Source organism: Gymnoscopelus microlampas (genome assembly GCF_963454915.1).
Source record: "Gymnoscopelus microlampas genome assembly, chromosome: 14".
NCBI lineage: Eukaryota > Metazoa > Chordata > Actinopteri > Myctophiformes > Myctophidae > Gymnoscopelus > Gymnoscopelus microlampas.
In genome coordinates this window covers 42922272-43046436 of record NC_139951.1, presented here as the reverse complement: position 1 = coordinate 43046436, position 124165 = coordinate 42922272, and the positions used below count along the sequence as shown (strand labels likewise).

The window sequence follows — 124165 nt, the reverse complement described above, 5'->3', positions numbered from 1 at the left end:
GGAAAAACGGCACACAACAAAAATCGATCAAAAGGTCAAGTTTGATTTGCACAGGGCCTTGATATTGGCTGACCTCTGACCTCAGTGCAGAAACAGGAACATTATTAATATATAAAGAGAAAAATCGAACATAAAAGTGGCAACGTTAATAAATATGTAATGACATCAATGAGTGGGCCTATTGATCTATTATAGGGACATTACAGTCATAATGCTACATTATTGTTAATGCACTAATGTGGGTCGTGAAAAAATGCATAGGCCTACGCATTAATAATATTAATAATAAAATAATAATACAATAATAATAATGGCAGCTATTATATCGTCTCTGTCGGGTGGAAACCTCATATGTCCCAAACTGTTACTTTTCAGGATTCTAATTCAAAACCATCAAAAGTAGCAGATCTACAAGCTCGAAATGTCACTTTGCATGATGTTTCGAGCTTGTAGATCTGCTACGTTTGATGTTTTTGTGTGACGCTGTAGTAGTATGATCAAATAGGGCCTTCATTTACGAAAAAAAAACGCGACAAGTTAAAATATGGAGATAAGAGGTTTATGCCCAACAGCAATGACATACATGACAAAAAACATCTATAAGTAGGACCATTATTATTATTTATATAAATTAGTATTGTATAAAATAAATACAATGTTTCAGTGTCCTATTAAAGACCTGATCATGTCTACTTTAATATGAAGAGTGCTTAAAAAACTGGAAAGCCAAATCAAGTGCTTTTTTTCACCAGCCCTTCACACACGTTTGGACCCAAAGTCAACATATATACGTCTGCTAACGAAAATGTGTAGCTTTCGTTAATGTAGAAAATGTCATGGCGACAAGAAGGCAGCTCTTCAGTCATTTAACAGGTCAAATCCATTTATCTGCCTCTTTTCAGCCTAATCTCATTACACACGCGCGCGCATATAATATATATATATATATATATATATATATATATATATATATATATATATATAGCCTATATGTGCTATTATAGGCTTATTCCTTACTAATAATATAAATTCCTAGGTACAAGCTAATTATGGTGGGGAAAAAAAACTTTTCCAATGGAAGAGAAAAGAAACAGACTTTTAGATATGTGAGATTTACTTTCACTAGTGTGACAAATTGTCTTAAAGTCTTAAATTCATGCAGCGATGTACAGATGATATATAGACTGGTGTAGCTAAATCTCTTTCTGGGAAGAAGAAACGAGATAACTCATAACAGAGCAGTAATTTAAAACTCTAATCTTGGACTTCATGGTCGGTAGACCTATTATTTATATATTTATTTTACAAACGAACACACGGTAGGTTAATATTAACAGAGCCCTGTGTGCTTTACACATGCACAGTTCTGGCTAAACTCTTCAAAAGTTTTTTAATGAAAAGTTGTATATTATTGTAGATTATAACGAAATGTCTGTAAAGATATATGGCCTGTGCGCCTAGAAAAATATAATTAAATAAATACATGAATAAATAAATAACGGCAAGTTATTTACTGACTAGGTGACCATCCATCACTCTATTTCCAAACTCTATTGTTTAAGACATTACACAAGACTCTAGTCTCATATCATGATTTAACTAAGACCTGGAACGCATCTGTGTCACTTAAGATTTCTTTGGCTATTCAAAAATAGCAGATATACAAGCTCATTGCGCGGCACCGAGTGCCGTGCTATGAGCTTGTAGATCTGCAATTTTTTGAAAAAAACTGTTAGGATTTAGAAAACACTTTTAAGAATGGCCTCAGGTCTTAATGGGTTAAAAGAAAAAATAAATAAATGCAATGTTTATGGAAGCTACACAGACTTGATCAGGTTATGTATCACAATAATAACATCAACGGATCGGAATTCAAAACGTTGCTGAAAGAAACCGGGTTTATTTTGCTTTGTTAGAAGTCGCTTGTTGAGCCAAAAGGTCAACAAACCATGTCTGTATTTCACGGCAGTGACACAGTATCCATTATCCTATTACACTGTGGGTGGAAGAACTTAAGAAGTAAGTAAAAACTTTAAGTAAAAGTATCAATACTACAATGTAGAAATGCTCTGTTACAAGTAAAAGTCCTGTATTCAACTCTGTCACTTCAGTAAAAGTACAAAAGTATTGGAATCAAAATACTTAAAGCACCAAAAGTATAAAAGTAGCCTACTCATTATGCAGAATGTCCCATTTCACAAGTGTTCAAATTCAAAACGTATTAAAAATATTTAAAAATAGCAGATCTACAAGCTCACAATGCCTTGCAAAGCCACACGTGAGCTTGTAGATTTTTTGTTATTGTTTGGCTATTTTCAAATAGCCAAACAATATATGGCTGAAGTGGTTAATGCATGTCTTGTAATAATATTCAACATCTACAAAGTAACTAGAAACTAGAGTTTTCAAATAATTGTAGTGGAGTAAAAAAGTTACAAAAAAATCTCTGAGATGTAGTGGAGTAGATGTAAAAGTATTAAAAATTGGAAATACTGTACTTCAGTAAAGTAGAAAAGAAAAAAACTCAAAATTGCACTTACTAAGTACAGTACTTGAGTACATGTACTAACTTAACATCCACCACTGCTTTTTGTTTTAACCATAACGTTTACTTTCCAAATGTCTGATATATGTGACACCACACCACAGATGTTGGGTCGGTCACAGTGGACATAAGAGCCAGCGTGTGTCCTGCATACGGATCGCTGCTTGGGGACTTTTCTCCTTTCCTGGTGTTTACAGATCTGCTATAGTTCACGTTTCACTTGTTGACTCTGGCAGGAAAACCCAATTCTCAGTGCAAATAAAAGCAGTGATTTAATAACTGATGTCACTGTGAGCAATGGAAAGAGAGAACAACCCATATTTCTTGCGAGGGGCTCAACAATTAATGGAATATTGTTCAGGCTAAAAAACCTGTGAGATATTGTTTGTTTGGTGAATAATGTGTGATATCCTGCTTTATAAATCATTTCCACTTCGTAAGCGTAAAAAGTAATTTGTTATTTGGCTTTACGATATAAAATATGCTGTTGTGATTAAACTCCCCCAACATTATACCACTTGGAAAAACTCAATAAATCACAATTATGTATTAGGTCTGAGTTTGAGAAAAAACAGCTCCCTAAAATACTATTTAAAAAAAGTTCAATCTAGATAAAAAATTATCCACTCAAACTCACCAAAAGTAAGACAAATGAGAGAAGAGAAAATAAGTTAAATATGATTTCCTTTAACACATTGGTTCTTAAAGTGGGGTCCGGGGACCCCCAGGGGTCCTTGGGGAGGTCCCCAGTAAAATTAGTTAAGAGAGCATCACAATCATTTTTACCAATTTAATCATATTTTATACTTAAGCTATTCAAAAATCCCTGGCACAAAATATTTTTGAGATGGGGGGGGGGTCCACAGCCAAATACATATCATTTTGGGGGTCCTTGACGTGAAAAAGTTTGAGAACCACTGCTTTAACATAGAGATGACATATGGTAAAGTGTAATTCAAGTGCAGACCAGAGAGCTTCCAAGCTTTAGGAAAAGTCATCCGACTGTGAAATCCTTCCTGCTCAGAACGAGAAACGATCATTTTCAAAGGCAGAAAGTAATTTACCTTTTTAGCCCGGGTGAGCAGGTGAGGACAGCAGACATCTTGGGACGATGTGGTGGGAGAAAGCCCATCAGTCATAGGCCAAGGAAGGGAATCACACAGAACCTCAAGATAGAAACCTACTGCCTCATTTAATAGCCTAACAACCCTTCGTACGGCCGGTGTCCATGCAGCGACGAAAATAAGACGATCTATAAGCTTACAGCGTTGAAAAAAATAATTAAACCTTGACCCCATCTTTTAAAACTGAGCCTATAGGCCCGGGCTGCTGGCGTAGCGGTCCAGGCACCTACTGTAGGCTGAGTGTAGCCTGACAGTGTGTCGCGGGTTCAAGTCCCCGATACCGACGGCCTTTGCTGCATGTCACTCCCCATCTCTCTCCCAATTTCCTGTCAGCCTATACTGTCCTATCAATAAAGGAATAAAAGCCACAACAAAAAATCTTTAAAAAAATAATTCCGAGCCTATACTCTATACAGTGCAATAGTGTCACTTGCCGCAAATAACTCGATCATCTTCTGTTCTGGTCGGCAAGCGAAAAATACATGCAACGGGGCAGCCTATTATTACTCAGCGAGAGATATTAGCCCTCCCTAGTCCCTATATGAATTTCAGGGAATGACAGCACCGCTGCTTATTGTGCCACTAAATACGAGCCGATTCTTCCAGGCCCCATCACCACCATCATTGCGAGACTGGCGTGGCACCCACTGACATTCAATCTCCGTGCAGGTTTCGCCGTCACCCTCGCCCCCCCCCCCCCCCCCACCCCCCCTCCCTGCCCGGCCACGCCACCTAACCCGGCTGTAACAGCTGGCCCGATCCCTCCCTCCTCCTCCTCCTCCCACCCTCTCTCCCCTTCGATATGAAATTCTGTATCCGGTCGGACACTTTACGAGGATATACTCATTTCAGCCCCCCCAACCTTCATGGCTAAATCCCCATCGTCCCTCTTTTATGGGAAGGAGGGCAGTTAAGATGTGTGTGGGGGTATTAAAAAAAAAAGGGGGCTCGTTCAGTGGGATCACTGGGATGTGGTGGTGATGGAGACGTAACCGAATACCAAAACTATGATGGGGTACGGGGCGGAAGTGGGGGGGGCCATGTGGCTGAGTGACAGGTGCAGAGGTGGTTTGGCTAAATAGAAACGTAGTGGATTAGATGGATGATGGTCATCCGCTCTTAATGCCATGCGTGTCCACTAAGGCTATAATTGCAACTTAAATCCATACACTAAGTCTTAGCGCTGAGTCAGCGGGGCGGCCTATCTAGTGCGGTGTGATGATAGTGTGGTGTTGTGTTGTGTTTTGTGTGGTGAGATTAGATACTGTATCAGGCCGGCTGTATCTGCCCTCCAGTATTTACACGATCAATACATAATCACTTCCTAAAGTGGGTTTCAATAGAGTGCTGTATGAAAAAAAACACAGAAAACAAAACACAGATGGTCTCGCACAGCCAGATGATGATCGGAGATCTCCACCTACGGATACAGTATGTCTGGAGAAAAAAACATTACATTTAAGAAGACATGAGGCCAATTTTACAAATGCCTTCTAAAATCAGAAATTCTCACAGTTTCAATATCTTTAACAAAATGTTCAAAAATACAGATGTACAAGCTCGCAGTGTGGCACAAAGTGACGCACTGTGAGCTTGTATATCTGATATTTTGGCATAGGCAACGCAAAAACTATAAAATGACACAGATGCTTTGCCCGGTTTTAATGGGATAAGGGACTTGAACGGTGGAGAAAAACATCCACTAACAAACCTATTCGCCTACCGCTTTGAAATCCAATCCCGGTAACGTCCCAACATGAAAAGAGGGACGCCCTGAAGTTTCTGCATCGCTTTCGCAACTCCAATATAGGGACTTTGCAATCAAGTAATATATTTTCTTAAATCCCTGAATTGTTTCCAACCAGTTTTAGCACCCATATAGGTAGGCGAACATTGCGATCATCTGTCTACATAAAACTAGGAAAAAACACCTACACAGGGCAGTCCGCGGGAAAGTAAATCACAAAAAAAAGAAAGAAAAGACATGGATGTATTGAAGACATTTATTGTCAGAGAACCATACATGTGTATGTGCCATACATACAGTAGCACACCTATTCCCTTGTGTTGGTACACAGGTGAACCGTATTGACTTATTAAGTATTATGAGGCAGACGGTATAGAAGTAGAACCATTGATGAGTATTGCTGTGTGCAGCAAAATGCCACGTAATAGTGGCCCATAAATCTAGAACTATCGTCAAGTAAAACGGATCGTGTTCGTCAAAGTCAAAGTGACATTAAAAGTGAAAATGTCCCAAAAAATGTCCAGAAAAAAATTCAGAACATTTTCGAACACTTTCGAAAATAGTGACTGTCTACAAGCTCACAACGCGTTTGAGAGCTTGTAGAAAATGTTTTTTTTAAAGTACAAAAAATAGGGTTTAAGTGGTTAAACGGTTCACATATCCATAATCTAATTTCAGTGTGATTATAGCGATCTTTCAAATCAGCATTATTGTTGTCTTTTAAACTCATTTTAAACTCTTTACAACATGTCTTCACGATAATAATCTGTTCTGGAGTTCCTCTCTTTTATATCCTGTTGCATTATTACAATGCATCTGGGGGGGGGTTTACTGTACTTGCTGATGGTGTCCCCTCTACAGATTAATATAGGATCAATTTACACTGTACAATGTTATTTAATAACATCAGTCATGTACAACATGGCCAAGGGGGAGAAAGAACGAGCGCTTTATATATAAATAAACATGAAATATACATACTACATACACGCACATTGAAATGATTACCACCTGATGCAACTCAGGGGGTTTAAGCAACTCCATGTGTTTGCTGTTGACTAAACCATTTGAAACATGCCATCCTGACCTCCCCGTTCCTGGCTCTGCTAGCGAGCAATGGGAAAAAAACACACTCGCACAGATAAAACAGTTGTAATTAATCAGCCCCTCATCGCCACGGCGCTGAGGGAGTGAGCTCAATCCAGAAAGGAGAAACAGGAAGGGCCAGGAGGACGGTCTCAGAGGCGTGTATGTATGCCTTTCGCACCAGCAAAATTTCGCAAGCTACGGCCACCATCGTTTTCAGTGGCTATTGCCAGTGGTTCTCAACCTTTTCAGGCCACCCAAAATTTATTTTCACTTTTTTTTTTCACTTTGCCTGTTTCTTATATTATTTGACAATTTGGGGGACAGGGTTTTCTCTGTTGCTGCCCCCCCCCCCTCTGGAATGCACTCCCCAACCACCTAAAAAATGACCCCTGCCTCCTCTCCTTCAAAACCCACCTCTTCAAGATAGCTTTTCCCAGCTGAGGTCTGGTTAAGATGCCTCCCCAACCCATGCTTAACCTTTTATCTTCTTAATGTAGCACTTTCTTTTATTTGTTTTTCTTAAAGTTGGTTCCTTCCTTTTCTTTATATAAAGCGACTTTGGGTACTTAGAAAAGAGCTATATAAATCTATCTATTTATATAAAGCTATTATTATTTGGCCAATGTTTGACCAGTTTTTCCATTTCTTTTTTTGTTTTGGTATTAGAAAGGTCTTAAAGTCCTTAAATTGTCACTTAACTGTCATCTGGGGACCCCCCCCTTCCAAAAAAAATAGGTTGAGAACCACTGAGCTATGCTCTCCTCCCGTTGGCTGGGTGAAAGCAGCATGCGCCCGTTATTCCGTTTACATTACGTAGCTAGTTTAACGTTAGCCAGCAAAACGGGCACGTCATTGTCCAGCACTACCGTTATGTGCAATTTGGAAAACAGGTGCAATAACGTAGTCCATCCACCGAAGCTTATCCACCATGCGTCGCCACCACGCTTGTCGACGCACAGGGCCATTGGCTTGCTCGGCGCGTACACTCGCGCCGAGCAAGCCCCCCAGAAGCGAGATGGAGCAGTGAAGCTCCCTCTCGCTTCTTGGACATGCTGGCCGTTCATAGGTACTGCAGCTTATTAACGGCTGGGGCCAGAGACATGAACAAGCTAAAACGGTTTCGACCAATGGGCTCGACTCACGAGCTTGTGCACGGGGCTGCACACGGAGGTGGCGCAAACCGCGTCACATAGGCCCCACCCATCACATTTCCCAACCCGGAAGAAAGGGTTAAAAGGGAGTATGGTGAACAACTCCAAACAAGTGGATGGGCGGAAATTTCCGGTGTCCTCTCTATTATTTTTTAACTCTATGGGGGACGCAACTTACAAGGCTCAAGGCCTCGCTGTTGGCGTACCTGCCGTGTTGTAAAGCACAGCGATAGGGGGGAGGGCGTGGTTTGCAAAATTAGCTGGTTGCAAACGGCACATATACACCCGTCTCTCGGAGACGTGTTTGTTGTTGAGCTGGTTAGCTTTGCACAGGGAGGAGGGGCGCTGGTGGCGGGCTCTCCGAGTCTTTGCGCGGCTTCTTGCACGTGAGCGCCAGCAGCAGCAGCAGAGGCAGGTGCCACAGGCTGCAAAAGAAGAGCTTGCGCGCCGTATTGCGGTCTCCTTTCCGGTAGAAGCGGAAGGCCAGGTAGCTGATGTAGGCGTTGATGGGCAGCGAGACCACGGGGAAGGTCCAGGTGGTCAGGCCCACCACGGGGCTCAGGGTGGCCAGGCCGATGAGGCCCAGGCTGTGGCGCAGGGCCACGCGCTGGCACATGGCGGGGTGCGTGACGGACATCATGCGGTAGCCGCCGCGCGAGTAGTCCTCACGCAGGTTCCAGCTCAGCGCGTTGAAGTGGGGGAACTGCCAGCAGTAGAGGATGCCCCCCAGTAACAGAGCACCTGGAGATGTGAAGGAAGAGAATGAAACGAGAGTTAATTATTTATTATGCACTATGCACAGTATGTATGTGTGGGTGTGTGTGTGTGAGCTGGGAGGGGAGGTGTTTCAATGCATAAAGTGAACACCACTTAAAGCTGCAATGCTGAACTTTCTTGTCCTACCCATGATTTCAAGTTGACCCGGGTCCCCCGTGCAATAGAGCTCTCAGATTCTGCCGGAAATGTATGCTAATTAGTTCCGTAAAAAAATAAAGAAAGAAATCGATTACCCCCAAAAATAAATCTCAACTGCCCCTAGCGGCCGAATAGTAAGGCAGCTCAAAGTGAACTTTACGCAGGATCTGGTTTGTTGCCGTTCGACCCGTGTTATAATAAAAAAAACTGACGAAAGTGGCCAAAACTCAAACATCGCCCGGGGCCATTTTCAAGATGTTTTGGCCATTATCTCTGGAACGGAAGGTTCAAACTGCTCAGTTCAAAGCTTGTTGGATGCGTGACTTTGAGGACATTAAGCACAAATTTTCCTTCATTTTCAGGCCCGTTGAGAACTCTACAGTGCAAGCGCCAACATTTCTACTGTTGAGCTATAAAACCGTTACCGTTACACTTCAGTAGGACGGTCTTCCCTGGCTATCAGAAGGAAGCAGCATATCCTCTTGTTCATTTACAAAGCGCTATTTTCAATGCTGTCCTAAAATGTTTATGTCCTCACAAGTATAGAAATACAATCCTGTGTGTGTCTGTGTGTGTGTGTGTGTGTGTGTGGAGTACCAAATTAGACCTGTGGGCTCTCCACTCCGACAGTGGTCATAACAGGAGAACCGCACAAAAGGCTGGTCACGTACAGCACTTCCCTTTGTCCCGCTCTGCGCTTGTCTTTGCGTTTAGTAAACGTGTGTGTTAAAAAAAGCCCATGGGAAAAACAACACAACAGTGCGGCCTGCGGCGGTAGTGGACAGGGGGGACGGGCCTTGGCATCGCGCCGCAAATGTTTGAACCCTCAGCGCCACGCTGATCCAACAAATCCCGGGTGAGGAAGAGAGAGGGAGGGTACACCCACAGTGTTGCCATGTCTGCTTATTATAAGCGACTTTGGGCTTCTTTTTTATGTAAAGTCTCTTGTAAATATTGGTAGTTGCAGGTTGCGTTTTTTTGGGGCTTGTTTCCTAAATGTTGTTTATAAACCAGTGGTTCTCAAGCATGTTCCATGTCAAGGACACCCAGATTGATATGCATTTGTCCACGGACCACCATTTAAAAAGGATTTTGTGACCTCTGTACCAGATTTGTGTTGTTAAATGTTTCAAAAAGATATTGAAAATGTTTCACTTTTTTCTGCCTTGAGACTATCTTGGGCTCAGACCTGCTCTTCACGCCATATCTGCCTCACTCAGACAACACCTCTCGCACAGTGCTTAATTAGTTATTTTCATTTTGAAGCTTTAAGTGTATTCTATTCTTTTTGTACGCAAAGACAAGCATTTTCTGTTGAAAATAGCAGATCTACAAGGTCACAACGCGTCGCGTTGTGAGCTTGTAGATCGGCTATTTTCAAATAGCCAATGTACATAGGTTTTAAGTGCTCATGTGGCCTATTATAGTGCTTATTTCTCTCGCAGAATCTGGCAACGGTGGACACCCTGAGAGGCAGTTGAGAGAGAGAAAAATGGGAGGAGGAGGGGGGTGGGGGGGGTCTGCAGAGGGTTGGGAGGGGGGCTAGACAGACTCTTGTACAGTCTTTTGATAACCCCAAGTTCACGCGGAGGGCATGTTATTAGGATGGGAGCTATATACACGGTATAAGGCCAGATTCTTTAGACGGGGGGCTATGAATAGCTGGAGTTGCTATGGACCCACAGCTAGCAGCCCCCTCTCTCTTGAAAAAATAAGTTCAATGGAGCTGCTCTCGTTCCGCACATGAAAAGGCCATAGATGAATTATTTAAAATGTTTTGTTGAGAGCCACCACCACCCCCCCCCCCCAAGAAAAAATATACTGGCATCATGCACACAAACTCTTTGTTTGAGTGTGACTGTGTGCGACAGTCTGAGACAAGTCTGAGGAAAAAGTACTATATTTTGTTGAGTAAAAGTACAAAAGTATTGGTATCAAATTGTACTTAAAAGTACCAAAAGTATAAGGTACTAATTATGCAGAATGTCCCATTTTCACAAGTTTTCAAATGTATAAAAATATTTTGAAAATAGCAGATCTTGCAAAGAAATGAGAGCTTGTAGATCGGCTATTTTCAAATGGCCAAAATGCATACAGGGCTGAAGTGGTTAATGTATGTTTTGTAATAATAATCAAAATCTATAAAGTTTTCAAATAATTGTAGTGGAGTAAAAAGTGCAATATTTGCCTCTGAGATGTAGTGGAGTAGAAGTAAAAGTACAGTAAATTGGAAATACTCCAGTAGAGTAAAAGTGCCTCAAAATTGTATTTAAGTACAGTACTTGAGTAAATGTACTTAGTTACTTTACACCACTGCACATTTCACAGTTTCCATAACAGAACACTTAGCATTTCTACCAAACAAGCAAGGACAGCCCCCCCCCCACCCCCACCCCCGTCATCTTGCTCCTTCACTTGTAATGATAATGATAGTGAAGTTATTTGTAGAACGGCTGTTCCAAACAAAGTTTACAAAAATGCTTTACAGAACAAAGACTTGTCTCTCTCTGTACTGACAACAACTGTGGAGACAGACACACACACACACACACACACACACACACACACACACACACACACAGACATATGTAAATAAAGCTCTACTATGGGGCTGGTGGGAGCTGAGCGGGTCAGGCACGGTCACAGAGGTCCTGGACTCGACTCGCGGGAGGACGTTGGCCCGGTCGCATCACAGTTTTACGAGGGAACCAAAAGAAAAATAAGACAAGTACGACGGTGTCCTGAGACTGTAACATCCTGGTGTGTGACGCATTGTTTACAGCAGGGGCCTTCAAAGTTTTCAGGCTAAGGACCCCCTAGCTGAGAGCGAGATGAAGCAGTTAAACTATATTGTATAAAATTGAATTTCAGATTATTATTTTTTTAACTTGGTCTGCTCTTTTTTCCCTCTACACCAAGCCACTTTGCCAAAAATAGCCGATCTACAAGCTCACAACGCCTCGCAGCGCGAGGCGTTGTGAGCTTGTAGATCTGCTATTTTTGGCTAAAGTTCTCCTCAGAATAAGGATGCTAGGGTTCAAGTGGTTAATGTAAAACATAAAAATCATATCACACAAATATTTGGTGGCCCCCCTGTAGAAACTCTAAGGACCCCCTAGGGGTCGCAGACCCCCTGTTGAAGACCCCTGGTTTAAAGCAAAACTAAAATCTGATGACTGCAAACTTTCGTTAGGCCAAGCCCCCAATCTGTGATCTGTGAAAAATTCGACTGAGAGGATTGGCAGTCGAATCAGTCTGATTCGACTGCCAATCTCTCAGCTGAACATTTTCTTCTTTTTTTTGTTGTTGCATTAATCCACTATTAGTTGAATAGGCAACATTTGGCCAATCAGAGTAGACTATAGAAATCCTTAGTCGGGGACAGGCCTAACCCAGATATCTCTGCATTATACATGGATCTTCCGAACCACACTTCTTAATCATCAGGGTTAACATCTCGGTTAAGTTCTTACCGGACACCACTGCGGTGGGTCCTAGACTCAGACAACCAGTCCCTTTGAGTAGTATTTTATATGGCCTACTATACCAGCCCTGACAACAAAACAAAGAATAGTTATTTTGTATTTTAAAACAAAATGTGGATGCCAGAGAGCTAATATTGCGCTACATCAGACATATTTGCATCATACATCATACAGAAAAGGGGAAGTAAATACTTCACTCAAATCTTCCATCTTCCCCATTTAACACCTGCTCTTCAAGAAGTCTGATTTCACACGCCAAGTAACATTGTTTTATTGCCCAATTAAGTTCACAGGAAATGTGTTCGATAGGCCAGAGAGACGGGACCGAAATATGGACATTTGGTCCCATAAACATTGTGATTCCACTTGTCACGGCCCTGATTCACTGCATCTCACGTTTCACTCCTTAACGTCCGCTCAAAGGTGCTAGTTTATGACAACATGTGGCGGGGGGACATTAACCCATTAAAACCGGGAAGGCATCAAGATCTGACATTTTTGAAAAAATGTATGCAAAACGCATCTGTATCATTTTAAGATTTCTTTGGCTATTCAAAAATAACAGATTTACAAGCTCATAGCGCGGCACCGAGTGCCGCACTATGAGCTTGTATATCTGCTATTTTTTGAAAATTCGTGAAAATGCGTGAAAATCTTTGAATATATATATTCTCTTAAAGTAACATTTTTTTTTATCTCAAATCTTTGCTTCTGGGGATTCTACAAATGTCTTCTAAATCCTAACAGCTTTTTGAAAAAACTTATGCTGCTATCAGTGGTTCTCAAACTTTTTTCATGTCAAGCACCACCGAAATTATATTATATACCAGCTTGTAGATCTGCTATTTTTGGAAAATCGTGAAAATGTGTGCAAATCTTTGAATATACATAATTATTTTATTTTATCTCAAATCTTTGCTTTTGGGGGGTCCTTGACATGAAAAAGTTTGAGCACCACTGATATAGCAAAATAAGTTATTCAGAAAACTGTTAAGGACATTTGTATAATGGGTCTCAGGTCTTATTGGGTTAAAACCGTGAACACTCATACGGTCCTGACTCCTGTGGCTTCCCCAGTCTGCACATCTAGGAAGGGTCTTTTTTTTTTTTGGCCAAAGTGCAGCTGTGATGTGTGAGAAAGTTCATATAATGTCCAAATTTGGCTCTGTGTTGGACTGAGTGACTCAGGATTACTCTGGAGTTTTATCGGGGAACTTCTTTGAGGTGAAGTCACTCTGATAAAGTCTCATTTTTTAACAGCAACTCACTGGGTGTGTGTAGAAACGGGCCTCGATCGAACTAGCGTCGACCACGAGCGGTTTGCCCAGGAACCCTTAATGGGAGATTACGTTTTTTTTTAAAAGCTTAACGTTATTATATATGTCAGTCATGTCCTTGTATATTTAGGTTATTTGTCATATCTGCACCTGTGCAACTTCAAAACCTAAATGCCAAACGGAAACCCTAACCTTAAGGCATACTGAGTATCCTTACTTCATTATCCCCACCAAAATCAGTTAAGAAGTTGGTCGACGTGCTTTTAAATATAAAGCCCCAGCCGGGGGAACTAATAGATCTAGTTCCCTTAGATCCATTAACTCCTTTAATATCTTTAAAGCATCTATCCTCACTCATCTTCAAATAACATGCTCCTGCTTCTAAATGCCTCTGATTGTTTTCTCTGTCTTCTATAATCCGCCCTGTGAATCATAGGGAATACGCTGCAATTTAATTGTGCATGTTTGTATTCTGTGTATTCGTATGGGCATTTCAATGCATGTTAACTTATGTGCATGTATATAACAGTCTGTCGTTTTTGCTTTTGTTTGTGTTCATTTCGCTTCACATGGGTACATTAATGCATGAAGTCTGTTACTTTGTGGGTGATCAGGTGGGGTGGGAGAGGCCAGTTTCAGCAGAGTTTTTGTTTTGTATGCACTATGCATGGATGTGTTTGTTGTATTGTTCTGTCTATTGTACTCTCTGTATGTTTGTGATAGGACCCTCTCGAAAACGAGATGATACATCTCAAGCGGTTATCCTTTCAATAAAAGGTACTATATAAATGTAACTCTTATTCACAAATTAATATTATGTTCCAGTGTTCAACGACAACCGTAATTATTTATTAAGTGACATAAATAGTGACACACACACACACACACACACACACACACACACACACACACACACACACACACACACACACACACACACACACACACACACACACACACACACACACACACACACACACACACACACACACACACACACACACACACACACACACACACAATCCGGGAATGCATCTGTGTCATTTTAGATTTGAGCAATAACCATTATTTTATACTTTGGCCATTAAAAAATAGCAGATCTACAAGCTCGTAGCGTGGCACCGAGTGCCACGCTACGAGCTTGTAGATCTGCTATTTTAGAAAAATCGTGAAAATGTGTGTAAATCTTGGAATATATATTTTTAAAAGCGAACACACACACACGCACACGCACACGCACACGCACACACACACACACACACACACACACACCTGGGTCCAGGCAGCCCGTGGCGGCCGTCCAGCCCATGACGGGGGGGATGGCGCCCACCAGCGCGCCCACCCAGGTGTTGGCGATGCTGACCCTCTTGAGGGGCGTGTAGCAGCAGGTGTACAGGAAGATGTTCAGGAAGCCCAGGAAGCCCGTCAGGGGGTTGACCGCCAGCGTCAGCATGGCCACGCCGGGCACGCCGCAGGCCAGGGCGAACGACACCGCGTGGAGGGGACTGACGGGGAGAGAGAGAGAGAGAGAGAGAGAGAGAGAGAGAGAGAGAGAGAGAGAGTGTGTTACGACCTAGGCTAGGGGGTCACTATGATGCAGCATAAAAGATGGGACACAGGTTTAAAATCCTAAGAGTCATGGATTTATTAACATTTTTAACTCAAATCTTTGCTTCATGGGGGTCCCTGGAACAAAATATTTTGAGATGGGGGTCCACGGCCAAATACATATAATTTTGGGGGTCCTTGACATGAAAAAGTTTGAGAACCACTGATATAGAAACATACGTTTTTCAGAAAACTGTTAGGATTTATTCAAAAATAGGAGGCTGGCTAAGAGGAAGACATCTGATGATGATGACGGTCCGCAGCTTTAAGAGAGAACCTCACACATAGACCTACTGTACATATGAACCAGTGATGCTACCTTCAACCCCCATCTGAAAATGTTTTGCGCCAGGGACCCCCAAAAGAGAAGATTTGTGTTAAACATTCTAAATTATTCGTCACTTTCAAGATTTTTCAAAACAATTCATAAATAGCAGCTATGTACTTTCCCAAGTTTGTTTCCTAAAATGTTTTATGTTAATTGCTTTGGCAATGTAAACTCATGCCAATAAATAAAGCCCCTTTGATTTGAGAGAGAGAGAGAGAGAGAGAGAGAGAGAGAGAGAGAGAGAGAGAGAGAGAGAGAGAGAGAGAGAGAGAGAGAGAGAGAGAGAGAGAGAGAGAGAGAGAGAGAGAGAGAGAGAGATTAAGACGTTATTAAGATTTACAACGCGGGAGAGATATCGCCACACACCCGGAGAAAGTCAGTCTGCCCTCCCCCTCCCTCCCTCCCCCCCCAAGGTCGTCAAGAGACTCAAAACGGGAGGAGGCGTGCAGGAAGCTCATCTGATAAGAGTTTGTCGGAGGGGGGCGGGGGGGATAAAAGCAGCAGCGCCCGCGAGACACGGAGCATGTGCACAACGCCCCCCAAGATCAAAACTAACCACAGCAGCTCAGGCTTCTAGCACCGGATGAAGACTTCCAACTCCTCCTCATTTGCTATTTTTTTCTTCTCTCCCTCTCTCTCTCCTTTTATTGAAAGCAGTGATCTCGAAGGTCTGGTTCAAATTCACCAGTAAAATGCTCCATAAATTAAAGAGAGGGAGAAGAAGAGATTAAAATCTTGACCAAACACAGGCCCCCGTTCTTCTTCTTCTGAAGAAGAAACGCAAACAGGGCTTTTATTTTGGAAGGGATCGGTGCATTAATGTGATTAGTGGTGTTATGTCTTGTTTTATGTGGGGTCGAGGTGGGGGGGCGAAGAGCAGGTTGGACATGAGCTGGCTGTGGCTGCGTCTCCGTTGAGGTGGGGGGGTGGGGGGGGTTTGAGGGAGTGCGTCACATGGCACGAGGTAGGATTATGGGTGATTTATACTTGCGTTAGCCGAACGTAGGCGATCTATACGCTCACAACTTGTGAGCTTAAAGATCGCCTATGTTCGGTGCGCGACACTGGCGGCAGAACTAAGTATAAATCAGGCTTTACTGTTCTTTCTGCTCAAAGCATCATGAGACCGCCACTGTTAAGATGGAGGTCAGGTGGGAAGCATCAACGCCAGGGCCTGGACCAGGAGGAGCGTCTTGCCCAGGAACCCTCAATGGGAGACGTCGATGTAAGGCTTCCATATATGGACACGAATATGATGTCAGTCGTCTCTATATTTGGGCAAAGTTTCAGCCCTAACCTAACCTCCACTGACTTCCAGTATGAAACTGAAAGTCAAGTACTTTAAGTATATAAAACACATGTTAAAAATATTCACTGATTTATTTCCTTTGCCAACTGGTATAAGCGTGCATTTTGGAGCAGACACGGCCCAGGCTGGCATAGCGGTCCGGGCACCTATAGGCTCAATGTAGCCTGACAGCGCGTCGCGGGTTCGGGTCCCGATCCCGGTGGCCTTTGCTGCGTGTCACTCCCCATCTCTCTCCCCATTTCCTGTCAAACTACTGTCCTATTAATAAAGGAAGGCATAAACCCCCCCCCCCCCCCAAAAAAAAAATCTTAAAAAATGAATATATCAATCAATCAGACACGACGCTACGAGGCGACAGGAAGCTGGAGGGGGGGCGGGAAACTCCCAACTATCCATAGCTTTCCGATTACGTGCGCCGACATTTGCTCATGCCGGCAGAACGGCAGGCGGAACGTCTCGACTGCACGGAAACGCGAGCAGCTCGGAGGGCACGACGCCAGGAAGAAAGAAAGAAAGAAATCAAACTGATCTACTGCCCTTGTGCTGTTTTCGCGAGACAACAACCATTCCAAGCCGCCACCGCACGACGCAGCGACCTCAAACTATGCTCGACATCCTCCCTCCCACAACAAACGATGAGCTCCACTCAGCCGGAATGGGGTGGAGACACTGGAGAGAGAGAGAGAGCTCCTCTCTGGCTGTGTGTCCGTATAGTACAGGAGGATGTACAGATGGAAGTCATGATATGCTGTGGGATAATCCCAGGCAGACAGACTGGCTTCACTGATAGAGTTGTTTTCCGATACCAATACCAGTATAGGAAGAGCTGCTGATACAGCCTAAAATGCTGGTATCGGTATGCCAGTCTGTGCCCCTCCGATAACACTCCAATAATACCACGTCATTTATTTATCATATAATATATATTATTATGTAATATATTGTACACCACTGTTTTATACTCTTACTGGTGCTATTTTGGGGGAACTCCATCAGTTTCATTTAATTTCCGCAGACCAGGGGTCTTCAACGTTTTCAGGCCAAGGACCCCCTAGCTGAGAGAGGGATGAAGCAGGGACCCCATCTATAATGTATAAAATTGTGTTTTAGATTAAACTTTTTTTTGTTTACTTGGTCTGCTCTTTTTTCCCTCTACACCTAAACCTCTTTGCCAAAAATAGCCGATCTACAAGCTCACAACGCCTCACGCTGCGAGGCGTTGTGAGCTTGTAGATCTGCTATTTTTGGCTAAAGTTCTCCTCAGAAAAAGGGATGCTAGGGTTCAAGTGGTTAAGGTAAAAAAACAAAACATATCACACAAAGATTTGGCGGACCCCCTGTAGTAACTCTGAGGACCCCCTAGGGGTCCCGGACCCCCTGTTGAAGACCCCTGCATTAGACAATCAAAGTTAGAGCATGTTGGCTTCAACTGACGCGCAACATTGGAGCGATATGTGAGCAGGCAAGCCATTAAACGATATAATTAACCGTATGAGAAGGACTATTCTGATTATATGTTCCGCTTCCACACTCTCCACTGTTATCTACTCACCTACAGTGTAGACAGTAGTGAATTATGGAATTCTGTACTAAATCATAACAACAACTATCATCTCAGACACGAGATGAGACTAAATCTAATCAAACGGGAGGTCTGTTAGCCTGCGATTCCATATCAATATGAGGCTCCTTGACATGAAGACGTTTTGAGAGGCACTGCGTGACGGAAACCTCGTCCTAAAGGGAAGATAGAGAGATGTGTAGAATGTGGGCTCCTGATGGCTTGTTTGACAAGGTAGTCCAGCCTCCCAGATGGTCTGTGTCCGGACACAGGTTTCTCTGCATGTGCGTTAAGTGCGTGCGTGCATGCGTGCGTGCGTGCGTGTGGGTCTACTGGAGGTCAGGCTTAGGGGTTGGGGTTGCCTCAGTGCCTCATATATACTACATTATGCACCGAAAATAGCCGAGCTTTTAGATTGGCTATTTTAGACTATAGGGTTACGGTTAAAAATGGCAAACAATTGTTAAAAATGGCATTCATAAAACTGCACTCCTAAAGCGTCGATGTCCTCAAAAGTATAGTAATACAAATGTGTGTGTGTGCGGGCGTGCTAATATGAGGCGAGCGTGCACACACACGGACATACAGACAGCTTGGCTGTCATGTCAAAAGGCAGCTCTCTCTCTCTCTCTCTCTGACAGGGCTGAGAGCCAGAGAGAAGAGGCTGTTGTTTAGAGAACCAGAAGAACATCCTCAATCACCAACTCAACAGGATGAGTGTCCCTTTTAAAACAGCACGTTCCCACACCGAGGATTCCTCAAAAGGAAGATGGCTGAGGGCCCAGTGTTCACTGCTGCTATGCTCTCTCTCTCTCTCTCTCTCTCTCTCTCTCTCTCTCTCTCTCTCCCTTTCTCTCTCTCAAAGCACCGTGGTGGCTGTCATCTGGTCATTGAGTCCTGTAGAGATGCCTTTCGTCGCTGCTGCATAACAAGAGTTTTTAGTGTGGTTTACCATTCGTGTACACATGCTGGCTACACAAAACCAGCTCAGTGGCCTTTGTGGTTGGGAGGTTGTGTGCGTGCGTGCGTGCATGCGTAAATATTTATTTATTTGTTGTTATTTTTTTATTATGATTTTTTTTTTTTTTTTTACTTTTCTTTATTCTGGATTCCATGACGCAACTCCCCATAACCCATTAAGACCTGGAACGCATCTATGTCACTTTAGATTTTTTGACTATTTTTAAAAATCTTGAAAAAAAAAAATTAAGATATTTTTTCCAAAAACTGTTTTTGGAAAAAAGATTTGATTGTTTTTAAAGAATCGCCTCAGGTCTTAATGGGATAAAGGATTTGTGCTAGACTAGATTAATTTTTTTCTTCATAACACACATTTTGCTAATACTCAACAAACAACTCGGTACACATTATTTTTTTATAATAATAATAATAATAATTTGGACACTTCGACACATTGCTCAGGCCGGAAAATCAAACCTGGGACCTGTGGCTTCCCAGGCTGGCTCTCTATAGTCTAACCACTCAGCTATGGCCGCCTCAAGTGGGGTCATGTGATCGAGACGTATAAGTCAGATTCTTCATAGTCCATTGCAATTGGCTAATGACTTGCGTTGCAAAGTTTATGGGCGCTGGGTAGGAAACCTGGCGTGATATTGTTCTACAGCTACATTCGTCCAAACCCCGCCCTGCGATTGGCTGAATGCAAAAACGAGAAAACGAGGACTCCGCCACCAGAGGGGACGGTGGGGGGGATTTTCATAGTCTAATACAGCCCAAAACCTGATATTCCAACCGGTCTGTTGGCGTGCCTTGCTAAGCGTTGGACTGCAGACACTGAGCTCCTGTGATCAAATCCCGCTTAAGGCACTGTTTTTCCGACAACCGCAGACATTTTTTTTTGCTAAGAAAGTATAGTTTTGAACAGCAGTCTCAAGCAAACTGGAGCCACGAGAGGCACCACCGAGCGAGCTAAAGCGACTTGCCGTGCTGAACGTTGCGAAGTTCGCTTGTGCCTCAGCGCTAGCCTGGCGTAGCCAGACTATATAACTGTGTGGATATGAGTCTGGTGCTTCCATGAGGACGTTTTTTTCCCCCAAGGGGGCGGGATCAAAACAATGGCCCTTGACGCAATTGGTTAGACCTACAAACAACTACCAATCACAGTCTCCCATATTTGAACCCTGGGCCCTGATTGGTCACCCACGTCTTCTGGAGCAGGAAATGGATTCTCTATGGAGCGGTGCCAGACCCAAATCGCAGAGTGACATTTTTTTTGTACTCGCAGATTCGTCTGGTCCCAGGCTATTTGTATGGTCCCAGGTCCCAGGCTACCTTTTGTTTTTGTTGGCTGTCATGGCCGCCAGTTCCCACCTGATGTTGTGTGGGAGTTCAGACTGTTCCAGTCCGTACTGAACAACCGCCAGCTTACATAACGCCTTCAAATTAAGGCTAAAGTCTAAGACGTACAGGTCATCAGTGGGTGTGTCGATTCCTTTGTATCCTCCAAAGAGGATGATACGATCTCCCATCATGCAACAGCACATGCCATGCATTGGACACGACGGGCCTTTCCCCTTGGGCTTAACTTTCTTCCAGGAGAAGGTCTCTGGACTGAATCTCCACAGATCACTGAAGGTCTGTTTATTGTGGTGGTCAACGCCACCAAGTATGTACAGCTCTCCATTGTAGGCAAAGGCTGAATGACCGCTGCGTCCTTTTGGACGAAGGTGGTTGGAAGGTATGTTCAGCCAGCAGTTGGTCTCCGTGTCACACACACTGATGATGTTGTCATCCCCCGGGTCCCCTTCATAGCCCCCAAATACAATCATCTTTGTCCCGATCGTGGTAGCAGAGTGACCATATGAACAAGGTGGTGGAGTTCCTCTGGTGTTAATTAAAGACCAGACCATTGTGCTGGTGTCCAACTTGTAGAGGTCATTCAGTGTAGACAGCTTCTTGTATCCTCCATAGATAAACATGACCTTCTCCAACACACAGGCTGAGTGGTGGTACCTCACCCCTGGAACAGTCCCGGAAACCCTGGGTTTGAACCATATGTGGGCGTCGACATCAAATGCATAAAGCAACTTGCAATTAGAAACACCCCCCCAGATGTAGACTGTATTTTCTATCAGCACAGCTGTGTGACCCTCACGCTTGGAGGGAACCCGAACGTGACCTTCTCCTCTTCCAGATTCCACTGGGGTCAACTTCCTCCAGTGTAAAGACACTGCGTTAAAGATGTGAACATCACTGTCTCCTCCAAAGCAGTATAGCTCGTGCTGTACCACCACGGCGGAGAGGAAGGATGACCGTGGTGCTTCTTTCAAACCTACGGTCCAGTGAATCATTTCACACAGCAGCTCCACCCTGAATAAGAGTTCAACAACTAATGTTCTGCTAAAGTTGATCCGTTGTTAAAAGCAGCGATGTGATGATGACATTGTGATGTCATCTGTGATGTCATTGCATGATTACATTACAGTCATTTAGCAGACGCTTTTATCCAAATAAACTTACAATAAGTGCATTCAACAAAGGTAGGCAAGGAAACAACTATCACTAGAGGTCTTAAGTGCATTCTCTTCTAAAACAAGCAACTAAGAGTATACCTAGCGGTAAGGTAAAAGTGCAATATATCAGCTACCTACGAGTATTGAATAAACAAGATCCAATAAGACAAGTAGGCAAGGCTTGATGGCCTGATGTTGTTTTGTAGAATAGCAAATAACATTTGCCATCGAGTTTGTGAAAAATATGTTCATTACAATGCATCGTCTCCAATCTGCACCCCTCCCACCCCCTCTTTATGATTTTAGTTAGTTAGTATATAGTCAGTTTTTGTTTCAGCTAATTTGCTTTTTTCTATATTTTTAAGCCTACTCAATCGCTTTCATTAATAATGGTAGACTGTAGCTTTGTAACTTCATGTCTACCGTTGGACCGATCAGCGTGAAACTGTGCAGGCTATGGAGGAACCCCCACAACCATTCTTCTTTTTATTTTATTTGTATTGGCCTCAAGGTGGTGTTATAACTGCCCACTTCAAGTGTTGGCCTTTATCTCTTGAACCGTATAGGCTTTGAAGAACCGTAGATTTGTATTTTATCAGTAAACTCAAATAATGAATTTGTCAGTAAACTCAAATAATTAGGTGGTGTTGGGAGGTTGGGGTTCGATTCCCCCCGGCCGGGTCATACCAAAGCTTGGACAAATGTCCAGGGGATGTACTAGTACATCATGGCTGTGGGATGTAATTGTACATCAAGATGTCTCAAGCTACAGAAACAGGAGATATAGGCTCCTGCCCAAATGCAAGGCTTACTTTACATGCGACACACACGTGCAGGTAAGAGTATTTACTGGTCCCTGTGGGGGGTAGGGAAATTACTCTTCTGCATTCACCCAACAGATGGCTGCTCAGATGAGCACAAAGGGGGGAAGGGAGCTGTCAGGGTGTGTGTGTCTTGCTCAGGGACACTTCCGACACAGACTGGCCGAGGGTCGAACCTGCGACCTTTCGATTCCCACACGGGCCTCTCTACTAGTGGCGTCAAAAAATAATCAATTCATAGATGTCAAAAATCTATTTTTTTATGTTTGAATTTTTTTTATCATATTGCTAATTGCAGAGAGCAGCAGCCAGATGTATGTGTTGTTCAGTATATCTGACTGCTTGTATTGACTAATGAAAAAGCTGGCATGTTGTGCAGAAACATAGAAAAGTGTGATGCATCCGGATGCATCGTCGAATCGAATTATTACAAGGTTAACACATTCGATGCCAGAATTTTATAATAACAGATTACGTTCGGTGCCAGAAATCTCACCGTTGAGCTGCGCGGCGCTGTTTAAGCTGTAGAGTCCATGACGAACAATCCATGTGAAACAAAGCATGCATGCATTTTGCACGATGGTCCTGGCTAACCCCTGGAACGATAACATCTTTCACACGGGTCACAATGGCGCAGCGATCGCGCATACAAAATGAGTCGTTTACCCCAACGTAAAAAGTTTCTGAGTTATAGGGGTTTTTGAGAAGTGGATGGGGAGCCATGTTTTTTGGCACGGTGATCTATAAGGCCCTTCCTTCTCAGAATCACCGTGGGTGATTCCAGAGCTGCTCCAGCCCCTCCCGTGTGGAAAAAAAACGAAAAAAACAAAAGAGACTGAAAACACGGTTCAGACCACGTTCGGCACCGAAGTGCTACTCTGTGAAACCACGGTTCAGACGGTGTTTGGCACACGATGTGTTAATTGTAATCGAATCGAAACCTGGTGAATTACAATCAAATTGAATCGTGAGGGCAGTGTCAATGCACACCTTCTACTCTCTAGCTACTCAGCAACGGCCGCCCCGAGATCATTTAAGGTTGTAAGCACTCTAAGGTGGCAGGCAGCCCAACGGCGGCGGCGCTGGAGAAGAGACACAGGCCTATCCGGTTACGGAGTCAGACTGCAGAGGAGCGTGGCCGATGCACACGGTTCACCGAGCGACCACAGAGAGGTTATCTACCATCTTAAACAGGGGAGTTAGCAGCAGAGTGGGTGTGGGGGGGGGGATTCAGGTACATAACAACACCCCTCCCATCCACACACACACACACACACACACACACGCACACACACACACACACAGGGCGACGAGCTCGTGTTACACCTGGCAGGTGTTCAGGCTGGCATGCCTTTGCACTCACTGTACACAATGGCTCTATTTGGTCGTACACTCTCTGAGTTAAAGATGGGTCAATTAAAAGGTGGTGTAAGTCATTGGTTCTCAAAGTGGGGTCCGGGGACCCCCAGGGGTACTTGAATGGGTTCCAGGGGGTCCCCAGCTAATTGATGGATAGGAACCAAATGGACCCTTATTGGTCTGTAACTCAGAGTGTACAAAAAAATGGAACCAAATGGAACCAAAAAATGTACACTCTCAGAGTTAAGATAACATTGATTTTACAACATGAATTGGGGTCCCAGAGATAGAAATGCCATTAAATGGGGGTCCGTAGCCCTAATGCATGTCACACTGTTTTTTTTTAAAATGTATCTTTTCAAATGGGGGTCCGCGGGCTAATAAGTTTGGGGGTCCTTGATATGAAAAAGTTTGAGAACCACTGGTGTAAGTGATGTCATTTTGTTAAAACGAAACATTTCTTTGTTAAAAAACACAGGGGTCTCCTTCTCTCTCTCCCCATTTTCAGGTCAGGATATTTAAAAAATCCAATCCAATTAGGAGAGAGAATGCCACAAAGCATCAGCTTAAATGTTATAGTGTTCTAGTTCCAATTTTGTCTGCTTACTTTTTTTGTTTAATCACTTCCAATTTAACTTGTTTATCCTGTATCCCTGTAAGAGTTATCTCGCCTGATTGGATAACATTGGCATCTTTCCCTGAAAATGAATGTTCTCTTTACTCAAAGAGCTGGAGAGACGGGGAGACCCATGTTACTGAACAAACACTCTGTAGCGATGATTACTGTTTTCAGCTCCAATTTGATAGTTTTGTAGTTCCAAATTTGTCTGATCATTTCTTTGTATCATCACTTCCAAATTCACTTGTTTATCCTGTATGAGTTCTCTCTCCTGATTGGATAGAATAAGTATCCTGATCTGAAAATGCGTTTTCTGTTTAACCCATTAAGACCGGGGACGCATCTGCGTCTCATTTTAAGATTTCTTTGGGCTATTCAAAAATACCGCGCTACGAGCTTGTAGATCTGCTATTTTTGAAAAATCTTTTTTTTTAATTTTCTTTTTCAAAAAACTGTTGAGATTTAGTTTTTTTTTAAGAATCGCCTCAGGTCTTAATGGGTTAATAAAGAGCTGGAGAGACAGACAAATACTCTATGGCACGAATCAGAATATAGAGATTTTTAATTCTTATTTTAACAAAGGAATATCACTTGGGCAGATGGCCGCCCATGCACCCTAGAGCCTGGGTCTGCCTCAACTTTTGCGTTGCCACTATCGTAAAAAAAATCTTGCTCAGGTTGGGACAATGTCGAGTCACTGCTTTACATGTAAAGGTAGCTCAGTCTCCACCGCACGTGTTGGAAAGTGTCTGTTGCCGAAAATCTGCTGTTAAATGGGCGGTGGGTACACTGTCGCGTCGGGTCGCAAGTTGTAACGCCGAAAGCCGACCGAGCTTTCGACCGTCGGATAGCAGCGGCCTCGTTGTTGACAAAGACGTCAAGCCATCAGTGTTGGGAAAGTTCACTTTCTACATGAACTAGTACAAAGTTCAGTTCATAATTGAACAATGAACTAGTTTATAGTTCTATTCTTTCAATACGTTGCTGCTATTATTTGCCAAATTGATTGCCCCCATCGGAGGCATACAAATAGGCGTAGCTCTCTATACGCCTATCTATTTTTAGTTCTCTATACGCCTATCTATTATTATTTAGAACTCAACAATAGCTGCAATAGCAGAAAGATGATGAGGCATGTTAATTACTGTTGTGATGACGCATGTGTTAGTGTGACAGCCAGGGGTGACAGGCAGTTCGCTGTTGCCAGATTGGGTGGTTTTTCGCTACATATTAAGGCCCGTTTACGGTGTGTTTTAGCTGGGTTTTTCGCCTGGAAGGCACTTGGAAATCTGGCACACTCTTGAACGAAGTTATACTGTGAGAGAGCGCCGTTCAACAAACGTCAGAATGAACGCGTTCACAATAACGTTCATCTGGCGGATATACAGTACGTTCAGTTCACGTTCACCCAAAAATGAACGAGTTCATGAACGATCGTTCATTGAACGCGTTCAGGCACAAAACTGCAATCCATAGGCTATTTTTGGCACCATAGTAGCAGTCTGTCTGTGTCGGCTCTCAGGTGCATTCAGACACTTTTTTTTCATACCTTCCAACTGACTGATCTCCCGACTTCATTCGACTGCCGGTCTGTAGTAATCTGTAGTAGTCTGTTTGATGGAGCGCTACCTTTAACCCATTAAGACCTGAGACCGATTCTACAAAATGTCTTCAAAATCCCAACAGTTTTTTGAAAAAAACGTATGTTACCATGTCAGTGGTTCTCAAACTTTTTCATGTCAAGGACCCCCAAAATGACATGTATTTGGCCGCGGACCCCCATCTCAAATTATTTTGTTCCAGGGACCCCCAGAAGCAAAGAATAGAGTTAAAAATGTTCGCTTTAAACAATATATATTCAAAGATTTGCACACATTTTCAGGATTTTTCAAAAATAGCAGATCTACAAGCTCGTAGTGCGGCACTCGGTGCCGCGCTATGAGCTTGTAGATCTGCTAATTTTGAATAGCCAAAGTGTAAAATAATGCCTTTTAGATCAAATCAAAAAATGACACTTCTCTTAATGGGTGGTTAAGTGTCCTGAGACAACTTGTTGTGCTTTGACAATTTAATAAAAATCGAATTGAATTGAATTGCCCTATACCTTTAACACTGAGGATTATAACCGTGTATAAACAGAGTCCCGGGGAGTGGACTGGGCCCCCTGTCTCCATAATAACTAATGATGGTTGGACAGGCACAGTGTAAATGGATCTGGGATAGTAGTGCTCAGCACTACTGTATTATTTAAGGTGTACACCCTTCATTATAACATGGCCCGAGAAAAAAAAGAAATGCACTGCCCGTTATTACATTGAGACGTTGGCTCACGTTTCACTCAGGGGTGGGGTGGGGGGGGGGGGGGGGGGTAAGTGAATACCCCCCACCCACCCCCGGACAAGACGAGGGCCTGCTGATGAGAATGAGGGGGGGGGGGAGTAGTTCAAATAAAAACTTGTTAACTCAGCTTCCCAACCGCATTAAAAAATATGCAGAGGGCTGCACGGACTGTCATGTCCATCGCTGTCACGTGGAAACCTTGTATGTCTTTATGCTCCAATCCAAAAACGATTTAAAACAGTGAAACTAGCAGATCTACAAGCGATGCCATGCGAGGCGTTGTGAGCTTGTAGATCGGCTATTTTCACCCAGTTTTGCTTGCCACTCTTGTACGGTATTGTAAGTGACGAAAACGAATAAAAAAAACTTGAAATACGGAGATACGAGGTTTGTGTGCCCGACAGCGGCGGTGTTCTGTAGCACGCCGAGCCTGGCCACGGCCGTGATGTGTGCGGCTTTTTTGAGCCCCTGCCCTTTTCCTGCTCGGTCATGTCTCGTTTTGTCAGGTGAAATGTTAATCAGAGTTGAAATGTTGCCCAAAATAATATACACGGGCGCTGCCAAATTAATCTTCATCAGCGAATAGTTCAGCCGGGGGAATGTTAGCAACGTTATAAAACACATCCACCGCTGAAGAATGAAGTCTTTGACGAACCGACATGGAAAATAATTGTGTTTAATATCTTGGTTTGACTCGACTCTCCTCTTACCTGAGGGGAGAGCTTTGTTAACCCGATTAAAAAAATGTTTTCTAAATCCTAACAGTTTTCTGAAAAGCGTATGTTTCTATATCAGTGGTGCTCAAATATTTGCACACATTTTCATGATTTTTCAAAAATAGCAGATCTACAAGCTCATAGTGCGGCACTCGGTGCCGCACTATGAGCTTGTAGATCTGCTATTTTTGAATAGCTAAAGAAATCTAAAATGACACAGATGCGTTCCCCGTCTTAAATGGTTAATCCCACAGGGGAAATTCTGTTTCAGCTTCACCCAACCGATGGCTGCTCAGATGCTCATGATGAGCATTAGGGGTCTCTTTGGCACTTCGATACGTAGACTGGGTCGACCGTAGTGTTGATTTTGACAGCACATTTTTATTTACTTTTAGTCATAGCCTTTTGAATAAAATTCTGTTTAGTTTTAGTCATACTTTAGTCATCTGAAATGTTTTAATTTTAGTCTAGTTTTGGTCGACTAAAACTACAGTTGATTTTGTCGATTTAGACTTTATTTTTGGCTGGCCGTGATGCCATAGAAATGGCAGATTTTCACTTAGCTGCATGCCGAAAATAGCTGATCTACAAGCTCACAACGCGTCACGCTGTGACGCGTTGTGAGCTTGTAGATCAGCTATTTTCGGCCTGTGACACATGCGCGCACTTATGATGACTTGTTTTACTTCTACTGGAGCTTTTCTCCACTAGTCCCTCCCTAAAAATGTATTCTAGTTTTTATTTGCTGACAAAATTGTCAATATATTTAGTCATAGTTTTAGTCACCATAGCTTAGTTTTTGTTAGTTTTTGTCAGTGAAAAAAGGTTAGTTGACGAAATCAACACTGGTCGACCAGGAGGCGAACCGGTGAACCTTCTGAATTACCAGACAACCCTCTCTACACACTCAGCTAGAGCCACTACCTTTTCCTCTGCTAATCCTCTGTATTGCTCCTACTGCTGCTGTTGCTGCTGCTATCATGACACCTGCATGTCCCCCACTGGGATCAATGAAGGTTTTTATCTTATCTTTAAAAAATGATAGCAGAAATGTTACGGATATTATTTACTCAGTTGCAGTTCTTTATCGACCAAAAAGGATAAAAGCCGCTTCATCTCCAAAAAGCTGTTTTGTTGTGACAAGAAGAGAAGCTAAGCTTTATGGAACCTTGTGCTGCAAAAGCAAGATGGATATATTAGATGTGAGGTAGAAGAGAAGAATGCTGTACCTGATCTGTCCTCTGACGAGCGGCCGGTTCTTTGTGCGGTTCATGTTGGAGTCAAAGGGAACCTCGAAGTACTGCGGAGACACAGAGTAGAGGGTAGGGTTAACGCTGAGGCACGCACAGTGGTGGAAAAAAAGTACTGAAGTAAAAGTATCAATACTGCAATGTAGAAGTACTGTTACAAGTAAAATCCGGAATTCAAAATTTACTTGAGTGAAATTACAAAAGTATTGGTATCGAAATGTGCTTAAAGTATCAAAAGTAAAAGTACTAGAATGTTTGAAAATAGCAGATCTACAAGCTCACATTGCGTCGTGAGCTTGTAGATCGGCTATTTTCAAATAGTCTAGGTATTAAGTAGGGCTAAAGTGGTTAATGTCTGTTTTATAACGGAATCATTTATATCTGCAAAGTAACTAGTAACTACGGGTAATTGTAGTCGAGTAAAAGTACAATATTTGCCTCTGAGATGTAGTGGAGTAGAAGTAAAAGTATAGACAATTGGAAATACTCCAGTAAATCAGAATCAGGTTTATTCAGAATCAGAATCAGGTTTATTGTCACATCACAGGTTTACAAGGTAAAAAAGTGGGTGAAATTAGTTTTTGTACAACACTCCCATCGCAACGTTAAATTCCGTAGAAAGAAGAGTGGGGAGAGAGAAAAAGAAGAGGGGTAGGGGGTTAAGTGGGAAGGAGATCAACAGAGAACAATAGAAGGCCAAAAAGTAAAAGTAAAAGTACCTAAAAATTGTACAGTACTTTAGTAAATGTACTTAGTTACTTTACACCACTGGACACACACACGCACACACACACACACACACACACACACACAATCAGTTCTACAAAACACAGTGAGACAAACTTCAACAGGCATAAACCATAATCTCTTTAAACACACGCGTGTGTTTGTTTGGTTTGCTTCTCTTTCTAAAGATGTGAAGGTCATATACAGTGTATGGATGTGGTGTCTGTCCACATAAGCCTACTGAATTGTGTCTTTGTTCTTTCGCGCCGCTGTTTTCTTTTGGAGTTGCGCCGCCTTAGACGGCGTGCTGCTGTGTGGATGTCATTTATCCCATTGAGACCGGGAACGCATCTGTGTCATTTTTACATTTCTTTGGCTACTAAAAAATAGCAGATCTACAAGCTACAAGATCTACAAGATCTACGCGGCACTCGGTGCCGCGCTAAGAGCTTGTAGATCTGCTTTTGTTTTTAAATCGTGAAAATGTGTGCAAATCTTTGAATATATATTTTTTAAAGCCAGCAATTTTAACTTAAATATTTGCTTCTGGGGGATTCTACAAATGTCTTCTAAATCCTAACAGATTTTTGAAAAAACGCATGTTATAAAATCAGTGGTTCTCAAACTTTTTCATGTCAAAGACCCCCAAAATGATATGTATTTGGCCGCAGACCCCAATTGCAAAATACATTGTTCCAGGGACCCCCAGAAGCAAAGATTTGAGTTACAAATGTTCGCTTTAAAAATATATATATTCAAAGATTTGCACAAATATTCAAGATTTTTCAAAAATAGCAGATCTACAAGCTCATAGTGCGGCACTCGGTGCCGCACTATGAGCTTGTAGATCTGTTCCCGGATTGAATGGGTTATGAAGCTCAAGAGAGAGAGAGCATGCTCGCTCACGAACGCCCCGCACTCATCTTCAGAGCCAGAGGACGCCCTTTCATGTCGGGCCGTGTAACCCTGTAACCAATAATCCTGTCAGCCCGCCATCATTCCACCGACTCTCTCTCGTCTCTCGGCCCTCCCTCTGAGACGACCGCACAGCTCAACACCGTCTACGGCTACGCTGCTGCTGCTGCTTGCCGTTCAAGTTAGACACAAACGGCCGTGGAGCCCAAGGCCCACGGACTCTGTGTTCGATACCGATGCAGTTTTACGTATCGGTATTGCAGCCGATTATTGGCTCAAGGCAGCACCAAAGGTGCAGAGGAACTTGGGGGGTAAACTACTTTCTTTGCAGCTATGTAGGCATGGGACTATATGAAAATGTCATGTCACGTGCATATCTAGTTCTCAAACTTTTTCATGTCAAGGACCCCCAAAATTATATGTATTTGGCCACGGACCCCCATCTCAAATATTTTGTGCCAGGGACCCCCAGAAGCAAAGATTTGAGTTACAAATATATACTGTATATATTCAAAGGTTTGCAGAAATGTTCAAGATTTTTGAATAGCCAAAGTATAAAAGGTTACAATTATTGTGATGCTATGTTAACACATTCTGCTGGGGACCCCCTGGAACGCCCCCCAAGGACCCCTGGGGGTCCCCGGACCCCACTTTGAGAACCAATGGCGAACATTATATTCTGGTCAAAACGATTGTGATTCATGATATTATCCCGAAAATAATCAAAATATGCTTAAACTCTGAAAACGGCACAAAAACATACCTCCAATCACTAAAGAAATATTTGCAAAGCATCAACGTTTTAACAAGGACAGATTCAGACTTGCCAACACCCAGAAGGTATAACCACAATGAGAGGAAATATCGTACATCCATGCATTCACACATGGTACAATTAGTTATGTCTTGTAAAATTCACATTAAATACATTTGTTGGTTTGTTTTCAGATCACACTAGACAGCTTTTTCCAAGTCACCCATGAGGATATTCACCATTATCCCAATAATGGAAAATCACCACGAAGAAACTACTTTGAGTGTGTTCATCACAATAAAAATATATAATCTTATATCCTCCCGTCCCTACAGCCATATTAAAGGTACAAGCGTACAGTGTCATAGATCAGGGGTTTTCAAACTGATTGTGAACCAGGGACCACCACCCTGAATAAGAATCAACCTGGGGACCACTGTTGTGTTGGGTGGGGATATGTGGGGGCTAAGATTAGTTAAAGGTGGGTTGGGGTGGCCCTTGAAGATTGCTTGAAATATGCTAGTGGTCCAGAGCTCAAAAAAGGTTGTATTCCTCTTACTTCATCCAACCTTCCATATTAAACTCCTGTTAACTGATACTATACTGATGTGTAACATTTATGAGGGAGCAAACACATGCCATTAAATGGCCACATTTCCTAATAATGATGACACTTCCCTTCTTGGGATTCTAACTCCCTTTTCAGTGGAATTTCTTGACCTCAGACTTCCCAGTAAGTGACTTCATTGACTCGTCATCTCAGGTCACCAGGTCAGTTAGTGCACTGCTTCTCAAGTAGTGGTCCATGGACCACTAATGGTCCATGGCATTATTACAGGTGGTCCATGTCTGTTTTTTTCTTGGCTATAGCGATGGTCAGGGACAGAGTCTCATGTCATTTTCTGGCTCCAACCTTGCCCTGTACATAACACTGTTATATAATACTAATATTCTTCAGGTATGCCCGTGTGGCAATACCACTCTCACAGAGATAGCCTACATCGTTACAACAGGTATTTCATTTAGCTTTTACTGTCTGAAAACTCATCCAGAACTTCACAAGGGACTGTGTTTCATACATGTCTCTTTAAAGAGTCTGTGGACAATGAGCTGATCCTCTTCTATTAGTAATAATAAAACAAAATAAAACGATGAACGGAAACAAAATCTTCACTTTATACATTACTGTTATGGATGACCAGGGACCACATGAAATACCTTCACGGACCACCAGTGGTCCACGGACCACCAGTTGAAAACCTCTGTCATAGATCACTGGTTCTCAACCTGGGGGTCTGGGGTCCCGGAGGGTCCCCAGTTAAATAGCTTGATAGTTAGGAACCAAATGGACCTTTACAGGTCTGTAACTCCAAGTGTACAAATGGAACCAAGTTCGCTTTCATTTTTTTGCACAGGCTCATCTCACACAAACACTGTGGACAGTTTTCTGTCATTAGGAAAGTCAGATATGAACAAAATATATATATATATATAAAATCGCAATACAAATACACGATCTAGAGCATGGACCGTCCACACACGGTTTTTAGCTGAGGTGGACTCGGGTTGGAGTTATGATTCTTTTCTACAGTACCACTTGTCCTAGGATATAGTAATATTATCATATAAAAAGGTAAGAAAAAGTGGTCCGGAATTCTCCTTTACATTCAATGTCATAGTCGTATATTAACCCATTAAGACCTGGGACGCATCTGTGTGCACTTTTTCATTTGAGCTAAAAAAGCCTTATTTTACACTTTGGGCTATTCAAAAATAGCAGATCTACAAGCTCATAGCGCGGCACCGAGTGCCGCGCTATGAGCTTGTAGATCTGCTATTTTTGAGAAATCGTGAAAACGTGTGCAAATCTTTGAATATATATATATTATTTTAAAGCAAACATGAACTCAAATCTTTGCTTCTGGGGGGGTCCCTGGAACAACATATTTTGAGATGGGGGGTCCGCGGCCAAATTCATATAATTTTGGGGGTCCTTGACATGAATCGGCTTCAGGTCTCAATGGGTTAAAAGCACACAAAACGAGAAGGGTTTCTAAGCACTGAATGAACTGGATCTAAACCTTGGTACGTGTATATAGTGTATAATTTGCCATGCAGACGGTTACACGCATGTCTGTCTCCGTCGTGGACAGAGGGGTTATAAATCCATAGGACGGGGGGGGGGGGGGGGGGGGTCGTGGTAAAGATGGGAGGGCTTCTACAATAGAAGGCTTTATGTCGGGAGGGGGGGGGGGGGGTTCTTCATAACATCTGGACTGTGAACAATGTGAGGAGGAGGCATGACCATAGCAAATCTCTGTGCTCAAGCACTCTGCCCTGCTGCACTTGTAGAGGAGACAGGGGGGACGGAAGGTGGATGAAGGTGGTGGGTGGAGGGGTGGGGGGGGTCTGTGTGTGTGTGTGTGTGTGTGTGTGTGTGGGGCAGTGGTAGAAAAAGTACTCAGATATTCGTTTTACTTAAGTAAAAGTATCAATACTGCAATGTAGAAGTACACCGTTAGTCCGGAATTCAAAATTTACTTGGGTAAAAGTACAAAGGTACTGGTATCAAAAAGTACCAAAAGTGAAAGTACAAAAAATGTTTGAAAATAGCAGATCTACAAGCTCACGACACGTCGTATCGCGACAAGCTTTTAGATCTGCTATTTTCAAATAGCCTAGGTATAAAATAGGGCTGAAGTGGTTAATGTATGTTTTATAATGTTATCATTTGCAAAAATCTGCAAAGTAACTAGTAACTAAAGTTTTAAAATAATTGTACTGGAGTACAATATTTTCCTCTGAGATGTAGTGGAGTATAAGTAAAAGTACTGAAAATTGGAAATACTCCAGTGAAGAAAAAACACCTCAAAATCGTACTTACAGTAAGTACAGTACTTGAGTACATGAAGTAACTCTACACCATTGGGGGACAGAAGGTGGAAGAAGGTGGGTGGAGGGGGGGGTCTGTGTGTGTGTGTGTGTGTGTGTGTGTGTGTGTGTGTGTGTGTGAGTGAGTGTGAGTGTGTGTGTGTGTGTGTGTGTGTGGGGGGGGGGGGCTGGTGTTACTGCTCTGGGCTGCAACTATGTGAAAAAACTACTTATTCTCCCGTTTTATGATGTGCTCTGGAGGAGTCTGCTTCAAAGTGCCCCCACGAGATCACAATGTGTGACTAAAATGCAAACACATGGGGCGCTTGAACGCAGGAACCGGCTAATCTGTGTGTGAGTGTGTGAGTGTGTATGTGTGTCAGAGATGTGTGTGTGTATGCGAGCGTAAATATGTGTGTGTGTGTGTGTGTGTGTGTGTCTATCTTTTGGCCCTGCGTATAAGCCATCGACTAATGAAGAAAACAGATAAAGCACTCACAGACGAGAGGAGAATATGGAGATCCATAACTCTTGAAATATGGCAGGCATAAAATAGCTAATAAACAGATAATCCACCTCTCTCTTCTACCGGCCCACTATAAATTTACTGGCCACTTGACACGGGGCGAAGGCTCCATATAAGAGAAAAAGCACCCCTGTGTGATGCTAATGCATTTCATATATCGAGGAGTACATTTATATTTTTCTGGAGGCCCTGGGGTGTCCGGGCCGTACCACTAAGTTACACTGCGGGGGAGTCCGTCTTTGCGTTAAGTGTGACAGGGGTGGGATTTGGTGGTTTTTAGCCTGAGCCGTCTTGTTGAGCTCTCCCTCAGGAAAGCCGGCATGGGGGGTGCATCATCCTGACCCGCTACGGCTACTTAAGGAAATCTAAAACTTCAGCGAATATTCCCCCAGATGAGTCAACGTGCAAGTTGTGTAACAGGGATAGAAAAAAAGAAAAAAAACTTGGATGTGAGAAAACTACACAAAATAAACAAAAAAACAACAAATCTGTGCTAAGAATCAGAATTTAGCATGGCTTGAACCACTTCAAACCTAATATATACTGATTAAGGTCCTCCAGGTGTCAAAACTCTGCCCCAATCCTTTCTTCCCTCTATACCAGTGCTTTTCATGCCAAGGACGCCTAAATTGACATACATTTGGCAGTGGACCCCCATCAGAAAATGTTTTGTGCAGGGACCCCAAGAAGCAAAGATTTGAGTTAAAAATGTTCGCTTTAAAAACATATATATATATTCAAAAACATGCACACTTTTCAAGATTTTTCAAAAATAGCAGATCTACAAGCTCGTAGTGGGACACTCTGTGTTGTATATCAGCTTGTATATCTGCTATTTTTGAATAGCCAAAGCTAAGTGGTTAAAACGATTGTGACGCTATGTTAACTAACTTCGCTGTGCCAAAGCTAAGTCGTTAAAAATGATTGTGACGCTATGTTAACTAACTTCGCTGGGGACCCCCTGGTCGTACCGCCCCCCCAAAGACCACTGGTGGTCCCCGGACCACTGGTTGAGAACCACTGCTCTACACCAAATCGTGTCAAATGTTGGCCTATTTCCGCCAATATGTTTCGCCTATTCTGACATGCCCAGAATAGGGGGACACTTAGGGTTCATGTGGTTCAAGAAAAAAAGAGCCGCACAGACCACAGTTTGATAGTCATGCCTGGAGCACCTAGAAATGTGACGTCTTCCCCATTTGGTTCTGGTTGGCTTCTGGGGAGCGGAGCGTACAGTATATAGTGGAACTAAGAAGCCACAACAATCCTGGAGTGATAAAAGCTAGATTGGAATAAGCTCTCCATCATGCATCGCCATGCTCTCTAAATAAAAGCCTTCCTCCCCTCCTTTCCTCTCCTCTCTCTCGGTGGTGTAAAGTAACTAAGTACATATATTCAAGTACTGTACTTAAGTATAATTTTGAGGTGTTTTTACTTTACTGGAGTATTTCCAATTTTTTACATCTCAGAGGCAAATATTGTACTTTTACTCCACAATTTTTTTTTGAAAACTTTAGTTACAAGTTACTTAGATATGTAGATATTTGACCACTTCAGCCCTATATACATTTCGGCCATTTGAAAACAGCCGATCTACAAGCTCACAATGCGTTGAGATGCGATGCATTGTGAGCTTGTAGATCGGCTATTTTCAAATGATTTTTATACATTTTATACATTTGAAAACTTGTGAAATGGGACATTCTGCATGATGAGTACTTTCTACTTTTGGTACTTTAAGTACATAATGATACCAATACTTTTGTACTTTTACTGAAGCGCATTTTTAATTCCGGACTTGTACTAGCAACAGTATTTCCACATTGCAGCATTGATACTTTTACTTAAGTAAACAAACAGAGTACTTTTTCCACCACTGTGCTTAGCTTCCAAGTTCCTTGCGGTGGGAATGCTGGGCTGCTTGGCTATAGCTATAGCTAGCTGGGGTTTCTGACCCTGGTCTGGGGCGTAGCGCACCGAGCTGCGTGCAGCTGTGTCTCCGGCTGTGGGAGACCCCGAGGTCCAGGCTGAGGTGTTAATTCTATTTCCTGGGTCAGGAAACACGTCATGAGGTCAGGGGCCGCGGGAGAGAGACTGAAATGCATGCTTTTTTTGCGGCCGATTCTTGGAACGCTATAGCAGAACCAGAACAGAGCAGAGAGACTGCAGGCTAAAGCAAGGACCTCAGGCAGGTTCCAGTGGCCTCAGCTCTCTCTGCACTCATATAAAAACACAAGAATCCACTTACTTTCCAATAACACCATACTGCACATAAAAACATTACAAAAAAAAAACTGACACACTCTATAAGAGCCCTCTGTGTACTCTGCCCTGGCCTGCTGCCCTACAAGCAGTGTTGATTTTGACAGCAAATTTTGATTTAGTTACAGTCATAGGCTTTTGAATACAATTCCATTTGCTTTAAGTCATATTTTAGTCATCTGAAATGTTATAGTTTTTTTTCAGTTTTAGTCGACAAAATATCATAAGATTATAGTCGACTAAATCTACAGTTGATTTAGTCGACTATAATGTATTTTGGCGGTGCATTGATGGCGTCGTAATGGCTGATTTTACACTTGGTTGCGCTCTGAAAATAGCAGATCTACAAGCTGACAACGCGTCACACAGCTTGTAGAACTGCTATTTTCAGAGTGCAACACCTGAGCGCAACCAAACATAAAATGACCTGTATTAGTTCTACTGGATCTTTTCTCCACTAGTCCCTTACTAACATTTTAGTGCAGTTTTATTTGTTGACAAAATTGTCAATATATTTAGTCTTAGTTTTAGTCATCATAGCTTAGTTTTCCTCAGTGAAAAAAGGTAGTCGCGAAAAAAAATCGTCATAGTTTTAGTCGACAAAATCAACACTGCGTACAAGGCACCATACCGTGTATGTGTGTGTGTGTGTGTGTGTGAGAGAGAGAGAGAGAGAGAGAGAGGGACCAGAGAGGAGAGCCAAAGAGGGGAAGAGTGTCTATCTAAGAACACAGTCCTACTGTGTCTCTTGGCCCTGGCTCCGTTTTGGAGCTCTGATTGGACGTGGATGTCACAGCCACTCAGCAAGCTCGCTCCGTGTCATCGCTCTCTGCCGTGTCATCGTTTCACAGTCTGTCCGGTTTGCCTCTTTCTCTCTCTCTCTCCTTCTTCCGTCCGTCTCTTTCTCCTCTCCCTCTCTCCCTCCCTCCCTCCCTCCCTCCCTCCCCATCTGTCTCCTTCCTTCGTCACCTTCTCCCTCTCTCCCGTCTCTCTCCTTCTTCCGTCTCTCCCTCTCTCTCTCTCCCGTCTCTCTCTCCTTCTTCCGTCTCTCCCTCTCTCTCTCCCGTCTCTCTCTCCTTCTTCCGTCTCTCTCTCTCTCTCCCATCTCTCTCCTTCCTCCCTCTCCCTCTCTCTCTCTCTCTCTCTCTCTCTCTCTCCCATCTCTCTCCCTCTCCCTCTCCCTCTCTCTCTCTCTCTCTCTCTCCCTCTCAGGTCTTTCATGTCGTTAGGCGGTTAGTGTTCATCTGGTTCACATCAGGGCCCTCTCAGGGCCGTGTCATTATTTCCGCCCAGGGCTCCCCATGTGTTGCAGGCATCGATGGGGCAGGAGGAGGCATGCTCCGTGCCACGCACAATCGCTATGCCATGCATGTGTGTGTGTGTGTGTGTGTGTGTGTGTGCGTGCGTGTGTGCGCTTGTGCATAGGCTTGGAGGTTACCGAGGTTTAGCCCATTAAGACCTGGAACTGTGTCATTTTTAGATTCGAGCTAAAAAGCATTATTTTACACTGTGGGCTATTCAAAAATAGCAGATATACAAGCTCATAGCGCGGCACCGAGTGCCGCGCTACGAGCTTGTATATCTGCTATTTTTGAAAATCGTGAAACTGTGTGCAAATCTTCTGAATATATATATTTTTTAAAGCGAACATTTTGAACTCAAATCGTTGCTTCTGGGGGGTCCCTGGAACAACATATTTTGATGGGGGTCCGCGGCCAAATACATATCATTTTGGGGGTCCTTGACATGGAAAAGATTGAACACCACTGATATAGAAACACAAGTTTTTCAGAATACTGTTGAGATTTAGGAGACATGTAGAATCGGCTTCAGGTCTCAGAGGCTCTGTGCGACCGCTTTCGAAATATTGGCGATCTGCAAGCCTCGCAATGCGACACGTCGTTGAGTCGTGACGCATTGCGAGGCTTGCAGATCGTCTATTTTTCAGCCGTGCGACACACCTGAACGATCCAAGTATAAAACAAGGCCTTAAGTGATTAAAAAGTGACGCGGCCGGTGTGTGTCACGCGTCAGCTTTTCATCCAGGACATATCGGCCCCTAAATACCTGACACCGAGAACCTGACGACATGGGGCCCTAAAGGTTTCCACTACGTGGCCCAAAACGGGGGCTACAGCCAGGGCTTTACTCATTATTCATGTTACTCCATTTACCACATAACGACATTACTGCGGGTACTTTTCCGTCTCGTAGCCAAGGGCAGTTAATTTGTCTGCGAGGAAGGGCTATCGTTTCAAACAAACTAGGGTTTTCAATCATGCATTATTAACATGTTGAGTTGGCCCTGGCCGGCAAAACAAAGTCTGTGCAGCGCGCGGTAACACGGATAATGTAATAATGTCTGGGAGCGGAGTTTAGCCCAGTGAGACCGGGAACGTATCTGAGTGTCATTTTCGGATTTATTTTGGCTATTCAAAAAAATAGCAGATCTACAAACTCACTATGAGCTTGTAGATCTACTATTTTTAGAACACTCGTGGATTTCTTTTGCAAATATATTTTTTAAGCGAAAATTTCTAACTCCGATCAGTGCTTCTGGGGGTCCCTGGAACAACATATTTTGAGATGGGGGTCCGCGGCCAAATACATATCATTTTGGGGGTCCTTGGAAAAGACTGGAAAAGACTAACATACTGTTAGGATTTAGAAAACATTTTTAGATATGTATTTGGCCGTGGCCCCCCCATCTCATTTTTTTTTGTTCCAGGGACACCCCCACCCCCCCAAGAAGCAAAGATTTGAATTACAAATGTTTGCTTTAAAAATATATATAAACCGTATATTCAAAGATTTGCACAGATTTTATCGATTTTTCAAAAATAGCAGATATACAAGCTCATAGCGTATGGGCTTGTGAGCTTGTATATCTGCTATTTTTGAATAGCCCAAAGAAATAAAAACATGACACAGATGTGTTCCCGGTTTCAATGGGTTAAGCCTCATTCCGTCCGGGAAAGAAGAAGAGGAATACTGGAGGAGCCAGAAAGAATCCCATTCCCTCGTTTCTTGGCCGGACTCAAAAGTCATTTATATCATCCAAAAAATGCTCATGACAAAACGTGAAATTTCAAAGTCTCCAGAAAACACTAATAAAAAACAAAAGATACGAGGCTGTATTTTGACAGTTGCACTGGAGATGGAATAGATATTGTGCCGGACGCCGCTGCCAAAAAGGCTGTGGCTTTGGGATATTGAGTTTAGTTTTAAGTTTCAGCTTTCAACACCCATGGATGTGATTCTGTGAGAGGGTTTTGTGTGTCCAAAAGAAAAAAGCCTGCTGCAACGTCTTAAGAGGAATGGGAGGAGGAATGAAAAAAGGAAATTGCATGCCTGCAAATGCATCCCATGCAAGAAAATACGTGCTAATATGATGTCTCAGAAAAACGTCACCGGGATATAGCTGTTGTACAGTGGTGGAAAAAGTACTCAAATGTTTTACTTAAGTAAAATTATTCATACTGCAATGTAGAAGTACTCTGTTACAAATAAAAGCCCGGAATTCAAAATTTACTTGAGTAAAAGTACAAAAGTACTGGTATCAAAATGTACTTAAAGTACCAAAAGTAAAAGTACTAAAATGTTTGAAAAAAGCAGATCTACAAGCTCACAACGCGTCGCCTTTTGAGCTTGGCTATTTTGAAAATAGCCCATGTATAAAATAGGGCTAAAGTGGTTAATGTATGTTTTATAATGTAATCATTTATATCTGCAAAGTAAGTATCGATATATATATTTGCCTCTGAGATGTAGTGGAGTAGAAGTTAAAGTACTGCAAATTGAAAATACTCCAGTAAAGTAAAAATACCATAACATTTTGCTTAAGTAAATAATTGAGTAAATGCACTTAGTTACTTTACACCACTGCCGTTGTATAACAAGTTGCATTCTCCTGGCCTTTTTCTGTCTTTAACCAGTCCTATATTATTCATCATATTTTAGATTCTTTCTTTCTTTTTCTTTTTTTTAATTACATTTTTGCCTATAATGACATGCCTCAAATAGGGATGCCAGGATTAATGTGGTCTGAATCATTTTCAGAATAAATGGACCACAAGGGTGGCAAACTATAGAACCCAATCGGGTGGGTTCATAAGCTTATGAAAAACAATAACGGCTAATGATGCAAAACCGGCTTCAGCGCTGCTTTATGTTGAACACTCCTGCATGTACAGTACGTACAGGAGGTTGAGGGGGGCGAGGGAGGGGGGGCTAAACCCGGAAGTTATGGAAGGAACCGGGGTGTGCTGCTTTCAATTATAAACACACACACACGCACAGAACCCATAACTGCAGGGACAATTATCTAGCCAGATGATGGGGACGGAAAACAGAGGCGAGACCAAAGCGATGGGGTGGAGGAGAGAGAGAGAGAAGGGGGGTGGGGGGAGAGGGGGGGGTAGGTACCGCGGCCAGATCCTCGGGGGTATCAAAGACAGAACGTGATCCACCAAGCCAACCACCGGGACTCAATTGATAACAGGCCCATGGGGCAGGCATTTCCTGTTCCTGTGTGTGGACGCCAAAGAGGAGAGAAGATAACCGGAGCTTTGTGTAACATGTGATTTGATTTATGGTGATGCTAGAATGCATAAAGTGTGTTTATACAGGGGCTTTAATATTAAATAAAGAGGCAGCGTTTTAACTGCTGCGTCTGTCAATGCGGTTGGATCGTGTCTGGTCGGCTGTGAGAACTTCATAGGGAGCTGGTTTGTGTAGCTGTCTGCTTCCCCTTTTTGACGAGACAGGATGACACTATGGCTCCTGCATCTCAACACGCATTCACTTTTGATGACATTATGTATGGCACTGATGTGGGCCAGTTGATTTCTCAGTCACTAACCCAATAGGGCCAGTGCCACAAAGCAAATATTCAGACTGCTACCAATTTTCCCTTTAGTCATAATCCTCAACTTAGCCCACTGTCTTTTCAGTGTTGATTTCGTCGACTAAAACTATGATGAAAAATCTTCGTTGACTAAATAGACAGTCTAAATAAATGTATAATTTCGTCAATAAATACAAACTAGACTAAAATGTTAGGGAGGAACTAGTGGAGAAGAGATCCAGTTGAACTAAAAGACAAGTCATTTTATGCTCGTTTGCGCTCGAGTGTTGCGCTCTGAAAATAGCAGATCTACAAGCTCACAACGCGCCGCGACGCGCTGTGAGCTTGTAGATCGGATATTTTCAGCACGCAACCAAGTGTAAAATCAGTCATTACGACACCATCAAGGAAGGCCAAAATACATTTTACTCGACTAAATCAACTGTAGATTTAGTCGACTAAAATCTTATGATATTTAGTGGACTAAAACTAGACTAAAACATTTCAGATGACTAAAATATGACTAAAACAAAATGTTTTTTTTTTTTTCCAAAAGACTATAACTAAAACAAAATCAGAATATGCAGTCAAAATCAACACTGCTTTTCATAATGGTGGAAAATTTGTTTAGGAGGCAAGCAGGACTCTTGAACTACTGGCCCTGCTGAGCAAAGGAGCAGAGCACTTATTCCTTCTCTGTGTGTACAATACTGAGCATACATCCTTTAAGCTAGCAGCTTTCCTTCGTCATTTTCCCTCAGGTGCCCTTGGGCAAGGTGCTGTTTGTTTCTGAAGAGCGACCGCATGCACCGTGTTAAGGCTGTACACACACACACACCGCCCGTTCCCTGCACTCCCCCCGTTGGGAGAGAGGTTGCTCCCATACCAACCCCAGTGTGGCACACACACACACACACACACACGCCTGCCGGGGTAAACAATAACGTGAAGGCAGCGAAGGTCAGTAGAGGTGGGAGAGAGATACGGTAACTATACACCCTCCATTTAACGTGTTTACTCAAGAGGCAAGCCGGGTGCACACACACACACACACACACATTTGTATTACTATCAGGGTCCCCACACATTTTTAGCAATGAATTTCCAAAACCTTTCCAAAACTTTTCCAGAATATTTAGCCCAATTTCCAGGCCTATATAACAATCATTCAGTGCAATAATGTGTCTCTTACTCCTATGTACAATGCCCAAAGATAGGCAGTGTAGCAAAAATAAAGCATAGAATATAGAATAGTACAATTTCATTCAACATTTCGTGCAGAATTAGGGCATAGCTCACTGGAAGACTCATTATGGCATCCGTATGACTTATTTTTTTTAAATAATATTGCCTTTGCCCCATTTATGAATTCAAAAGTAATGAAGGATGCAAGGGCGTTTTAAACTACTTATGTTACATATTTCGTGTAATGTTATACATGTTTATGAAAATGTTTTGTAGTAACAAAATCAATAGCCAAAAACAATGCATAGCCAAATATTTTTCCAGGACCTTTGATCAATTCCAAACCTTTTCCAGTACTGGATTTTTTTTTTTTTTTTTCAAAATATTTCAAGGAATTTCATGACCGTGGGGACCCTGTACTATGCTCGTGAGGACAGCAACATTTTTCTATCATAATCCTATTGCCGAAAAAAAATCAGATCTACAAGCTCACTCACAACGCACGACACCAGCGCACCAACTAAGTGTAAATCAGGCATAAACTCCTTTTCCTTAATCCTTAAACTAACTTTTATATATCTGATCCTAAACCTAACCTGAATCTATTTCTAAAAATCTTTTTTCAACCATAAAACAATTTGTTTTTTTCTCGTGACGACCAGTACAAAGCATTGGTATCAAAATGTACAAGTACCAAAGTAAAGTAAAGTTGCAGAAGGTCCCATTTGTATAAAAATCCTTTGAAAATAGCCGATCTACAAGCTTGTAGATCGGCTATTTTGAAAAAGCCAAAGCTTAAATAGGGCTGAAGTGGTTAATGTATGTTTTGTAATAATTATTAAATTCTACAAAGTAACTAAAGTTCTCAAATAATTGTAGTGGAGTAAAAGTATAAAATTTGCCACTGAGATGTAGTTGAGTCGAAGTAAAAGTATTGGAAATTGGAAATACTCCAGTAAAGTAAAAATACCTCAAAATTGTACGTACGTACAGTGCTTGATTAAATGTACTTAGTTACTTTACACCACTGAGGCGCGCGCACACACACACACACACACACACACAAAAGAGGAGTGTACACAAAACACACACACACACACACACACACACACACACACACACACACACACACACACACACACACACACACACACACACACACACACACACACACACACACACACACACACACACACACACACACACACACACACACACACACACACACACACACACACACACACACACGGCTAAGCAGCTGTAGAGTTTTGGCCCACAGGAACATCAGCTGGTCTAAACAGTGTGTCTCTCTCACTCAGCCCTAAGAGCAGCCCAGGTGCACCGGCTAAACTCAACACAAAAAAGAACCAAGCCATCACTTGTCAGTGTCATCTGTTTGCACACCGGAGCTGCATGAATGGGGGAGACTCAAACATCCGCCGCCGCAGTGTGGGCGGCGCTCAAACAGTCACAGGCACGCCAGCCCGCCAGCCGGCCGGCCGGGCGGCTGGCGGGCGGGCAGGCAGCGCTTTGAGAGGAAGAGTGAGCTCTGAAAAGGCCCCTCTTCAAAAAAACTTGACTGACAAAACCCTCTCTGATCAAACCAGCTTTGGCAAACACAAACAACCCCCCAAAACCCAAAGATTTACATAGATTAACCCATGAAGACCTAAGGCATGCATTGAAGGAGGAATGAGCTCAGTTCTGGGCTCTCCCTAGGCTGGCAGAGGGAGAGTAGCGCCCACGATTACATAAGCAACTGGCACTGGGTGAAAAAATTGGTCGCACAAATCGTGGGATAAAAATGACAGTAAGGCAGATTAAAAAGAACTGTCTTCTAAATCAGTTTTCTGAAAAACGTATGTTTCTATGTCAGTGTTTCTCAAACCTTTTCATGTCAATGAGCCCTGAAATGATATGTATTTGGCTGCGGACCCCCATCTCAAAATACTTTGTTCCAGGGACCCCAAGAAGCAAAGATTTGAGTTAAAAATGTTTGCTTTATAAATATATATATTCAAAAATAGCATATCTACAAGCTGATAGAAATACAGTGTTCTGAGCTTGTTTATCTGCTATTTTTGAATAGCCAAAGTAAAAAAAATAACGGTTAAAGTGGTTAAAAATCTAAAAACGACACGGACGCGTTCCCGGTTTCAATGGGTTAAGACTCTCTTCACAAGTCAATTCAGCAAAGGCTCTGGCAGAGGCACAATATACTGTAGCCCCGAGAGTCAAATGAAAGGCTAAAGCAAGAAGAAGAAGAAGGAGAAGAAACAAAAAGAAGTTAAGACATGCGACTAGTCTCGACACAAAGCCGTGCGGTGGTTTAAAAACGGCACAGCGATATTTATACTGTGTTGTCACACACGTTGCATGTTAGTTCCTTTCTTTGTGGAAGATAATAGTCGAGAGCTATATAAGAGCAATGCTGCGGTTTAACACATGCAGGCTGGAGGAACCCGTTTACCAGATTACAGTGCTCCTGCAAAGTGCTTATTAAACTGTGAACAAGGCAGGCAGCGTTGCCATGTCCGCTTATTCTAAGCGACTTTGGGCTTGCTTTTCCTGTGAAGTTGCTTCTAATTATTTTGGTATAGTTGTGGGTTGCGGGTTTTTTTTGGGGGGGGGGGGGCTTGCTTCCTAAAATGTTGTTTTTAAACCAGTGGTTCACACATATTTTCATGTCATGGATTCCCAAATGAATATGTAATTGACCGCGTTATCCCCATCTGAACAAATTTTGTGTCAGATTTCTGTAAAACATTTAAAATTTTCCACTTTTTTCCCCGTGGGTTAGCGGAGGGATCTGTGTATCCATAGGAACGACAGCGTTCCAACCGCGATCCGCCATTTTGGAGCTTCGGCCCGCTGAAAACTAGTGGTTTTCAATGCAAAAAAAAGAAACTGAGTTACAGCTGTTTTTCTGAAAATCCCAAACAGGAAGCGGATGGCTTCCTGTTTTTTTGTAACGACGTCACATCCACATTCTACTTCTCTGAGTGACGATCGATCATTCCAAAGCTGTGTTAGGTCGCCCCTTGTGGAATTTTCCCAAAAAAATTAAAGAACGCATCAATGCGATCTTGGCAATCAATGTGTTAACACATTGGGTGGTTTTGGGAATACAACCATGGAGTGCCAAAACCGTATATATACGTTTTTTGAAAAAAAAAAAAAAATCCAAAGATTTAGACTCCAATCCACTTCCTGGTTAACTTATGACTTCAAAAGCCTGTATCTCGGCTCCTCAAAAATGGTTAAAAATCCTGGCACTCAACGTACATTTTTTTAATAAACCTCTGGCACCCCAAGTGTTAATAGTTCATAAGACGGCTACATCGTCTATTTTCAAATAGCTGATGTATATAGTTTTAAAGCCTTGTGTGTCGAGTCTCTTCTTTTGGGGCTCGTTTTCATAGACCTGGTTGTCTTATTTCTCTCTGGCAACGCTGCAGGGGAAGGCAGGAGGACGGGGGGGTGAACGAGTCGACGGCGAGGAGTTTAGCAGACAACAGAAAACGGCACGCTAGGAGGGAGGGATGGAGGAGGTGAGGGAGAGGTTGGAGGAAGAGATTATGGACAGAGAGACATCTCAAAAGGACTAAGGGGGCAACAACAGTTCAAGGAGAACTTCGCCCATTTTAAACCATTCCGTTTTTTTCCTTTGTTTTTTTTGTAAAGCAGCATTATCTACAAGCTCACAACGCTCACAACGTTTGTAAAAATCGGCCTCGGGGCTTAATGGGTTAATACAGTGAGTTTCACAAGGACCAGTGGTCCTTGAGGAGTCGGACCCAGCTAAATGATGGAGAGTTGGTAACCATATGGACCCTTATTGGGTAGATCTTTAACTCTTGAGAGCGTAAAATGAAACCAAATGGACCCTTACGGGTCCATTTGGTTTCATTTTACGCTCTCAAGAGTTAAATTATTGTTAAACATCTGCATTACTTAATTAAATAATTGTTATTTTGATCAACGTTTGCCTGTCATCTCTCCTATGGTACCAACATAAATACAGCATGGAATTGTGGACAAAATCTCATCCAACGATAACAAAATATTCTACGTTTTGTGTCTGAGAGTCTACATCTAAATGGTGGTTCCGTGGCTCAAATGGCGAAGAAATAATGGACCTTGGCATGAAAAAGGTTAATAGAAAAGGTAACGGTCAGAACAAACGGTGAGAAAACAACGGCTAGTTGCAGCCCTAAAAAAAACAGGACAGGAGGGAGCAATGCGGTAGAATCAGAGAGATGGAGAGAATGCACAGGGAGGTAGAGTCAGAGAGATGGAGAGAATGCACAGGGAGGTAGAGTCAGAGAGATGGAGAGAATGCACAGGGAGGTAGAGTCAGAGAGATGGAGAGAATGCACAGGGAGGTAGAGTCAGAGAGATGGAGAGACTGCACAGGGAGGTAGAGTCAGAGAGATGGAGAGAATGCACAGGGAGGTAGAGTCAGAGAGATGGAGAGACTGCACAGGGAGGTAGAGTCAGAGAGATGGAGAGACTGCACAGGGAGGTAGAGTCAGAGAGATGGAGAGAATGCACAGGGAGGTAGAGTCAGAGAGATGGAGAGAAGGCACAGGGAGGTAGAGTCAGAGAGATGGAGAGAATGCACAGGGAGGTAGAGAGAGGAAGTAACAAAGACAGAGGGAGAGAGAGAGGAGAGAGGCTGCAGTGCGATATGAAACACTCTGGGGCCTTGAGCTTCATCTTGGCAGACTGACATCTGGGGGGTGTGAAGGGGGGGGGGGGTACATATCGCCTGTCTGCAGCTCACACAATCACAAAGTCATAAGCAGCGGTTCCCAACCTGTGGGACCCGGACCTATTTTGAATTCCATTTTTAATGGGTCGTCAGTAAATATCCTTTTTTTATCCTGTTTCCTACAAAAACAATGTTATTATTTCAAAAAATTAAAACAATAAAAAAATACACAATTCAGAACTTATACATTATATTATATTTATACTATATTTTTCAAAAGAAATGTCAAATATAAAAATCCATAAAACTAAATAAGAAATAGTGAAAATAGCCGATCTATAAGCTGTGCGCTTGTAGACTATTTTCACTATTTTAGAAATAGGACATAAGTGGTTAATTCATGACGTATTTTTGTACGTTTGGGTCGCAAGGATAGACACTAAATGTTATCTTCTTGGTTCTTGAGCTGAAAAGTGTGTGAAACCCCTGGAAGTATAAAGAGCAGAGGCTGTGCCAGCTTCAGCGCCGTCTGCAAAGCTTAAAAAACATCAGAGATAAACTTCTTTATAGCGCTCTCTCTCTCTTTCCCAAAAACCTGGAGTTTTACAATGGACTATAATAATCCTATAGTGCGTATGCGGGCGGCGAGCGGTGCTGTGACAGTGATGTGTGAGGTAGTTGGAGTAGATAACGTGCCGAATATGTCTCCCCTCGCTTTGGAATATACGTCTGTCCCCCCGTCGCTGAGAAAAGGACAATATTTATTTCACACTATCGGCTAGTCGTGGGGGGGGCTGGTGGTGGTGGGAGATAAAACAGGAGACAGGCGTCTGGGTGTGGAATGCTGCTTGTGGACAGCTGGCAGATGTTGCTGTGGGAGGGAGGGAGGGAGCGCCACCCCCCGTAGGGCCCCCGGTCGGGCCCCCTCTGATCCTGAAGACGTGATGAAATGATAGGGGAATCGCCTCGGTGGGATCCCTGACATTAAAAAGGCCTCCAGGTCGCTTTGCAAAAAACAAAACCTGTGCTGCTGCTGCCAGTGATACAGGGTTAGAAATACGAAGAGGAAGGGATGAACATAACCGTAGGGACTTATAACCTCATCGTAGGGCAATGGTTCCCGATCTTTTTAGCCCGAGACCCAAAAGAGACATTTTATATCTTCTCTGGACCCAAGCTAGTGAAAAAGCTCACAAACGAGAAATTTGCTTTCTCTGGACTCAAACTAGTGAAAATAGCCGATCTACAAGCTCACCACCTGAGCAATTTGATTTATTCTCTGGACCCAAACTAGTGAAAACAGCCGATCTACAAGCTCACGACGTGAGCAATTTGATTTATTCTCTGACCATTCTCTGATCATTTATTCTCTGACCCAAACTAGTGAAAATAGCCGATCTAGGGTTAGGGTTAGGGTTAGATGATATCTGCTATTTTCAGGAGGCTAAGCAACCATAATATGTACGGTCTGTGTGTGTGTGTGTGTGTGTGTGTGTGTGTGTGTGTGTGTGTGTGTGTGTGTGTGTGTGTGTGTGTGTGTGTGTGTGTGTGTGTCTGTGTCCATCCAACCGTCCGGAGATAATCTTGCAAACCGCTGGACCGATCAGTGCCAAATTTCTTGTGCACACTGCCAGTAGGCAAAAAAAGTACCAATTCTTTTCACATGCAATATACTTTCACTGAACTTAAATTTAATAATGGAATTCAATGGGGCTGCGATTGCGCTGAAACCAAATTTCATACATAATAGAGTACTGTATGTTACAGATGACTTACATATACTGTACATAGGTGATTGGCATCACAGGCTGGCCTGAGATTACATTTTTGAAACAGGATTAAAGTGGTTACAGCAGACGTCGCTTCCTAGCTGCAAACCTACGTTTCAGAGAGACCCATGACAAACACAAGGGAGGGAGGGAGGGAGCGACAACAGTCTTCCTCAGGGTTTGAGGAAGACTATTATCAAAACATTGGTTTCCTGTATAAACTTTTTGCATTGTGGCTAAGAGTCGTGCTGCCTTCTCCTTCTCAACAGACACACTCATGACAACACATCTATGCACTGAGCCGTTTTAATGTGTAGTGCTAAAGCCCACTCACACCTCCCACCTCCAGAAAAAAAAAGAAAAAAACACATGCAAGCCAGCCAAGTCGCAGACACCTCAATGTCCACTAAATCCCTAAAACCAAGGATGTGCTGTAAGTAACCTCGAGCCGTGCCATAATATAAAGCCCTCTTTTGGGTGTTCCTTAAGCCTCTCCTTGCGTGACACAGAATTACTTAGTGTCTGGGACCGGGGGAAGAGAGTGGATGATCTCCCTTTCGGGTGTGCGTGCTGAGCTATACTGCCCTCTCTCCCTCCCTCTCTCTCTCTTTCTCTCTCTCCCTCCATAGTGATCTGTTTAGCAGCAGTTGGCAGCGGTTCAGCTGGCACCGACCCCGTCTTGATTAATGGCCCGAGTGTGGGACAGTGAAGTGCTAAACTGTCCTCATGTTAATCAGCCAATTAATGCTGAGCAGAGCGCCGTTGCCCCTGCCCTGCCGATAATCAGTCCCTTCGAGCTATGGCGGCGAGGGGGAGATCTGGGAAAGCTTACTGCAGGGCAGAGAGGAGGAGAGGCACAACCGTAACCCCTCACTCACTGCCTGGATGGATGGACCCCAGAAACAGGGGGAGGAGAGGAGAGGAGAGGGGACAGACGCAGGGAGGGAGGGAGGTTGTTTCGAGCCGTGTTTCGAGGTTGCGGACCTGCTACTTTTGATGCTTTTGTTGTGTGACGCTGTTAAATTTACTCAAGTACTGTACTTAGTATTTCCATCTATACTTTAACTTCTTCTACTCCACTAGAATTATTTGAAAACTTTACTCACTTTGCAGATATAAATTATTACATTATAAAACATACATTAACCACTTTAGCCCTATTTCATACCTAGGTTATTTGAAAATAGCCGATCTACAAGCTCACAACGTGTCGCATCGCGACGCGTTGTGAGCTTGTAGATCTGTTATTTTCAAATATTTTTGTACTTTTACTCTTGGTACTTTAAGTACATTTTGATACCAATACTTTTGTACTTTTACTCGAGTACATTTTGAATTCCGGACTTTTACTTGTAACAGAGTACTTCTACATAGCAGTATTGATACTTTTACTTAAGTAAAACATTCAAATGCTTTTTCCACCAAAGTCTGGAACTCCCAAGAACCCCAAGAATGTGGCATGGGTCGGGCTCTAGACTAGAACAGTAAAAATGGACAAAGGGTGATATATATTGAAGTGAACGCGCCATTATTTTCTGACATTCTACTCTAGTTTCCCCTCCAGCCTCCAGCTTCAATCGCAGTGAGGAGGGGGCTTTTCACTGCCTCCCCGTCCTTCCATATGGACGACATAAAGGCCTTTTGGTTCTTTTTAGGTCTGCAAACTAAAAGATGGATGAGTGTTGTCTATTTTTGGTCGGGGGCGTAGGAGACGGTGCCTTAAGCCGCTCTGGCAGGGGGCCTAGGGGAAATGTGTACCCTATAGAGCCAAAGCCTGAGCGCCGCTTCATCATACACGGGCCTGGCGTGTCATATCGCATCACCGCGCTCATCGTTTACTGCACTGCCCCGTGACCGAGGCTACAGCGCCTCCTACTGTGAGGGAGTGGTTCGGGTTACAAGGTTGAGCTTTGGAGGTGGAGAGAGCAGGAGGAGGATGACAGCAGCTCTCTGGGAAAGCTCCTCTCCTCCTAGGGGAGGCCTTTTTATTACAGGTCAGCTTCATTTGGTTTCTGCTTTGACTCTCGGAAACCTTCAGTAATAAATTCTCAAATAATCCTAGGGCTGAAACAATCTTCTCTCAGCCATTATTACTTGTATTACTACTATATTACTTTTTTTATTAAACTAATCATCGATAAACTATTTTATTTTATTCTTTTTGTTTTTATATACAGTATAAACCAGGGGTCTTCAACGTTTTCAGGCCAAGGACCCCCTAGCTGAGAGAGAGATGAAGCAGGGACCCCCTCTATATTGTATACAATTGTGTTTCAGATAAACTTTTGCTGCCCTTTTTTCCCTCCACACCTATAACTCTTTGCCAAAAATAGCCGATCTACAAGCTCACAACGCCTCGCAGCGCGAGGTGTTGTGAGCTTGTAGATCTGCTATTTTTTGGCTAAAGTTTTCCTCAGAAAAGGGATACTAGGGTTAAAGTGGTTAATGTAAAAAAAAAAAAAAACACACAAAGATTTGGCGGACCCCCTGTAGTAACTCTGATGACCCCCTAGGGGTCCCGGACCCCCTGTTGAAGACCCCTGGTATAAACCAATTAAAGTGTAGGTTTTTAATAATCAACTAAATCGACTAGTCTGACTAACAACTTAATTTATACTTTGCTCAGTTTGCTGTACAACAGTGTCATGGGAAAAAATGCGGATCTATAAGCTCACAACACGTCATGATGGAAATGGTAAAAGGTGCATCTATATAGCGCTTTATTCCAAAGCGCTTTAAATAGATTGTGCATTACATTCACACACATTCACACACAGATGGCAGAGGAAACCATGCAAGGCACCAACCTGCTCATCGGGAGAAATTAGGGGTTCAGTGTCTTGCTCAAGGACACTTCAACACTAACTCTGGGGGAGCCCGGGATTGAACTGGGAACCTCACTGTTCCCATCCGGCCACACACTGTTACGATGTGATGTGTTGTGGGCAGGTGAGCAGGTTGTGAGCAGGTGCGAGGTAAAGCAGTGAGCAATAAAATTAACAATAAAAAATTACCCGCACACTGCACTGCTTTTCAAGTACCATGCCAGCGAGCAATTCTTTAATGATCAATTTACACTTCAAAAGCTTTGCCGCCCTTACGCCCGATTTATAATTTGCTGTAGGACGGTGTTGCACGCCAAAAAATAGCCAGTTTACAAGCTCACAAGGTGTCGCAGATGTGAGCTTATGAATCGGCTATTTTCTGCGCGCAACACCGTTGTACGATGACGACAAGAGCATGAATTATAGTCATTAAGCCACAATGGCCTCCACCATGAAACACTATGAATCACTTCCCCAGCCTTTTTTAAAGAGCTGCAGCCAAACTACCCAGAAAGCTAAACACTTGGAGCCCAATGCTGGCTGATACCCTTGTTTTCACTCCACTGTAAACACATCAATTGTGCTAATAGGACAAATTCCTTTCCTTGGGAGAGCTTGGCCAGCCATATCTTCCGTCTCCGCCTGATAAGTTCACATTCTTACTAACGAGGGCATTTCACTCCAGTTGCTGATAACCATTAGCTGTCTACATTGGTCTCCGCTGAGCCTTGCAGAGCGTTACACTGAGGCTGCTGGGGTGGGAAGCGGAGGGTTGAGATTGCAGTCAAGGCTGAATAACACAGAGCCAGGGCTTGTGTGTGCTGTGCTGTGTGCTGTGTGTGTGGCCAAGACACTTGTTTAAAGGGATATAAACAAAGTCCTTTCCGCCATCGCCGGGGCATTTGAAAATAACTGTGAGGGTGTGAGTGACATGGCGTGCCGTGCGAGTTCGGAGAAGAGGAGTCGCTCGACAGTTTAGTGTGGTTTGAAAAAAAAGAAGAAGAGAGAGGCATGTGTGCAATGGACTGTATTGTATGTGTATGCTGTGAGAGAATGACTGTCAGTCAGTAGTGTTTACACTATACATACATCGTCTCTGTCGGGTGGAAACCTCATATGTTCAAACCTGTTACTTCTCAGGATTCAGATTTTTGGCCAGTGGTGGCCTAAAGGTTAGAGGAGCGCCCTTGTTGCCGGAAAGTTGCCGGTTTGATTACCCTGGGTGGGGAAGTGAATGGTCACCACTCACCACTTCCCCAACACTGCTGAAGTGCCCTTGAGCATGGCACTGAACCAACTGGCAACTGCTCCAGTGGAGCTGCTTAATGGCCAACAGTATCAGACTGCGGTTGTACTGGTCAACTCCCAGGTTTTAATGTGTGTGTCTGACTGTGTGTTTCTATGAGCCGGGCATTGCTGAAAATGAGCACTTGTGCTCAGCTACCCTGGGTAAATAAAGAAAACAAAATAATAATAATAATTCAAAACAGCAAAAGTAGCAGATCGACAAGCTCAAAACGCGCCGTGTTTCGAGACACGTTTCGAGACACGTTTTGACCTTGTGGAACTGCTTCTTTTGATGCTTTTGTGTGACCCTGTTAGTGTGATCAAGTAGGGCGCTAATTTACGTAAAAAACACAAAAAATATAGAACATGGAGATACAAGGTTTCTGCTCGATAGCAACGATATCCGGACCCCTTCCTCCAGATGCGTTGTGACCGCGGCGAGATTTGCAGTTAAAAGACAGGGCCTAAACACCACTCAGATATGTCCATCCAGCCCTCCAGAGGGTGTCGAGGAGGAAGAAGAAGAAGACCCCCGTGGGGGTTGTAGAGGTGGAGGAAAGAGGGCCGCTTTGCGTGTGTCAGACACGCGGGTGGGTGGGTGGGCTCCCGGTGTTCTCTCCTAGAGCATGACAGGAGCCATCAGCACCTCTTGGCAGGTTTGTGTTTGAAACCGTTGAGTACCGCAGCCGGCCACCCGTGGCCACAATCCTCATTCCTTCATCTGGAGTCTCTGGACATGCTCATTCGTCAAGCCTTTTAGAAACCGCGGTGACGGAGGTTCTCTCCTCGGCAGGAGGAGGAGACGACGGCATCAGACAAAAACTCTCATTGCCGGTGCCGGTGAGTTAAGGTTGATTCTTTGTTCTCGAGTGCTCCAACCATCTCCTTTTAAGGGATTTTTTGCCATTAAGCACTTTCTGAACCTGACGTTCCTTATTTTGGGCATGTCGTTATAGGTGGAAATTCTCAAAAAAAGCATGGGGGTTTTATATCGTTGTTGTTGGGCAGAAAATGTCTGCTACACATCAAAAAGTAGCAGATCTGGGCCCGGACTGCTGGAGTAGCGGTCCTAGGCACCTAGGCTACAATGTAGCCTGACGGCGCGTTGCGGGTTCGAGTCCCGATCCCGACGGCCTTTGCTGCATGTCACTCCCCATCTCTTGCTCCCCATTTCCCTGTCAGACTACTATCCTATCAATAAAGGCATAAAAAGCCCCCCCAAAAAATAGCATGGGGCTTATATATAGTTGTTGCCGGGCAATGATTTGTGTTTTTTCGTAAATTAATGCCCTACTTGATCACACTACAGCGTCACACAAACACATCAAAAGTAGCAGATCTGCAAGCTCGAAACGCGGCTCGAAGCGACGCGTTTTGGGCTTGTAGATCTGCTACTTTTGTAATGTTTTTATTTGAATCATGAAAAGCACTAGTTTTGGACATACAGTATGAGATTTCCACCCGACAGAGATGATATGCTCAATTCATACACATCGTATGCTGGTGTTGTGCAGCGAAAAATAGCAGATCTACAAGGTCCAAAACACATCACAATGCATGCGATGTGTTGCGAGCTTGTAGCTCGGCCAAACCCCGTCATACAAACGGTATCAGACGGTACAGCAAGTGGTTAAAACATGGATTTCAACGAAAAGGAACCTGTTTTTTAAGGTCTGGTACTGTCATTAATCAAATGACGCGAGCGTTGACGTGAAAACAATTTAAAGTAAGGCCTATGTCGTGCGGAGTATAGCATGCCTGTCATGACATGCAACGGAGTGCATTAGTCAACTGTAATTTCTTTCGTATATGCTTGTATTTGTGACCATTGGCGAGAGAGGAGAGGGGGGTAAAAACCATCATCTGTTTCCTCTTCTCGTGACAGATCACTCATAGAGTTAAGGGTGATACATCAGATTCTGGAATCTGCCGAGAAAACACATCCATCCATTGTCTTGTAACATTTGAAGGCAAAGAAAAGAAAACTATTTAACCCTTTAAGACCGGGAAAGCATCTCTGTGTCATTCTTAAGATTTCTTTGGGCTATTCAAAAAATAGCAGATATACAAGCTCATAGCGCGGCACAGAGTGCCGTGCTATGAGCTTGTATATCTGCTATTTAAAAAAAAAAATCGTGAACATTTGTGCAAAGCTTTGAATATATATATATTTTTAAAGCGAACATTTGTAACTCAAATCTTTCTTCTGGGGGGGTCCCTGGAACTAAATATTTTGAGATGGGGGTCCATGGCCAAATACATATCATTTTGGGGGTCCTTGACATGGAAAAAGTTTGATAACCACTGATATTATAGAAAACATCATTTAAGAAAAAGAAACTGGATTTAGAAGACATTTGAATCCCCAGAAGCAAAGGTTTTAGTAAAAAACATTCGCTTAAAAAGATGTATGTATTCAAATATTTGCACAATTTTTCACAATAAAAAAAAAGCACATCTAGAAGCTCGAGCTTGTAGATCTGCTATTTCTTAATAGATAAAGTATAAAATAATGCAATGATTTTAGTAAAAAATGTTTGCTTAAAAAATTTATGTATTCAAATATTTGCTACATTTTTCACAATTTAGAAAGAAAAATAGCAGATCTACAAGCTCGAGCTTGTAGATCTGCTATTTTTGAATAATAAAGTATAGCTCAAGTGACACACATGCATTCCCGGGTTGAAAGGGTTAAACCCCCACACCCCCCTCTTTTCATAAGTTTGTTTCTTTTTGATTGGCAGCTTGCGGTAGAGCACTTGGGCATGCTGGGACACGGGTCACGGGCCTCTACAGCGGTCTGAAGCTTGTGTTCCTTTCCAAAAGCTACGGCTGCTTCTGAAAATAAGCCCCGCCGCTCTGACAATGAGACCTGACACAGCCTGTACATTCCTCAATCAGGACTGCCTTTCTTTCTTTCTCTCTTTCTCCCTTCTTTCTTTCTCCTCCTCCAGGCCGGCATGCTCTGTAAACTACACATCTGATAACAAACACGGCACGGCACGGACTGCAGCTACACACGTTGCAGTAAGAGCAGGCTATGGGTTGCAGGCAGTGTTGATTTCGTCAACTTAAACTATGATGAAAAATGTTGGTCGACTACCTTTTTTCACTGACGAAAACTAAATAAAAACAAAAACAAAATTAAGCTACGACGACTAAAACTAAGACTTATATTGAATTTCATCAACAAATAGAAACTAGACAAAAATGTTATGGAGGGACTAGTGGAGAAGAGATCCAGTAGAACTAAAAGACATGTCATTTTATGTTTGGTTGCGCTTGGGTGTTGGGCTCTGAAAATAGTAGATCTACAAGCTCACAACGCATCACGCTGCGACGCATTGTGAGCTTGTAGATCGGCTATTTTCAGCATGTAACCAAGTGTAAAATCATTCTAATGCGCACAGAAATACATTTGTCTCACATCACACATTGGTGTGATTGACTGAAAGGGACTTATTTTGAGAGAGGACTTGGGCTTTCCTGCTTGGTCCAGGGAAAAAATAAATAGCTGATGCATTCAAATGGGCCAGTATATCCAACACAAATGTTGTGCTTCTTGCCAAATGATATCCCTGCTCTTTACTGATAATAAAATGCTGTGAAATCCTCATGAATGTAGCCTGTGATAGCGTGAGTACTGAGGAACAAGTAAGAACCTAATCTTAACCCATGGAATGGTGCATGAACCTCCCCACCACTACTGATGATATGGACCCACCCGACACAATAGTGGTGGTCCCCAGGTTTCTCTTAGTCAGGATGGTGGTCCCTAGGTCAAAATCAGTTGAAAACCCACTGCTCTAAACCAGGGGTTTTCAACCAGTGGTCCGGGGACCACCTGTGGTCCTTGAGGGAGTACCAGGGGGTCCCCAGCGAAATTAGTAAATAGCGTCACAATCATTTTTAACCACTTAGCTTTGGCTATTCAAAAATAGCAGATATACAAGCTCATAGCGCGGCACCGAGTGCCGCGCTATGAGCTTGTAGATCTGCTATTTTTGAAAAACCTTGAAAATGTGTGGATTTCAATATTTCAATATTTATATTTTTTAAAGCGAAAATTAACCGATATCTTTGCTTCTGGGGGTCCCAGGCACAAAATATTTTCAGATGGGGGTCCGCCGCCAAATGTATATCAATTTAGGGGTCCTTGGCATGAAAAAGGTTGAAAACCACTGCTCTAAACCATCACGGCTGTAAACTTTAGAGCGACTTGCCATATAAACACCCAACATCCCACGGTTCGATGCTGGGTCAGAGAACCTGCCGCTGTAGCAAGCCAACCAACCAAAGAAATAAAAAAAGAGAGAAACAGAATAAAACCTTGCCAGAGAGAAAATAAAAGCTGCCACGGACATTAGCTGTAGAGACTGGCAGGTCCATAAACTATTTCAAAAGGCCTTTTATGGAGCACTACAGTGATTTATTTCATCTTAACCACCGCAGAGATGTGAAACCGTTAAAAGATGGGACACCCAAACACCGTCCATTTCCCCCTCCTCCTCCTTCTCCTTCCTCCCCACATCCCGTATAGGCCTCCTCCTTCTCTACACCCACCACCTCCTCCTCCGCCTCTCCCAGTCTTGATCCAAATATGATAGGACTTAGTGTAGTAAAGCATGGAGCCAGGGAGCACATGGTTAATATCATGGAGCCGCTCTGAAGCGGCCCAGAGACAAGGGAGTGGGAGGTGCTGCTGGAGATGGAGAGGAGGGGGTGGGGGGGTGAAATAAAAGCCCTCCACCCCAAAACTATGGGATCTGTAATTATAAAGCTGCGGTTTTCACCCCATACCAGGAGGTTAACCACTTAAGGACTATATACGCTGCGTCCTATGACAAATAGAGTTCTCAACGGGCCTGAAAAAAACGGGCCTGAAAATGAAGGCCCGGCCCTGACTGGGCCCTAACTGACCCGGCCCGAACAATTGCCATAATCTTAGGCCCGAAAACACAAAATAAACGAAAACCCGAAAAGGTGTCATTATATGCTTAATATGTCCTCAAAGTTACACATCCAACACGCTTTGAACTGAGCAGAACCGTTCCAGAGATAATGGCCAAAACATCTTGAAAACGTCCACTTATGCCGGTTTTCGATGTTTGAGTTTTGGCCATTTTCGTCAGTTTTTTTTAAATAACACAGGCTAGGAAGATCAACGAACTAGATACCCGAGAAAAGTTCATACATTTTCAGCCCTGCCGAAACGTCGAGTCAGGTTCGGGCAGAATTTGAGAACTCTAATGACAAATAGCGATTAAATAGCCGATCAACATTAGCATGTCAATCTGCAAATTTTGTTGAAAATATTTGAAAATTGTGAATTTACAGCCCTATACGCATGGTCCTATGACGATTAGCCGATCAACATGCTCACAACGTGCCGCATTGTGAGGAGCCAAGCCTAGTGCAGGAGCGAAGCCTAGATTTATTTTTTCATAATTTGTGTGCGTTGTAGCCTATAACGACATTCCCAAGACAGGGCCGTCAGACAGCGTAGTTCCAGCCCGTTAACTCACACTATTAGTGTCACGCTTTGGAGTGACAGCAAACAGAATGAGGGAAAGATTCAATTTATGCTTACATAAGTGAGGGGGGGGGGGTGTTTACTGCTAACACCCTGTACATGAGGAACCAGACATGACGTGGTGTCAACAATGAGAAAGAAGAGGATAAAACTGGGTTGGGGGGAGAAGGTGGATTAAATAATTCACCTCTGAGCTGGCAATCCTACTCGCTTTGGAGGAGATTGGAAGAGACTGGAGCGAGAAGACATAAGAGACTTCCTGTCAGCGTCGGTGTTCTTCCGATGCCTGACCTTTAACCCCCCCAGAGACCCCCCCATCATCCTTCTCGTCACGTCCCCTCAAGTGGAAAACACGGCCACTTAGCTCGTCGACGGGTCCTACAAGTGACTTGTCAACCAATCCGTCCGCTTGATGCGCAAAACGAAAATGTCTTCCTGTCATGACGAGGCGTGACAGGGGTCTGGGTAGGTGGGGAAGATTAGCGGGCCCTGGAGCAATTCGAGTACAAGAAGGACACTTGGGCTTTGGAACGCCATATACCACGACAGTTATGAAAAGGAAAAGGGCTTAATTTTGTCATTGTAATAATAGTATATAGTCTATATTCTAGACTACAAGATGTGCGGGCCCGGCTACTAGAAGTGAGGGCCGCGTAGCAGCCTAAATAATATATATTTAGGTTGGGAATAAAAAATAAATTAAATGAAAAAAGACCATTACTGCATCAAGAGCAATCAACAGACTACGCTATAAAAACTAGTCAAACATTGGCCAAATTGTCAAATAATGTAAGAAAGAGGAACATTGTGGCGCTGTGAGCTTGTAGATCTGCTATTTTCACAATATTTATCTGTAGAACCAAGTCAAACTAAATGTAATGCCTAAACTCCTACGATTCCAAGTGCTCGTCAGGCTGGGGGGGTCCCCAGTTCAAATATGATTATTTTGGGGGGGTCACGGCCTGACAAAAAGGTTGAGAACCTCTGAGATAGGATATATGAGCATGTAATAGGTTATTTTAAAAAGGGAGTGGGGAGAAAACAGTTACTGTAAGCTTAGATGACAGCATTTGCTTTGGGGCGGAAGATGGCAATTTTCTTTTGAGCAGAACAGCAGAAAAATGCGAGGAGTGCACTTCTGCTTGCTCACCGTGATGTATTCTCTATCATTTTCTGTGGAAGAGCATTGGGTGTAGGCTTTTTTATCAAGAGGGAGTTGATTTTAACCCATTCAATCCGGGAACGCATACTGTGTCATTTTAGATTTCTTTGGCTATTAAAAAATAGCAGATCTACAAGCTTGTAGATCTGCTATTTTTGAAAAAATCGTGAAAATTTGTACAAATCTTTGAATACATATATTTTAAACAGTTTTTGGAAAAAACTTGTATTGTTATAATCAGTGGCTCTCAAAACTTTTTTCATGTCAAGGACCATCTCAAAATATTTTGTTCCAGGGACCCCCAGAAGCAAAGATTTGAGATTTCAAATGTTCTCTTTAAAAAAATAAATATATATATTCAGAGATTTGCACACATTTTCACAATTTTTCAAAAATAGCTGATCTACAAGCTCATAGCGCGGCACTCGGTGCCGCGCTATGAGCTTGTATATCTGCTATTTTTGAATAGCCAAAGTGTAAAATAATGCTTTTTGGCTCAAATCAAAAAAATGACACAGATGCGTTCCAGGTCTAAATGGGTTAAAATGGCAAAGTGTCACCAACACTGTGTGGGCTAGTTGTAATGGGAGCAGCCACTCCACTACCTACCATCTCTCTTTTCCATAAGCGTCTATTAAGGCAGGAGGTTTTTCAACATGAAAGGCCTTCCGCCTGTTCAAGAGGCGAGGAGGAGAGATGACAAAAACCACAGATAAGACATAGGAGAGCGGAAATGGATAATCCTCTGGATTTGGAGAAGCGAAGACAAAGGGAGTTCTTTAGTAGTAATATCTAACACACACGAACACACACACACCACACACACACACACACACACCAAACCTCATTGTTCTTTGTGACAAGACTAAAACACGAGTACAAGCTCGGCGGTTGGTGGTTGAAAAAGTACCCACATTTTCTACTTAAGTAAAAGTATCAATACAGCCATATACTGTAGGAATACTAGGAATACTCTGTTACAGGTGAAAGTCCGGAATTCAAAATGTACTTGAGTAAAAGTCCAGAAGAATTGGCATCGAAAAAGTCCCAAAAGTAGAAAGTACTCATTACGCAGAATGTCCCATTTCAAGTTTTCAAATGTTTAAAAAATCTCTCGAAAATAGCAGTGCGACCGACGCATTGTGAGCTTGTAGATCGGCTATTTTCAAATGGCCGAAATGTATATAGGGCTGAAGTGGCTAATGTATGTTTTGTAATAATATTATCTACAAAGTAACACGTTTTTTTTTTGGGGGGGGAAATAATTTTCAGAACCCAAGATATCGTGATTTGAAGATTTGCTGCTCCATTCACTTCTTGTTTAACTTATCATTATTATTTTGTTTCACTTAAAAAAAAGATTGCTGGCACAGTATGAACATATTTTTTTATTTCATTGGCACTGAGAGAGTACATTACTTGAGTAAATGTACTTAGTTACTTAACAACACCACAGACACGCACGCACGCACGCACACGCACACGCGCACACACACACACACACACACACACACACACACACACACACACACACACACACACACACACACACACACACACACACACACACACACACACACACACACACACACACACACACACACACACACACACACACACACACACACACACACACACACACACACACACACAAATGTGCTCTTGGAGCAAGCTGTACAATGACGGGGTCGTTTTATGGCTGTGGCCTGGGCCTTGTTTAGCTTCAGATCATATCACAAAAAGACATTTCTATGTGAAATATCTTTTTCATCTCAATTGTCTTTGCATAGCATAGTTTGGTGCGGTTGGGTTCCTAAAGAGATCCAAAATCAGATGGGACAGATCTGAGGCCTGCCTCTCCCTTTTTTCGTGCCAGTTCAATAACTTTACTATGGGAAAATGAGGGGGGAAAGACAGCTAGAAAACCACAACGGGGAAACGGATAGAAAATAAGGCCAAGGAAAGGGAAGTACATTATGAAAAGTTATATTTACACATCGTTTTATGTACCGTCCTGCCCAGTAAACCAACCAATTTTCAAATAGCGACAAACAATAGCCGATCTACATGCTCACAATGCATCGCATCGACAACGCGTGGTGAGCTTATAGATCGTCTATGTTGGCCATGTTGGCACCATCATACAACAAACTATAAAAACAGAGTTAAAGGAGTAGTTCACCCCACAAAAATAACTTATTTTCTATCAATTACGCACCTCATGAAGCCTTGAATTCATGGAGATTTTTTAGTTTTTGTCGCATTCCTGAGCCAATAATTTAATAACCGGTGGAGTCAAGCCTGAATTCAAGGCTTCATGGGTTAAGTCATTGGTTATCAAAGTGGCGTCCGGGGACCCCCAGGGGTCCTTGGGGGGATACCAGGGGGTCCCCAGCAAAATTAGTTAATATAGCGTCACAATCATAACCACTAACCACTTAACCACTTGAACCATTATTGTTTACTTTGGCTATTCAAAAATAGCAGATATACAAGCTCATGGCGGCACTGAGTGCTATGAGCTTGTAGATCTGCTATTTTTGAAAAATCGTGAAAATGTGTGCAAAATCTTTTTTTTGTTTGAAGGCGAACATTTTTAACAAAAATCTTTGCTTCTGGGGGCCCTGGCACAACATATTTTCAGGTGGGGTTCCGCGGCCACATACATATCAATTTGGGGGTCCTTGGCACAAAAAAAGTTTGAGAACCATGCACTGGGTTAAGTAATTGATCGAAAATAAGTCATTTTATTTGGGCGAACTAATCCTTTAAGTGTTCAACAAGCTACAATTAAGAGGGTGTACAATGATTGATGTTTACTTCCTTCTCAATGAATGACTGCCATCGCCCAGCAGTGGTCAGAGAAACATTGTGCAATGCTTAAAAGGCCACCATACGTTTGTAGTGATGGTGGCAGCTACACTGGAGGCAGTGGTGGAAAGTAACTATGTACATGTACTCAAGTATTTTAAGTACAATTTTGAGTTTTTTTTTAACTTTACTTGAGTCAAATTTTCAGTACTTTTACTTCTATTCTACTACATTTCAAAGGGAAAAAAATATACTTTTACTTTTACTCCACTACAATTATTTGAAAAATGTTGATAACTACAAAGCATACATTAACCACTTATAGCCCTATATACATTTCGGCCATTTGAAAATAGCAGGTCTACAAGCTCAAAATGCGTCGCATGTGAGCTTATATAGCTGCTATTTTCAAAGGATTTGTATACATTTGAAAACTTGTGAAATTGGGGACATTCTGCATAATGAGTACTTTGTACTTTTGGTACTTTATGTACATTTGGATACCAATACTTTTTGTAGTTTTTACTGAAGTAAATGTAGAACTACGGACTTTAACTTGAGTAAAAAAAATAGAGTATTTTTTCCATGGCTGCACTGGAGGCAGGTAGGTAGGCAGATAACGACAGACGAGACACAACGCCACGTGACTCTGCTGCTGCTCGCTTCTCAATACGACTCTAATTATACCACACACTCTTTCATCAGCTGCCAAAACACAATAAAGGGTTCATCACCTGCCAAAAAAACAAACAATATAAAGGCTCACGGCGAGAGAGAGAGAGAGAGAGAGAGAGAGAGAGAGACAGAGACAGAGAGAGAGAGAAAAGAAGATCTACAATGCGTAGGTTTAGCTGCTCGGTTTAACCCATTGAGACCTGGAACTGTGTCATCTTTAGATTTGAGCTAAAAAGCTTTATTTTACACTTTGGCTATTAAAAAATAGCAGATATACAAGCTCATAGCGCGGCACCGAGTGCCGCGCTATGAGCTTGTAGATCTGATATTTTTTGAAAAATCGTGAAAATGTGTGCAAATCTTTGAATATATATATTTTTAAAGCGAATATTTTTAACTCAAATCTTTGCTTCTGGGGGGGTCCCTGGAACAAAATATTTTGATGGGGGTCCGCGGCCAAATACATATCATTTTGGGGGTCCTTGACACACGAGTTTGAGCACCACTGATATAGAATACATACGTTTTTCAGAATACTGTTTAGGATTTAGGAGACATGTAGAACCGGCTTCAGGTCTCAATGGGTTAAAGTCCATGTCTAAATCACTGCAGGGCTATGAACAAGAAGAAGAAGAAGAAGAAGCGGAACCTTCAAACGGAACCAGAGAGACGTTCTGTTCTGTCGTTTAGCCCATGCCACGCTTCGCACGGGATATAAGTCTAGGTTCTCTTTCGCGGTTGACGGAGGTCGGCGACGTTTCAAAGGGAAGGGGGGGGGGGGCTTTGCGAAAACAGTCATTAACAAGTGCTGCGCGGAGCACTAATGCGATTGCATGCGGTAGGCATGAAGAGAAAGAAAATAAATCAAAGTGTTGCTGTCACAGTCCCTTTGTGTGTGTGTGTGTGTGTGTGTGTGTGTGTGTGTGTGTGTGTGTGTGTGTGTGTGTGTGTGTGTGTGTGTGTGTGTGTGTGTGTGTTGCAGGTGGGCAGAGCTGCTGCAGGGGGAAGGAGAGAAAAAAAAAGGGTGCCGTTGCCTAATGTTACAAAGAAGCAAGCTCAGCAAGGTGGTTGGAACTAGTTCCAAGTGTGTGTGTGTGTGTGTGTGTGTGTGTGTGTGTGTGTGTGTGTGTGTGTGTGTGTGTGTGCGTACAGTACTTATGACATGAGCGCACCCTCGCAGACAAGTACACACACACACACACACACACACACAGACGGGCTGTCATTGTGGACAGTAATTAGTGGTTCCAACATGACAGGGTCTGACAGGCCTGTCACGGCATCACAGCTGTGTGTGGACACACATAAAGGGGGGCTTCCACCGTCCGGACCACCTGCGGTCAGTGTTGCCAGATTCTGTGAGAGAAACAAGCAACCGGTCTAGGAAAAAAATCCCCCCAAAAAAGCGACTATGGGCCACGTGAGCACTTTAAACATAATGCATCAGCTATTTGAAAATAGCAGATCTACAAGCTCACAACGCGTCGCGATGCGACGCGTTGTGAGCTTGTAGATCTGCTATTTTCAAATACAATCTTTGGGGGGGAAATTATATATAATAAGCAGATCTGGCAACACACAGAGAGAGGCCCCCGTCCCGTCCTCCACCACACCCTGACAGACAGGTAGGTCTGCTGCCTCAGGTGAGAGAGAGAAGGATGACTGCCAGAGAAGAACAGGTAGGGCTGACAGGTAGAACCTAAAAAACAATCAATCCCCATTATTACCCAAGTTACTGACAAACGCGGAACGATAACATATTAGGGTGTGTGTGTGTACACACAGCCTGGAATAGGTGGGGTTTAACATCTGTTAATTCCTCACTTGTCAGGCAGAAAACCCCATATTTCATCTTTAGGTCTTTCTTTTTTTTTACCCATTAAGACCTGAGGCGATTCTTAAAAATGTTTTCTAAATCCTAACAAATCTAAACATTTTTTGTTCCAAGATTTTTCAAAAATAGCAGATCTACAAGCTCATAACGCGGCACTCGGTGCTGCGCTATGAGCTTGTATATCTGCTATTTTTGAATAGCCAAAGAAATCTAAAGTGACACAGATGTTCTCACACTTTCAAGATCTTTTAAAAAATGTTAAAAAATAGCACAAAGTGACGCACTGTGAACTTGTATACTGTATATATATCTTTTATTTTTGAATAGCCAACGTGAAATTCTAAAAATGACACAGATGTATGACTGTGTCATGTAAAAGTAGCACGAATTGACGATCTACAAGCTCACAACATGCCGCGTTGCATTGTTGTTGCAAATACACACTTATCAGCCTGCGGACCCCCATTTGAAAATATTTGCCAGGGACCCCCATAAGAGAAGATTATTTTTACGGCTCTAGCAGTGATTCTCAACCATTTTATATTTCAAGGACCCCCAGTTTGACATGCATTAGGCGACGGACCCCCATTTAATGGCATTTCTATCTCTGGAACCCCAATTTATATATATAAAATCAATGTTAATGTAACTCTGAGATTGTCCAAATGGAACCAAATGGACCCGTCAGGGTCCATTTGGTTCCATTTGTACACTCTCAGAGTTACAGACCCATAAGGGTCCATTTGGTTCCTATCCATCATTTAGCTGGGGACCCCCTGGAACCCCCTCAAGTACCCCTGGGGGTCCCCGGACCCCACTTTGAGAACCAAGGCGTTACGAGACAGAGCAAAAGGTGTTGGAAATGGCAGATCATTCCACGTTAACGCCGATATAGCTTTACTAGAGAGGGTATAATTCCCTGCTTTTAGCAAATAACTATTATTAGCTGCTTGCTGTGTCCTTAAAAAAAACACAGTGCTGTAACACAATGCCTATGAAATGCAGAAATGTCACCTGTAGCGTCTAAGATAAGCTATATAAGCTATAAGGACGTGCAATTACACGTGGAAGGAGACTTGGGTGGCAGCGAGGATGCAGGAAACGTAGCCAGGTGTGAATAAACGTTTTCGCAGCGCAGGAAAATGAATGCCCTCCTCACGTTTCAGGAAGCGTTGCAAGAACCTTTTAGAAGATTTTTTTTAAATATTTTTATTTTATTTCTTTGGCTATTAAAAAATCACACCCAGTGTGAAGAGAGTGGTGCCTTTGAAAGTGTTACTGGTTGCATCCGCAACAATATGTTGTCACGTGACACGTGACAACATATTGTCACGTGTCACGTGAAGCTTGACCAATCAGCCGTGCTCAAACATACGGACGGACATACGGACGGACGGACATACGGACAAAGTCAAATGTAGGAGTGGTTGGCACCACTCAAAAATAGCAGATCTACAAGCTCATAGCGCGGCACCGAGTGCCATGCTATGAGCTTGTAGATCTACTATTTTAGATAAATCGTGAAAATGTGTGCAAATCTTTGAATATATATATATATTTTTAAAGCAAACATTTGTAACTCAAATCTTTGCTTCTGCAGATTCTACAATGTCTTCTAAATCCTTTTTTGAAAACTAATATATATATAGTTTTATATCAGTGGTGCTCAAACTTTTTTCATGTCAAGATGCCCCAAAATGATATATATATTTGGCTGCGGACCCCATCTCAAAATATGTTGTTCCAGGGACCCCCCAGAAGCAAAAGATTTGAGTTAAAACATTTTCGCCTTTGCGGCAGCACAGGAAAATTAATGCCCTCCTCACGTTTCAGGAAGCGTCGCAAGAAGAAACTCAAGGAGTCGATAGAATTGCTCCAAGAACCACATACAGTCAGAAAGTACCGTTTTGTTGGCATAATTCCCTACAGTGCCAGCCAGGTAATAACAGCATGTCTCTTCACATAGCTCCACACTTTGCCGACACACAGGAATTCATAGAGTTTTTTGTCAACAGATGTTTAACCCATTAAGACCTGGAACTGTGTCATTTTTAGATTTGAGCTAAAAAGCATTGTTTTACACTTTGGGCTATTCAAAAATAGCAGATATAGAAGCTCATAGCGCGATCTACAAGCTCGTAGCGCGGCACAGAGTGCCGCGCTACGAGCTTGTAGATCTGCTTTTTTTTTTTTTTTTTATCGTGAAAATGTGTGCAAATCTTTGAATATATATATTTTTAAAGCAAACATTTTTAACTCAAATCTTTGCTTCTGGGGGGTCCCTGGAACAATATATTTTGATGGGGGTCCTCAGCTAAATACATATAATTTTGGGGGTCCTTGACATGAAAAAGATTGAGCACCGCTGATATAGAAACATAGGTTTTGTCAGAAAACTGTTGGAATTTAGGAGACATGTAGAATCGGCTTCAGGTCTCAATGGGTTAAGTGCAATGTAATGCTTTACCTGGCCAAAGCAAGCCTTTAACTTCACCGCTTCTGGTGGGGGCCGGGGGGACTTAAAAGCATTGTGGTGGAGGGTAAACAACATGAAATAAAACCCACCGTTATCCAAAACAAAAACTGTAACCATGGATTTAAAGCAAAAATACAACTTCACGACTGAAAAGACCAAAGTCCTAAACGTGCGATTTGTGAAACGGAGCCCCCCCCCCCCACACTAGTGCCGATTCCTAAACCAGTGGTTCTCAAACTTTTTCATGTCAAGGACCCCCAAATTGATATTTATTTGACCCCCATCCGAATTGTTTTTGTGCTAGGGACCCCCAGAAGAGAAGATTTATGTAAAACCTTTTCATATTTTTTTCAGAATTTTTCAAAAATAGCATATGTACAAGCTGGCAGCACGGCACAAAGTGGTGCGCTGTGAGCTTTTAGATCTGCTATTTTTCGCTGCACAACATGCTTCCCTAGAAGACATGTTGGCTTCTATGGAATCCAAATGACTGAAATCAGTCGTGGTGACTGAGAACTTCAATCCATGTGTAACATGCCTATTAGGCGTCAAAAGCATAATCAGGAAGAGGCGACTGAACGGTCTCTTCCAGTTCACGTTTATGCCTTAATTTAAGATCTGTCATACACCGAAAAATAGCCGATCTATAAGTACAAAAAAGCGTTGCATCCGTGGCGCATTCTGTGCTTGTAGATCGGCTATTTTTTGGCACGTGGCGGGCGGCGGCGCCATCGTACAACAAAGTATAAATCGGGCTTTAAACCAATTCACCCTTTATCAAAGAAACCCTTCAGTTACCTAAATGGGCTTAAAACACTGGCACCAGAGAGACTGAATGCAAATAACGTGCCTTCAAGGGTTTTTTGGGACAAAGTGGCAAGATGCCAATCCTGCTGCTGCTGACTCTCTACTCTACAGATTAATCCCCTCTGTTTTGTCGAGCAAAAAATTATAACATGAGCTCTATCTCTCACCATCTGGCAGACCGTAAAATCACAACATAATCCCTTTTGTTTCAAGAGAACCTGTTAACAACTGTGCTTCAAAAACATCAAAGTCCCAGAGAAAAAAGAAAAAATCTCAAACAGATGACTACAGCTAAAAGCAGAGTCTGATAAGGGGCACGGGGTGCAATCAAGGCTCGGGGACAAGTGTTTTGTTCACATTTGGTGGCCATCTTGTCCTCCCCCCTCCCCACCAACAACAACGATGCCCTTACCCCCCCTCAAAAAAGGCTTGACGGGCGGGTTCGAATTAGCATGCGAGCGTTGGCTCGCGGGCAGGCCATAAACAGGGCAGCTTTTGTTAATTATCCACGCATCTCAACGTTAAATGGAGTGTTCCTGCTTTGCCTTTGGCTGTGTTACCTTCAAAATGGGGAGGAGGGGGGGGTGAACTGGGGGATGCAGGGGAAAATCAACTGTACACACAGAATGTTAGAGGAGCGAGCGACTACTCCTTAAAGAGGCAGGAGGAGGTAATAAATGACCTAGATCAGTGGTTCTCAAACGTTTCCATCTCAAGGACCCCGAAAAATTAACATGTATTTGGCCGTAGACCCGAATCTGAAAGTATTTTTTGAGCCAGGGACCCACATACACTATTTGAGTATCTACTAGCTTGTAGTAAATTGGCTATTTTCAATCCTAAGGACCCCTTACGGTGCGTTTCAACAGCGGACGATTCAGAAGAGTATTCTCCGGAAGTGCATTATATGTCTATGAGAGCCGGCAACTATGTGGGCGATGTTGATCTGAAAAGATGGATTTTATTTATCTTTTGGACGATGTTGTCCGGCGATTGTCCGGAGAGTCGCCCGCTGTTAAAACGTACTGTTAGGGTCCTTGAGAGGTCCATGAATTGAGTACGTGAGGACTCCAATTGAAACAAGCCATTAGGCTTTTTCTGGGCTTTTCAATGCTATTTAGTTGACCTTGTATTTAGTACTTCCATGTGCTTTTTTCTCTGCAAACCAATAAATAAATAAAGTATTCAATCAATCAATCAAAAAGGTTGTCGTGACTGCACTTCTGACATACTGCAGTCTACAGGCACACCCTGAGCATTTACAGTAAAACATAAAAAAAGAATAATAAGAAATACCACCATAATATTTGGTAAGAGAGGCCTGTAATTTAGCAAATATCCCTGGGATCATAACATTTGGTAAGAGAAGGATATAATTTTGCAAATATCCCTGACAACCATTCAAATCAATCTGATCAGGGTTAAACCATGCACACACGGCAAGCCAAAAGGGTAGACGGGCAATCCCTCAACTCTGGGAACTTTCTACATTTTCATATCAGCTTTTTCAGCTTTTCAATCACAGTTTTTTAACCCTTTAAAACTGTCATTTTAGATTTTAGTGTTGGCTATTCAAAAATAGCAGATATACAAGCTCACAGCGCGGCACGAAGCTTGTATATCTGCTATTTTTTATCCTTTTTTGAAAAATCTTGAAATCTTGAATTTTTGAATAAAAAATACTTTCTTCTGGGGGGTCCCTGGCACAATTTTTTTTAGTTAGATGGGGGTCCGCGGCCAAATATCTATAATTTTTTAGGGGCCCTTGGCACCCAAAAAGTTTGAGAACTACTCATTTAGTAGACATTTTGTAGACTCGGCATCAGGCCTTAATGGGTTAACACAACATGGTGCCACTCATCAAAAACGTTAATCGTGGCTCATCCTACTGCGCTAATCGAAAGATACACATGGGTTTATATCGGGTTATTTCAAGTGGGTACTTTCTGTCTTCTGTCTCAACCACACAAAAACAAAGCAGTAAGCACCACATTTGAGGCTAAAGCTTTATATTAGCCTGGAGGAGGACTGTTGTGTTGTTTCAGTTTTGCTCTGATGCAGCTGCTGAAGGACAGCCAACCAACAGCTAAGATCACTTCATGACATTTACTCTTCATGTCAAGGATATGAGCAGTGGTGGAAAAAGTACTCAAATTCTTTACTCAAGTAAAAGTACCAATACTGCAATATAAAAATACTCAGTTACAAGTAAAAGTCCAGAATAAAATTTTTACTTGAGTAAAAGTACAAAAGTATTGGCATCAAAATGTACTTTAAGTACCAAAAGTAAAAGTACTAAAATATTTGAAAATAGCAGATCTACAAGCTCACAACGCGTCGCGATGCGACGCGTTGTGAGCTTGTAGATCGGCTATTTTCAAATAGCCTAGGAATAAAATAGGGCTAAAGTGGTTAATGTATGTTTTATAATATCATAATTTATATCTGAAAAGTAACTAGCAACTAAAGTTTGCAAATAATTGTAGTGGAGTAAAAGTACAATTTTTTCCTCTGAGATGTAGTGGAGTAGAAGTAAAAGTATTGGAAATTGGAAATACTGAAGTAAAGTACAAATACCTCAAAAATGTACTTAAGTACAGTACTTAAGTAAATGTACTTAGTTACTTTCCACCACTGGATATGAGACGAGGAGACGCACGAACAGAAAGGCTAACACGCAACACCAGTCTAGAGACGATGCCGCCCGCCTCTACCGTGATGGAAAGTAACTACGTACATTTACTCAAGTACTGTACTTGAGTACAATTTTGACATATTTTTTCTTTACTTGAGTATTTCCAATTTCCAATACATTTACTCTACTAAATCTCAGGGCCAAAAAATGATTTTTTTTTTTACTCCACTACAATTCTGAAATCTTTAGTTACTTTGTGGATTTTGACGACGATTACAAAACATACATTAACCACTTCAGCCCTATGTATACATACTGTAGGCTATGAGCTTGTAGATCAGCTATTTTCATGTACATTTTAGATATATGAACGCAACAGTCAAGAGACGAAGTGGAAGCTACCATGATGGTATTGGGGCTGGGCAATATGGAATATGGGAGGAAAAAATTGCAAAGAGCCTATCTACAAGCTCTGCTATTTTTGAAATATTTAGATTTTTTAAAAAGTATGAAATAAGGTTTAAAGGAGTAGTTCCCCCCAAAACGTTCTTATTTTCTATCGATTACACAGCCCATGAAGCCATGAATTCATGGATTTCTTTTTTTTTTGTTGTCGCATTCCTAGGCCAATAATTTGATGACCGGCGGTCTCTCCAGTAGGAGACTCAAATGACCTGCATGACTCCTAGCGGAGAGACCAATACCGACTGTAGAGATGCATTTTTTTTTTTGGGTGAACTACACCTTTAAGTGATTAAAATCATGAAGACACTCATATGGTGGTATTGGTATTACAGTATATTGATACACTGTCAAGCCCTACAATGATATACTGTACAATGATGTTTTTCAGCATCCTAATGTCATTTTATAATTGTGTTTCCTTGCGTGATGTTCTGTGTAAAGCCAATTGAATTGCCTTGTTGTTGAAATGTGCTTCAAAAGGCCTTGCCTTACACACACTACAGTACATGATAAGCAGCTACACACCCAGAGCAGCTATTTTCAAGCACACAAACAGCGATCGTGACACGCACAGATGACAGCGGTAGTAAAGTCTTTATCGCGTAAAAAGGATGCTAAGTCATAAGCTTTTCTGATACCGCAGTAACCTTCAGATAACGGGCCAGTTAAGTGAAATTCCCTAATTGCGAGCCAAACTTTCTCTTAAAAAGGCCCCACTGGTGGTTATCTGTCCATTAAAATATGCAACGTGAACCCGTGGCCTCAATCTGTTAATGTTCAGCAGTGCACACAGGGTGCATGACAAGGAGACGGAGGGGGGGGGTCCACTTCTAAAGGACTGCATCTTCAGCCGAGGGCCATTATCCCTGAGCTGCTGCTATCTGGTGCTGAGTGACACAAGTGCCACGGGAACAGGGTGTCCTCCGGTCGTACTAGGGGGGCCCTCTCTTCTCTTCACCAGCATGCCTTCATTAAACCATTGAAACCGGGAAAGCATCTGTGTCATTTTAGGCTATTCAAAAATAGCAGATCTACAAGCTCATAGCGCGGCACCGAGTGCCGCGCTACGAGCTTGTAGATCTGCTATTTTGGAAAAATCTTGAAAATCTGTGCAAATCTTTGAATATATATATATTTTTAGAGAGATTTTTTTTTTACTCAAATCGTTGCTTCTGGGGGGTCCCTGGAACAAAATATTTTGAGATGGGGGTCCCTGGAACAAAATATTTTGAGATGGGGGTCCAAATCATTTTGGGTGGTCCTTGACATGAAAAAGTTTGAGAACCACTGATCAGAAAACTGTTTTAGAAGACATTTTTTACTTAGAAGACATTTGTAGATGTGTTCCCGGATTGAATGGGTTAAACCATGTGCCCATAAGGCATGTCATTGGCGCTGACATGTCTTGAAGGCCTTTCTACCGGCTAAGGGGGGGGGCTTCCCGATGGACGCCAGGGGAATTAAGATGGAGACACCGAAGACAACAACCTATTTGACTAAATATAGCTTTGTGAAGCCTTTTGGTTGCACGCACAGGCATCAAAGTCATTTCAGGTTGTTTTTTATGAGAGGACTGTGGTGGTCACACTCTGTGGAATTTATCCAATTGCAGCTTTTCAGGTTAAATTTAGCGGAAAATGTTTAAACGCGACGGTGCACCAAGGGGGATTAACAATTTCAACAAGGCGTCCCCTATTTTGAGCATGTCCTTAGACAGATGTGCCATTTGAGAACTTCACAGGCCCTGCCAATGGGAATTCATGGGCAAAATCAGTGGGAAATCCACACCTTTTCATGGAGTGGTAGGTGTGAAATAGTGTAAATTCAAACAAAGGCTAATCAGGCGCAAATACGGGGGGGAAACTGTGGCTTTTCAGGGGACTTTCAGGGAAAGATCAGGGGAGTGTGAAGTTCTGAAATGGCACATCTGTAGGTGGAAATAACAAATCTACAACTCACAATGCATCACATCGTGACGCGTGACGCGTACTGATCGTATAGATTGGCTATTTTCGGCACACAACTCCATCATACAATGCCATATAAGATAAGCATGAAAATGAGGGATTTTAGTGTGAATACCTAATTGCATTTTCCTGAACGTCAAGTTCAGAAAAGTGAGAGCAGAATAATGTTCATTTCAAGATTCGTAAAAGATTAATAGACGAGAGAAAACGGTGGGAATTAAACGCACGCTGCCTGAGTGCTGCCCGGCCCCAGTGCTGATTTCGTCGACTAAAACTATGACAAAAAATGTTCGTCGACTACCTTTTTTCACTGCCGAAAACTAAATGAAAAAAATAAAAAAAAACAAGCTATGATGACTAAAGCTAAGACTGACTAAATATATCGACAATTTCGTCAACAAATAAGAACGAGACTAAATTGTTAGTGAGGGACTAATGGAGAAGAGATCCAGTAGAACTAAAAGACAAGTCATTTTATGTTTCTGCTCGGGTGTTGCGCTCTGAAAATAGCAGATCTACAAGCTCACAACGCGTCGCACTGCAGCGCGTTGTGAGCTTGTAGATCGGCTATTTTCAGCATGCAACCAAGTGTAAAATCAGCCTTTGAGACGCCATCAAGGCACCGCCAAAATACATTTTAGTCGATTAAATCAACTGTAGATTTAGTCGACTATAATCTTATGATATTTAGTCAACTAAGGCTTTTTTTTCCAGTCCAAAAGGTCAAAGTCATAATCCAAGGTCAACTAGGTCAATGACATAATCCGTCAGCATCTCAGCAACGGAGAGATGTAGAAAGATGAGGTTTTGATTCCTTTGTGGAAAATAAGTAAATAAGTGATGTAAGCCTTCGCAAGTTCACCATGTCACACTGTGCTTGTCAAATGTTGTCATATAAAGTGCTGGTTCTAAAAGCCATAATAATAACTGAAATTGAACACAACAAATTGCATAAATTTGGTCATATCTCAAGAACGCAAAAACAATCAATCAACAGCGAAACCGAGTTGTTCGTACGGGCAGGCTGTACGTAAGTACACCACCCCCCGGGTTCATTTTTTAATAATAGTCCCACTTCTCATGCCATCTCTCCCAGGCAAAACAACAGTGAGTGGCAGAAAGGAGTTATCTCTGGTGACAGACTCTTGTTGAGGTGATCCCCCCCCCCCCCCCCCCCCCCCTCTCTCTCTCCCCCCTCTGACTCAGGTCTCGGCAGTGTCTGCTCGCCGTTTGTCTAACCCATTAAGACCGGGAAACGCATCGCACACGCCATTTTAAGATTTCTATGGCTATTCAAAAATAGCAGATCTACAAGCTCATGAGCTTGTAGATCTGCTATTTTTGGAAAAAAATGGTGAAAATGTGTGCAAATCTTTGAATATATAAATATATTTTAAAACAAACATTTGTAACTCAAATCTTTGCTTCTGGGGAGGTCCCTGGACCAAAATATTTTACAAATGTTGGCTTTACAAAAGTATATACTCGGCCCGGACCGCTGGCCTAGCGGTCCGGGCAGCTAGGCGCCAATGTAGTCTGACAGCGTGTCGCGTCGAGTTCGAGTCCTGATTCCTGACGGCCTTTACTGCGTGTCACTCCCCATTTCCTGTCTACCTACTGTACTATCAATAAAGGCATAAAAAGCTCGAAAAATAAGAAAAGGGGGAAAAAGGGTATATTACACATATTTGCAAAAATAAATGGTGATAAAAAAGTACATAGCAGCTGCACAAGCTGCTATTTTTGAATAGCCAAAGAAATCTAAAAATGACAAGAGATGCGTTCCCTCCCGGATTGAATGGGCTAACTGGCCACTGAAGCTCCGTAATCACAGCGCTTTGTCAAAAAACCCCAAGGCTGAGTGAGCGCCTCGAGAGATGTTCCACCTGCCCATCACTCAGTCATGTCCCTCTCTCTCTCTCCCTCTCCCCCCCCGGGGGTGACAGACAGACAGCCCGCTCCATTGTGGTGAGGTGGTGTGTGTTGATTGTAAACAGCTCCACGGTGTTGAGAGCAAAACCCAAAGAGAAAACCTTTGGCGTGAGGTGAGGTGACGTGTGTGCTTCAGGCAACGACGAAGCCCCTGATCACGAAAAGCCGATGATGACGCGTCATGTCTGTCTGTCTGTCTGTCTGTCTGTCTGTCTTCCCCTTGCCAGCCAGACACAACTTCCCCCGAAAAGAACCCGTTGTTTTTCTCCCCTACTAGGAACGTGTAGTTTTTTTTTCTTGCGGTCTTTTCAATTACGAAAGTAATTGCAGAATGTCCCCATTTCACAAAGTTTTCAAATGTATAAAATGCATAAGAATCTTTTGAAAATAGCAGTTCACAAGCTCACAATGCGTCACATCGCGACGCATTGTGAGCTTGTAGATCTGCTATTTTCAAATGGCCGACATGTACATAGGGCTGAAGTGGTTTTGTAATTGTAATAATCAAAATCTACAAAGTAACTAGTAACTTAAGTTTTCAAATAATTGTAGTGGAGTAAAAGTGCAATATTTGCCTCTGAGATGTAGTGGAGTAGAAGTAAAAGTACTGAAAATTGGATATACTCCAGTAAAATAAAAAAATGATTCAAAATTGAGGTATTCACGAAAAGCTGATGACTTGTAAACAGCTCCACGTTGTTGAGAAACCCAAAGAGAAAACCTTTGGTGTGATGAGGTGACATGCGTGCTTCACGAAAAGCCGATGATGAGCCGCGTCATGTCTGTCTGTCAGCCTGACACCAGCCAGACACAACTTCCCCGAAAATAATGTGTTGTTTTTCTCCCCTAATAGGAACGTGTAATTCTTTTTCAATTACGATGTCGTGAGCCCGACTGACTCAACTTTATGAAAACACGGACTGATTATTACTCATCTCACGCACACACGCCTATTTAGACAATTACAATCATCTGCATTTTTTTACTTCTCGTCACTGCTCGGCTGTAAAGGCATCTGAAGCAATTATGACATTTAAGGCAGCGGGGAGAAGCTGATTAAAAATAACATTCTCACATGATCACTACAAGCTAAAACTAAAATAACTTTGTTTAACCACTTAATTCAGGGGTCTTCAACAGGGGGTCCGGGACCTCCAGGGGGTCCTCAGAGTTACTACAGGGGGGCCGCCAAATATTTGTGTGATGTGATATTTATTTTTACATGAACCACTTGAACCCTAGCATCCCTTTTCTGAGGAGAACTAGCAGATCTACAATAGCAGAATAATAGCAGATCTACAAGCTCAATAGCACATCTACAAGCTTGTAGATCTGCTATTTTTGGCAAAGCGGTATGGTGAAGACCACTGAAAAAAGAGCAGACCAAGTAAAACAAAACAAAAAAGTTTAATCTGCAACACAATTTTATACAATATATAGGGCGTCCCTGCTTCATCTCTCTCTCAGCTAGGGGGTCCTTGGCCTGAAAAACGTTGAAGACCCCGGACTTAATTCCTATACACTTTGTCATATGAGAAATAGCAAGAAATAGCCAATGATCTACAAGCTCATACAGCATCGCATCAATCTGCCATTTGCCTATAATAAACGTGCACAAAACAGGGAACACATGGTTCAAAGAGGTCGATACAGTCAGTGTATAAAAATAGGCCTGGGCCTCATGTATATAGATCCAGAAATGAGAAAATACCCCAAAAATGACTTCATCACCTCCTGGTTGTAAGATCAAAACACACGTCTTTATGCGACGCTGCCAGCTGAAAGTAGTTTATAACAAATGTATGCTGTATACGAGTACGAGCGTACGCAACGTACACGATATGTCCCAACGCTGGATTTCTCTCCTTACTTGGGCAAGACGTTGTCCAGACACCAAGGCATGCATTTAACCCTTTAAGACCGGGAACGCATCTGTGTAACCACCACTTTAACCATTATTTTATTTGGCTATTCAAAATAGCAGATATACAAGCTCATAGCGCGCTATGAGCTTGTATATCTGCTATTATTGAAACATCTAGAACATTTGTGCAAATCTTTGAAAAAAATACATATTTTTTACTCAAATCTTTGCTTCTGGGGGGTCCCTAGAACAACATATTTTGAGATGGGGGTCCGCGGCCAAATACTTATCATTTTGGGGGTCCTTGACATGAAAAAAGTTTGAGAACAACTGATTATAGCAACATACGTTTTTTTTTTTAACAATTAGGATTTAGAAGACATTTTTAGAATCTCCCAGAAGCAAAGATTTGAGTTAAAAATGTTCGCTTTAAAAAATACATATTCAAAGATTTGCACACATTTTCATGATTTTTCAACAACAAATAAAAAGCAGATCTACAATTTATTTGAGCTTGATGCTATGAGCTTGTAGATCTGCTATTTTTGAATAGCCACATAAAAAAATAAAAAAATGACACAGATGCGTTCCCGGTCTTAATGGGTTAATCACTGACGCCGCAGTTCTCCCTCAACTGAAAGAAAATCAACATTTCACATCCACGATATTTTATTCATCACGGTTTAAGGATCAATGTAGCTGGATCGATTCCAGTGTGGGGGGGCAGGGAGGGACGGGGGGGCGCCTGGTACACTGGACCGAATCTCAGCATTTATTCTTGAAGCTGACAATAATGGGAGCACATTAAGTCTAACGGGGGGGTTGTTTGTGAGGTCAAATAGCAGACAGAGGCTTACGTTTTGTGCGGATTCCCTTTAGATGGGAAGAAAAAAGGGAATCTATACGTTAACCACACTACTCACTGTGGCAAAGGTGAAGTAGGCTAATTAGTGAAGAGGCAATAAGGTGCTTGGACCAGTTTATTACAGTGGGCTTTCAACCTTTTTCATATCACAATGTCCATTATTTATTCGGCATTTGAGCCACGGAACCACCGTTTGATGAGATTTAGACTCTCAGACCCAAAACGTAGAAAATTGTGTAATCGTTGAATAAGATTGTGTCCACAATTCCATGCTGTATTGATGTTGGTACCATAGGAGAGATAATAGGCCAACGTTGATCAAAATAACAATTCTTCTACATTCTATAATTGTGTGGACTTCTTGTAAATTAAGTAATGCGGATGTTTAACAATAACGTAACTCTTGTAAAATGAAACAAAATGGACCCGTAAGGGTCCTTTTGGTTCAATGTTACACTCTCAAGAGTTAAAGATTCATTTCATTCATTTAGCGTCATCATTTAGCTGGGGACCACGTGGAACCTCCTCAAGGACCACTGGTGGTCCCCGGACCACGGGTTGAGGACCACTGAGTTAATGCACTGACCATTGGGGTGGTCTGGGTTTGAAGGACCAGCGCTGTATGCCCACTTTTCTGTTTCTCTTCACTGTAAGGGATTTAAAAAAAGCTCAAGTGTCTTTGAATAATCTTTAAAAAAAATAAAAAAATAAGATGCAAACCAAATCAATCTCCCAATTCCATAGTTGATTGTTTTTTAAATATGTAATTACATATTTTTCAGAAGTAATTTCCGTCTACTACGCGGGACACTTTAACACACCTCAGGCATTTTTCTGGAGGGCATACAAAAAGATTGGATTTAAATTAGTTTACGGGTTTTATTAAGGGGGGGAAAGCACCTGTCTCGTCATGTCTTAAAGCTGCCAGAGAGACAGTTTTGACATGGGTTGGCACCCCGCGGTTCAGACAAAGGGTTTTTGGGGATATATTAACTATTAAACAGGGGCTGTCTAGTTAAATATTCATTTTAATCCTTAGCGCGGAATGAAACGAACCCACTGAGCTCTCTCTCTCTCGTGCCATCCTTTCTGGGCAATTAAACAAGGGAGTTTCCATCCCTCTATTCTCCTTCCCTCCGGTGAGCTGACAGCTTGGTAGAAAAAACGGCGATGCAAACAACTTAAACCTGTCAAAGGTCAGGACGGTGTATTGTTTTTGCAAAGCTGATGGAAAACAAAGATCTTAGGCACAGCATCATCTGTGTGCCATAGGGAAGAGGTCAGGTTTGTGTTAACCCATTTAGACCAGGAACGCATCAGTATCATATCTTTTTTAGTTCTTTGGGCTATTCAAAAATAGCAGATATACAAGCTCATAGCGCGGCACCGAGTGCCGCGCTACGAGCTTGTAGATCTGCTATTTTTTTTAAAAATCGTGAAAATGTGTGCAAATCTTTGAATATATGTTTATTTTTAATGCGAGATTTTTTAACTCAAATCTTTGCTTCATGGGGGGTTCCTGGAACTAAATATTTTGAAATGGGGGTCCGTGGCCATATGCATATAATTTTGGGGGTCCTTGACATGAAAAGGTTTGAGAACCACTGACGCAACATACGTTTTGTTTCAAAACTGTAGGATTTAGAAGACATTTGTAGAATCCCCAGAAGCAAAGATTTGAGTTAAAAATGTGTTCGCTTTAAAAAATATATTATAAATTCAAAGATTTGCACAATTTTTGTATACGTTTTTTTCCAAAAATAGCAGCGCTTGTAGATCTGCTATCTTTTGTAGAGCCAAAGAAATCTTAAAATGACACAGATGCGTTCCCGGTCTTAATGGGTTAAACCTATGACTTGGTTCAACCTTCACCTTCGAAAAAAGATGGAGAGAGAGAAAAAAAAGAAAAAACTACCTCCTGAAATACAACCCTGCGATACTGACAAAGCACCCCAAAACAGTCAATTACACAGTCAAGGTGGAACTAATGTGACTGCCAGTGATGGATTGATTCATCTCGCTAGCACTCAATCTATCTGTCTCATGCTTCCCTTTGAAGCTTTTCCTCCGCAAACTAGATGTTCAACGAAAACAAATACAGTATGACCTCAGCACGGAGGGTAATATTAAAAGCTGTCTGGTACGATTCTTTGGGGGCAGAATGGGCTTACAAAAGAGGGGAAGGCTGGAAGGGGTGTGCAATTTTAACCCATTTAGACCGGGAACGCATCTGTGTCACGTTAACATTTCTTTGGATATTAAAAATAGAGCAGATATATAAGCTAATAGCGCAGCACCGAGTGCTGCGCTACGAGCTTGTAGATCAGCAATTTTTAACTCAAATCTTTGCAAACATTTTAACTCAAATCTTTGCTTCTGGGGATTCTACAAATGTCCTCTAAATCCTAACAGCAACTTATGTTGCTATAATATCAGTGGGGCCCTTTTAAATGTGAAAGGCCCCCAAAATCATATGTATTTGGCCGCGGACCCCCATCTCAAAATATTTTGCCCCAGGGACCCCCAGAAGCAAAGATTTGAGTTAAAAATGTTTGCTTTAAAAATATATATATATTCAAAGATTTGCACAAATTTTCATGATTTTTCAAAAAAATAGCAGATCTAAAAGCTCATAGTGCGGCACTCGGTGCCACGCTATGAGCTTGTATATCTGCTATGTTTGAATAGCCAAAGTATAAAATAATGGTTGAAGTGGTTACACACAGACGCGTTCCCGGTTTTAATGTGTTAAAAGCAGAACCAAAAATAAATTGTGAGGTGAGCGGGTGGGTGATGTCATCGTAGCTTGAGGTATCCCGCCGCCTCGTTTGAAACCATATCTTCTGTCGCTTATACTTCTCAGTAGGGGACGGAGGAGGAGGAGGGCTCGATTCCGCACGGAGGGGTTTTTCATTGTCTTTGAAGAACGCAGAGGGTTTTGGTGGTGTTATAATCGACTGGGCCCGCGAGGTTTTTTGTTACAGCTAATGACCCTCTCTCCGGAGGTACAGTTATGCGGAGGTATACCCCCGAACTGTCTGCGACGACAGGGGCCCAGAAACGTGGAAAATTGCTGTGGCAAACCTTGACAGTTGTGAGGCCTTCGTGGTTTTGAAGAAGTGTGAGCCCCAGCAGCCTCGGGGAGGGAAGGCTTTCGCAGTAGGTGGCTGTGGAGCTGAACGAACGCTGAACGCACACTGTTGCTGGAATACTATACCAGACATTGAGATTCTCCCAGAAATGTGATGGTAAGAATCACTTCAGTGAACACTAACTGTCCAAGAAGTCCCTGTTGGCGAATGGAGGAAGATAGCGTAACATAATAGGCTACTGGGAAATGGGGTTTATACTGTGCATTTGGCACAAACGAGAACGATATTACAGAGGAACACAAACTGCCCCTATACCAAGTGCAAAAGGAATAATGTAAAAAAAATGACGACCGCCGTTGTGCAAATCGTGGGCCGTGTAGAAAAACCTGGAATGTGCATAATTTCAATGTTAATGACCAGCACGAACGACTACCGAGAGCAAAATAAAATAAAATAGCTGCTACTTGCCCAATGTTCCGTACACACTCACTTTGCGCCTCAGTGCATTGCCTCTGTCGACGCTGGCTATGCATGTAAATGGGGTCTTTAAAAATGCATGAAAAAGGCGGGGATGCTCCAGTTTTCTGTACCTGCATAGCAGGCAACGAGAGGTGGGAGCCCCTTTAATTGTTTCCAAGAAATACCTAATTGATCATTTACGTTCATCAAATAACTAGATACTTAAATATTTAAAATTAGGGCCGAGCCTACGGTTTTAAAGCTCCAATTCTTTGTTTATTGGATTGGGAGCCTAATTCGAATTCAGACAGTGCGTCTCAGCTTTTTAGCCTATTTTGTGAAGTAGGCGTTCACATAACCGTGAAGACCGGCACGACTTATGCTCCATTTATTTATGTTTTTTTTTATTTTATGGACTCAAACTTTTTATCCTTTGATGTCGGTTCACTTCGGGGCCAGCACTTTCCTTCAAGAGGTCGGATGTGCGCCACCACTCTTTGATCTTTGATCTTGAGCACGAGGCACACCAAAACCAAACCACGGAGGAAAACAAAGTGTCGGCAGGCCGGCAATTTGCACTTCAAGTTTTATACCTTTAAAACATTTGTTTCCCCCTTAAGTTCATTTATTTTGCTGGAAGTCATTACAGGTCGGCTTTGGCTGAAACCTTGCCTAAAGATGACGTCATAGTCAGGGGTGCACATAACTTTTTAGGTCTGGTACGCAGAAGAGCACCTGGACATGTGACTTGGTGCGCATGGCGCCCGTCCCGTTTTGTCAACGGGGGGGGGGGGGGGGGGTTTCAGCCCGGACAGTTTTGTCAACGGGGGGGGGGGGGGGTTCAGCACGGTGCCCACTGGACAGTTTTGTCAACGGGGGGGGGGGGGGGGGGCGAGAAAAAAAGGACGCTCTGCTTCTAAATTCCGCCGTTTTTCGCCGTTTTTTTTTCTCACGCTGTTACATAAAGCCCCCAAGGTTGGTGCCCTGTGCTGCTGCGCTGATTTTATCCGCCAGATTGGGACGTTCACGGCATATTTTGCACCATTACGGTGCGTTCATCATCGGTGACGAGTGCCTCTAACAGCCGCTGCTGGCTGCGTGCACGCAGCGAGGCAATGCGAGGCGATGCGAGGCGACGCGAGTCATATCTCTACCCCTGCGCCTAATGGCTGTACATGGGGCCGACGGGTGCTTTAGAGTGATTGTGTGAGTGTGGCTTCAGGAAGTAAATTCCTAGCCTCGATCTCCAGGCTTTTATTTTTTAGTTTTGCTAAAAAATAAAAGCTTGGAAATTCCTGTCCCAGCTGTTGGTGCGCAAAAGCGCCTCGCGTCGCCTGATGTGGTGCGCATTTTTTATTTTGGGTGCGCATGCGCACCTGCGCACCAGTTATGTGCACCCCTGGTCATAGTAGTGACATACAGTAAGTACATGAGTGATACCTTAAGGCCCTTACACACGACTTTTTCATGCGAATAATACGTTTTTTTTTAAACCTTGTAAAGTTAATGCAAGCTTCCACGGAGAGAAAAAGCGAAGCGAAAATGCGTCTTTTATTTATTCGGAACGAGTCCGAATTTTGCGTATATTCGCCGGTGTGTAATGACCTATAGACTGGTCACATGGAAGCCAGAGAGATAGCCCTCTATACCTGGCTTTTGCGTCAACGTTCTGATTGGTCAGGCTCGCCAAGGTTCTGATTGGTCAGGTCCGTCAACGTTCTGGTTGGTCAGGCTCGCCAAGGTTCTGATTGGTCAGGTCCGTCAACGTTCTGATTGGTCAGGTCCGTCAACGTTCTGATTGGTCACTATTCATGACATCACTATGTTACTATTCATGACATCACTATGATGTCATTATATGCCTCAGTGAAACATGGCTCACACACAACAACTATGTCCCATCTCTGCAGATTGATGGGTTTTCACTCCATCTAAACAGTATTGGACATGGCAAGGGATTAGCCAGACATAGACATAATAATCAGTGTCTACAAAAGCAAAGGACATACATCCTCGATCCAGAATTTGACACGGTTAATCGACCCAATCAAAACAACTCTGATATGCGGTGATCTCAACATATGCCTTGGTGAAAACCCCAACAACCACGTATCAGAATCTCTTCAGAAACTAGGCTTCACTCAACTCATACAAGAAGCAACCCACTTTGAGGGAGGACACATAGACCACGCATACTTCCGAAACAACGGACAAGTCACTGCACATCCATCTCTGTACAGTTCATACTACACAGCAAAAGACCACGATGCTTTGCTAATAACACTAAGGTCAATATAAAGACTCTGGGTACGGCTTATAAATTGTATACATTATTTCATAAAACATAAATATCTTTCTGGTACCACATGTATACACAAGGTTTATTTTTTATTTCCTCATGTTTTTTTTTGTATATATTTTTATTTTATCATGCTTTTCCCCCTTCTTTTTTTGTATGTATTTTTAACGGCGATGATCCTGCTCTATACCTGGCTTTTCCGTCAACGTTCTGATTGGTCAGGCCCGTCAAGGTTCTGATTGGTCAGGCCCGTCAAGGTTCTGATTGGTCAGGCCCGTCAAGGTTCTGATTTGTCAGGCAAGGGGACTATTCATGACATCACTATGATGTCAAGGTTTATTTTTTATTTCCTCATGTTTTTTTGTATATATTTGTATTTTCTCATGTTTTTTTTGTATATATTTTTATTTTCTCATGCTTTTCCCCCTTCTTTTTTTGTTTGTATTTTTAACGGCGATGGTCCTGCTCTATACCTTTTCCGTCAACGTTCTGATTGGTCAGGCCCGTCAACGTTCTGATTGGTCAGGCAAGGGAACTATTCATGACATCAATATTATATCATGAATACAAAATTAGATGGTTTATATAAACTGTAAAAGTCCGGAACATAAACACTCTGGGTACGGCTTATAAATTGTATAGATTATTTCATAACACATACATATCTTTCTGGTACCACATTTATACACACGCACACACAAAGTTTATTTTTTAGGTACCCACTCTATCAGCTATGACAGATCAGTTTTTGCCACTTACCTTGGAATGCATTTGGTGATTCGCTTCCAATGGCACTATTTAGTGCCACTGGAAGCCTTGAAATAAATTTACAGAGATTTAATATTGTTTCTCTAGTAGAAACACATATCTATGACAAAATATATCAAAGGCGCGGCTACCTTCACACAGGTGTGATTTTTCCTTCTTTTAGTGAGCTTGTTGGCAGTGAAACACACTCATGTTATTATGTTGTTGTTGTTGGTTGTCATGGCTGCCAGTTCCCACCTGATGTTGTGTGGGAGTTCAGACTGCTCCACACCGTACTGAATAACTGCTAGCTTGCATAACGTCTTCAAACTAGCACTCAAGTCGAAGATGTACAGTGCGGGGACTCTGTGTTTTCCGGGTTGTCCTCCAAAGAGGATTACGCGATCTCCCACCATGCAACAGCACACATTAGTCATCGGAGGTGGCCCTTCCCCCCTGGGCTCAACCTTCTTCCAGGAGAAGGTCTTTAATTTCCACAGATCATTGGAGGTTGTGCCCAAGACATACAGCTCTCCATTGTAGGTAAATGTTGAATAACTACAGCGTCCATCTGGTTCACCCTGTTCAGAACGTGTGCTCAGCCAGCGGTCGGTCTCTGTGTCAAACACACTGATGAAGCTGCAGTGGGGCCTCGGCCACTTCCTATAGCCCCAAAACACAAACATCTTTGTCCCTATGATGGCGAGAGAGTGACCTGATGAAGCAAGTGGTGGAGCACCTCTGGTGTTAATTAAACACCAGACCATTGTGGTGGTGTCCAACTTGTAGGTGTCATTAGTCCATCCAGTCCGCTGGATGCATCCTCCATAGACATACATGACCTTACCCAGGACACAGGCTGAGTGATACCATCTCCCCTCTGGAACAGTGCTGGAAATCCTGGGTTTGAACCATCTGTGGGTGTCGACATCGAATGCATAGAGAACATTGGAAAATTTCCAACCGTCTTCATAATCATAAGAGTGACACCCTCCCCAGATGTAGACTTTATATTCTATCAGCACAGCTGTGTGGCCGCCGAGCATGGGGGGAACCTCAAGGTGACGTTCTCCTCCTCCAGGTGCCACTGGAGGCAACTTCATCCAGCATAAAGACACTGTGTTGAAGACATGGACATCAATCTGATCCGTGTTGTTCGTCCCTAAATCCCAGCCGCCAAAGGAATAAAGTTTGTTCATCACTGCTACAGCAGCATAATAGGCTGGCTTTGGTGCTTTTTCTTTGGAAACGGTCCAACACAACATCACTCTGTCTGTCTGTCTGGCAGTGTCTGAGTCTGTGTCTCCGTCTGAGTCTCTCAACACAGTGCATCATCTTATATATTCTAGTGTGACATCACACCCAACACAAACTGTTGCCATGCAACAACAACGCCAATTTGTACAGCTATTCTAATCTGCAACCTTTTACTCTGGCGCTATTTATTACTTCAAACAGCTACCTCTCGGCATAGCATCATCCCCCGAACTCTCTCAGAACAGAATGGTTCACAGAAGGGCTCGAGGACGTCGTTTGCCACATGGACGATTATGCTGGTGTGAGGCCGAACACAAGAGGAGCATGACGCTCGCCTGCAATGCTCCACTGGGGAAGATCCACACGGCAGACATCACTCTGAGCATTGATAAATGTGACCTGTCAAAGCCAGAGGTGACCTCTCTAGGCCAGGTGATCTCCGCCAGTGGCATCAGCCCAGACCAGTTGATAAGTTTTCTCTGAATTTTAAATCATCTCGGAAAGTTTGTGCCGCAGCCGGCTGAGAGAGACAAGCCTCTGCGAGATCTCCCGTTGTAGAAGAACTGCTGGATGTGGGGCGTCGAACAGGCTTCAAGACCCCGAAGGATGCACTGACGTCTTCACTAGTGCTAACCATGTACGATCCTAACAGAGAATGCAAAGTCTCAGCAGACGCGAAACAGCAGTTAGAGTTACGTTAGTTTACGGAAAAAAAACACATTAGAGTGTATTCGTGTGAAGTTTTGATTATCAACACGCTTTTACTCTGCAGGATTACAGGATTTTGTAGGTCATTTGATCGCTTGATAGTACGGATATGGGGGAAATTCACAACAAATGTATTCACTTCCATTCCACGCCAACCAATTAAGACCTGAGGCCAATTCTACAAATGCCTTCTAAGGACACGGTCACACCGCACTTTTATTTTGACCTCTGGGGCGGAATCTGCCAATGCTTTGTCAATGCAAATGTGTGGATTCATGGTCAAAACATTGCGAGACCGGGGCGCCCGCTGGCCTAGCGGTCCAGGCGCATACCACATATGCTGGTAATCCAGCTTGACAGCGTGTCGCGGGTTCGACTCCCGATCCCGACGACCTTTGCTGTGTGTCACCCCCCAGCTCTCTGCCCATTTCCTGTCAGCCTACTTTCGTATCAATAAAGGCAGAAAAAGACCCCAAAAAAAAACATTGCAAGACCATGAATCCACGCATTTGCATTGACAAAGCATTGGAAGATTCCGCCCCAGAGGTATCTCCATATATGGAGTGGCCCATGTCAGTTATGCCCAAACCTGGGACTATGACGTCCGTCCTAGACGTTTCGGTTATCTCCATATAGGGAGTTCCGGGAGGGTTCTCTGATGTCAGAGCTAGGTATACCAGGTATCTCCATGTATAGCCGTCTAGGAGATCCTATGATGTCAGACTTGGGGAGGTTGGTTGTCTCCATCTATGGGGATCTCTATATGGGAAAGTTGGGATCGACTGGGTCACTAAAGGTCGGGACTGAATTTGAACTTATATAGGTTTCTGGGCATCGTGCCATGATCCTAGCCTGGTATCCAGCCTGCTTCGCTACGTTCGGCGGACTTTTTTTTCTCTCTTCGCTTCTCAGTCTGGAATGCACCCCATTGACTCGTTTTGCAGAACTACACTGGAACTACATATGTTACGTTAGGCAACGTCGTTGCTGATTGGATGTTGTTCAAACGAATGACGAATCACAACGATCACACTGTTTTTTTTTGTCCCGCCCCGCACCACAGACCAATCAGAAGCCACGGCACGACTCGAAACGTTTGTCATGTCCCGCCTCCCTTGGAGATAGGAGGCATTCCAGACTGCGCGGCACAAAGTGACGCGCTGTGAGCTTGTAGATCTGCTATTTTTGAAATAGCCAACGTTGAATTCTATAATGACAGAGACGCTTTCCCGGTTTTAATGGGTTAATGTAATACTTTATCACAAAAATGACCTCAGATTGTCATACTTCATTTGCAGATTACTGAAGTAGACGTTGGCACGGACTCAACTGGAGGTATCTTAACACATTGCCTGCCAAAGACGTTTTAAAACGTCTTTCAAATGCAACACTTGCCTGCCAAAAACGTTTTAAAACGCAAAAAAAAAAAAAGAAGAAGTTTTACTATGTATTTTTGAGCGAAACATGCTATTTTCAACAGCGTATGACAAGCGAACGGGAGGTTGCGATGACTTTTTTTCTCACGGAAGCGCAGTGAAACCCTCCGTGATTGGCAACCATCACGGGATCCATCATACTGGAGATAAATATAATGTGACTACTTGATAAGGTAAGAAAATCGAAAAATCGCCGGCAGTCTGGGCTTTTTGGGCTATTTAAAAAAAGTTTTTAACATAACTTTAAAAAAAAAAAACGTTTCACACTTTTCCGAAAACTTCCCACAAAGCCTCAAAGTGTAAAAAAAAAAAGAAAAGGCCTTCGGAGTAGACCTGCTGATAATGATTCCCCGATTCAAAGAGCTTCAGAAAGGTCAGCCTGTGCCTGAGGGGTGGATTGACTCGATGTGATGAAGATAAGCGCTTCAAGGAAAAACTCACCCATAAAAATAGGTCATATTGCACGAGCACAACAAACCGACGGACGAGTCAAGCACAAAACGAGACGAGAGAGCATGTTAGAAACTCTTTATAAAGAAGACATCTTCCATTAACGCAGCACACAGAACGATTATGTTAATGGCGCTTTCATAACGAGGACTTGTCATTTCGCTGGGGCCGCGAATTAGCAAAGTGTGATTTAATCTACCTCTCGAGCGTTTAAATTTGCATCAGTATGGGTCTAAAGCGCTCTTAACCCATTAAGACCGGGAATGCATCTGTGTGTAATTTTAAGATTTCTTTGGCTATTCAAAAATAGCAGATCTACAAGCTCATAGTGCGGCACCGAGTGCCGCACTATAACTATGATTTTCCGTACTATTTTTGAAAAATCGTGAAAATGTGTGCAAATATATATTTTTTTAAACGAACATTTATAACTCAAATCTTTGCTTCCGGGGATTCTACAGATGTCGTGTACCTGTTTGTTTTTTTTGGGGGGGGGTTATGTTGCCATATCAGTGGTTCTAAAACTTTTTTCATGTCAAGGACACCCAAAATGATATGTATTTGTCCGCGGACCCCCCATCTCAAAATATTTTGTTCCAGGGACCCCCAGAGGCAAAGTTTTGAGTATATATATATATATATATATATATATATATATATATATATATATATATATTAAAATATTTGCACACATCTTTTCCCCCCCAAAATAGCAGATCTACAAGCTCATAGCGTTATGAGCTTGTAGGTCTGCTATTTTTGAATAGCCAAAGAAATCTAAAAATGACACAGATGCGTTCCAGGTCTCAGTGGGTTAAGACTCAAGCATTATGGTTAAAAGGACAGGGGAGAGATGGGGGATTGTGTGTGTGTGTGTGTGTGTGTGTGGGGGGGGGGCTGGGTGCTCAAGACATCTCATCCAAATGAGTGAGTTTCCAGACTCATTTCAGGAGCCCTTCCAGCTGGCAGCGCACCAATCTGACCTCAAAAACTTTTGGATAAATACAATTAATGACATGATTGATGCTGCTACAAACAATGTGATGTTGGTAGTTGAAAGGTAAAAAGGTCGACTATGGAGAGAACAGGCCTCCCGCCTCCTAAATAAAGCCTGAGTTATATGCGTGGTAGTTCCGTACGGCGGGTGTCGCGCAACCAGAAAACAGCTGATCTACAAGCTCACAGCAAGTCGCAAGCGCAGCGCGTTTTGTAAGCTTGTGGATCGGCCATTTTCAGTATGTTCGCGGCCGAACATAAATCAAGGCTAAGACTAAGTGTTTATAATGACCAGTGGTGGAAGAAGTAAAAGTAATAAGACCACAATATAAAAATACTCTGTTACAAGTAAAAGGCCTGTGTTAAAAATGTTACTAGAGTAAAAGTACAAAAGTATTGGCATCAAGATATACTTGAAGTACCAACAGTAAAAGTACTAAAATGTTTGAAAATAGCAGATCTACAAGCTCACAACGCGTCGCATGTGAGCTTGTAGATCGGCTATTTTCAAATAGCCTAGGTATAAAATAGGGCTAAAGTGGTTAATGTATGTTTTATAATATAATAATGTATATCTGCAAAGTAACTAGTAACTAAAGATTTCAAATAATTGTGGTGGAGTAAAAGTACAACATTTGCCTCTGAGATGTAGTGGAGTAAAAGTATAGACAATTGGAAATACTCCAGTAAAGTAAAAGTACCTCAAAATTGTACTTAAGTGCAGTACTTGAGTAAATGTACTATAGTTACTTTACACCACAGATGTTCAGTACGCAGCCGAGCATAAATCAAGCCTAACAGTAAGTGCTTATAATGACACACATTGCTGTCATTACATTATAATTGAAATCATCATGTTTGAAGTTAAAAGTATGCCATCATCAGAAATAGCAGGGCTCTGTGATGAGACTTTGAATATCGAGTTATGGTTGCGCAACAACGCTCTCCACCGATGCCTGCCTGTGCATCGTCCTCTGTTTACACTTCAGATTGTTTTAACTCGTTGAGACCGGGAACGCTTCTGTGTCATTTTAAGATTTATTTGGCTATTCAAAAAAATAGCGGATCTACAAGCTCATACCGAGCTTGTAGATCTGCTATTTTTTGTTAAATCGTGAAAATGTGTGCAAATCTTTGAATATATACAGTATGTTATTTAGTATGTTAAGCGAACATTTTTAACTCAAATCTTTGCTTCGGGCCAGGGGGTCCCTGGAACAAAATATTTTTAGATGGGGGTCCACGGCCAAATGCATATCATTTTGGTGGTCCTTGACAAGTTTGATAACCACTGATATAGCAACATCTGTTTTTTAAAAAAAAACTGTTGGGATTTAGAAGACATTTGTAGAATCCTCCAGAAGCAAACATTTGAGTTACAAATGTTTGCTTTTAAAAAATATATATTCAAAGATTTGCACGCATGGATTTAAACAAAAAGCAGATCTACAAGCTCGTATCGTGGGCACACACACAATATATATTCGAAGATTTGCATGCAATTTCAGGATTTAAAAAACAAAATAGCTCGTAGCGCAGCCCTCGGTGCCGCGCTACGAGCTCGTATATCTGCTATTTTTGAATAGCCAAAGACATCTAAAAACGACACAAGATGCGTTTCCCTGTCTTATTGGGTTAATTCAAAACACAAAAGAAAATCAAACATGCCGTCGTAACTCGTAAACAGGTGGAGGAGCCCTGAGCAGGCACATTGCTAGTGAATTAAGCTAGTGGGCCTCCTGCCCACTATGTTCATCCATATGCTTGAAGGAGCACAGAGAGAGACACACACACGTGCCAAGAAGAAGGTAAGGAGGAGAAAGGTAAATAATGCATGCCTCCACAGGACGACATGCAGAAGAAGGGCGTATACCTCCTCAGCGGGGTAGAGGGTAGAAGAGGGGTGGATGATGGGACATGGAGAGGGGGGGCTTGTGGGGGCTCGCTTGTGTGTGCGTGCCAACTTCACAGACAGCTCACCGCGGGAGACACTCAGACACAAAAGAGGATTTTTGCCGCCACCCTCGTCGTGGCGAAAAGAGAGAAAACAAGACGACCACAAAAAAACAAGCCCTCCTTTTGCACTCCTTGAGTCAAAATAAACAGGCGAGCCAACACGGTGTGTGTGGCTTGAGCTTAATTTTATACGCTGTAAAAATTGTCCTGAAATACTATTTTTGACGGTTAAAAAAAAAGGCCAGACTTGCGGGGCCGATCGTATAGCCAAGTGGTTAGGGCACGGACTGTACAGTACAACACACAGGCTCTAATGCTCCACTGCGAGTCTACGGTTCGAGTCCCGGGCCGGCCGGACCATTTGCTGCGGGTCTGTTCCGGTTATTATGGATCCCGCCTCAGTTCTAGGCAAAACCCCGCTGTGATTGGCCAGTAGTTGCTGTGATTGACACTTGACAGTTCTCGTTTTTTGCAACTATGCCTAAACCAAACCTTAACCCATTGGTTCTCAAAGTGGGGTCCGGGGACCCCCAGGGGTACTTGAGGCGGTTCCAGGGGGTCCCCAGCTAAATGATGGATAGGAACCAAATGGACCCTTATGGGTCTGTAACTCAGAGTTAAATTAACATTGATTTTATAATCTAAATTCGGGTCCCAGAGATATAAATGCCATTAAATGGGGGTCCGTAGCCTAATGCATGTCAAACTGGGGGTCCTTGACATTAAAATAGTTGAGAATCACTGCTAGAGAGCCGTATAAACCTTCCCTTATGGGGGTCCCTGGCTTATCTTTTCAAATGGGGGTACTTGACATGAAAAAGTTTGAGAACCACTGCCCAACCCTAACCTCAGTAAAAGTATGCCTGCCAGGGAGCCAATCAGACACAGGTAAGGCGGGTCCATCCTATAACGTTGGTGGGATTCATAATCACGCCTCGGTTCCCTGATCTCTCTCCGTGTTTCCCGTCTCTCTCCACTATATACGTATCTGTCAAATAAAAAGGCTAAAAAAAGACCCAAATAATAACACAAAAATAGACTAGATTGGGGTCTTACTATTTGCCCCCCGTTGGGCACACCTTTCAGACTGGCCCGGGGGTCTTCTGAGCCCAGCTTGAAACTCTCATCTGACCCAATTATCCAATTAGCTGAAGTGGTGTGGCCAGAATGGAGAGTGATGACGGCTGGAACACCAGGGGAGTCAAGAGAGACAGAGCCTGCTGTGAAGCCCCCAGGGAATCTATTCTGGAGGGACAAGACAGACCACCTCTAAGGACTCACTGGGCTAAATACAACCTCCTGGGCGTCTGTCCTACAGGAACAGAAGGGAGCTCTCTCTGAAAGAGCCACTGCCGCTCTACCGCCGGCAGTAGTTCAAGTGGTAGAGCGGCCACTTTGGGGGAATCGGAAGGTTGCCGACAGTGTCGATTTCCTCGCCGAAAACTATGACGAGAAATGTTCCGTTGGTTACCTTTATTCACTGACGAAAACTAAATAAAAACTAAGCTATGATGACTAAAACTAAGACTAAATATATTGACAATTTTGTCAAAAATAAAAACTAGACTAAAATGTTAGGGAGGGACTAGTGGTCATTTTACGTTTGGTTGCGCTCAGGTGTTGCGCTCTGAAAATAGCCTGCGACACGTTGTGAGCTTGTAGATCGGCTATATTCAGCATGCAACCAAAGTGTAAAATCAGCCATTACGACGCCATCTCTAGTTGACTAAATCAACTGTAGATTTAGTAAAAGTAAATATCTAATGATATTTAGTCGACTAAAACAAGACAAAAACTAAAACATTTCAGATTACTAAAATATGACAACAACTAAATGGAATTGTATTCAAAAGACTATGACTAAATCAAAATTTGCTGTCAAAATCAACACTGGTTGCCGGTTCCATCCCAGGCTCCTGGGAATTAATGTCAAAGTGTCCTTGAGCAAGACACTGAACCAGCACTAACTGCTCCCGACAAAAAGGTTTGTGTCTTTCATGGTTTCCTCTGCCATCGGTGTGTGAATGTGTGTGTGAAAGGGTAAATGTATTGCACTGTGTAAAAAGCACTTTGGACAATAGGCGCTATATAAATGTGTCATTTACCATTTTAGAAACAGACATGGCTGCCCTATCCAACCACGCACCAGAGACCTCTGCATTACAACAGAGGTTATTCACAGAACACTACCATTGTCTTGTGCTGCACACTGAAACTATAGGCTTATATCTTACAAGCTCACAATGTGTCGCGGTCAACGCATTGTAAGCTTGTAGATCAGCTATTTCTGAGGCACGACACCAGCTCACAAGTAAGTATAAATTAGGATCAAGACATCTCATCCAAATGAGTGAATTTCTAGACTCATTTCTGGAGCCATTCCAGCTGACAGCGCACCAATCTGACCTCAAAAACTTTTGGATGAATACAATTAATGACATATCTACAAGCTCACAATGTGTCGCGGTCAACAGCATTGTGAACTTGTAGATCAGCTATTTCTGAGGCGCGACACCAGCTCACAAGTAAGTATAAATCAGAGCTTCAGAGCGATGGATCCAAGTAGAAAAACGTGACATGAAATCAATGTCAAAACTGTAGCCACAAGCAGCGCTCACAAATAAACAAGAGCTCAGACTCCTGCCAAACCCGTGGGGGGCTTGAACTTGAATTGAAAACTCAAATCATTAACGTCCCTCTGTATTGCCGATAGGGGCCCCCGTCCCCCCCGACTGTCAAAATACTCTGTTGACTGCGGCACCGCACGATAGAAAGTTAGAAACGACGGGGCAATAGACTAAGTCTTTTTGGCTGCGGTTGAGAAACTCCAGACTGTGACATGCCATTGTTACGTGACTGCAAGTGCTTACACCCTTCCGTCAGCTTCCCTAAATGGGGTATAACGTTTTAAACACAGAAACCACAACATTTCTGCGTGCCCCTACGGGCACGTCTTCTTCCCCCACGGGACAACAGAGTAGCCTTGGCTTCTGACAGCGCCGCTGAAAAGTCTGCTTGCCACTTCCCACACAAGGGGTTTAAAGTAACTAAGTACATTTACTCTTAAGTACTGTAATTAAGTACAGTTTTGAGCTATTTTTACATTAGAGGAGTGTTTCCAATTTTCTGTACTTTTACTTCTACTTCCACTACATGCCAGCGGCAAATATTGTACTTTTTACTCCACTACAATTATTTGAACACTTTAGTTACTTTGTAGATTTTGATTATTATTACAAAACATACACTAACAACTTCAGTCCTATATACATTTATGCCATTTGAAAATAGCCGATCTACAAGCTCACAATGCGTCGTGACACGACGCATAGTGAGCTTGTAGATCTGCTATTTTCAAAAGATTCTATACATTTTATTTTTGAAAACATGTGAAATGGGACATTCTGCATAATGAGTAATTTTACTTTTGTACTTTAAGTTTATTTTGATACCAATACTTTTGTACTTTTACTCAAGTACATTTTGATACCAATATTTTTGCACTTTTGCTCAAGTACATTTTGAATTCCGGACTTTTACTTGTAACAGAGTATTTCTACATTGTGGTATTGATACTTTTATACTTAAGTAAAGAAATGTAGTACTTTTTCCACCACTGGCACTTCCCCATGGGACAAAGAGTATAGCCTTAACTTCTGACAGCACTACTGAAAAGTCTGCGTGCCACTTCCCACACAGCCAAAGCATTTATTTCTCTCTCTCTCTCGCTCTCTCTCTCTCTCCCTCAAGACATATTTTTCCCTTTTCCCCCTCAAGGTAATTTGGCAATTGTGTGTGTGGTCACATAGCTCGCACACACACTCCTGTGCTTCTTCAGATGCCAAACATTAAGGGATTACGGGCGGACCCCGCGGAGTCCATAGGAAGTGATCTCGAGTTAGGATCGGCCCCCACTTTGATTTGTTTGTCAAGCTTTTTGTTTGATTTATTCACTTTAAAAGAAAGTCCCCCCCCCCATTGCTTTGAACACCCCCAAACCACCACCACACCGACAGCGGTCCGTAGCATCACTTCTTCTTCTTCTTCTATCTAGATGAAAGAGGGAGGAAGACTGGCACACCATCTAATAAAGTTAAGTTTTTCTAAGCTCTTTTCAGCGTTATGAAAGCTCAACGGACGACCAAAGGTGTTGAGATCTATTACACACAGGTAAGGGCGTGTCTCTCTTAGACAGACAAAAGACGTGACAGGCGAGATAAGGGTGTGTGTGTGTGTGTGTGTGTGTGTGTGTGTGTGTGTGTGTGTGTGTGTGTGTGTGTGTGTGTGTGTGTGTGTGTGTGTGTGTGTGTGAGCGTGTGTGTGTGCGTGTGGAGGGGTGGGGGGGTTCACATGCAAAGAGGTATAGGTCTATAAGAGAACAAATGGGACAAATGGAGGTACACAATCACACCAGCATAGTCAATGCAAACAACAAATTAATAAGCTTTAAGGGTGTGTAAGTGAAAATGTTAAAATAAGAGTTAAATAGCTATATATTCAGGGCCCGGGCGGCTAGGGTAGCAGTCCGGGGCACCTAGACAGCTGCTGCTGATGCAGCCTGACAGCGTGTCGCGGGTTCGATTCCCAATCCCGACGACCTTTGCTGCGTGTCACTCCGCCATCTCGTTGCCATTCGCTGTCTTTTAAAAAAAAGCTCACCCACTCACTACTACAGTACCAAGTTATGTTTTTCCCAATATCAAAGATGGCTTAAAACGCCAGGTGGCTCTTTTCATCACAGCAACTTTTAATCCCCCTGCCTTTCCAATTAAGAGTATGACGACATGCACACAGATCAGTCAGCGGTGCGAGGGGACGCAAAGCGAGGCCCACAGGACATGAGAAGCAGAATGGATCTGACTGGTGTGGAGTGAAGACTTGGCTCCACATGGCAAACTGGCAGGCCACAAGAAAGGCAAGCGACCGTGGCCTCCAGGGGGATCCTGTCCTTAAAAGCCAGCAGTGCCGAGCATTGATGAATCTCAGGCTTTGCTTGCTTTCGCAAAAAAAAAGAAAAGGTCTAATAAACACCGGGACCCTCTCCGTATACCAAAGACATGTTGATGTAATAGTCATTGACAGGGTGTTCTTTGCAGTTCACTGTGTGTGTGTGTGTGTGTGTTTACTTATGGGAACCATGTGAGAGGCATTCCAACAACACTTGCAGCAGATTCCGTCCGCAGTCAGTGTTGTCGAGACATTTATGAAACTCGAAACGAGTCTCGACAACAATGTGCAAAATTAGTATAGGAATCTATAGAATGTATACTTTCTGGGCCGGTGCCGACGTTTCAGATAATACTTTGGCTGAGAGCCGACGTCGGTTTTTGTTTGTTTTGGTTTTGGCGTTATTCATTCCCCCTTTTGCGCCAGGGAAACAAATACATGTTCGTTATGAACATGTATTTTCAGCCGTTTCCCGCCCTTCATCACACTATCTTTTAATGAGCACAAATTCAATCATACACGTATAGATTCATCAGCCACTGGCATCGATGAATGTCATCTTATTTGCAGATACACCGATCAACAAGATGAGTATCAACCAATACCGACGTGGCGACTGCCCAGCCTATGCATCTCTATAAATTAGTGAAAATAGCTGATCTATAAGATTACAACACCACGCCGTGTGACACGTTGTAAGCTTGTGAATCTGCTATTTTCTCTATTTGTCGCACGATCAAAGTATATAGCACCCGAGCGGTTGAAAAGCAAAAGACACTTTGTTTTTCGGTACCCCAGAAATCCTGCACCGGACGTCATTAGCACATGGCTTTTTACCCTGGGCTTATCAACGCTGACATTTGAGGCCAGGCCTCTTTGCTTTTGTACATCTTTTTACAGGACTAATGTGAGCCCCCAGTGCACCACTGACCTGTAATGTTCCTCCCCATTAAGACTTCAAAGAAAAAGAGCTCTTCAAACGCAAATAAACAGCATGCCCATTTGTCCTTCTTCACTGTAATACTACCTCATCCCTCTCTGACTCCTTAAATGTCCCACATTACCGGTTCAAAAGTGTGTGACCGCACCCAAAGCCCTGCTCCTCTTCTTAACCAATCAGATCAAACAACATCGCCGTTTCAAAAAAAGTGACCGCACCCCAAAGCCCCTGTTCTTAACCAATCGGATCACACATGGTCAACCCAGTGAGCAGCAAGACTCTTTGAACTACTTTTTATGGTCCGTTTCAAGTTTACCTGGGTGCCATATGGAAGGGTTTGCCACGCTTTGTAGGAGGATACAATGAGGGGCTCAAAGGCAAGGGGGGGGGCACGCCTTAGGGGTGGGGGAAGAAAATCGATTCAGCATAAAATCGCAATTCTTTTTGTCACAGCATTCACGGCGCCAGGAATTGCAATTTTTAAGGCAATGAAATTCTGGTCAAATCTACAGTACAAAATGTTTTGTTTGTTGTTCAAATATTGAAATGATCTACATCGAAGACGTACAAAAGAAGCCACTTAAATTTGTGTTGATCAATTCAAACAGGTTTACAGTAAATATCTATTCTACTTATGTTTTTAAAGCTAGTGTTTTTGAAAGACTTCAAAAACTTTTTATGGCAGTAAACAAAAGAACATATCTAAAAAATAGTGATCTTATGAAATTGTGACCCATGATAAAGATAAAATCATGATGTCCCTGGTGCACGCCACCGGTTGACCGGTTGGTGATTCGACCACGTGGCCACAGCCTCCCTGACGTGTGTTGCAGCAGGTCCCCGTTTGCCCCCTGTATCCTGTCTGAACGAAGCAAAAAAAAACTGCCTGGAAAAAAATACAACTAAATAAATGCATTTAATTCAAAGGCCTCTAAGTGTAACTACTCCACTCATCTGGTAACCCCCCCAGCAGGTGAAAACAAAAACCAAGAATAATTTGCAACAGTTTATAGTTTTGACCCCGGCCTCCCTCTGAACATCACCTTCACTAAAGCCCCGGGCTTTATAAACCAGAGCTTGCTTGAAGGGGAGGGTTGGGGGGTGGGTTGGGTTGGGGTGGAGAACTCACAACTGGGGGGACCAGAAGGGAGACGTTGAAAGGAAAATGACCTTCCCCCTGAATGAAAGATGGGGGCCACAACAGATCGTATCCTAGCCCCAGGCTCATGCTGCAGTCGAGGAGGAGAAAATGAAGACTGACAGAAGTGATTTGAGGGTGGGCCCACAAGATATAAAGAAAAGGGGACACCCAGCGGTATGTGTGTGTGTGCTGTGGCTGCCTGCCTCTCACATCGCTCAACACCGTGAACTCCTTGAGATCGGGTGTTGTCGGGAGGCCACCCTCCCTCCTTCTCCCTTCTCCTCTGTCTGGGGGAAGAAAGGAGGAGGAGGAGGAGGGCATTTCTTTCATTCCTTCTTGTAGGATATTTACACACCTGTTACGGTGTTAAAGGTAGAAGTACACAAAAGAGGGTACAGGAAAGCACAGCGAGTGCGGCTCCGTGTCACTCACGAGACAATGCGTTCGTACAGCCCCCAGAGGATGGGATTGATTGACGCTATTCAAAAAGCCTGCAATAAGAAGGCAAACATTTGCACATTCATATCCAGAGACGTCACAACCCCCTCAACAACCCCCTTGACATGACACATAAAAGAGGGAAAATAACTACGTTTGACTTGAACATTAGGTCAGGTCTTCAAGAAGATGATTGCCGGGACAAATTGCTAGGTTTGGTTTTGACCTTGTTGTCGAGCGCTCCAGCTCCAGTTTTTTCGAAACGAGGGAGGCGGGATCTTATAGAGAACTTGGCTGTCGTCGAGGGTTAGCCGGAGGCGGTGGTGTAAAGTAACTAAAGTACGTTTACTCACGTACTGTACTTGAGTAGACTTTTGAGGATTTTTTTTTTACTTTACTGGGAGTATTTCCCATTTTCACATACATTAACATACAATAACCACATTAACATACATTAACCACCCTATTAACCACCCTATTTTATACCTAGGCTATTTGAAAATAGCCGATCTACAAGGTCCCAACGCGTCGCACAGCGACGCGTTGGGAGCTTGTAGATCTGCTATTTTCAAACTTTATAGTACTTTTAATTTTGGTACTTTAAGTACATTTTGATGCCAATACTTTTGTAATCTTACTCAAGTCAATTTTGAATTCCAGAGTTTTACTTGTAACTTGTAACTGACTTCTACATTGCGGTATTGATACTTTTACTTAAGTAAAACATTTGAGTACTTTTTCCACCACTGCTTAGAACTTGGCTGTCGTCGAGGGCTTGCCGGAGGCGGTGGTGGGCGGGAGGAGGTTCCTAGGGGGGAGGAGGTGCTGCTTGTTGTTGGCCTGGGGGGCAGGAACCTGCAGTGTAATCAGGGCCCTTGCCAAATTACAGGGCCAAGGACGCTGGCTAAGTGGAGTTCAATCCGGGGTCTGAGAGGGAGAAGTCACCCATTAAAACTAATATTCTTAAGTCACGGAGGGCATTCCGATGCACAACGTCAACACCAGGCAACAAGGAGGGAGGCCCTGATTATTCCTGGCATTTTAAGTGTTCATGGGCGCATACTATAGGGCTCTTCTTTATTTATAGTTGCGAGAAAAAAAAACCTTTCAGCGGGGGAAATAATAACAGCATTTACAGTCTTCTTCTTAACCCGTTAGCGCCTGATCAATCAATTCAAAGATTTTCACAATTTTTTCAAAAATAGCAGATCTACAAGCTCGTAGCGCGGCACTCGGTGCCGCGCTACGAGCTTGTAGATCTGCTATTTTTGAATAGCCCAAAAAAAAAGTCTTAAAATTACACAGGTGCGTTCCCGGTCTTGATGGGTTAATGCATTTTTGAGATGCGCAGCGAAAGAGGAATGTGACTCTCAGGTCAAACAGGAGGGAGGGGGGGATGGGGGGGGTTGTGGGGGGGGGGGGGGGGGGGGGGGGTCGCGCTGGGCTTCTACAGTATTTTCAAGAACAACACGAAGAAGAAGCACACGGTGGTGGTGGTGGTGGGACAACTGTGTGGATGCGTGTGTGTCTGTCAACAAGCGAGTTCATGTTTGCACAGCGCCGCACTGAAACTCTATTACGCATTACAAAACCAATAGCCATCTCCTGCCAGCATTGAAAAGAGCTCTCATTTTTCTTCCCCCCGAAAGTAAAACAGGGACTTAAAGAGTCAAAAATAAAACAGGTATTAAAGGCTCATTATTGGAACCGAAACGGTGGATTAAACTCCATTTAAACTTTGCACAGTGTTGTTTTTGCGATTATTATTGAATCACGAAACGAAAATCTGTTTGAGAACATTAGCGAGCAATTTAAGCGCGCTGCTTGGTTTCAGGATTATGAGGCAAACGGCAGCACTGGGACTAGCATTGAGTGAACACCACCCTGGAAATGTTTGTTTTTCTGTAGGACATTTACCTGGATAAGCCCTCATTATTACCATGTCTTCTTTACAATCTCCATTACAAATTAACAAGAAATTAGGCAATAAAAGCTTCGATCTCAGAGGTTTTTAAAGGTAGGGTAAGTGATATTTTTTGGTTAAACAAAATGTTTTTTTTGTTAAAATGTTAAAGCACTATATTCTGATAGTAATCATTGCTATAGAGTGTTTGTTCAGTAACAAGAGTCTCCTTGTCTCTCCAGCTCTTTAATAAACAGAAAATACATTGTCAGGTAGGTGACAAACTTTCAGCCAATCAGAAGAGAGTACCCATTTATCAGCTTCATTTTTATACTGTTCCAGTTCCATTTTTTTTCACAGCTCATTTCTTTGTGTCATCACTTCCAATTTCACTTGTTTAATCTGTATCCTGTCTGAGTTCTCTATCCTGATTGGATAAAATTGGTATCCTGACCTGAAAATGCATTTTCTGTTTAATAAAGAGCTGGAAAGACATGGAGACACCTGTTACTGAACAAACACTCTATATCAATGAGTACTCAGTACTCATCAGACTATAGAGCTATTTAACACTTATTTTAACCAAAGAAAATCACTTACCCTACCTTTAAGTGACGTGAAAGGTTATTAAAAGTTAACTATAGTCTATAAAAAGGTTGACACATAGCTACAATTTGGCAACTCATGTAATTTGATTAAATTGAAGCAAGTCTTTCATTCTCACTAATAACTAACAAATTATAATCTGCTCATGCATTCCTTAAGGCTGCACCTAGAGAGAGAATAGGTCCTTGACATGACAATGAGTTTGATCTAGACAGCTCGCCCCTTGGGCGCCACGCCATAAAGACTGCCACCTACGTCATTCCTCTTGTGATGTAATGTCAAATTTGCATTTCAACAGAAATATTTCCACAGAATGTGCTATTTATAGATATTCTTTAACCCATTGAGACCTGAAGCCAATTCTACATGTCTCCTAAATCTCAACAGTTTTCTGAAAAACTTATGTTTCTATATCAGTGGTGCTCAATCTTTTTCATGTCAAGAACACCCGAAATTATATGTATTTGGCCGCGGACCCCCATCAAAATATGTTGTTCCAGGGACCCCCCAGAAGCAAAGATTTGAGTTAAAAATGTTAGCTTTAAAAATATATATATTCAAAGATTTGCACACATTTTCACAAATTTTCAAAAATAGCCCAAAGTGTAAAATAATGCTTTTTTGCTCAAATCTAAAAATGACACAGTTCCAGCTTAATGGGTTAAAATAAAGCTTTAGGATTGTGTGAATGCAACCCGCATGATTCAGCAAAAAAAGAACCATCCAGAACAACAGTAGTGCTTGCTGCTCCTATATGTTCCCAGAACTCAGGTTAGTATAATGCCTCCTGAGGCAAAAGGCCCAAATTAGGTTCTGAGAAGTGACTGAGAACCTTATCTGACTGAAACAGAGCCGTAGTGTAATGGAAACAAATCAAGAACCTGTCAAAGACGTTACACGGCACACACAGCAGCACGTCGCTTAGATCTTGTTGTTGAAAAGAGCCATATGTGCAAACCATAAAGAGACCTACAGAGTACTGAGTAGAAGTGGGAACTTGGGGAAGTGGGAACTTGGGGCCACATACAGTAGGCTCTAATGCAGCCCGACAGCGAATTGCGGGTTCGATTCCAGAGCCCGACGCCCGTTGATGCGCGTCACTCCCCGTCTCTTTCTCCCCGTTTCCTGTCATTCTCAACTGTGCTATCCAATGAAGGCGGTAAAACCCCAAAAATATCTTGAAAAAGAAGTGGGAACTTGATCAAACAAAAATACTATGTGTTAAGTTACATGTTTAAATGTCTTGGGAATCGAACAGAGAACTTTCTTATTCCAAGACGGCCGCTGTATGTCCCGAGTTACTGTCGTTTATCACATACTGTAGCATCATGATGACATCATATACAGATAATATCTAAGCCATCATAAATAGGTGACAAGAGACCAGGTTTGATCATATACAGCTCTAAAATGCCTTTCCCTACAGTATAAGTGGGTGCGGTGTGCAAAGGAACAGATGCATAAAATACATTATATAAAGACTCTACTGGTAACGCACTCACACACACAGACACACACATCACTGCAGTATAAGTGGGTGCGGTGTGCAAAGGAACAGATGCATATAAAACATTATAGAAAGACTCTACCTGTAACTCACACACACACACACACACACACACACACACACACACACACACACACACACACACACACACACACACACACACACACACACACACACACACACACACACACACACACACACACACACACACACACACAATCACTATAAAGAACATGCGATCATTAACAGAGACACAGACAGACATAAACACATGATGTTCATTGGGTGTGAGAGATGGCTGGTGGTCTGGTGACTCACCTGGTTGATGGAGTTGGCAGTGCAAGAGGCCAGGCCTGTTCCCAGAGTAGTTATGAAGAAGATGGCGGGGTCAAAGGGCACCGGAGCCATCGCATAGCCCGCCGCTGCAGTCGCAACCACCAGAGCTGGAACCACAGAACAACAGTTATAAAGGCAGACATGATGGTGCAGTCTAGGTGCACCTATTTTCAAATTAACCAATTAAAACCTTCTACAAATGTCTTCTAAATTCTAACAGTTTTCTGAAAAACCTATGTTTCTATATCAGTGGTGCTCAAACCAAAGACCCCCAACATTATATGTATTTGGCCACGGACCCGCCCATCTCAAAATATTTGGTTCCAGGGACCCCCAGGCCCAGAAGCAAAGATTTGAGTTAAAAATGTTCACTTTAAAAATATATATTCAAAGAATTGCACAAATTCTCATGATTTTTCAAAAATAGCAGATCAACAAGATCTTGTATATCTGCTACATTATTTTTGAATAACCACCAAAGTATGAAATACGGTTTAAAGTGGTTAACATGATTGTGACGCTATATTAACTACTTTTGCTGCAGACCCCCTGGTGCCCTCCCAAGGACCCCCAGGGAAAATGTTTGCCTACTGTATAATGACAAGCCCAAAATAGGAGGAACATCAGGTTTTAAGTGGTCAAAAGGGTATATTATCGAAGCTACTAAAACATTTTGAAAAATTTGAAAAGATAAGGCAGGGACCCCAATAAGAGAAGGTTTTTACGGCTCTCTAGCAGTGATTTTCAACCATTTTAATTTCAAGGACCCCCAGTTTGACATGCATTAGGCTACGGACCCCCATTTAATGGCATTTATACCTCTGGGACCCCAATTCACATTGTAAAATCAATGTTAATTTAACTCTGACAGTGTACAAATGGAACCAAATGGACCTGTTAGGGTCCATTTGGTTCCATTTGTACACTCTCAGAGTTACAGACCCATAAGGGTCCATTTGGTTCCTGTCCATCATCTAGCTGGGGACCCCCTGGAACCCCCTCAAGTACCCCTGGGGGTCCCCGGACCCCACTTTGAGAACCAATGCTTTAACATACACATCAGCTATTTGAAAATAGCAGATCTACAAGCTCACAACGCGTCACGAGCTTGTAGATCGGCTATTTTCAAATAAAATCTTGCGGGGTAATTATAATAAGCAGATCTGGCAACCCTGAGTGTGAGGCCTACCCCCAATCCAACCCTTAATGCTGAGTGCCAAGCAAGGGACATTGGTCACATTTTTTTTTTAGTCTTTATGGCTTTATGACCCAGCCGGGGATCGAACCCCCGACCTCCCAGTCTCAGGGTGGACACTAACCACAAGGCTACTGAGCTGCTATGTAAGGGTTCTAGTTTCTGTTAATTTGAGGATATTTATCACGAGACAGTCTCTAGTGTGGTCTATTCATTTACAAAGCAGGGCAGGCAAACATCGTCCCATTCTTGTCTTATTCCCCATCCTGTCATATAATGGAATTAGCTTTCACCCTCGAAAGAAAATAACATAAGAAATATACAGTTATAGAATTAGTATCGAACAAACAAATCCATATTGTTATTGAACCTGGAGAATGTAATTATCTATTGTATACTTTGTCACAACGCTGTCACATCATATTGTCCCATTAGTCCCATTATGAAAGGAAGGGCGATGTGATCTAACCACAAGTATTATTTAGAACAATCTACCATGTCATCTTTAATATACATATGGGTCTAATATTTCACATATTAAATTCCCTCCCATCATCTAAACCACCAGTGGTTCTCAAAGTGGGGTCCGGGGAAAAAGTGGTTAATATACAGTAGCATCACAATCATTTCAACCACTTTATCCACTAAAAATTGGCAGATCTACAAGCTCACAGCACGTCACTCTGTGCCTCGCTGCAAGCTTCTACCTCTGCTATTTTTGAAAATGATTGGAAAAATATCTAAAATATTTTTTTAAACATATATCTTCTCTTCCATCTTCAGATGGGGGTCTGCGGACAAATACATATCAATGTGGGGGTCCTTGGCACGAACATTTTTGAGAACCACTGATCTGAACTTCCTACTCTCTGTTACTGTATATCATATGTCCAAAGCCGTTACTTGTCAAGATTCAAATAAAAAAAATAGCCAAAGTAGCAGATCTACAAGCTCAAAACGTGTCGCTTTGCACCGCCTTCGAGCTTGCAGATCTGCTACCTTTGATGCTTTTGTGTGACGAAAAAACACAATAAGTAAAAATACGGAGATAGGAGGTTTGTGCCCGTCAGCAACGATAATAACATGCTCTATACCTGTGAGTTTGATCTTGGCCAGTCTGGCGTACACGTCTGGCAGATCCGTCAGCTCCACCTTCAGCTGCTTCCACTGTCTGTCCAGACGGGCCTGACGGGCTTCTTCTGTCTCCACCACCACATGGGGGGCCTCCAACACCCGGGCACCCGCCGCCGCCGCCGCTGCCCCGGACACAGCAGCAGCAGGCGTGGCCTCTAACGCGGTCTCCACCGATGATGACGTCACAGGCTGGGTCACCACTATGTCGCTGGTGGTGGTGGTGGTGGTGGTGGTGGTGGAGGTGGTGGTGGTGGTGGTGGAGGTGACCTCCTCTGGGTGTGGGTGTGGGTGCTCATGGTCTGCGGCGACCGTAGGATCGATGGTCGGTACGTGCTGTACCTGCCTGACGACGATGTCATCCCGCTCGTCCACGATGGTCAGGACGAGCGACTGTTTGGGGATGGCTCGCTGGTGAAGCTCGTTGTTGCTTTTGGCGACATACTAGAAAAGGAAAACGGTGAGAAAGATCTCTCAAGAGTTAAATTATTGTTAAACATCTGCAGCATTACTTAATTAAAGAAGTGTTTGATCAACGTTTGCCTGCTATCTCTCCTATGGTCTTGGGGACTCCACCGCATTGACGCTGCGACGCATTGTGAGCTTGTAGATCGGCTATTTTCAGAACACCCGAGCACAACCAAACAAAAAAAAAAAAAAGTGTATGCATGTGTTCACGACAACGCAGCCAACGTTGTTGCTGCTAATCGCCCCGAACGGATGAACTGCGACTCAGTTCTGTGTGTTGCACATACAATGCAATTGGCAATCAGCGATGTATTTAGCCTGTTTTTGCATCGGGTTATCGCTGCAGCAGGTCGGCTAGTCAGGCACTTTAACCACAGCACCCGTGCATGCAAGCCAAGGTACATTATTTTGAATGTGTAAATAGCGCATTATATTATGCGGGGGGAAGAAGTGTATACATATATTTTTTAGAGCGCTTTTTTTGGGAACACATTTCCTTAACGGTTATTGATCAATTAATTGGTAAGGCCTAACGGTAACCGGTTAAGAAAATGTCTCCATTTGGCCATCCCTAGTAGGGCGAAAAATGTACGGGAAAAAAACACAAAAAAGGTGGAATGTGGAGATAAGAGGTTTCTGCCCGACAACAGTGATATATGTCAAGCAACAGCTTAAATGACAGAGAGGCGTTCCCAGCTTGAAAGGTATAACAGCGTATAGTGTAGGTGTAACAGGTCTAAATGGGTAGACTGGGCAAAACCTATAACAATTCGATAAAAGGGGGTACCAAACTTTTCTTAGTTGATTGTTATGTGTTTTTTCCCGTAGAATCCATTTCTGCCGTGTACATTTTTGTATTGTGCATAATTAATTAGATAATAGTATATTTGCCGCAATTATGCTAATTATCTAATTAATTATGCACAATACAAAAATGTACTCGGCAAAAATGGATTCTACGAGAAAAAACACATACGAAGCAACTAAGAAAAGTTTGGTACCCCCTTTTATCGAATTGTTATAGGTTTTGCCCAGTCTATAAATGGATGGTGTCAGGGCGTTCCACATTGTGGTGGCAGAGTAGTAGAAAACCACAACATTTCACATTATGAAACAACAACATTGAGCGGTGCTTCAGCTGTCCCTGTCCGATCACTGTGATGATGTCATCTGTCATCAAATTGCATGATTGCTGTCGCATATTTGGCAACACGGCCGCGTGTGTAAACTAAACAGAGACTCTTACAATAGGGGGAATGAGACAGCAGCAATAAGGTATGCCAGGTCCTGAGGACTGAGACAAAGACTGCTCTGTCACAAAGAAACGCAAAGCACAACATACTGAAAGATCTGCATGTTTGTTTTGTAAATCGTTCAAGTGTCCTCCAGCAGCATACTGAACTGACCAGTGTTGCCAAGTCCGTTTATTATAAGCGACTTTGTGCTTGTTTTTTCTGTAGAGCCGCTGAGTCTATAGAAAATATTGGTATAGCCTAGCTGCTGGTTGCGTTTTTTTGGAGGTTGTTCCTAAAGTGTGCTTGGTTATTTGGGCTTGCTTCCTAATGTTGTTTAAACCAGTGGTTCTCAAACATTTTCATGTCAAGGACCCCCAAATTAATATGCATTTTGTCCGCAAATCCCCCCAAAATAGTTTGTACCAGGGACCCAGATTTGTGTTGTTTGAAGAATATTCAATACTTTTTTTATTTAATGTAACAGTCGCTTCTTTTGGGCTGGTTTTCGTAGACATGGCCGCTTGTTTCTCTTGCAAAAATCTGGCAACACTGGTACGTCTGACAAACACCAGAAGTATCTTACCTGTCGTTTGAGGAAGTTCAGGTGCTGGTATGTGACCCATTTAGACGGGTCTCTGTTATAAAGCTGGATGAGGCGACGGGCGCTCTGCTGACTTCTAAGGAGGACATTTCTGACCAGTTTCTGATTCACGCTGGTACCAACCAGACCTAAAACAAGAAGAAGACGCACGAGGTAAAAAGCTTTATTCATTATATTAGCACGATGTGAGCACTCTAGGGCAGTGGTTCTCGACCCCCAATGAGGTCACCAGATCGAATTATCATTGCACTTGAAATACCGGTAGTCACATTAAATACAAGTAAAATATTGCTATTGCCGAGAAAATGCAACCAGTACTTGTAGACAAACATAACTGTGTGCCATAGAAACCACAGAACTGTTATTATGTGACATTGAACTACATAGTCACATAACATGATAATAACTACATAATAACATAGGCAACTAATGTAACATGTGTCAATGGTGAAGTTTAAAGATGATGCATGTTATACAGCAACACTCATTATTATCATTATCAATATATTATTATTAATATTATCATTGTTATTATCATTATTATTATTGTATGAATTTATTACCAATGTGATGCATCATCAAATATTACTGCTTCATGTGGAAACATTTGAACATTACATGAATTATATTTTATTATTATTTATTATTGTATGAATGTATTATTACCAATATGATGATTTATCAAATGGGGAAACAATAGTTAATGTCCTTTCATTAGTTAAACAACGTTACGACACAATATTCAACACCTTTACACCTTAAATACACCCTCCGTAATCTGTTAATGTTATTGTCACGGTGTCTAACATGAACAGATAACGGAGTGTGTATTTAAATAGTTGACATAAGGTCACCACACAGCTAGCCAGCTAGTGACAGCTGATATGCTAAATTAGCTACGAGGCTAATGTTAGCTCTAAAGGCTCTTATAAACGTTACAAATGCCTTTCAAATGGGGAAAGCGCGTTTAAAACTACGTCATAATATCACGGTTATTGTTATTATTTACCCGACAGTCTGCTACATGGCGTTATGAACATATTGTCTCATATTCCTCAGGTTGTTCTTGTTGTTATGAAGTCCTTCACATGCACAGAGCCGCCATTCACACGACCTCACCGGAACAATCACTTCCCGTGTCACATCCCATAGCCCGGAGGGACGCCGGCTCGAGCTGTGATTGGCTAAGACTCGGTTGTCAGGGCAACCCGATGACGACTCTCGCAGATAAGTTAAACCGTTTTGACTTGGATTTTAAACAAGGTGGTTTTATTAACGTAATTAACGTTGTAATTAAGCCTTCATTAGTCATTTATTAGACGCTGACTTGTCTAAATAAACATATTTATTGGCTAGTCATGCGACTGGCCAATCAGAGATGGACCGACCGTCCCCGCAGGGTATGGGATGTGTGACAGTGTCGTTGTGAAACGTGCTACGTCACAGAAAACTTGCACGTGACAGAGAAAGTGTGATGTAAATAACCTCGAGCTTATTATATTATATATATATCATTATTTTATCAATATTAAAATGTTATATTTTTCTAAACTGCTATTTGTTCTGTTGTTTTGTAATTTGTAGTGTTTATATTTTGTCAATGAAAATTAATAAAATAAATAATAATAATCCTCATGTTATATGGCACTGACAAATTGAAATACAACTATATCTTATAAGAAAAAAATGTGTTCATTTTTTCCTATGTTTTGGTGGACATATTATTAGACAGTGCCTATTTATTTTCTTTAGGTCTGCCCACAGTGTCCTGATGTGACCTTACAGTACACTGCAGCATGATGGCACATAGTTGCTGTAGGGTGGAAACCTTGTATGTCCAAAACAGTATGTCCTTTTTTATCATCATTTTAAAATGTTAGTTAGTCCATTAAGACCTGAGGCTGATTCTACAAAATGCCTTCTAAATCACTAGTTCTCACACTTTCAAAAATGTTTTAAAAAATTGCAGATGTACAAGCTTAGCTCGCAGTGTGGCACGAAGTGACATGCTGTACGCTTGTATATCTGGTATTTTTTAATAGCCAACACTAAAACCTAAAATGACATTTTTCCCGGTCTTAATGGGTTAGAAAAGAGTTATCACAACGTAGGCTTGTAGATCTGGTATTTTCATATAACTTTTGTGCGACACTCTTGTATGATGATGAAGTAGGACATTCATTTATGGATTTTGATTGATTGAATACTTTATTAATAACAGTTTGCAAATAGTACAGTGGTACAATACGATGATGTTAAAAGGATAACACAAAAAGCCCTATAAGGGCTCGTTTCCATTGAGGTCCTATGTATTCAATTCATCAAGACATTTATACAATAATATAAAATAATACAAGACATCATCAACACTAGTAGCAATAAACATATAGGCCTATCTATGTGCAGTAAACAGTTGGAAAAACATAGAATGTAGATATGGAGATAAGAGGTTTCTGTGTGACAGTGACGATGCAGGCTAACTGGAGTGGGGCTTATAATATCCTGTTTCACTCTGCCAGCTTGGAGGAATGGATGAAACATATCAATTCTTTATAATCGCTTTGTTTACATCCTTCTGTCCCTTTTTTTATTGCTTTATTTGCTTGGAAACACATTAGCTGTGTGGCCAAAGAATTTAACCTATTAAGACCAGGAACGCATCTGTGTCATTTTAAGATTTCTTTGGCTATTCAAAAAATAGCAGATCTACAAGCTCAGAGTGCCGCGCTATGAGCTTGTAGATCTGCAATTTTTTGAAAAATCGTGAAAATGTATGCAAATCTTTGAATATATATTCTACAAACAGTTTTTTGAAAAAACGTATGCTGCTATATGCAGTGGTGCTCCAACTTTTCCACGTCAAGGACTCCCAAAATGATTATGTATTTGGCCACGGACCCCCATCTCAAAATGTGTTGTTCCAGGGACCCCCAGACGCACAAATCGGAGTAAAAAATGTTCGCTTTTAAAATATTCAAAGATTTGCACAAATTTTCAAGATTTTTCAAAAATAGCAGATCTACAAGCTCATAGCGCGGCACTCGGTGCCGCGCTATGAGCTTGTATATCTGCTATTTTTGAATAGCTAAAGAAATTTAAAAATGACTTAAATGCATTCCCGGTCTTCATGGGTTAACAAAGACAGAGCAAATCACAGAGGTCTGTCCATGACAGCATGATGCGGGCAACTGCTACAAATTTGCCAATTCGTCTCAACAAAACACAAAGACTCAAAACGACAGAATGTAAATTGAATTGAATGCAGTGGTGGAACAAGTCAAATTTGTTTACTTAAAGGGATAGTTCACCCGAAAATGACTTTTTTTCCTATCGATTAGTCACCCCATGGAGACTTGAATTCATGGATATTTTTTTTGTTTTTGTTGCATTCCTAAGACAATAATTTGATGGCTGGCAGTGGTTCCGGTAGGAGACACAAAGAGTCTCCTTTGTGTCTCCTATTGAAACCTCTGCCTACCGGTCTCCGCTGGTCATCAAATTATTGGCTTAGGAATGCGATAAAACATTTTTTTTATATATTTATGAATTCACGTCTCCACGGGGTTACTAATCGAAAGAAAAAAAACGTTTTTTGGGGTGAACTATCCTTTTAAGTAAAAGTATCAATACCCTATTGTAGAAATAGTCTGTTACAAGTACGGTTCGGTATTCAAGATTAACTTGAGTAAAAGTACAAAAGTATTGGCATCAATATATACTTAAAGTACCAAAAGTAAAAGTAGTCATTATGCAGAATGTCCCATTTCACAAGTTTTCAAATGTAGCCTATAAAATGTATGAAAATCTTTTGAAAATGGCAGATCTACAAGCTCACAATGCGTCGCCATGCGACACATTGTGAGCTTGTAGATCGGCTATTTTCAAATAGCTTAAGTAGGCTATACAGGGCTAAAGTGGTTGATGTATGTTTTGTAATAATAAACTTGAGTAACTAGTAACTCAAGTTTTTTTTTTAAATGTTGCGGAGTAAAAAGTACAGTATTTGCCTCTGAGATGACGTGGAGTAGAAGTAAAAGAACTGAAAATGGGAGTACAAAATAAAATCTTCAAAATCTCAGTACTTCAGAAAATGCACTCAGTTACTTTGTTTCCATCACTGGCAACGGGTACAAATTCGCCAATTCGCCTCAACCAAACACAAAGACTCAATCGACAGAACGTAAATTGAATTGACTGTGACCCAGGATCACATTAAACACAAGTACAACGTTGTTATTGCCAAGAAATTTCAGCCAGTATTTTGTAGACAAACATAACCGTATGGCTGCGCCATAGAAAAAGCCACAGAACTGATTTTAATCTGTTGATGTCAACCTGTAGATACTCAACTGACAATAAGACGCTGATTATGTGTTTATATGAAGTTTTGTTGCCCTCCTAATTATAGAGATATATCTGCAGCAAACTGCATCCCAATCCAGCTATTGTTTATTGGGTGACTTCACAGAGTAATAGGTGGAACAAACTGCCTTTGTTTGCCTTGTTATGTGAGACTGCAGTTAATGACAAACAAGCCCATGGGGGGAAAAGTACTGAAATCCACAAAATGTTCACTTTCTGATGTGAGTGCTGATACTATCTGATACAGCTGTATGTAGTTTGGTGGATGCAGCAATAGAAACAAAAGCCATTGCATGCTGTTGTATATATGTTGTATATAGAAGGTTCTCAACCTTTTTTTGTGTGTGTCAGGGACCCACTCATTTGATATTAATTAGGCCACAGACACCCTTTTGATGAGCGGTGGAAAAGGTACTCAAAAGTATCAATACTGCAATGTAGAAATACTCTGTTGCAAGTCAAAGTTCTGCATTCAAAATGTACTTGAGTAAAAGTACAAAAGTTATTGGTAACAAAATGTACTTAAAGTACCAAAAGTAGAAAGTACTCATAATGCAGAAGGTCCCAAGTTTTCAAATATAAAAATCTTTTGAAAATAGCAGATCTACAAGCTCACAATGTGTCGCATCGCGACACATTGTGAGCTTGTAGATCTGCTATTTTCAAATAGCCAAAGTTTTAATAGGGCTGAAGGGGATAATGTTTTGTAATAATAATCTAAATCTAGTAAAAGTAAAAGTATAATATTTGCCTCTGAGATGTAGCGGAATAGAAGTAAAGTATATAATACCCCAAAATTGTGCTTAAGTACATTGTGTACTTAGTTACTTTACACCACTGCTTTTGATAAGATTCCGCCTCATGCATGGGATGCATTACAAGAACATTCTTTTTTTTTCCAGATAAGATTTGGTCCAGACTTACATAAGTGTCTGTTGGTAGTGTCATGGAGTTCTGGATCAATCAGTAATTGATGAGGCAATAGGAGTCAAGACAATATTCTAGGTGGTGATGGATATGCTTTAGGCGATATGATATCATGGGGAGAAGTCACTCAGGTCGGTGGTACGCTATTTCTGCCAAGAGCACAGCGATCAGATCATAGTTAGCTGCTACAAGGACAAGCTGAACCATAACAAGATAGGCTGTAACCAAAACAACAGCTATCAGGCCTAGCGGAGACATCTAGGCTGCTACAGGCTACCAAATATCATGTCATATCATAATGTTTTTATATAAGTACTATAAGTAATGGTAAAATATAAAGGTTAGATATTAGCAACCATAATAACAATATAGTATCATGTAGGGATGCACCGATATGGAAATTCTTGGCTGATACCGATGTTTAAAATAACAATTTAGCCGATAGGCAATAGCCAATACTGATGCCGATATTTGTTTATTTCGTTTTTGGTCTTATTATTTCCCCATTTTGTGCCAGGGAAACAAATACATCTTCATTACAAGAAATAACTGTTCAGAATCTGCAGAAACACAACATAATTGCCTTGATGCAAGTAACATTAACAAGTGTCAACAAGCTTCAGCTGGACAGTGACACACACACACCTCAGTTGTGCTGAACTGAAAGTGACTGGAGTTAGTTAAAATAAAGCCCTTGAATATGACATGATAATGTTTACTGTGATTATGGTAAGCTTACATTTCATATCACAAACACCATAGAGTTCAAACTCCTGTAACTTTAACCAGCAAAAAATATCAAAATCGGCCGATATCCCTAGCATCATATATAATTCTTCTGCAGTAGAAATACACCCTGATCAAAATAACCATATACAGTTTGTTGTCTAATTGCATTTACTTGGTGAACTATCAATCATTTCACTATGGGGACCCCCCTGGAATCAACACCTGCCCCCCAAGGACCCCCGGAGCTCCACGGACCCCACATTATAAGAACCAATAGCTATAGATTAACTTGCCCGGAGACAGCAGCTGCCACAGCCTCCACCGTTCAGTGCTTTGCCTCCATTATGCACCAAATAGGAACAACCTCCTTATCCCACCAATGCAGTCAGTCGATGATATGACATATCTTGTTTATTTTAAGGTAACACATATCTATGGCATTTTCATTTTCGTTGGAGCCCAGCCCGGCAGGGTAGGCCTATACATACACATAGCAGACCACCACTGTCACTGGCCCGATAAATCTGAGATGCGCGGATGGGATTCGTTTAACTCTAAATTGCCTTCTAATTCAATGTCTGGCCTTTTTGCCTCCCTGCCCTTGTGTGTCCTCTCCTCTGCCGTAAGCCCATCGCCGCTTTAGCCTTGGTTATTTATGTGCGTGATCATCTTGATGGTCCAGGCTGCCAGTGGGACGGTCTGATTAATGTCCTCTACCCCTCTGCCTTGACTTTGCACGCTAGCGAAATCCTCCGTGTTGATTTAACTCCGACAGCGTACAAATGGAACCAAATGGACCCTCACGGGTCCATTTGGTTCCATTTGTACGCTGTCTGAGTCATATCAACACCGAGGACTTTACTGTGCAGGCTCACCGAATTTCTCAAACAGGCGTGATGTTTGAAAAACATAATACGATACTATATCGGCGGGGTTTGGCTCGTGATGATAATGAATGACAGTGTAGATTTTCATTTATTTTAACGTATACCAATCGGTGAGTGAAGCTATTAGACATGCACCTCTCTCTGGGAGCACACAGGTCATGTAGACAAACACTCACGTAGTGTAGTCAATCATTAAATATGTCAATATTCGGCATTGAATTGACCTTGTATCGACGTGGGGGGGGCAGCCAGTGTGGTGTTCAATTTCGTGCCATCATCATCGGGAGGTCGTCTTGAGTGTATTTAAGGTTTCATCCCAATCCTTCACGACAATATAATAGGGCCCTCGTTCATCAACATTGTAGCGTAGATTTTGAATGTTCATAGGAAGAAGGTTGTGAAATGTGCTCAAGGTTACCTCAGGCAGAATCAGAAATAGAATCACAGGATCAGAATGTAGCCTATACTTTATTGTCACATTGCTAGCTTACAGGTGTAAAGAACTGGGTGAAATTCATTATTGCGTATTCATTTTTGTTGATTTCAAGAAAGGGAGAAGAAGAAAAAGGGAGGGAGTTTTTTTTATTGATTGAATACTTTATTAACAATTTGCGCAAAAAAACCACAGGAAAGTACAGTTCAATACAAGGTCTGCTAAGAGGATTTTAAACCCAAGAAAGCACTATGGCTTGTTTCCATTGTGGTCAGTTGTACTCAATTCATCGCACCATTAATGACAGACAAATATACGCTACTATGCAAAACATCATATAAACAGTTTGAAAACAAAAACAAAAATATGTACAGTAAGAGAGGGAGAGGGAGAGCAGGGAGAAAAAATGAAATCAAACATTAAATAAGAACGTCAAAGAGAACATTATACTGTAAGACCAACAGATATAGTTATGTACACGAGGTTGAGCATAAGGTGCGAATGTGGTGACACATAGTGGGCTCTCTACCCATTCAGCTATGGCCGCTCTTTCTCTCTTGCGGTAAACCCCACACATTCTGAACTGTGGGTCTCATTTACATCTAGAAACAGATTTGAGCTAAAACTATTTCCAACACCAAAATGGAGGTTTTTAGTTGAGAGGTTGAAGTAAATATTTGGTAGTGGCTTGACAAGTTGGATGGCAAAGAGGTGAACGCTTGGCCCGCCACAGATGTCTGGGTTTCCATGGATTTGGGTACATATTTACTTCATGGCTCTGTCAGAGGCAAATGGATCTGTCTGTCTGTTTGTTTGTCTGTCTGTCTGTCTGTCCAGGGCTATAATCTCACAAACCGGTTGGACCGATCTAGCACCACATTTCTTGTGCATCATGCCAGTATAGGCCGAGGAAGGACCTCCATGCATTTCACCTTGTATATTTTTGGGGAAATATTGCTAATGCTTTATATCAGTGGTTTTCAACCAGTGGTCCTTGGGGGGTACCAGGGGGTCCCTAGCAAAATGAGTTAACATAGCGTCACAATCATTTTAACCACTTAGCTTTGGCTATTCAAAAATAGCAGATATACAAGCTCATAGCGCGGCACCGAGTGCCGCGCTATGAGCTTGTAGATCTGCTATTTTTGAGCAATCTTGAAAAAGTGTGCAAATCTTTGAATATATATTTTTTCAAGATTAAAAAAAAAAAACTCAAATCTTTGCTTCTGGGGGTCCCTGGCACATAACATTTTCAGATGGGGGTCCGCGGCCAAATGTATATCAATTTAGGGGTCCTTGGCATGAAGAACCACTGTTGGGAACCACTGCTTTATATCATTTATCATGATTTTATAGTGGAAGAGAATGGCTGTTGGGTCGGGCTGAAGCCTCATGCCCAAATATGGAGTCATAAATAGTTGAAATATGGAATTACAACAATTGTTTTCCTCCCTAATTTAGTCGCTATGCCAATTGATTCCTCCCCACACACATTTCTGTGTTGTCACTGCTGTTGTATCCTACTGACTCACCTGCCAGTGAGGAGCCCCCACCGGGAGGATGTAGGGCCTTCGCACTACTCCTCCCGCCCAACACTCCTTGCTGACAGGTGCCGCCCCCCACCGGTAGGAATACATGCGGTGACAAATATCACCCTCCACGCCCGTCTTCCCTCCCCGAACACCGGCCAATTTTGTTCACATCGACGCCCGGGATAGCCGGACGCACCACAGTGGATTCGAACCAGGCCCTCAGAGTTGCTGAGAAACATTGAAGCTGCCACCCCAGTGGCCAAAGCTGGAACTGCAGGCGGGGCGAAATACATGCACGAGCAAAAAAATACTGAAATATTTATATATACAAATATATATATAATATGATATAAATATGTACACATATTATACATATGCATTTACATATAAATATGCATCTCGAGTGTATTTAATAAATATGAGTATAAACACAGGCTCGTTTGTGGAGGTAGGTTGTGACGTAGGACGCAAAAAGGACACCAGAGCGCATGCTCATAACTCTATGGCTGCTCGAAACGTCTCAAAAACGTCTCAATAATTCTACTTCCGGCAGGCTTCCGGGTGCTTCAAAACGCCACTGAGCACTTTCATTGAAATGAATAGCTGACTCGAAACCAAAACCTCCGTGGTGGTGGGCAGGGACTTAACCGCTGCGCCAACCGAGCACTAACAATAATACACCCAGATACACACGTACACTACAAACAACCAATGACTACATTATCTCCTTTACAATCTCACATGCCTTCAATAAACACAAAACACAAGTGATCCACACGACTAGCTCCTCCCATTCACCTCCATTCATCTGGTTTACTCCAGCCCCCATCCTACCCCTCCCTCCCTCCCTCTCTGGCATCATGATTACATAGTGTAATCTCCTTGCTCCATCACGATATATGCAGGCCCCTGATGAATGCTCCCCATACACATACACACACACACACACACACACACACACACACACACACACACACACACACACACACACACACACACACACACACACACACACACACACACACACACACACACACACACACACACACACACACACACAAGGCCATCGCAGAGATGGAGGAATAGCACCTTTATTACTGGAGATAACCATTATAGTTGCTGTTCTACAAGATTTCATTCTGCACTGACCCGGTCAACCTTTTTGGCGCGACTCTTTGATGTCTGCAATAAACAGAACGGGTTATTGCTGCATGTTTTGTTTTTTTTTACTCCACAGATTGTATTTCTAGAGCACTGCAGTAGAATTTCTAATGTACCTTTGCCTTTGTTTTATTCTCCAGTTGTCGAGGGCTATAGGAGCTGATCTACTAATCTCATGGTCGTTGAAGGCAGTGTTGCCATGCCTGCTTATTATAAGCGACTTTGGGCTTGTTTTGAAAAAGTTGCTTATTTGGGCTTGCTTCCTAATGTTGTTTAAACCAGTGGTTCTCAAACATTTTCATGTCAAGGACCCCCAAATTAATGTGTCCATGGACCCCCCCCCCCACCCCCAATCTAGAAACTATTTTTGCCATGGACCTCCCTGTCAGATTTGCGTTGTGAAAATGTTTTGAAAAGTATTCAAAATGTTTCGCTAAGAATTTTTAAATTTTGTTTGAAAATAGCAGATCTACAGTAGAAGCTCGTAGCTTGTACTGTAGATCGGCTGTGCTCAAGTGGCCTATAGTCACTCTTTTTGGACTTGTTTTCATAGACCACCTGGTTGCTTATTTCTCTCGCAAAATCTGGCAACACTGGTTGAGGGCATGTACTGCTTCAAACCATAATCTTTTAGATTCTAAGGCACTAGCAGGTCACGTCATATAACGTTTATATGACACGACCTAAGATTCCTCTATGGGGATTCCAATACAAAAAAATAATGATGTAAGTGACCCAAGGGGATAGCGCCCTCTAGTTGCAGTGATGTCGGTGCTCTAACTAAAACACAAACAGATCAGAGTACGACTGATCCCAGTCTTGCCTAAATAAGGAGTTCCACACCGATGTCATCAATATGATGTTAGTTTTGCCCAAATATGGAGTCCTTTGCCTGACGTTTAGTGTTGCTGTACCCAACATAAATGTTAGCGTGTGGCACAGCACTGCCATTGTTTTACAGAGACCTGAAGACTTCACATCCATCCATGTTGTTGTTGTTGTTTTTGTGTTCTCCAATATGTTGCGCTGGGCCTTGCACCTGAACAGTGGAACAAAGAGATCCTTTGATGCCGCTGTAGCAGTGGGAGACAATCTGTACTCCTTCGGGGGACAGATACAGAACTATAACTTGAATGTGCGCAGGGACGGGGACCAGATTGCGGTGCACATTTTCAACACAGTGGCTTTGCGCTGGATTCAGTTGCCTCCTGTGACAACTGGAAGAGGAGAATGTCCTCCCAAGGTCCCCTCCAGCCGTGTGCGCCACACAGCTGTGCTGATAGAAGACGTTGTCTACGTCTGGGGGGGAGAAGGGAAGTTTCAGATACAGGAGGATGTATTATGGATTTACGAGGGGCACGTCTCCAACGTGCTTTATGCATTTGATGTGGACACTCACAGATGGATAAAACCCAAGGTATCTGGGGCCGTTCCAGCGGGGAGGTGGAACCACTCAGCCTGTGTCTTGGGGAAAGTCATGTATATCTATGGAGGAAGATGCAAGACTGTGAACACTAATGACATATACAAGTTGGACACGACCACAATGGTATGGTCTTCAATTAATGCCAGAGGCACTCCACCACCTGCTCCATCAGGTCACTCTGCAACCATCATCGGGACAAAGATGTTTGTATTTGGGGGCTGGAACGACCAGGTGGAGTACAACAACATCATCAGAGTGTTTGACATGGAGACCAACTGCTGGCTGAGCACGCCTTCTGCAAAGCTACTTCCAGAAGAACGCTGGGGTCATTCAGCCTTTGCCTACAATGGAGAGCTGTACATAGTTGGTGGCAGTAACAAGCAGTTAGTCAAAGGTGTGTGGAAATTCAACCCAGAGACCTTCTCCTGGAAGAAGGTTGAGCCCAAGGGGGAACCCCCGCTTGGGATGTCTGGTGTGTCCTGTTGCATGGTGGGAGATCGTATCATCCTCTTTAGAAGATTCAGAGTCAGAGACACACACAGTGACCTGTACATCTTAGACTTGAGTCCTCCTCTGAAGACGTTATGCAAGCTAGCAGTTATTCAGTACGATCTGGAGCAGTCTGAACTCCCACACGACATCAGGTGGGAACTGGCAGCCATGACTGCCAACAGGAATAGATAATAACCCATGTGAAACCCTGAAAGAATTTGTCATTTTAGATTTTTGCGTCGCTATTCAAAAATAGCAGATATACAGACCGCCTCTCCCATGACAGCCGGGGCGCCTGATGGAGGGGAAAGGAACTGGTTGGAATAACGTGTTCCTTCCACGCACTACGTCCTACCAGGGAAACTCCCTCCTGTCAGGTGACAAGAAGGTCAGTTGGCTCTCATGCATTGGAGGAGGCAAGAGCTCGGCTCTGGGCTCCCTAGGCTGGCGGGGGGAGTGTAGCGCCCAGGATCACTTAGATAATTGGCACCGGGTGAAAAAGGGTTACAAAATCGTGGGATAAAAGAAATTATTAAAAATAATAATAATAATAGCAGATATACGAGCTCACAGCGTGGTATGAAGTGACGGGCTGTGAGCTTGTACATCTGCTTGTACAGCTATTTTAAAAAAATCTGGTCTTAAACGACCCGCGAAGCCCTGCCATTCAGTCAAGGCTTAGATGACTGACAACCCTGCCAGAATGTCAGGGACTCCCAGATTAACAAACACACTCATTCATGAGCGTGCCGCAGTCCCCCCTCCTCCTCCCCCGTCCGCCCCGGCATTGGAATAATATTTGTTTACAGCATTAAGGAATAGTTCATCCTCTGCCAGCCAGGGAATGGCAAGTAACTAAGTACATTTACTCAAGTAATTTACTTGTAAAGCAGCTGCACTATGTAACTTTCCTTTTCTACCCCGGATTTTACCACTGAGCTAATAGAGCTGCTTGCTCATCGGACACATTGGGGACTCAGTTCACACAATTCGTTCAGATCCTGTCTCTAGGTTAGACATGACCTTTGTCGTGATCTAAATCAGTGGTTTTCAACCGGTGGTCCGGGGACCACCAGTGGTCCTTGAGGGAGTACCAGGTCCCCAGCTAAATTGGTTAACATAGCGTCACAATCATTTTTAACCACTTAGCTTTGGCTATTCAAAAATAGCAAATCTACAAGCTCAGAGGAATATGAGCTTGTAGATCTGCTATTTTTGAAAAACCTTGAAAAAGTGTGCATATCTTTGAATATTTATATATTTTTTATTTTATAGATTTTTTTTAAAGCAAAAATTAACTGATATCTTTGCTTCTGGGGTCCCTGGCACAAAACATTTTCAATTGGGGGTCCGCGGCCAAATGTATATCAATTTAGGGGTCCTTGGCATGAAAAGGGTTGAAAACCACTGATCTAAATGTCTCAATAGAAGAGCAGGGAGACACAATACAACCACCCCAATTGTATAAGTTATATTGTATTAACATACCATACAAATTGGACAAAATTACATTTTATTCTTTTTTTTTTGCCGCTTGCCACACATATTGCCGCGCTAAGTACAATATTTATAGATACTTTTACTTGATGTCCATTTTTCAATACTTTTTACTTCTACTCCACTATATCTTAGAAATAAATATTGTATTTTTTTGCTCCGCTACAATTATTTTACAACTTTACGTTAGAGATTTAGATTAGTAAACATACATTAATCACTTGAAATGCCGCACAATAGATCTTTTTTTTTTTCTTTTTCATTTTACATTTGAATACTTTTACTGAGGTATTGTGTTGTGAGTATGAAGGGCGAAGGCACTGGAGCAAACTCCATTTAAACTGACATTTAAAGCCTTTATTCACAGGGTGCATGCAGGCAAATCAAAACATATTGAAGTATATTTCGATGCCAATACTTTTGTACTTTTACTCAAGCAAAATTTTGAATTCAGAAATACTTTTACTTTGTAACAGAGTATTTCTTTATATTACTTTGACTTAAGTAAAAAATAAATCAACTTCTTCCACCCACTGTAGTTCATGGTCTGCCAGTGAATGGCAGTTGGAAACACCCCAGGGAGGGAGGGAGGAATTCCAGGGAATCAGCTCTCCTGACCATTAGCCAGGAAGCTCTGTGGCTTTTGGTCTGAGGGCATTTTATTGCTTCTGTGTGATTCTGTGGGTTCGCCAGTCGAGGGTGACTAATGGGCAACATTTGACTTTGACAATATGATGGATGCTTAACCCTTTAAAACCGGGAACGCATCTGTGTGGCATTTTTTTAGATCCCTTTAGGCTATTCAAAAATAGCAGATCTACAAGCTTGTAGATCTGCTATTTTTGAAAAATGTGTCCAAATCATTGAATATATATATATATATATTTTTTTTTAAAGCAAATATTTTTAACACAAATCTTTGCTTCTGGGGGTCCCTGGAAAAACAAATTTTGAGATGGGGGACCACGGCCAAATACATATCATTTTGGGGGTCCTTGACATGAAAAAAATTGAGAACCATAGCATATATAACAACATAGGTTTTTTCAAAAAACTGTTAGGATTTAGAAGACATTTGTAAAATCCCCCCAGAAGTGAAAAATGGTCACTTTAAAAAAAAATTATATATATATATATTCAAAGATTTGCACACATTTTCGCGATTCTTCAAAAAAAAATGCAGATCTACAAGCTCATAGCGCGGCACTCGGTGCCGCGCTATGAGCTTGTATATCTGCTATTTTTGAATAGCCCAAAGGAAAAAAAAAAAAAATGACACACACGATGCGTTCCCGGTCTTAATGGGTTAAAGGGTTTGCCGGGAATTAAAGATATCCGCACCCGGTTCTATCAAGCCCTGCGGCTCCTCAAGTTTCCTATTGATCAAATTGACAAAAGGTTTTGGGTATAACACAATTACATTTGGTGCCTTTTGTTGTAAACAAAAGACTGTACCAATCTGCAAAGTGTAAGAGTGAGTTGAATGCAGTGTTGTGCACGCTACTTTAAAAATGTACCTAACCAAGCAACTATTACTTCTCATAAAAAAGACACTGAGCTACACTAAAAGTTCTCTTTCAAAATAATTAAGTACTGTACCAGCTACATTGAATTTATATTGTACCATTGTACCAGTTGGTAGCGTGTGTAACTGAGGACGTTATGACTGTGAGTGTTTGATCGAATAAAGTATATACGACTGTGTAAAAGCTACAAATTGGAGATGGAGAATTCTCTCTTTGATGTGATGACAAACCGCACTCAAAACTCATCTGTTGTGCTATTTTATGTTAATGTGTCACTGGAAACACTGGTAGCTTTTGTCAAGCTACCCAGCTACAGTATGTGGTGGAAAGGATTACGTAACTACTGTGCTTGAAAGCTATATCCTTCCTAAAGTAGTGAAGATACAAGCTACTGTACTGGGAAATGTGGTTAACTTAGCAGCTTAGCTATAACATTGGGTTAACATGGAGCAATCTTAGTCAAAGTAATGGAGGTATATGTAATGGTCCCTGTTGAGACCCCAGGAAGAGTAGCTGCTGTAACAGTACAGTATAAGCTAATGGGGATCTAATAAATAAATCACAGTTAAATCAAGTAGAGCACTGTTTCTCAACCAGCGCCCACAGACCACTAGCAGTCCATGGCAAAATTACATGGTCCATATTTTTTTTCATAATATTTGATATTCCATCAAATGTAAGACATGTTTTTGAGCTAGTGTGGGAAAGAAGCTTGAAACTAAATGACTGTTAAAAGTTTGATATGCTTTGTTGTGCGCAGTTTTGCGCACTGAAAAATTGCAGATCTACAGGCTTGCCTGACTTGTTATGAGCTTGTAGATCGGCTATTTTTAGTACGCAAAACGCAAAACGCAAAACCTAAATTCAGCTTTAAGATCAATCAAATATGAATAAAAAAAGAAAGAAGAAATGACTGGACTGC

General features: G+C 42.5%; 1 protein-coding gene across 1 annotated transcript; it reads right to left on the bottom strand.

Annotated features, from left to right (window-relative positions):
- Nucleotides 1-6099: 6099 nt before the first annotated feature.
- LOC311060388 (protoheme IX farnesyltransferase, mitochondrial-like) lies at nt 6100-109390 on the bottom strand. The gene is made up of 7 exons (XM_084078560.1): nt 109281-109390; nt 108254-108399; nt 105931-106411; nt 103624-103748; nt 28697-28767; nt 14606-14838; nt 6100-8397 (listed from the first exon to the last, which is right to left on the bottom strand). The coding sequence occupies exons 1-7, from the start codon at nt 109309-109311 to the stop codon at nt 7976-7978; spliced, it is 1509 nt and encodes a 502-aa protein (XP_083934686.1). The 5' UTR covers nt 109312-109390; the 3' UTR covers nt 6100-7975.
- Nucleotides 109391-124165: the final 14775 nt, after the last annotated feature.

What these genes read in the sequence shown, in the direction of transcription:
- LOC311060388 (XM_084078560.1), bottom strand. Translation starts at nt 109,311, where the DNA reads ATGTTCATAACGCCATGTAGCAGACTGTCGG. An exon ending in CTGCCAACTCCATCAACCAG is followed by an intron (nt 28,768 to 103,623) that starts GTGAGTCACCAG and finishes GTGTCTCCGCAG; the next exon opens with TACTTCGAGGTTCCCTTTGA. An exon ending in CTCGTCAGAGGACAGATCAG is followed by an intron (nt 14,839 to 28,696) that starts GTACAGCATTCT and finishes TCTCCCCGTCAG; the next exon opens with TCCCCTCCACGCGGTGTCGT.